The sequence below is a fragment of the Mesoplodon bidens genome, assembly GCF_964165515.1.
Source record: "Mesoplodon bidens genome assembly, chromosome: 4".
Lineage (NCBI taxonomy): Eukaryota > Metazoa > Chordata > Mammalia > Artiodactyla > Ziphiidae > Mesoplodon > Mesoplodon bidens.
The window spans coordinates 13,099,516-13,216,700 of NC_138160.1; the positions used below are offsets into that span (position 1 = coordinate 13,099,516).

Consider the following 117,185-nt stretch of genomic DNA (forward strand, 5'->3'; position numbering starts at 1 on the left):
AGCAGTATCTTTCCCAATCCCGCCCCGCGGAGTACCAGCGGCTCTGCGCAGCCCGGACTGGCGACCCAGAAGGCGCAGAGACCCCGCCCACCCCGCAAGGCCCCGCCCGCTTGGCACCGCCCCCCCCGCCGCGGCCTCCCATTGGTGGCCCGGTGTGTCAGTCGACCAGCGGGCTCCCGGGGCGGGAGCGCAGGCTGCGGTCTCCTCCCGGCGCCTCTATCGCACGCCAGCCGCCGGGGAGCAAGAGGGGGCGCCGGCCGGCTGCCGCCGCGTCTGACAGACCCACCGGTCGAGGCTCCGCGCACATCAGCAGCACGCGGCCGCCATGGCGGCGCGGAGGAGCCCCCAGCAGGTGCGGGAGCGGCAACGACCTCGCGACCCCGCCGCAGGTGGGCCCGGGGCCCGGTGGGGCGGGGCGGGAGCCGCGGGCGCCCGGGAAGCGCTCTCCCCCGCCGGCCGTCGGCGCAGCCCTGGGTTGGAAGGTTCGGGGCCCGCCATCCCAGGGGTGGGAGGTCCGGGGCGCCCTGCCCGGGGCGGGGAAGGGGACGGGCTGCAGGGTTTGGGGGGGCCGTCGGGGGCGGGGGTCGCCCCTCAGTGAGGAACTGCGCCCTCGGGCCGAGGCAGCGAGCGACCCTCCGAGGCAGAGCAGTCGGGTTCCTGGAAAGAGAAAGCGGGTCCTGCGGGCTCGGATGCGTTGCGGCGGGGTGAGGTGCCCCGGCAGCGGCTGGGGTCGGGCCCTGGTGCCCACTGGCGCCGGTGTCCCCTTCTCGGTGTCCCCTCCGAGCCCTTGATTGTTGTCGGAGGGAAGTTGACGGGTTTCGCGCTTTGCTGGCAGAGGATGTGGCCCACACCTTCGCAGCAGTCGAGACTAGATGAGCAACAGAGAAAACTCTGGCTTTTGAAACAAAACTATCACCAGGGCCAGGAGCTGCAGCACAGTGTATGGCACAGGTGGCCGGGGACGCCGCGCGCCACCTGTGTCGCGGCGTCTCTGCCCTCTGCGTGCGTCGCGGGGCCCTCACCGCACGAGTGAAGGGTGCTTTCCTTCCCATGCTTTCAGCCCCAGGTCTGAGGAAGGTGAGCTGCTTCTCAGCTTGGAGCACATTCCCGATTGTGTATTTCCCTGGAGGCCCCCCAGGGGGTGAGAGCCCACTGGTGAATTTGGGGAGCACGCCTGTTCCAGGTGCCACAGCGTCAATGGCAAGTTCCTGGGACTGCTTCTTAGTCCGGATTCTTGGTCCCAGCAGGAGCTTTTGATTCGCACAGCAAAGTGTCGGGTGTGGTGAAAGCAGCCCGGTTCTAGGAGACAAGACATGAGTTCTAGACATCCTTTTGCCCAGGACTGCGGGCCTCCAAGCTTCTGGGTCCTGGTCCATAAAATGAGGGCACTGGGCTAGCTGATCCATAAAGCCCCTCCCAGTCTAGAATTCTGTGATTGACGTATCTCCCACTCTCAAAAGTTTGGAGAATGAACTCATTTTCAACCTTTCTGCACCTTGGATTCTTACAGAATTAGCCAAATATTTCCTGGGGGTGTATCCATCTGAACTTTTTCTTATGTGATTTTCTTCCCGTCTCCCTGTGTTGTTTCGGCAGAGCAAAGCTGGAAGCGGAGGTGGGGCACAGCTGGGAAAAGCTGGCTGGGGGGCGCGGAAGGGTATCTACTCTGGGCTTAAGGTAATTGTCAGGAATTTTCCCTTCCAGTGCACCAAGTTCAAGGTGTGCCGGCACTGTGAGCACAGAGAGAATTCTTTCTTCAGCTCCAGCCTAAAGGGAAACATTTTCCTTCCTTAAAAAATAGTTCGAGGGCTTAGGAAAAGGAAAACCAACACTGCAATTGAAAACACATGCCCGCAACAGAGCCTACAAGAGAATGCTTACAACCAAGCGGTCCACAGTTGCTATTTTTTGCCAGCCTGTTTGTCACTTTTATACTTATACTCTTATGTTTCTGTGAGATAGATTAAATAGCAAATAACATGTAAGTTTTGGCACCATGTGTTTCAGCTAAGTAGAAGTTCTTGATTGACACAGTGACTGAATTTGAAAGTGATCTTTCCCCTGGCTCCCCGCAGCGGGTGGGTGCTGTCCTCTGTGTCTGCAGCCCCCAGCGTTGTCCCTGCCACAGTAACAGTGGGTAGTGGAGTTCTCTTCACAGTGCTGGACGCGGAGACACTGCCCATACGTAGTCTTATGTAATCTCTACAACCGCCGTCCTGTGATGCTCCGAATGGTCACGGAATTTCCTCAGAGTTTCCAGCTAGTAAGTGGTGCCGGGATTCAAGCCCTGGCGGCCTGGCTTCTCCTGCAGCATGTTCTTAACCATTGCCCGCTTCTGTCTCCTAAAACAGTCAGGCTTATACCTGGGAGCACTCCAGGTTCCAAGGGTACCTCATCACAGTTAAGCTGTTCTAAAGTAAAGTTGGCTTATCAACTTAATACCACTGTTGTTGCTCAAGGGAACTCACAGGGGTGTGTGCAGGAGAAAAAGTCATCGTTATCAAGCTAAAACTTCCTACACGTGTGTTTCTTTATACGTGGCTCTGAAGTCTCTATGTACCATTTAAAGGACTTAGTGGACTAGCGTATCTGACCTTTCTCTCCTGCCCACTTGAATCCTCTGGTCCATGTTTAGTTACTTAGGACAATCTGTTCTCAAGACGCAGAGGTTATATACACATTTATTGATTTGTAATTAATTGAATGGAAGAACACTTAAATGTCACTTTACAATAAGTCAACAGGGAAAAGTTTTTGTTTATACACTCATTTTTCCATTGATCTTTTGTTCTAGTCATACTCTATTTTTCTACTTTTTCATTTAATTGAGCTGGAATAGACAGGTGCCATCATGTTTAAAATAAGAGGATAATAAAATGTTTATGTTCATTTCTAGGAGACTAAGGACCCTTGTCTGTTAGTACTGTTGCTGGGATTCCCAGGTAATAAGCAACAATCCCAGAAACTGTGGCACGTAAGATGCTATGCTCAATAAACCTCTGAATTAAGAGTTTAATAGTAAGTCTTTCATTGTTGATTTAACCGGGTGACTCTGACTTTGAGTTTACGTGGGACTGTTGGATGTTAGATACATAGTAATTGAAAACACCTTATTAGCTCTTTCTCTGCTTGCCAGTGTTATTGATTTTTCTTGAATATGAGTTAGGGTTAGTCTTCTGGCAGAGGGAGTAATAATGTATCGATAATTGGAAGTTAGATTCTCAAGAGTCCTCTCCCAACTTAGAAGCAGAATCCCAGCCCGCTTCCCTGAGCACCAGCAGCTGCCCAGATACCTGGGTTTGGCCTCTTGGGTGGGGTCTGAGTGCCTGTGACCCCCAGAGCCACAAGATGCCTTCCCGACCTGGCCTGGACTGTGGGTCGCCCGCACTCTGGGTGGGCTCCGTGCCGTGGGCCCACCTCAGAGGTCAAGCTGGACATCCGACGCTGAGGCCCAGGCAGCCAGAAGGGACCCAGAAGACCTGGGGGTCCCGGTCTCGGCCTGTCAGACAGGCTGTCCTGGAGGCACTGCCCAGATCTGGGGGGGCCAGGAGCCCAGGACCACCCCTACCCCTTCCTGAAATCTTGTTAAATGTAAATCAAATACAGCTGTCTTTTTCACTGGGGGAAAAAAAAAGTATCCTGCCTTCTCGTGTGCCCGTACAGTGGACCTGAGCTCCTGTTCCCCCCAGGCTTGGAGGACCTTGTGGGCACAGGCCAGTTCCCAAGTGGCTCAGGAGTGGAGGTGGGCAGGGGCGCGGGCTTTGAACCTTGTGTATCTCTCCCCTAAGCCGGGGCAGAGAGGGTTCCCCGGAGCGTCTTGTCTCCCAAGTTGAAGAGAAGTGGACTGAACTTCTTCCCTGTAGAGAGAGAACCTTTCCCTGGGTCTTAGAGTGACACCAGGCACGTCGTGGGTATATTTGTTGATCTGTGACAAGAAGGCCTCAACTTTGCTGTGAGATCTCTAAAGTGACAGGAAAACTGAGTGCCCTGTGTCTTCCAAATCGCCTGCCAGGATAGGTCGAAATGCTGTGGAAGAAGCAGAATGGCTGAGAGGACAGGAGAAGTGGAAGAGATGGCCAGCCAGGCCTGCGTGGGCGAGGACAGTCAGTCACCATCCAGATGTGAAGGGCTGAGTGGCACTGAAGTCAGCGGACCCGATCAGCTCTGTGTCATTTTACTTGGTATTTAACAAAGGAACTGGGAGTTCAGTTCGTAGCTAAGGCTGGCCTCGCACCTTGAAGTGCAAATGTAGCCAATCGAATTATTAATATAAATGTTGGGTCCCTCAGTTTTGCACCTGAAGCAGTGCAAGCCTCGGGTGCATCGATTCCTTCCTCTGAAATCTGAAATAAAGAGAAAAATCACTCAAACTGAGAGTTTATTCGATCAGTTTTATCCACGGTGTATCCCTCTCTTTTGTTTCTTAAACATTTGTTAAACTCCGTTTGGGGAACTCAGCTGATTGTCATCACAGAGGACTGGTACGGCCACTGCTTACAGACCTACCTTGTACTGCACTGTTCCTCATGCTTGGATATTCCAGCATCTTCTCCCACATATACCTCATTGATTCATTCAAAGTTTGGAGCCTCTAACATGTGAAGGTACAATTCTCCTTTCCCTCCCCGCTCCCCCAGGCTCCTCAACCTTCCTCTTTTATTTCTTGCTGTCATTTAGAAACTGGGGTTCCACGCAAGCCCTTGTGGAAGAGGCTCTTTACCACAATTCTGCTTTCAGGTCAACTGGTGTAATAGACCTGCAGACCTAAGCACGCATGTCTCAGGGGTGGAGTATTTGCTGGCATTTGTCAAGGTCTCGTGTATCTTCTGTACACGCTCAGGCATCTTTCCTGTAGTGCAAGTTTTGAGTAATGTTTTGAGTTTAGTGGAACCTCAGTTGTTTCACAACTACTTAAAATCCTGTGCCTGTACCCCAGCGTGACTATTCCACTAACATAACTCTGAAACATGTTAACATAAAGAGGAGTTTGGAGGAGGATGGTGGTGAGTGTCCTGGCCTCCTTGTGTTTGTTTATAGGGGAGGAAGCTGAGGTCCAGGTTGCCTGACTGTCTAGGACCAGACCTGGAGTTGAGTTCCTGACTCCCTGGGGCCTGCTCATTCCACTACCCTGAAGCCATCCCCCGAGGTGACCGCTTCACAGCCTCACTTCCTGCTTTATATTTACATGAGTGTATTTAAGGGAAGGGAAAACAGAGTGGTGGCTCACCATTTCGTTTTTTTCTTTTCTTTTTTGTTTTTTTGCCACGCCGCACGGCTTGGGGGATCTTAGTTTCCCGACCAGGGATTGAACCCGCGCCCCCTGCAGTGGGAGTGCGGAGTCCTAACCATTGGACTGCCAGGGAATTCCCACACCATTTCTTTTTTTTTTTTTTTTTTTGTAAATAGTGCTGCTGTGAACATAGGGGTGCATGTATCTTTTCTTTTTTTTTTAAATTTTTTAAATTAGTTTCTGCTTTATAACAAAGTGAATCAGTCATACATATACATCTGTTCCCACATTCCTTCCCTCATGCATCTCCCTCCCTCCCACCCTCCCCATCCCACCCCTCCAGGCGGTCACAGAGTACCGAGCTAATCTCCCTGTGCTCTGTGGCTGCTTCCCACTATCTATCTACCTTACGTTTAGTAGTGTATATATGTCCATGCCTCTCTTTCGCTTTGTCACAGCTTACCCTTCCCCCTCCCCATATCCTCAAGTCCATTCTCAAGTAGGTCTGTGTCTTTATTCCCGTTTTGCCCCTAGGTCCTTCATGACTTTTTTTTTTTTTTTTTTAATTCCGTATATATGTGTTAGCATACGGTATTTGTCTTTCTCTTTCTGACTTACTTCACTCTGTATGACAGACTCTAGGTCTATCCACCTCATTATAAATAGCTCAGTTTTGTTTCTTTTTATGGCTGAGTAATATTCCATTGTATATATGTGCCACATCTTCTTTATCCATTCATCCGATGATGGACACTTAGGTTGTTTCCAGCTCCGGGCCATTGTGAATAGAGCTGCAATGAACATTTTGGTACATGTCTCTTTTGGAATTATGGTTTTCTCAGGGTATATGCCTAGTAGTGGGATTGCTGGGTCATATGGTAGCTCTATTTTTAGTTTTTTAAGGAACCTCCATACTGTTCTCCATAGTGGCTGTACCAATTCACATTCCCACCAGCAGTGCAAGAGTGTTCCCTTTTTTCCACACCCTCTCCAGCATTTATTGTTTCTAGATTTCTTGATGATGGCCATTCTGACTGGTGTGAGATGATATCTCATTGTAGTTTTGATTTGCATTTCTCTAATGATTAATGATGTTGAGCATTCTTTCATGTGTTTGTTGGCAGTCTGTATATCTTCTTTGGAGAAATGCCTATTTAAGTCTTCTGCCCATTTTTGGATTGGGTTGTTTGTTTTTTTGCTATTGAGCTGCATGAGCTGTTTATAAATTTTGGAGATTAATCCTTTGTCAGTTGCTTCATTTGCAAATATTTTCTCCCACTCTGAGGGTTGTCTTTTGGTCTTGTTTATGGTTTCCTTTGCTGTGCAAAAGCTTTGAAGTTTCATTAGGTCCCATTTGTTTATCTTTGTTTTTATTTCCATTTCTCTAGGAGGTGGGTCCAAAAGGATCTTGCTGTGATTTATGTCATAGAGTGTTCTACCTATGTTTTCCTCTAAGAGTTTGATAGTTTCTGGCCTTACATTTAAGTCTTTAATCCATTTTGAGCTTATTTTTGTGTATGGTGTTAGGGAGTGATCTAATCTCAAACTTTTACATGTCCCTGTCCAGTTTTCCCAGCACCACTTATTGAAGAGGCTGTCTTTTCTCCACCGTACATTCCTGCCTCCTTTATCAAAGATAAGTTGGCCATATGTGCGTGGGTTTATCTCTGGGCTTTCTATCCTGATCCACTGATCTATCTTTCTGTTTTTATGCCAGTACCACACTGTCTTGATTACTGTAGCTTTGTAGTATAGTCTGAAGTCAGGGAGCCTGATTCCTCCAGCTCCGTTTTTCGTTCTCAAGATTGCTTTGGCTATTCGGGGTCTTTTGTTTTTCCAAACAAATTTTGAAATTTTTTGTTCTAGTTCTGTGAAAAATGCCAATGGTAGTTTGATAGGGATTGCATTGAATCTGTAGATTGCTTTGGGTAGTAGAGTCATTTTCACAATATTGATTCTTCCAATCCAGGAGCATGGTATATCTCTCCATCTATTTGTATCATCTTTAATTTCTTTCATCAGTGTCTTATAATTTTCTGCATACAGGTCTTTTGTCTCCTTAGGTAGGTTTATTCCTAGATATTTTATTCTTTTTGTTGCAACGGTAAATGGGAGTGTTTTCTTGACTTCATTTTCAGATTTTTCATCATTAGTCCCACACCATTTCTGACATGCATGTTAGAAGTCAGAAGGGACCAGCAAGAGAGAGGCTGGTAGGCAGGATTAGGTATGGTGGGATAACAGAACAGCCCCAAATAAGTGAATTAAGTTTATTTCTTTTATGGCAAAGCTCAGACGTGGCTCCCCAGGGCTGGAATGGGCTCCACAGTGTCAGAGGCCCAGGCTCTTACCACTTGGTTTCCACCCTGCATGGGTTTCACACCGACAGCTACTTCCTGATGCAAGATGGCTGCTGAATGTCAGTTATCACACCTACATTCCAGCTAGTAGGGAGGTGGGAGGGCAAGGAGTACACACCCCTCAACAGAACCTTGTGGAAACCGCACATCACACTTCTTGGCCAGAATTCACTTACATGGCTGTACCCAGCACTTAGGGAAGGTGGAATGTAGCCTTTATTCTGAGTAGCTAGGTATCCAGCCAAAGTCAGGATTCTAGTCCTGTGGAAGAAGAGAGAACAGATACTGGGGTTGGCTGGCAGTCTCTGTCGTGGAGACATGTGGACTGCATTCCGACTACATCGATTCGTTTTATTTATTCAACAAATATTTATTAGCTATCTACCATGTTTCTAGGGGCCAAGAAAGCAGAGAGAAAACAGACACAGTCCCAGTCCTTAAGACATTTCCCTACACAGGGAGACAGACACTCATCAAACACAAACACAGTTGTATAAACTGTGATGAGTGCTGTGAAGGAAGGAAAAGAACAACGTGTGCTGTGAGAGAGTGGAGCAGGGGTTTGACCAAGCCTGGGGGTTGGGATTGTGTGCCAGAGAAGCTTGGCCCCAGGAAGTGACATTTGAGCTGAGAGCTGGAGAATGAGCAAAGTGAAGGGTGTTGCAGATGTGGGAAGAACATGGGCAAGAGTGAGCCCTGATGGAGGACCTGAGGGCTGCCAGTCATCTTGGAGCCAGAGGAGGAGGTGAGAGAATAGGGGAGAGTCAGGGTCAGACCAAGGGGCACCCTGGAGGCAGGATGAGCACCCGTCCTGGTTTGCCTGAGACCAAGGATGTCCTCGGCCGAGGAGCTTTTCACCACTAAAACTGGGGGAGTCCCAGGCAAGCCAGGGGGAGCTGGTCAGCCTCCCCGGAGGTCACATGAGTAGTTGGGTTCCTTTATTATTAATTTCAGCAAAGTTCTTTTTTAGGTAGGCATAGATCCCAGCCTTGGAGAAATAGCAGCTGACTAGTAAAAGTAGCTCCACCTTGGCCAAAGGGAAAGAGACACAAAACACAGGCAGCACTTACTTGTAGCTGGATTACATGACCAGTGAGACTTTTCTCTATCTGGCATGATTTCCCCTAAGGGCAATTTTGGAAATCAGTTGGCGTGTGATAGTACATTTGAACTAACAGAAACAGCCGAGGATGGAGGAAGCCCTGACTCCAGAGCGGTGTGTCTCGCCACCAGTGATACATTGGAATCACCTGGGAACTAAAGAAAAGACCGGCGCCCAGCCAATAAATAGATTCTCTGCAGGTGGAGCCAGGGCAAGGATGGTTCCCTCTCGGTGGCAGCGCCTCCCAGGCTTTGGTTACACTTGAATCACTGGGGATCTTGTAGAACACAGATTCTGCTTCCATGGGGCCCGAGGATTGTCTTTCTGAGTGCCCAGCTGGGAAGGATGTTGCTGATCCATAGACTTTGAGTACAATGCTCTATAATGTTTGGCGAGTTTGTTTTGAAGCCTCTGGTTTCTTTTCAGGAGAGCAGATCTGAAGGACCACGTAAAGGTAGGTGGGTCCGTGAGGGGTAGAGGCTAGGGGAGGAGGACAGGGACGCCCCCCGCCCTGGGCTCCCATCAGGGGTGGGCCCAGCCTGACTTCTCAGTTGGTTTCACCAGTGGCTGGGGTTACGTGGTGAGGCCGGTTCCTGGTTACGGGAAGACCAGCTCTCCGAGGCCTGTGGCTGGGATGGTGCAATAGGCGATGCCCCATCACTCTCTCACTTGTTCAGAGGCTTTTCCAGATGACTCCACTGGCTGCCAGGATGTGGGTCTTTCCTATAAGTAAGAAAAGCCAGAAAGATTTTTGAATAGGAGATGACACGTCCATTGAATGTAAAGAAAGATACAAAAAACAAACCAACAAAACACACACACCATTGGCTTCAGAGCGGAAAATGGCATTGGAGAAGGGAAGCCAATTAGAAGGATGAGTAACCACTAGCGACAGAGGCCAAATGATTCCGATTAACGGAAAAATCACTGTGTGGCGAAAGTGGCTTGTCTCAGGGTGTACCTTATTTCTCTCTGGGTCACATGTTCATAAATGATCTATTTTGGGATGTGGAAGACAAGCTTAATATTTGAAGGTCTAAGAGTTGAGAGAGGGAGCACCACGGAAGCCATGACAGGTCAGAGCAGTGACCAAGTCCAGGAACGTGCAGTTTAGCAGGGATGTGTGTCAGCTCCTGGGTCTAAAAAGCACGGAGCTTGCACACGGGATCTGGATAACCCCTTGCTTCCCTTCCCAGGTTCTGAACTAACTAAAAGGTGGACACGGAAGTCAGGGATTTTTAAAATATCGGCTCGGTCATAAAATCCCTGTGTCTTAGTCAGATGGCCAGATGGGCTTGCAGGCGGTGCCTGAGCTGTACTCTCCCCTCAAAGGTCAGGCCTCTCTCCCAGAGACACAGCAGCCCCGAGGGCACCTCTCGGCAGGCAGGCAGATCCTAGTGGAGAGGTGGGGGCTGAGCTGAGCAGAGGGTCTTACACGTGCCATCAGGTAAGTCTCCCGCCCTCAAGAAAGAGGAAGAGGAGAGGCTAGAGGGGTGGAGGCCAGTACCGGGCCTCCAGGCCAGTTCTTGCGCCTGGAGGTTTGAGGACAGTGGGATGAGAGCACCTCTTCTCTCTCCCCCTTCAGCAGATGGGAGACGTGCTGCAGCAACAGGTCTAAACGGCTTTAGGTTGGTGGCAGGCTGAATACTAACACAATCGCAGGCTGCATTAGTGTGCATGTATCATCTAGACAGAGTCTGGCCAGCCACGGCCCATGGGCCAGATCTGTCCCACTCAGTTTTTATATGGCCTGTGACCTATGAATGGTTTTTACATTTTTTAATGGTTGGAACAGAGATCAAAAGAAGAATACCATTTCCTGACATGGGAAACTTACATGAAATTCAAATTTCAGCGTCCCTAAAAAAGTTTTCTTGGAACACCACCCCACTGTGTACTGTCTGATGGCTGCTTCCCCTGTGTCGGGGACGATCTGAGTGGACGGGACGGAGACCAGATGGCTGGCAGTGCCTAAAATACTCTCTGAGCCTACACAGAAAACTTGCTGACTCCCGCTGGAGCATGAAGAAGTGGTCACGTGGTTGAATTCTCTCCCGCTTGGTCACACTTAGGACAGTGTGTTCTGACCAGCGGTCTCACTCTGAGTGTGGGGTGGGTCCCGAGAAGAGTGACCGGGATGATGAAGAGACGACGCCCCTGCCCCTCGCCACCAAATCACGTCAAGTGAGGCCTGGGGGAGAGAAGGGAGGGTGTCTGACCTAGAAGAGAAAAAGGCACAGCGGGAATGACGGCTGCCTTCTGAGGTCATGCTTGTTAATTGTTCTGAATTCTTGAAAGAGAATTGCTCAGGAAGCGCAGTTGTGTCGTTAATTCAAAGGGCACTGACCTTGGGTCAGAACATGTGGGTTCAAGTTCAGGCTCCTGCTTGCTTTCTCCGGGCTTCAAAGATGAAGTGTGCGTGTGACAGCTCATCAGGTGGCCAGGTCCACAGTGAGTTAAGCTTCAGCTTTCACCTCAAAAGTGCTTTCCAGCCAGTGGGGGACGCACTCATGAATCCACTGAACCGGAACCCACCTGCAGTGTGGACAGCGTGCGTGTGTGTGTGCGTGTGTGTGTGTGTGTGTGTAGGGGGGAACCGGGGGAGAGATCCATTCTGCTTGAGGGCCTAGTGTGACTCAGGCCTTGGAGAACCAGTGGGATTCCAGCCCCTTCGGCCCAAGCATCCCGTGTTTCTGTCAAAGATCTAAAAGGCTGTCGTGTGGAGGAAGAATCAGACACATTCCTCGTGACCCCAAGCAGTAACGATTCAAGTTGTGGTGACAGGTCTGGTCACACCAACCTCTTGCCTCTTTGCTGAGACAAAGTGATTCATCTGAGGTCCCGCAGCTAGAAAATGGCGGCATAAAGACTGGGTCCCAGCCGTGTTCTGCCAGCCCGCTGTCTCCACCAGGCCAGGGCCAGGGAGTCTGCCTGGCTGGGTACAGTGACCTGGAGTTCTGGGGTCCCCGGAGCCTATCCCACCTACTGCTTTTGTGCTTTTGTAGTCGGGTGGGTTTTAAACCTCTGCCACGTGGTTAGAAAATTAACGTGATGGGTGGAATTGAACACACCTAATGCTGTGCCCAGTACATGAAAATACTCTGAGCTATGATGTTATTAAAAACACGCACACAGTCCCCTCAGTGTTTGGCAAGGAGCATTTCCTGCTGTGTTTGATGACTCTTGGTTGGCAGGAGCCTCGGGTGAAGCGTGCCCAGTCCCATGGGACATGGGATTGCACGTATAGCCTTGTTACGTTGGTTGCACGACAGGGCTACCCTTGTGTGTCTCGCTGGTCATGACTTTCGAGATTAAAAACTTCCACGTTGGGGGTTCTCTTCCTCAGTGGAACTGATCTTGTAGTTGTTGGTTATAGAACTCTTCTAAGTGGGAGGCCATTGTTTCTTAACTGAGCAGGATTAATACCTGAAATTCAAAAGTGTAGAAAGTCTTTTGACCTCACCATTTCAGAGGTTTATTAAGAGGATATTTGTTGGGGCTTCCCTGGTGGCGCAGTGGTTGAGAGTCCTCCTGCCGATGCAGGGGACATGGGTTCGTGCCCCGGTCCGGGAGGATCCCACATGCCGCGGAGTGGGTGGGCCTGTGAGCCATGGCCACTGAGCCTGCGCGTCCGGAGCCTGTGCTCCGTGACAGGAGAGGCCACAACAGTGAGAGGCCCGCGTACTGCAAAAAAAAAAAAAAAAAAAAAAGGATATTTGTTCTCTTTCCCACATAGCTGATACAAAAAGAAAACCCAGCTAACCTGTGGTTTTGCATGAGCCAAGACCAGTTAAACGCAGCCTTTCACTCCGCTGTGCTGACTTTCCTCTAGGAGTCTCCCATTTGCTCTAAGTTATTCAGAAGCCTTGATGACCTAACAGGATCTGTTCTGTATGTTTATCGCTCTGTTTGCATATTGCTTAGTTTATATGTTTGGAAGAATGTACCGTATTTTGCTTTATTCTTGAGCCTCTGAGGTTCTCAGAGCTCCCCTCTGAGAGAGATGACCCACCTGGGCATCCAGCATGAGGGCCTCGTGTTCCGTGTCCCGGCCGGACCCCGACAGCAGGACGTGCCAACCTGTGGGCCTGGGCAAGCTGACCAGTAGCCTTTCCTGACAGCAGAGCATCGCGCCTCCAGACCAAGAGCTCCCTGGGGCCAGAGCAGGTGTCTTTTCAGCTCACTGCCCGCCAGCCTGGCGCCCAGCCCAGGGTAGGAAGAAGAAGTAGCATAACCAAAGGGCGAGGGGCAGGAGGGAGGGGGGCTTCCCGGGTGCTCCCAGCCCACTGTACCACGTGGCCTGTGTGTACTCTTCTCTGGGGCACCCCCACCCCTTCAGCACTCCTGCCACAGAGAAGGGGTGCGGCCGTCCCGGGCCCTATTTGCTTCCTAACCCATCCATCTCTCTTGGCCACTCTTCCTACCTGCTAATCAGCCAGAATATGGCATTGAAGCTGATAGAAATATCTGTTGTATTTATTATATTAAATTTAGTATTTTTCACCTTAAAGTTGTCAACAGGGTGATTTTCCCATGTGGTATGTCTCGCTGCCCCTGCTGTCTGCAGTGTCGAAATTAGATCGCCTTTTCCGCCGTTTAGCTCAGGCCTAGTCTCCGCCCCGCTCAGCCCGCCCCGGTCAGTGGGCCGGACCCGGGGCAGACGAGCCGAGGGTGGAGCGAGCTCCCCGCGCGGGGCAGGAGCCGGGCCCACGGCAGGTGTGGAGGCAGGTGTGGAGGCCAGCCGGACCCCGGGGCTCTCCCTGAGAGCGCGCCTGAGGCTGGGGCCAAGTGCTGTCAGGGTGATCACTTGGTTTCCGGCTCCTCTGGGGCTTTTAAGTTTTGTTTTCAGGTTTGTTTTTTTCTTTTTGGTTTCCTGTTTGAGTGTTTGAATTATTTCAGTTTTGGTATAGTTTAGAGAACGGAAAAAAAAAGGCTGAGTAGAATTTTACCACAAGAGAACAGTGGCTTTTTATTTTCTCAGTTCTAGTCAATGGTCTCATCTGCCACATGTAGCCTGAGTGATCACAGGTCAGTTTCATGTCAGATGGCCCCACTGCTGGCTTCAGGAGCCTCTGGTGTCGTTACCCAAAGGACGTCGCAACTACCTGAGTGTTACCTCGGATTGTGTGGGTTGAGGTCTCCGCAGACGGTCACGCTGATGACTGGGGGGACGTGTAAGACCTAGCTCATCCTCTTTCCGCTGTCATAGGAATGTCTGGTGCCTCATGTATCACCTCATTCAGCCACCACCGGAGCGGTCCAGCCCAAGAGGGTTAAAAAGAAATTTCACTTTTATCTCTTGATGAGCATTAAAAAGGATCAAGTCCATAATTCCTGGCAACGCTTGTTTTCCGCCTCTTCGTTGCCAAAGCCACCCCTCGTCCCCTACTGCCTGGTTCCTTGCCCTTGTCCTCGCGCCTCTGTTTATTATGTTGAAAGACTGACTCCATGGTGCTGGAACTTCTCTCTTTTGCTGTTAGTCCGGGGGGCGCCCCCCCAGGCCAGCTCCCCGTTAGGCAGGGCACTGGGCAGCGGAGGGGAAGTTGGGCTGGCGGGTGCTGACTTCTCCCTGGCCGGCCGGCCGGCCGGCGGAGGGGACCCCGGGAGGATCCTGACGTGGAAGATCTTATCCCGTCTCGGCTGCTTTGGGGGAAATGAGATTCGACTCAGGAGATCATCAAAGCTGTGATCACGATAGTATTTTGCTGGGTGCCTCACTGATGGCGTTCTCCTCCGTGTCTGTTGTTTTGAGTTGTAACCCAGTTATTGACACATGCAGGAGAAATTTTTTAAACTCTCTTTTTAAAGAGTCTGGATTCCACTTGCTGTAGCAGAGCTGGCTTGGGATTCACTCAGCTCCATCATTCAGAGGCAGGATAGGCAAGTGGGACAGCGTCCAGCTTCCGCATCGCAGTGCCCCGTGCGTTTGAATTCTAGCTCTGCGGCTCATTTCATCTTTCTCTCCCTCGCAGTGTCCTAAGGTGATAAAATAATAATGAACATGCTTTGGGTACTTGCCGCGTGCCCGGCCATGAGCTCGGCACTTTTCCCAACATTTCCTCGGAGCATCCCGCAGCTCCAAGGGGGCCTCCGTGTTGCCAGGGTAACGGCAGCGAGAGGAGCCCGTGAGCCGCCCTGCGTCCCCGGCGCTGGGCTGTCCTGCTGCCCTCCCTCCCGGGGTTAAGGGACAGGCACTTGGGGGCACGGAGTCACCCACCCCGTGTACTGCAGGACCAGGGCCTCCTTACGCCACTGCGTTTCTAGGAGCAAATGAGACAATTCCTGTAGAACGCTTGCCCCAGGGTCTGGCACATGGCAGAAGCTCAAACTGTAGCTCTTTTAAACTGTCACAGAAGCCCCACTCCGGATAATATTTTCATATGAAGTTATGTGAACACCTCGGGGTTCTCTCTGAGCTGCAGCCCACTCCCCTGTGACCTCCTGAGTCCCGCCTCCAGGCCGCTCCCTGGTATCCGCACCGGCCCCCATGATCCGCTCCCCGGCCCTTCTTGGCTAGTACCTGTGGCTGCACTGGGTAGAGTGGATACAAGGAGTTTAGGCTCGTATTCCTGGTTTGCGTGGAAAGGGGGTGTTCAGCCCTCACATGCTTTTTTCTGAGAAGTTGATCGTATCGCCCTTTCTTGGGTGGGAGGTGGGTTTAATTTCAAGGATTAGGGCAGTAGGCTAGGGAAGTGCGTGCGTGTGTGTGTGTGTGTGCGCACACGTGTGTGTAGATGTGAGGAGACCGTAATCTGCGGTGGGTCCCCATGGAGGCCCTGGCAGCTGTCGAGAGGCCTCAGGCTCAGGAGAAGCCCCCATTTCAGGGGTCTCAAATCAAATGCCCCGAGGGGCCGGGCAGTATCTTTTAAGAATGCAGCACGTCGACTGGAGTCTGTGTGTGACAGATGAGAGCAGTGCCCATGGAGCGGGCAGCAGCCAGACCCCAGCCCAGTGACTGCAAGCCCTCCAAGTCCACACGAAAACCAGGACGAGCCGGTGGGAAGCAGGCAGATGCTGTAAAAGGCTCTTCACAGAGGAAGAACTATGAGCGTGTTACTGCAGCGAGAAATCATAACCGGTCCTGGGGTTTAGGGAAATGGAGGCTCGTACATGTGGCGGGAGTGTCAACTGTTTGAGGGGGCGCTTTGGCAACATCTGGAACATCTGGAAATGTGCACACCCTTTGACCCAGAGTTTCCTCTTCTAGAACTTAGCCTAAAAGATAACCGTGAGTCCACGAGGACTGTTGGAGGAAAATGTTTGTAAAAGTGAAAAACTGGGAAACAATCCAAATGCTCGTCAACAAGGCAGTGACTATGTATACATGTGATGCTCTCTCTTTATACTAAAATATTATGCATTCTTTAAGAAGAAGAATGTAGACTTTTTAATAAAAGTCTGAATTATAGATGCAAAGGCATTATAGCTTACATCTTTAAACAATTCATTAAAAACTTTGTACTAAATATCTAGGTAGAAGTAAATACATAATTAACAGCTAATCAATTGTTCTAAACAGGTAAGTACCTGCTTTTGAAAATGTACTTTTCCAGTAAAGGGTACATGATGTCTGTCTGTCTCTTGTAAGCTTATTTCTTAGAGCTGCATATGAATGTACAACGATCTAAAAATAAATAGTTTAATTGAATAATAAAAAAATGTACTTTTAAATAATTATAAACATGCATATTTTTATTTGCTGGTCACTTTATTTCTTTATTTGCTGGTCAATTCTTTCTTTATTGAGAGTATATATATTTCTTTATTGAGAATGTATAGCAACTTTACTGAGATATGCATATCAAATATCCATAGGATCCAAAATGCTAAAATTGTAGATTCTGAATCCGGGAGGCTTTTACTACAGTTAATCATTGGAATTTTACTAAACCAATGTGCCAGGGAGGGACCTATTTCACAGTGAACCCCAGGAGGTTTGGCGGCCATTCGAACGTTCTCTTCCTCATTTGCACTTCAGCATTTTACGTGTTCAAACATAACGTAATTAGGAATCTGCTGCACGTGGTAAAATACTGCAGCTATGTAGTGTGGGCTCTCCTGGCCTGTGAATTTTCTCTCCTATCACAACAGGAATCATAGTGTACCCTGTAAGCTGCACACCTAGCTCCACCCACGGCTATTCTAAGTGGCCCGCTTTCTGGAAACGATGTCTCTGTGCCTGCTGAGTCTCGTTCTGTGCGTTCACATGATGGCCTGTGTTATGGCCCATAATGACCTAAGAGTATCGCCGTGGGCAAAAGTGGGTGGTGGCCACATGGCAGGAGACGCTCCTGGTGTGATTGACTCCTGTGGGCTCGGTGCTGAGCAGACTCCCTTGATCATTCTTGGATTTAACAGACATTCTACACAGTGCAAGGCGCACTGTGCTAGTTCTTAAATGATTTCATTCCATCTTTCTCCAGCGAGGTCAGTATTTTTACTCCCATTTTACAGTCAAGAAAATTCAGGGTAAGAGAAATGAGGTGTCCCACGGTCAGACAGCTGAATAAGTAGGAGAAACGGGTTTTAAATTCAGGTCTGAGGGATTCCGGAACCCATGCGCTTTATGTTCCCTATTCCTCTTGAATTCTGTAGAACAGAGATATCTTGATATATGACACTGATTATAGGAGAACTAGGTGTTTCTTTAATTTTTAGATTGAATTTTCAAATGCTTTAAAAAATGTTTATATAAATCAGTGATAGACTCTTTACAGGTAAAATTATCCAGTGTATCTTTTTTTTCCTCTTAAACAAAGCAGGCTTGTGTAATTGTGATGTATGTTTATTTTATTTTTTATTGAAGTATAGTTGATTTACAATGTTAATTTCTGCTGTACAGCAAAGTGACTCAGACACATATATACATTCCTTTTTATATTCTTTTCCATTATGGTTTATCGAGTATATTAAATATAGTTCCCCATGCTATACAGTATTATTATTATTAAATTTTTGTAGGAAATGACCAAGTGCACTCCTGGACACTCGTCACCAGCCAAGCCTTAGATACCGCGTGGAGAGTCGCAAAGGGGTCAGTGACGCTGGCACTTTCATTTCTGGTGGGCACCCTCTGGTACTTCAGAAGGCTACATTTATATTTAGGGCACCGGCTGAAAAGGTATGTGGCTACGTCGTCTTTAATTTTCAAAAATGCCCTTGCTGTTTAAAGTAGAATTTTGATATTATCGTTCCCTTATCTTTTAGGTGGATTGGGTATCTGCAGAGGAGATTCAAAAGTAAATATTTTCATGCATATGTTTCCTTATTTTTAAAGTGCAGAAAGGGTTCAAGAAGGGAAAGGAAAGGGAAAATTCACCACCTTGTATCTTTGATTTGGTTCAGGGAACCTCAGTGTGGAGGCAGAAGTTGATTTACTCAGTTATTGTGCAAGAGAATGGAAAGGAGAGACACCCCAGGCCAAGCTGATGAGGAAGGTGTGTCTGTTTATACAGCTCGTGGTGGGTGGAGAATCTGTGTGTAAAAATCGGGAAACACGCATTCCATTCTGCTTCACCAGATGTGGCACCAGGAACCACTGTGGCTCTAATTAAAAGCCAGACAGCTGCTAGACGTTGCCTTCGGGCCTCTCACCTAGAGCTAGTGCCTTCGAGGACTTGGGTAGATTAGGCCCGTAATTTCAGGACACTTGAGCCTTGTACCCTTTTCAGCTCCCTCCTGGCCAGGCCTATGAACCCATCTGCACATGCAGTGGAGACTTCTGTCCCTGAAGGGATTCAGGCACCTTGACAGAAAACATTTTGAGGATTTTTAGAACTTTCCATCAGACCAATCTTGGTAAATATTCCCAGCAGTGCTGTCCAACCTTGTCACTAGCTAAAGCCACCCCCCCCCAAAAAAAAAAAAGAGTGAGAGAAAGAAAAAGAAAAGTACATTTAAATGACACTTTAGCATGGACTTAAAAGTACATATGGTATTTTTCACTGTGTTCAAGTTGTAGACATCATCTCCCCAGAATGACATTTCCTGGCTCTGCGCTTCCAGGAAGTTACCAACTAAAATAGCATGTAATGGACTCCATACACACACAGGTCACTTGAAAATTGCACGTGTTCGCATTCATAACTTATAATGGTTTTGTTTCTTTGTCCGCTTTATTTGGGAGTAACACCTTGCTGCAGATGCAGTGGGTTTGCTTTCTTTATTCTCTCATCCAGCGGAACTAAAGACAGCCTCTCCCCCCGTGCTCATAGGCTTACGAGGAGCTGTTCTGGCGGCGGCACATTAAATGTGTTCGACAAGTAAGAAGAGACAACTATGACGCGTTAAGGTCGGTGCTCTTCCAAGTCTTCAGCCAGGGCCTCTCTTTCCCATCCTGGATGAAAGAAAAAGATATCGCGAAGGTACGTCCTCACACCGGAAATGCGGGAAAGGTCGCACTGATGGGGACTGCAACACAGATGCTCAGGGTCTTCTGTGGGTGGCTTTGTACACAGGGCGTCAGGAGACTGAAGGTCCTTTAGCCCAGTCCTCTGTCTCTCATGTCAGTTTGCAAACAAATCATCTCAGAAGGATAGTCGCACTCCATTTTGTTTGTTTTTAACGCCGGCGTCTTTTCTTGAGAAGGGCATCTGTCCTTTATAAGTTAGGTGGTCTGCTAAAATTCACTTTTCTACTCTATGGCTATTTGAGTGTTGACAAGCACAGTGTGTAACCTCCACCCCAGAGAATCCCTTGTATCCCTTTTTGTCAAGCCTTCTCTCACCCCCAACCCCAGGCGACCACGGATATGTCTTCCGTCCCTTTAGTTTTGCCTTTTCCAGAATGTCACATAAATGGAATTATTCGGTGTGTAGCCTTTTGAATCTTCCTCTTTCACTTAGCATAATGTATTTGCAGTTCATCCACGTTGTTCCATGGATTTGTAGTTCACTCCTTTTATTGTTGAATGGTGTTCCTCGATATGAATATCACATATTTTGTTTATCTATTCATGAGTTGAAGGACATCTGGATTGCTTCCAGTTTATTTATTTATCTATTTATTTGGTTGCCCTGGGTCTTAGTTGAGGCAGATGGGCTCCTTAGCTGCAGCTCGCAGGCTCCTTAGTTGTGGCATGTGAACTCTTAGTTGCAGCACGCATGTGGGATCTAGTTCCCCGACCAGGGATCGAACCCGGGTCCCCTGCCCTGGGAGCATGGAGTCTTAGCCACTGTGCTACCAGGGAGGTCCCCAGATTGCTTCCAGTTGTTGACAATTATGAATAAGGCTGTTATAAATATTCCCATACAGGATTTTGTATGAATGTAAGTTTTCATTCCTTTTGGGTAAATACCTAGGAGTGAGATAGCTGGGTCACATGATAGGTTTATGTTTAACTTTATAAGAACCTGCCCACTCTTTTCCAAACTGGCTCTGCCATTTTGCCACCAATAACGTATGAGTTCCAGTTGCTCTACATTCTCAGGTTTATTGTTTTGTTTTTTAGCCATTCTAATAGGGGTGCATTTGTGTCACTGCCTTTTGTTTGCATTCCCCTAATGGGTAATGATATTGAGCATCTTTGCATGTGCTTATTTGCCATCCACATTATCTCCTTGGAGAAGTCTCTGTTCAGATCTTTTGCCTTTTTTTTTTTTTTTTTTTTTGCGGTTCGCGGGCCTCTCACCGTTGTGGAGCACAGGCTCAGCGGTCATGGCTTACAGGCCTAGCCACTCCGCAGCATGTTGCATCTTCCCGGACCGGGGCACGAACCCATGTCCCCTGCATCGGCAGGCGGACTCTCAACCACTGTGCCACCAGGGAAGCCCCGCCCATTCTTTATTGGGTTGTTTTTTTTTAATATTGAGTTTTGAGAATTCTTTATATATTCCGAAAACGAGTGCTTCATCAGCTATGTCATTTGCAAATATTTTCTCCCAGTCAGTACCTTGTTTTTTTCATTTTCTTAACAGGTAAAGCAGCACAGTCTTATGAATAACCTTAATTTTTATTTGAATGTAGTATGCCTAACCACAGGTGTACCTTTAAGGATGGAGGAGCAAAGAAATATAAAGTATTTGCATATATATAACTACACATGGTCTATTTCCTTAACATCTTTTGTTTAGAGCTGTTTTTAGTGGTAGTTTAAGTGCATCTAGTGGTTAAGAGTATGCTGTGTGCCAGCCCTGCTGCTAGTTGCTGAGGGCAGAGAACTTAGCTGAGGCCCCGGGCTCCACAAGCTCAGCTGGGTGGGAAAATGTATCAGATACCCCCAATGGATCAGATTCTTACGTACTGTATAATCTTATTTAGTCCCAACAAGAGGCCTGCAAAATGGATAGTCCTGTCCTTGATTTTTGACAGTTGTCATTGTCTCCATTACAGTGGAGGATGAGGCTAAGAGGTTACATAAACAGTGCTGGGTGAGTCATCTCTCGGCAGGCGAGTGACAGAGCTGGTTTCCAACCCCCAAAGTGCATCCTTGTACAATCTACATTCCCCTGATGTACTGTGCTACTCTAACGGCGCTTGGCTAAAAATAATTTCTAAAGGGGTATACCCAGGAAGTTCGGGAAATGTTTCATCCAAAAAGATTGTTTCTGTGGACGTAATCTGCATTTAGGTTTTCATCAGTTGTGAAACTGTGAATTAAGAAGATGATCCAGATCACTTAATCCACAAATCTAAAACAAGACTGTGTTTTTACTTAACTGTTGTTATAGTCTTTTAAAACGAAGATTTCTGAATGGGATAAGATTATCTCCTGTGACATAGTCCAAATTGTGTGTCAGACATGTTGAGATACTGATCACTGTTGGCATCTACTTCCTTTTCAAGCTTCCTGAAAAACTGCTCTTTTCACAAGGTTGTAATTGGATCCAGCAATACAGTTTTGGTCCTGAGAAGTATACAGGTTCGAATGTGTTTGGCAAATTACGTAAATGTGTGGAATCACTGAAAGCACAGGTGAGTCTTTAGGGGGGAAAGCATGCGCCCCACACGCAGCCCCTTTTCTCTCATGCCAGGCATGTCGCTCTATGCCCCGCTAGTAGGAAGTGCAGCAGGAATAGTCTTCTGGCAGCTGACCACTTCCTTCCCTGCTCTTCTGTGTCCTTCCCAGTAACGAACGGGAGCGATGCTGTTCTACACGATGATTACACCCATCACGGGCTAAGAGGGCTTTTGTGGACGGCTGGGAAACCTTAACAATCACGTACCTCTGTCGTTTCCCCAGAAAAATGTGGTGCAAGGTCCAGACAAGGCACTGGGAAATGCCCTTCTGAAATGTGCCTATTAGTAACTTGGGGACAGGACAGATGTTATAATTTGACCAAGATTGTTTTTCCTGCCCTGAATAAACACAGATTTTTAGATCACTGAAATGAATCCTCCTTGGGAAATACCATTTCTCTGCCATGGTTTTCTGATCTGTAAAACTAAACTATGAATAGCCTCAACCCTGTACAGTTGGTTATTGTGAGGTTTTAATGAGAGAATGCACGTAGATCGCTTTATACTCCGCCCTGGCACACAGTGAGTGGTAAAGAAAGAATACTAGGTAGTACTGATGTCACTGGAATGTCCTTTGTGTCACCCAACACCCTTAGGGGCAGCTTTAGGAAACTGACTTGTTTAGTATTTTACCTAGTGGGTGGTGCTTTTTTGAAAAACTAGTCTAAATGAAATATTGTAAAAGTAATAAGTACTTAGGGTTAAAAAAATCAGGGTCAAATGATATAAAATGAAAAGTTAAAGTTCGACTCCCCTCTATTAATCTCTGGTTTGTTTTATAAGTACTTTAAAAATTATGCAGTAGTGTATGTATTCACCTTTCCTGTTTAAGTTTCACTTTACATCTGTGTTTTTAGTGGGCTGAATTTAGTGGAATTAAAGATTATCACAAGAGAGGAAGTATGTGCAACGTCCTTTTCTCTGACGCTATCCTGGAATATAAACTTTACGAAGCTCTGAAGTTCATCATGCTCTATCAAGTCACTGAGGCTTATGAACAGATGAAGACCAAAAAGGCCATTCCCAGTCTTTTTCGACTCCTGTTTACCCGGGAAACCTCTTCCGACCCTTTAAGCTTCATGATGAATCACCTGAATTCTGTAGGTGACACGTGTGGACTAGAGCAGGTAAATGGGGCAGGAGAATCGTGTGTGTATGATGAAGGATGCTGCTGGCAACACTTGAGCACATAGGTGTTTGTTTGTAGTTTGCTTTCAGCCATGATAAGTCCAGCTGCAAAGAGGTGGCGGGTGTGTATGATTGCCCTCAAATGAGGAAAAGAAGAGTGATAAACCTTCCTGCCCGGTGCTGGCTGCTGCGTCTTTGCAGCCCTGGGGCTGGCGAGTGGCAGTCCTGGGAGCGTTCCTGACCTTCCCGCTGCCTCTCAGGCAGTAACAGGCTTTCCCACGACAGAGGTTACCCAGGAGGAAGTCCAGCTGCAAACTGAGGCAACATCTGGAAGAGCATTTGGCTACTTAGTGCAGACAAATAGAAGTTATTGACATTTTAAAAGAAGTCCAGACAATGCTTTCATTTCCCCATAGAAAAGGGCTTTCGTTTTGCTTTGCTTTGCTTTCCTTTCCTAGGAGGTGCTCAAAATCATCTGACATTTTAATAAAAATTGATTTAAAACGATTAAAAAAAACCGTTGGAAAAACAGTGTAACTTTCACTGTAAGCATTCCTTTATTAGATTTTTTTTTCCAGGCAGCTTTCCCTGTGATTTCTTCATGCTACTCCCCAGAGACGTTTCTCCGCTTGTCCTCTGCCCTCCACGCAGCGGACGTTCGTTCCCAGCTCTGTGCCCACTCCCTGGTTCATGTGTGGGTCAGCAAGTACATCGTCATCTCATGAGCTGCAGAAGAATACCCGCCCTCTGCTGGTGAGAGGTGGGAATTTGGAAATGTGTATCTGTGACCTCTCTTTCATCTCTTCCCCAGATTGATATGTTTGTACTTGGATACTCCCTGGAAGTAAAGATAAAAGTGTTCAGACTGTTCAGGTTTAACTCCAGAGACTTTGAAGTCTGCTACCCAGAGGAGTCGCTCAGGGAGTGGCCGGAAGTCTCCCTGCTGACCGAGAATGACCGCCACTATCACATTCCTGTCTTTTAAGTCGGCCTGGACCGGGCACCAGCTCTCGCCGGTGACAGTGGTCACACTTGCAAGTAATGTTTCTAGAAAAGCAAAGCTAGTATTGCTGCCATTGGAGGAATCAGGACCTCCCTCTCCAGGATTACAGGTACACTGGACGGAGACCCACGTGCCTTCCCTTTGTTTCCAGTGATTTCCTCCAGAGCCCCTGCACTGATGTATTTGTGGGTTGGTGGTTTGACCTTGTTTGTAGAGGCTCTGGTCATTTCACACACAACAGAGCACAAGGATATTTAGTTTGGGAAGAACAACAACAGGAAGAAAGCAAGAAGAAAACAAGGAGGGGAAAAGGACTAAAGGGAAAGAATTTCTTTGTCTATAATCTTTATGTTCTTTGTTAAGAATCTTGTCTTTGACTGATTTTGGATCTTCATAAACATGGCCTTATTTTTTTTTTTTTTTTTTTTTTTTTTTTCGGTACGCGGGCCTCTCACCGCTGTGGCCCCTCCCGCTGCGGAGCACAGGCTCCGGACGCGCAGGCCCAGCGGCCACTGCTCACGGGCCCAGCCGCTCCGTGGCATGCGGGATCCTCCCGGACCGGGGCACGAACCCGCGTCCCCTGCATCTGCAGGCAGACTCTCAACCACTGCGCCACCAGGGAAGCCCCATGGCCTTATTTTTATAAGCATTACCTTCCCAGGAATTTCTATGGTATATTGATTTTCCAGAACCATTCGATTAACTTTAAAATTGTGTGTGTGTGTGTATTTACACTCACACACAAACATGTATGATTTTATATATACATATCTAAACACATACGTACACATAGCCACTACTTTGTAACGTTGTACAATTTGTTTTATATCTTTTTTTTTTTTTTTACTGTTGCATCTGGCCAGTTTAATATGTTTTATATAGATCAAAAAGATACATTCTGGGCTTCCCTGGTGGCGCAGTGGTTGAGAGTCCGCCTGCCGATGCAGGGGACACGGGTTCGTGCCCCGGTCTGGGAAGATCCCACATGCCGCGGAGCGGCTGGGCCCGTGAGCCATGGCCGCTGAGCCTGCGCGTCCGGAGCCTGTGCTCCGCAACGGGAGAGGCCACAACAGTGAGAGGCCCGCATACCTCAAAAAAAAAAAAAAAAAAAAAGATACATTCTGTAGATTAAGGCAACTGAATGACAATTATTGTACTGTCACAAAAATATTAAACGGTGTATTTAATGTGTATTTACATGTGTATCTAATGTGTGTAGGGAGAATCCTGCATCCTAATCCCCAGAACCTGTAAATATGTTGGGTTAAATGGCAAAGGAGAATAAGGTTGCAGGTGAACTTAAGGGACTAATCCACTGACCTTGAAATAGGGAGAGGAGTCTGGGCTCTGCAGGTAGGCCCAACATAATCATAGGCATCCTTAAAGTGGAAGAGGGACTTGGGAGAGGGTCAGTCAGAGGGAAGTGTGAGGTACGGAAGGACAGTCAGAGACAGATGCAGCATTGCTGGTGTTGGTTACTTACAGCAGATACAGGAAGAAAGTTACTGCAGGTTCGGGAAGGAGCCACAAGCCAAAGAATGTGGGCGGCCTCTGGAAGCTAGAGAAGGCGAGGGAACAGATTCTCCCCTAGAGCCTCCAGAGAGGAACGCGGCCCTGCCGACACTTTGATTTTAGCCCAGTGGAGCCTGTGTCAGACCTCTAGCCTACAGACCTGTAAGACAATAGATATGCTGTTTAAGTCGCTAAGTTCCTGGTAATGTGTTACAGCAGCAGTAGACAGCTAATATACTCAGGCTAACTAGCTTTTGGTCATCTTTATTCTGGAAATACTTTTTCAGTTTATTTTGGTAATCTTTATTTTGGAGGTACTTTGCTCGTCTGTTTTGAATTTCAACAAATATTGAATACAAAATAACCTTTAAAATCTTGGCTAATGATCTACTACTTCAAAGTTACACATCCCTTCTAAGAACGTCTTAACATGTTTGACGCTAACGTTTTCTCACATTTTTATATTTGACCGTAAATAAAAAAGAGGTATGTTAAATGCTGTGGTGTATGAAAATAACATTCAGATTCTTCTGTAATGGGGATGATCACCTGTATGTACTACATAAGCCAGTGCTGTGCCTGCGGTCATTTTGTTTTCTGGGTGAAGAGTTGGAGAGTGACGAGCTCGGATCCAGGGGCTTGCATTACCTTGACAGGCAGGCGGAGCAGGAGTTCTCACTAGAACTGTACAGCCCTTTCCTGCTTGGAGGCATCTATGGTTTTGCATCACCCCTGTCATTTAATTGACACTGTTGCAAGTTATCCCCTTGATGTGTTACTGTGACCAAGAAGAAATGAACTCTCCCCTCTGTGTTCACAAGCAGATATGATGACAGCCTGCAGCAGTTCTGCTGAGACTGATACACGTAGAATTGCTGCCCCGGACTCCTGGCTCCACCTGAGCCTGTCCAGGTATGTACCTGGCACGTGTGTGTTCCCACTGGCCTTGCATCTCCTTATCCAGTGCAATGATTTCCACATCAATCCAGGACTGAAAGGAAGAACTTTTTCACAGGGATGGGCAGCCTATAACTCTGTGACATATCAACCTGTGATGTTTATCCTTAACTGTGTTGGGGCGATGGGGCAGAGTGGGAAAAGAATTCTTTAAAAAAAGAGGGGCAAGACCAGATTGTGGAAAACATTTCGATTCAATGAAAGTAAAAAATAAAGACGACTTCTCAGTAGTTGCTGTGTTTTGGGAAAGCATCAAAACACAAGATTTTAAGGGAAGAGGTACTGGGTGTTTTTATGTTTTTAATTCAGTTGTATAATTGAATGTAACAAACTAATTAAAAGGAGCTGCATATAAATTAGCACCACTTTTAAATGCCAACAATAAATTGGAAGTGAATTTCCTGTGTGATGCCAACATTTAATGTCTCTCTAACCTTATAGGGTTCAAATGATGAGAGGAATTTTAGCAAAGATGAAAACATATGCCCTTGTCCTTTTTTGATTTTAGAATAAGTTTCTCTCTTAAATTTTGGCCATGTGTGTCCACACTGAGGGGTTGTATGAATATTAGTACAAGACTGACTTTTTTATTGTGGTAAAATATACATAATATAAAATTTACCATTTTAACCATCTTTAAATGTTTAGTGGCATTAAGTACATTCACATTGTGCAACTATTATCACCATCCATCCTTAGAACTTTTATCTTCAAGACTGACTTTTTTGATAAGCAAGTTTAATTCCCCTGCTTGGTACCTGGATTTATTTTCCTTTTCACATTATCTTTCTATCGTGCCCTTCTAATCTATTTCCTCCAGCCTTAAAAGACCCTCAGTGTAAAATCCAACGTGAGGGAGGTTTAGGTGACCAAATGAGTCTTGCAAATTGTGTTTTGCTTTGTCTCCAAAGTAAAGAAATAACTACAGATGGCTTCTGGTTTCACCCTAGGAACACTATCATTTGAAAGGTCCCCAAGAAACTGTATTAGTTCAGGGCCACCTTAGTGACTTGAATTTCTTGGATGTGGGCCTTCACAGCCCTGAACCAAAGTCATTTCCACCCACGGGGGAGCCAGGGGAAAGCCCCAGGGCCTTCTCTGGTGTACGGGAGAGCCCAAGGCAGAGCTAGCATAGGTTCAGCCCAGCCTCCAGGAGAGAAGAGCAGCCCATATCAGGGGCATTCCTGTTAATTTTCCAGGGACTTTCTGCAAATGAATTTTGGATGGAAATATTTGTTTTTGTTATATATCAGGTGATTTTCTCATATTTTAATGAGATCTAAGAAACACCATTTTAATTCTGTCCAAGCAGGCCTTGGGGAGGAAAAAAATATATCTACTTTATGAGTACTCTGAAAATGTTGGGAATCCACATTAAAGAAGGTATATGTTTTTTAACTGATAACTGACTTGATATGTGAAAACCTATACAAATAGGAATAAAGGAATGACTAATTCAGAATTAGTTCTCTTAAATAGCAAGTTTCTAAAGCTGTGTGATTCTTTTTATAAGAATGTGTTTCACGCTGCTTAAGACTAAGTAAATTGTTACCGTGTAAATTTTTAAAATATATATTTTTATAGATCTAAAACTTTAACGGTCTATTGGGTTGCTTGTCATAAGTTGAATATTGTTTCATTACCTTAGTATTGACTATACTTAGGTTTCTATACTTTTATACTATATAGTATAAAAGTATATAGACTATACTTTTCTCTATAGTCACTCAGTTTCCTTCAAGTCCTGTTTGTCACAATGTTTGTTTTATAGTCAGACACAAAATTAAGTGGGTCCAAATGGTACAGTCACTTCTATATTATTTGCTGCAAACAGTTGAGTCGTCCGTCAATTCACGTTGGTTTTAATCCTGTCATACTCCTCTAGGCTAAGAAAATGAAAGCTTATCTGGACTACATTTATGCTTAATATCAACATGGTTTATAAGTGATAGAAAAACTACTCACATGTTCAATCAGCCCTGGACCAGAAGGCTCTGTAGAACAGCCAGAAGTGCATGCCATATGTCTGCACTGGAAGACCATAGAATGCGCTTTAGGAAACAAGAGCTCAGCGTGGAATGAGTGTGATTCAAAGGCAGCGTGGATGCGTGGACCACATGTGGGACGTTCAAGTCATACTCCTATCTGGTGTCTCTGGAGAAAATACCACTCTCTGTTAAAAAAAAAAAAAACACACCAAAGTTCTGAATATAATTGATCCATTGGTCCTCATAGTCAACGTCATCAGGTCTCAGATTATTTAAGTCATTTTGCTGCCACCAGTGTCAGTCACTTGGAAAGTTTAGTCAAGACAATTTCCTAAAATTTTTTTAAATGCTCACTTTAAGTATTTTCAGCTAAGTCTAGATGGGTTGTAAAACCCATTTCTGTACAAGTAGTTTATTTAATAAGGAATGTGCCCTAAGAAGCATTCCTGAGGTACAGAAATACTTTTTCCATTGAAATAATATTCTTTGTTTACGAATAGGCTTTCTTATTTCTAACTTATAAAACCTCAGATGGAACATCTGGACAGAACCATACAGAGGATGGTAGTTAAAACTATCAGCATAGCATTTTACTATTCTGTTTTACTCATCCTCGAGTTTGAAAAGGTGGGGTGAAGGTCAAATCAGTAATGCTAGAAGGCTTCATGGACAACGTATAACTTTACTCCATTGCTCCTTACCCTACATCAACACCTTTACAAGGACAAACATGAAGGCCTGAGACTTTCCTGGCCCCATGTCTTTTTATCACTGTCATCCCCAAAGACAGAATCTGGGAAACAACTTGGGATCTACTTCATGTAAATTCAAGTCTCAGCTTTTGTCCACTGCTCAGTGTGTGCATGAACTTCCTTTGGGTGCTGGCTTCTCTGGTGTCATGAGCTTCATGGGAAGGACCCCAGGGCTAGGTGATGAGAAGCAGCTGGTGTAAACTGACAGTGGGGGTGAAGACCTGAAAAGTTGCGTGAATGTTCTGGAACTTTCCGTATGTGATTCCAAGTAGACACATTTATGACTCCCTTAAATAAAAAAGGAGCAGAGATGAGGTGATACCTGGTGAAAATGATGTTTATTATAAAATATTCGTATCATTATAGCTAAATAGGAAAGATAACTATATGTTTATATCTCTCTTATCAGAAGCTACCCTTAGCTATAATTAAGCATGCTGGATAGATTAAAAGAAAAACTCAGCACTGGTGTATATTTGATCTATGTTTAAATTCATTAGTCAGAAAGTGGTAAATGAGAAATTAATTTTTCCACTTGGTTTATATTTCACAAGATAAGAGTGGACACTTCAGTCTGCTTGTGAGGCCAGTTGTATTACTGGTTTCATTTTCAGCTGTCCCTCCTGTGTGTCTTTCTAGGCGCTAGCAGACTGGAAGACACTCCATGTACTGTACAGGAAAAGGAAATGTCACATGATTCTCTTTTTAAAGCAGGAAGTAAAGTGGCTTTTTCCCTTTGAAAATTGTAACAGAACAGTGCTTATAAAACTATCTGTGGTGAATCTGTGGTGATGGACCCGTTCTTAAAATTTCCAATTCTTTGCAGACTGGCACTTTTGTAAAATTAAAATGTTGCACTGAGATCAAATTGCTATAAAAGTTTCTAAACACTTGCTCTCAGTTTCTGTACACATTCTTGCAGATGCGCAGAAAGAGTTTGCTGTGTGGCACTGGTCTGTAGAGCACGCTTTAGCAGCAGTGAAACATGAGTTTCAGGCAAGGGTCAATAGCTTCTGATATTTATCTGGGAGTTTGGGAGTTTGCCCAGAATGGGAGGGCAGTGCTTTTGTTTTGTTGTTTTGCTATTGGTCCAACTTTTGTGTAGAGTTGTCCAGTACGTGCCTTGCTCAGGGCACCTGACTGAGGAGGTGCATGGGGGCTGGGATCTCTCCTCTGAGTCATACCCTCTGCTTGGCAGAGGTCCTTGGATCAGCCATCAGATAGTCCCAGTTACATTTGCTACTTTTTTGAGAAGGCTTCCATAGGTTTCTACATTCTCTTAGTTGAAATCAGCCAGAACCTCCTTTTGATTTCAGTTCATTATGGTTAACAAAAATCTTCATCACATTTATTTCTTTACTGGATTTCAAGCTCCTGTGGGAAGGAGTGTGGGTCTTATATGTGACTAGAACAGTGCTCATACTAATATCAAATGAATTCCGAATCGCAGGTTGATAGTGAAAGCCACACTCAGCTGTTAACCTTCTTGAAGAAGCAAAGAATCTCATAGTGTGATGATTTTTTTCCTTCTTTTTTTATTGATCCAGGACTTGAAGAGACCAAGTTTTTAGATGTAGTCCTGGGGAGAGAAGCTTCCTGAAGTTAATGATACCCCGTATTCATCCAGTCAGAGAGACCTATGGAATGGCCACAATAGACATAAGAGGTCAAACCAAGTATTGTTAACATTTTATCTTTAGTGAGGTTAAAATTAACCAAGGACATTGAGTTCACTGAGAAACAGGTTCTTAAACAAATATAGCTCATGAAAAAACCTTGCTTATTGGGGTCACGGACTCCTAACAATGAACAGAACCTTAATATGTCTGGGGAATGCCATGTTGCACTGCTGGTGGAAGAGGCCTGACCCCAGCCTGGACTCTGCAGAGCCTCCTGGCAGGTTGCAGGTAGGGGACAGTGGTGTAGGGTGAGGCTGGTGTGGCAAACAGGGAAGCAAAGGCATAGCAGCCTGAGACCACCTCAGGTATTTATCAAAGTCAGAAGCAGGACGCAACCCTTGGCGTACACAACTGACATCAGGAAAAATGAAGGCCTGGAAACATACCACCAACACAGAGGAAATAATTTTTGGTGGCAAATGGGACAGGAGAAAGTTCTTAAACAAAGGTGGCTTGTAATGGTCTCTTCTCACCAGACACATCCATCACGCCTTGGTCCTGCGGGTCTTCACGCATCTGACAGGCACACTGTGTTTGACCCTCACAGGCCTTGTCGATGGTGGCCTGAAGAGGGGGCACGGGCTCAATGTCTGTAATAAGGACGAGTTTTGAGCAAATCCATGAATTCCAGTTCTGTGTGGGATTTTAGTGTCAATGACAAATGTTTATGAGCCTAAGTTGCTGTTTTATGATTAATATGAAGTACTGCCTGAGCCTAAAAGCCAGTCTTGCCAGAAACGCAAGAAGTACGTTTCTAACATATTTTGGGTTCTGTTCAAGCAGTTAGGTTGTGAGGATAGAAAACCACTAAAGTCAGTTCCATAAGGAGAATCCCACAGGCCGACAGGGCAGGAAGTACAGCCCGTCCTCCTGGAAGGCACCTGGGACCTAGAGAGCCAAGAAGTAAAGCTTCCAGCAGCATCTCTCACAATCCACGGAGAGATGGTCTCATCGCTCAAGATTTCCCCGCCTCATTCACTCTGTACATGATCTCTCTCTCCTTCCTTTCCTCTCTTGGTCTCTCTCCACCTCCATCTCCCACTCTTCATCCTCCGGGCACACAAGGGTGCTCCTGCCACTGAAGGAAGCTGCATCTTAGTTCACCAGTCCGAAATCCTGAGAAGTAGAATCTGATTGGCTCAGCCGACCTACGGTCCTTGAACCACGTGCACAACTCTATCCAATCATCCGTGGCCAGGGCATGGGGCCCGGGCGCCTGCAGCACAAAGTTTCTGGGAAGCAGGTGTGTTCAGGGCGTGCCTCAAACCATATCAAATACACGTGGAGTTTTCACAGGTCAGGTGCACACACGAGTGACCTTCAGCGAAGGAAGAAGAATCAGCGTAGTTCAGAGCGCCTCGTAATTAAGGTTGGTGATCATCCAGTCAGCATCTTTGCCGATGGAAATGTTAACGAGCTCGTCAGAGAAGAACAAAGACAAATGCAGATGACATCAAAGCCTTAGGGTAAGAGTCACACAAGTTTGCCCTCATGAGGCAGTTTTCTTAGTGGTTGGAGGGAAGATAGGAAGAAAAAGAGTTACAGGTGTCCAGAGGAATTCCCTTCGTGTGCAGGTTTATTGCTGTTGATCTGCTTAAATAGCCTAAAAGACACACACGTGCTGTTTTTAAAATGCAGACCGAAGTCCTGCGAGCTTTCCTGCAGCTTTTTGATGGAAAGGGGATTTACAGTTCTGTCCTCTAAACCTCAACTACGTGTGTTTGCAGCCCCATTTTTGGCCTGCGCTTGGCTAGCTCTGTAAAGTGCTCTGGCTCCAGTACTTGCACTTCATGTTGCAAAGGGTAAATTTGGCATTGTCTGCGTCCTCCAAGTTCCATGACGACTTCCTTAATTTGTTGTTCTCTTTGTGCCCTGGGTAGTAAATTCTTACCGACAGGGGAGATTGGCTCCTGCACTCTTAAGCCTAAGCACCAAGGTTGTCTGGAACCTTATGCACAGAATTCCCAACAGCTCTATCACAGGTTAGTTTAATGTTTACTGTAATGAGGTATTGTTTTCCCTATGCCTCTTATTCCTTCTACAGGATATTATATGTGTTAAGACACAGCCTGGAGCCAGGGAACAGATCAGAGAGCCCAGACCCTTAGAAGGGTAAACCTGCTGGTTGTTCTCATCTGTCAGATTACGTTTGTGGCTTTCTAGACACGAAGTAAATAAAAACAACGGGAAACCTTTGGAGAGCCTCATGGTGGATATCAGGAAAGACCGTTTGGTGTCGTAAAGGAATGTTCACTAAATCTATTCCTGGGCCAACTTGTGTTGGGGACATTAAAATTACCAACATTTCAAAGGTTAACAATGCAACTAAACTAAGCCAATGTAAGTTTAGGCTTAAACATACAGAGAAGAGGAACTATTTCCCACAAGCTAATGGTCGGCAAGACCTAATGGAATGAGTGTGTTGAACAATGCTGTAAAAATCACATAACAAAAGCAGTCAGACTTAAAGCTTCATTTTAATAACCTCAGACACCAGGTTGAATATCCATGTGGGAAGAAGCAAACACCTTATAAAATAGATATTGTTGGTGCTAAACCTATACTTACCCCAGCTCAGGGAAAAAGAAGTAAATAGATACGGTGGAATGATTTCAAATGGTTCCAAGCCATCTCCCTTACTTTACTCTTAAACCATCCCCAGATAATGAGATTTTCAAAGTCAGTTATTGTGTTGAACAAAGGACAGTGATGAAAAATAGTAACCAAAGTCATTTTCAAATGAGTGAAACAAGATATGCTTCTTCAAATATGAAGAAATCTCTCAACATAAAACCATTTAACAACTTTTATGAAGTTTAGGAATTAAGCAAAGACGTGGTAAAGGACAACTGCTTCAAAATTGTAGCAATGCCTCAAAGTTCCTATTTGTAGGCTGATGGTCATAAGGAGATGCATTAGGACCTCGTAGATTAATGCAATCTTCAGTGCCATTTAATCCTAACAGGGACCAGAAAGTTTAGCATTATCTATGTAGCAGGCCAGAAAGCTGCCAAGTCCTTGTATACAGAGAGAATCAAGTATCACACTGAATTACTGACCTGGTAATTAATGATCCACTATCCGCCAGCCACTTTTCTTTACAGGAACATTCTAACTGTTTCTCAGCATCCAGCCATACGTTTGGTCCCTCTATGCAACTGCAGGCAACCTCAGTTCCATGTTCCCCCACAGCAACTCTTTGGTCTCAAGCTGTACCATGTGGAGAGAGGATTTTATAAATCTCTTGCCAAGGTTCTTTCAGGTCAAGGTCAAGCCACGGATCTTTTCACATTATGCCTTCAAGAGACCAGCAGCCAAAGTGACTGTTCAAGAGACCCAGAGGGTCACACCTTAGTAGTAGAGCTAAACTAGCCCAGAATAGAGACTACTCCAGATATACCCTTAAACACTTAAAAAGAAGCCACGAAAGGATCAAACCAATCTGATCTTCCAGGACTTTAACTAGCTTCCAGAACAAAACCAACATTCTTTAAAGGAGGATAGCTAAGTTCAGATACTCAATGACCTAACAACTCCATGTTCAGGATCCAAAAAAAATTACTAGACATGCCAAGAATCAGGAAATATGACCCATAACCAGGAGGAGAAAAAGAGTCAATAGAAAAAGACCCACCAATGACAGAGATGGTGGAATTAATATTCAAAGACAATGAAATAGCTATTACAAACATGCTCAACATGTTTAAGGATCTTTAAATAATATGAATATAATCAGGAGAGAGAGTGAAGACATAAAAAACCAATTGGAACTTCTAGAGATGAAAATTAAGATATCTGAAGTGAAAAAATACACTGGGTGGGACTAACTGCAGCTTAGACGTGGAAAAAGACCAGTGAACCTGAAGATGTAGCAGTACAAACTATTCAATCTGAAACATTAACTAACTAACTAACTAAGTCAGGCCTCAATGACCTGGGGATAATATAGAGTGGTTCATTATATGTTTGATTGGAGTCCCAGAAAAGTGTGTGTTGGCAGGAGGAGAGGAGAGGGAGACAGAAAGATATTTGAAGAAATAATGGCTGAAAAACTTCCAAATTTAATAAAAACTATGAACCCACAGATCTAAGAACCTTAAGGAACCTGAAGTAGCATAAACACACACACACACACAATAACATCAAAGCACATCAAAATCAAATTTCTGAAAGACAGTGATAAAGAGAAAATCTTAAAATCAGCCAGAGGAAAAAGGCACATGGTGTACAGAGGAATAAGGATAAGAATGAGAGCAGATTTCAGAAATGATGCAAGTCAGAAGACAATGGACATCTTTAAATTGTAGAATGAAAAAAAAATACTGTCAACATAGAATTCTATATCCAGCAAAAATCTTCTTTAAAAATTTTACCTTAAGGTGAAATAAAGACTTATTAAGACAAACAAAAGCTGAGAGGCTTTGCCATTTAACATCACTATAAGTATTGTTAGATGAAGTTCTTTAGATAGAAGAAAAATAAAACCAGATGGAAACTTGGATCTAACAAAGGAATAAGGAGTACAAGAAATTGTAAATATGTGGGTAAATATGAAAGTATTTTTTCATTTTTAAATCTCTTCTATGACTAATTAACTATATAAAGCAAAAATAAACATGTTGTGTTCATAACTTATGCAGAAATAAAATGTATGACAACAATAGCACAAAGGATGGAAGGGGAAAATGGAAGTATATTGTTATAAGGTTATTATACAATATTCAAACATTATTAATTAAAGTATACTTGGTAAGTTGAGGATATATATTATAAACATTAGCACAACCACTAAAAGCTAAAAGGAAGAGGTATAGCTAAGAAACCAATAGCAGGAAATAAGGGTAAAAAATGAACAGAGAACAGATGGGATAAATAGGGAACAAACATCCAGATGGTAGATTTAATCACAACCATTCCATGTAAATGGTACAAACACTCGAAATAAAAAGAATGAATTAGATCCAGCTGACTGGAGGGAATTCCTGATGCCCTGTGAAGTGGAAAAAGCAACATATAGAGTTGCTGTTAGTATTTGTTTATCTATGGGTAGTAGGAGGGAGAGGTGAGGGAAAAACAAAAGGAGACTGACAAAATGGAAACATATGATGATAAAATAACAAGTGTTAAATATAATCTATGACAGTGTTGTTGATAATAAAAATGTGTTCTGAACATAGACCAAGATAAGAAGATGACATGAACATGTGAGAACACTGAATTGACCTAGGATGTGATTGTGGTTAATTTTATTCTTAGATTCTTGACCTTCCGTATAGCTTTTATAACAAAATATTGAAATTTAAAAATAAATGTATGAGGTTTGAAGATACAGAAAATCATGACCCAAATTCCCTTTATAGTGAGTGGTTCTTTGACTCTCTAGTTTCGTGGAAGGAAAATGAAGACCTTTTGTGCAATAATTCTCCCAAGATAGTTCCAGCCCTGTAAATGCTTTAGCATCTTATATGGTATTAGCACAGGGCACTTGCTGTTGTTGTAGGTAGTCATATAACATGGCAAGAAACTCCACCTGAAGCGAGAGTTGGTCAGAGTTCTTTGGTTGCAGGTAGCAGGAACTGACTTTGGCTGACTTAAAGGAGAGAAAATTATTGGGAAGACCAGAAAATTAGTCTTGGAATTGAGGCAGCTCCAGAAGGAGGAAGCAGGAATTCCAGGGATGGTCCATAGCAGCAGCAGTCTGGTTGGGTTGCTTCCACTGGAACTAGTGACTTCCAGTCTTACTTCAAACTTACATCACTGGCTCAAGTGTCAAAGTCCCAGAAAAAAGCACTGGACTCATCATGTGCTCACTCTCTAGATACACTAGGACCTACTAGGAGGTGCTCAGGACCCCTTAGGGTCTTGGTAGCAGGAGGGCTGCTTCCTGTAATCACAGTTCTACCAAAGTCACATGCACATAGAGAGGGAAGGCTGTTTCCCCAAAAGAATTCAGGGTGTTCTAAGGAAGGGCTCATGGACACTGGGTGACCAAAACACCTTTCTTGGTACTGGAAAAAGTAAGAGGAATCATGGGAAATTTTTCACAGGGTTGAGCGTCATACCAAGAATGTGGAGTCTACCTGCAACACAAGATCCCCCTGCATTCCTGAGTCTGGGGTCCAAACTGAGGAGGGCAAGGTTTGCAAATGCTTTTGTGCTACAAATCTGTGGGAATTGAATTTATGATCCAAAGCCCAATATAATAGACACGATAAGGCTTGCCTTTAGCCTGAAGGAATTTGATACAGTGGTTTGTGTTGGTGGCTTATTTATAAATATTATATGAATTTTTTCAATATAAATTTGTTTCAGTCTCTCATCTCAAGTGCTCCCACAAATATGTATTAATTATTATGGGTTGGGGTTTTTTTCTGATGGGGCTTTAAAACTGACCAGAAAGAAACCACATTAATACATTTGGGAAAAAGATACTCTAAATATAATAATGTTGCTGGGTGATATGAAATGATATGGCATGTTTAAATTAAACCTTGAAGAAGAGTATAGACAGGTGGGCAAGTCAGGAAAATCATTAAGGAAACGAAGCAAACTGTTGAAATTCTGTGCCCCACAAAAGAATAGCCATCTTGCTGATGGGCTTAGAGTTGAAGAAAGCAATAAATAATCACTGAAGGAGAAAGTAAGGGTTAGATAAAGAATAAATGAAATGGAAATGGGAAGTGTTTGCTATTGAAAACATTTGGACTCAAGATCCATTCCCAGCTTCTCAGAATGATAGGGGTTCCTGTGTGTGCCTGCTCAGGGTGATGCTCTTCCTTTTCCTCAGAAACAGAAGTACTATTTATGACGTTTGTGTTAAGAAATTCCAGGGCTCCTACGGAAATGTACTCTGACCTCTTACACAACATTTTTACTTAAGCCAGAGCAAAGGAAATAATGGACGTTGAGAGATCAAATGGCTGCCTTCCACTCTGTTCCCTTTAAAAATCAATAATTTTTATGTACTTCTTTTTCTTCTTAAGGAAGCAGCATCTGGCTTCATGGAATTTGGCAGAGTTAAGCATCCTGTTCTAGTTATGTTGATTTTTAAATACAAATAGGATTGGTAAATGGCAACTAAAGTTGAACCATCTGAGTAAGAATGAGAATAATGAAAGCCAGTGAGACTGAACCATACATTTTTAGTTAGGTCTTTGTAGGTCATCTTTTCCCTCTCCCACCCACAGTCATACAGATGAAAACATAACGTCACATGATTTGACACAATTTTTCTGTTCAAACATTTGTGGGAACTTTCTATATAATTTCTTATTTTGAAGTGCTATTTTTTTACACAATTCTTTTATAACAGTGTTGTATGAGGTTAGAATTAACATCTACCATACAGATAAAGTCTGTTATGACAGGACTGATCACATGGAAATATGTATAGGGGACATGTAGCTGCAATTACGTGCTGAGGTTCATCTTTGGACTGAATTTAGAAAGGTGAAGGATTGGATACATAGCTTTTAATCCTTTCCTCATCTTTAGGAAATGGGCCCATTTCTAGGCCAGGGCCAGGATTATGTCTTAGAAATTTGTGCCCATGTGAAGCATGGTTAAGAAGATGATTCTTACCATGAAGGCTCTTAACAGAATTAATCTTAAGCCTGAGTATGACCCAGACACTAGTCTGGGCTTCTAGTGTCACAGGATATTACGTGCGCCCACAATAAAATAAATGGCTCAATAATGCAATGGGATGATTTGCTCAAAAATTCAGTAATAAAAACCTTTCATGAATACAAGTCATATGACTTATTTCACAAATATTGTCTTAGTTTATCATGCATGTATAATTATTCACAAGGTTTATATAAGAAAATGAAGCTAATAGAGGCAAGTGACTTGTCTAAGAACGCATGCTGAGTGAGTGCCTGGCACACAACGATATATTTTGCTTAGTGGGTTAATGAAGTATTGCAGCAGATCCTTTGTCTTCTGGTCAACTGCTTACGAAATGTACAAATGAAGACGAGCATAGCTGTCATAATATACAGCAGTGTTGAAAAGAAGAAAAGCATAATAGAAATGTCACTTTTAGAAAACTTTTGCAGGACTTTGGTAGCCTTTTGGAAGCTAGTTTTGAAAAGATGGCAGGCAAGGGAGCTGTCCTTGGTGCTGAACCTTCCATGAGGCGAACAGGTCAGAGGATGGCCTTAACCAGTTTTCCTACATAATTTCTTCTGGGCTTCTATTACCAATGACAATACTATCAATAAAAAATTATATTTCTAGGAGAAGCAGAAGATGGCGGAAGAGTAAGATGTGGAGATCACCTTCCTCCCCACAGATACATCAGAAATACATCTACATGTGGAACAGCTCCTAGAGAACACCTACTGAACGCTGGCAGAAGACCTAAGACCACCCAAAAGGCAAGCAACTCCCCACGTACCTGGGTAGGACAAAAGAAAAAAGAATAAACAGAGACAAAAGAATAGGGATGGGACCTGCACCAGTGGGAGGGAGCTGTGAAGGAGGAAAGGGTTCCACACACTAGAAGCCCCTTCACTGGCGGAGACTGCGGGTGGCGGAGGGGGGAGCTTCGGGGCCGCAGAGGAGAGCGGAGCAACAGGGGTGCGGAGGGCAAAGCGGAGAGATTCCCGCACAGAGGATCGGTGCTGACCGGCACTCACCAGCCCGAGACGCTCATCTGTTCATTCAGATTTCATGGAGAAATTAAAACCTTTACAGACAAGCAAAAGCTGAGAGAGTTCAGCACCACCAAAACAGCTTTACAACAAATGCTAAAGGAACTTCTCTAGGCAAGAAACACAAGAGAAGGAAAAAACCTACAATAACGAACCCAAAACAATTAAGAACATGGGAATAGGAACATACATATCAATAATTACCTAAAAAGTAAATGGACTAAATGCTCCCACCAAAAGACACTGATTAGCTGAATGGATACAAAAACAAGATCCATATATATTCTGTCTGAAAGAGACCCACTTCAGACCTAGAGACACATACAGACTGAAGGTAAGGAGATGGAAAAGATATTCCATGCAAATGGAAAACAAAAGAGAGCTGGAGTAGCAATTCTCATATCAGACAAAATAGACTTTAAAATAAAGACTATTACAAGAGACAAAGAAGGACACTACATAATGATCAAGGGATCGATCCAAGAAGAAGATATAACAATTGTAAATATTTATGCACCCAACATAAGAGCACCCCAATACATAAGGCAAATACTAATAGCCATAAAAGGGGAAATTGACAGTAACACATTCATAGTAGGGGACTTTAACACCCCACTTTCACCAATGGACAGATCATCCAAAATGAAAATAAATAAGGAAACACAAGCTTTAAAATGATATATTAAAAAAGATGCACTTAATTGATATTTACAGGACATTCCATCCAAAAACAACAGAATACACGTTTTTCTCAAGTGCTCATGGAACATTCTCCACGATAGATCATATCTTGGGTCACAAATCAAGCCTTGGTAAATTTAAGAAAATTGAAATTGTATCAAGTATCTTTTCCGACCAAAATGCTATGAGATTAGATATCAATTACAGGAAAAGATCTGTAAAAAATACAAACACATGGAGGCTAAACAATACACTACTTAATAACGAAGTGATCACTGAAGAAATCAAAGAGGAAATCAAAAAATACCTAGAAACAAATGACAATGGAGACACGACGACCCAAAACCTATGGGATGCAGCAAAAGCAGTTCTAAGAGGTAAGTTTATAGCAATACAATCCTACCTTAAGAAACAGGAAACATCTCGAGTAAACAACCTGACCCTGCACCTAAAGCAATTAGAGAAAGAAGAACAAAAAACCCCACAAACTTGGCAGAAGGAAAGAAATCATAAAAATCAGATCAGAAATAAAGAAAAAGAAATGAAGGAAACGATAGCAAAGATCAATAAAACTAAAAGCTGGTTCCTTGAGAAGATAAACAAAATTGATAAACCATTAGCCAGACTCACTAAGAAAAAAAGGGAGAAGACTCAAATCAATAGAATTAGAAATGAAAAAGGAGAAGTAACAACTGACACTGCAGAAACACAAAAGATCATGAGAGATTACTACAAGCAACTCTATGCCAATAAAATGGACAACCTGGAAGAAATGGACACATTCTTAGAAATGCACAACCTGCCAAGACTGAATCAGGAAGAAACAGAAAATATGAACAGACCAATCACAAGCACTGAAATTGAAACTGTGATTAAAAATCTTCCAACAAACAAAAGCCCAGGACCAAATGGCTTCACAGGCGAAGTCTATCAAACATTTAGAGAAGAGCTAACACCTATCCTTCCCAAACTCTTCCAAAATATAGCAGAGGGAGGAACACTGCCAAACTCATTCGACGAGGCCACCATCACCTTGACACCGAAACCGGAAAAGGATGTCACAAAAAAAGAAAACTATAGGCCAATATCACTGATGAACATAGATGCAAAAATCCTCAACAAAATACTAGCAAACAGAATCCAACAGCACATTAAAAGGATCATACACCAGGATCAAGTGGGGTTTATTCCAGGAATGCAAGGATTCTTCAATATACGCAAATCAATCAACGTGATACACCATATCAACAAATTGAAGGAGAAAAACCACGTGATCATCTCAATAGATGCAGAGGAAGCTTTCGACAAAATCAACACCCATTTATGATAAAAACCCTGCAGAAAGTAGGCATAGAGGGAACTTTCCTCCACATAATAAAGGCCATACATGACAAACCCACAGCCAACATCGTCCTCGATGGTGAAACACTGAAAGCATTTCCACTAAGATCAGGAACAAGACAAGGTTGCCCACTCTCACCACACTTATTCAACATAGTTTTGGAAGTTTTAGCCACAGCAATCAGAGAAGAAAAAGAAATAAAAGGAATCCAAATCAGAAAAGAAGAAGTAAAGCTGTCATTGTTTGCAGATGACATGATACTATACGTAGAGAATCCTAAAGATGCTACCAGAAAACTACTAGAGCTAATCAATGAATTTGGTAAAGTAGCAGGATACAAAATTAATGCACAGAAATCTCTGGCATTCCTATACACTAATGATGAAAAATCTGAAAGTGAAATCAAGAAACCACTCCCATTTACCATTGCAACAAAAAGAATAAAATATCTAGGAATAAACCTACTTAAGGAGACAATAGACCTGTATGCAGAAAATTATGACACTGATGAAAGAAATTAAAGATGAATCAAATTGATGGAGAGTTATACCATGTTCTTGGATTGGAAGAATCAACACTGTGAAAATGAATCTACTACCCAAAGCAATCTACAGATTCAATGCAATCCCTATCAAACTACCACTGGCATTTTTCACAGAACTAGAACAAAAAATTTCACAATTTGTATGGAAACACAAAAGACCCCGAATAGTCAAAGCAATCTTGAGAACGAAAAATGGAGCTGGAGGAATCAGGCTCCCTCACTTAGACTATACTACAAAGCTACAGTAATCAAGACAGTATGGTACTGGCACAAAAACAGAAATATAGATCAATGGAACAGGATAGAAAGCCCAGAGATAAACCCACGCACATATGGTCAACTTATCTGTGATAAAGAAGGCAGGAATGTACGGTGGAGAAAGGACAGCCTCTTCAATAAGTGGTGCTGGGAAAACTGGACAGGGACATGTAAAAGTATGCGATTAGATCACTCCCTAACACCATACACAAAAATAAGCTCAAAATGGATTAAAGACCTAAATGTAGGGCCAGAAACTATCAAACTCTTAGTGGAAAACATAGGCAGAACACTCTATGACATAAATCACAGCAAGATCCTTTTGGACCCACCTCTTAGAGAAATGGAAATAAAAACAAAAGTAAACAAGTGTGACCAAATGAAACTTCAAAGCTTTTGCACAGCAAAGGAAACCATAAACAAGACCAAAAGACAGCCCTCAGAATGGGAGAAAATATTTGCAAATGAAGCAACTGACAAAGGATTAATCTCCAAAATTTATAAGCAGCTCATGCAGCTCAATAGCAAAAAAACAAACAACCCAATCCAAAAATGGGCAGAAGACCTAAATAGACATTTCTCCAAAGAAGATATACAGACTGCCAACAAACACATGAAAGAATGCTCAACATCATTAATCATTAGAGAAATGCAAATCAAAACTACAATGAGATATCATCCACACCAGTCAGAATAGCCATCATCAAAAAATCTAGAAACAATAAATGCTGGAGAGGGTGTGGAGAAAAGGGAACACTCTTGAACTGCTGGTGGGAATGTGACTTGGTACAGCCACTATGGAGAACAGTATGGAGGCTCCTTAAAAAACTACCAATAGAACTACCATATGACCCAGCAATCCCACTACTGGGCATATACCCTGAGAAAACCATAATTCAAAAAGAGTCATGTATCAAAATGTTCATTGCAGCTCTATTTACAATAGCCCAGAGATGGAAACAACCTAAGTGTCCATCATCGGATGAATGGATCAAGAAGATGTGGCACATATATACAATGGAATATTACCCAGCCATAAAAAGAAATGAAATTGAGCTATTTGTAGTGAGGTGGATGGACCTAGAGTCTGTCATACAGAGTGAAGTAAGTCAGAAAGAGAAAGACAAATACCGTATGCTAACACATATATATGGAACTTAAGAAAAAAGATGTCATGAAGAACCTATATATGCTCACACATATATATGGAATTTAAGAAAAAAATGTCATGAAGAATAAAAAAATGTCATGAAGAACCTTCATGACATTTTTTTTAAGAAAAAAAATGTCATGAAGAAGTGTTAAGACAGGAATGAAGACACAGACCTACTAGAGAATGGACTTGAGGATATGGGGAGGGGGAAGGGTAAGCTGTGACAAAGTGAGAGAGAGGCATGGACATATATACACTACCAAACGTAAAACAGATAGCTAGTTGGAAGCAGCCGCATAGCACAGGGAGATCAGCTCTGTGCTTTGTGACCACCTAGAGGGGTGGGATAGGGAGGGTGGGAGGGAGGGAGACACAAGAGGGAAGAGATATGGGAACATATGTATATGTGTAACTGCTTCACTTTGTTATAAAGCAGAAACTCACACACCATTGTAAAGCAATTATACTCCTATAAAATAAAATAAAAAAATAATAACAAATAAAAATAAAAATGGGCATCTTTCCGAAGAAGACATGCAGATGGCCAATAAGCACATAAAAAGATGCTAAACATCACGAATCACAATGAGATATTACTTCACGCCTGTCAGAACGACTGTCATCAAAAAGACAAGAATTAACAAGTGTTGGCAAGGATGTGGTGAAAAGGAACACTTGTGCACTGTTACTGGGAATGTAAATTGGTATAGCTACTGTGGAACATAGTGTGGAGGTTCCTCAAAAAATTAAAAATAGAGCTACAGTGTGATCCAACAAGTCCACTTCTGGATACTTATTCAAAGAAAATTAAAACAGTAACCGGAAAAGATATATGCACCACCATGTTTATTGCAGCACTATCTACAATAGCCAAGATATGGAAACAACCTAAGTGTCCATTAGTGGATGAACAGATAAAGAAGTTGTGGTATATGTATACATATATTTGTGGTATTGATATATAATAAATTATTATTCGGCCATAAGAAAATTATATTTCTAAAAAATTTTCCTTTCTAAATATTTTAAGGACTTTATAATTTTAATTATAGCTTTGTTGAGTTATTATTTTAAAAGGTAAATTTAATATTATAATTTACTTGATTTTAGTATAGTCACAAAGTTGTGGAATTATCACCACTATGTAATTTTAGAATATTTTTATTACTGCCAAAAAAAAAAAGAAAAACCCACAGAAACCCCTCTCCTCAGACTCTGGAACCAGGAATGTACTTCCCATCTCTATAGATTTGCCTATTCTGGACTTTTCATACAAATGGAATCATACAATATGTGGCCATTTGTAACTTACTTCTTTCACACAGCATCCTGTTTTTGAGGACTATCCATGTTGTGATATGTATCAATACTTCATTAAGCTTATTGACAAACAATAATCCATTGTATGAATACACCACATTCTATTCATCAGTTAATGAACATTTAAATTGCTTCTCCTTTTGGGCTATGCTTCTGTGAACATCTATGTACAAGTTTTTTTGTGTGGATATCTGTTTTCAGTTCTCTTGTGTGTATACCCAGGAATGGAATTGCTGGGTTATATGATCTTTTTAATATTTTGAGGATCTGTCAAATGCTTTTCCAAAGCAGTTGCCACCAGCAATGTATGAGTATTCCAATTTTTCTTCATCCTTATCAACAATTGTTATTGTCTGTTTTTTAATATTAGTCATCTTAGTGGATGTGAAATTGTATCTCATTGTGCTTGACTTACATTTCTGTAATGACTAATGACGTTGAGCATCTTTTCATGTACTTATTGGACACCTGTCATCTTCTTTGGAGAAATGGCGATTTAAATCTTTTGCACATTTTAAAAAATTTAGGTGGTTTTTCTTTTTATTGTTAAGGTGAAAGAGATTTTTATATATTCTGGATACAAATCCTTTATCAAATACATCATTTAGAAATATTTTCTCTCACACTGTGGGCTGTCTTTTCACTTTCTTGATAGTGTAAATGACTGTTTTCAACACAGTGATCCTTCTCTGATGGACTATTAGTCAGCCATAAAAAAGAAATAATGCCATTTGTAGCAACATAGATGGACTTAGAGATTATCATACTAAGTGAAACAAGTCAGACAGAGAAAGACAAATATCATATGATGTCACTTATATGTGGAACCTAAAAAATAGTGCAAACTTATTTACAAAACAGAAATGGACTCACTGACATAGAAAACAAACCTATGGTTACCAAAGGGGAAGGGGAGAGGGATAAATTGGGAGTATGGGATTTATAGATGCACACTACCACATATAAAATGGGTAAACAACAAGGATTTACTATATACAGGACAGGGAACTGTATACAACATCTTGTAATAACCTATAATGGAAGATAATTTTTAAAAAGGATATATACATATACATATATGTGTGTATATATATATATATATATATATATATATATATATATATATACACACACACACACATATGTATAATCAAATCACTTTGAGGTACACCTGAAACTAATACAGTATTATAAATCAACTATACTTCAATTTAAAAATTGTAGAAAAAGAACAACAGAAATACAAAAAAAAAAAGAAAAAAAAAAGAATTCCAGTATCTATGCTCCAAGTAGCTCATTATGAAGGAAGGAACTCATTTACAACATAATTGTTGGCAAATACTATATGAAAGAAAAATTTTAGTGGTTCTCTGGTAAAAGGCTTGCTTATAAAACTGGACGATGCAGAATGTGTGGCATCTGTTCCCGGCAGGAGAAGAGGTATGCCTCACTATAACACTGTACTTTTCTCATTGTGTGGAACCTACTCTCCTCTCAATAAAACAAACTCTGCTTGAAAATGATAGCCAAGGAAAAATGTAATGGAAGCATAGAACGGTTTTATATAGTAATAAGTATTAAACTCCTGTTTTCAAATTTTATTCTTGGGCAATAAAATATATTCCTCTCACACAATCAGAGAAAGACTAAACTATTTTTTAATTGGAAAATATTTACATTGGCAAGAGCTTTTCCCCCTTACTGGAAAGCAGAATAAAAAAAAGAGTCTAGTGAGGTAACTGAGATCAATTTTATTCCTTTAAAAAGTTTCAAGGTTGAGAGATCAGGATGGTGTAGTAGAACGATGTAGAGCACACCTCCTCCCACAGACACATCAAAAATACATCTGCATGTGGAACAGTTCTCACAGGGTACCTACTGAATGCTGGCAGAAGATCTCATACAACTAAAACTACAAGAAAGATAACTATTTAACCAGATAGGGTGAAAGGAAAAAAAAAAAAAGGAATTAGGATGGAACCTGCACCCCTGGGAGGGAGCTGTGAAAGAAGGCTTTCCTCACCCTGGGAACTCCCTTCACCAGTTGGGAGATCATTTTGGACAAATAGGGAGCTTCAGAGGCTCACAGGAGAGTGCAGCAACTGGCTTATGGCAGGCAGAACAGAGACAGACCAGGACAGACGGTCCTGGACACCTCACTGTACTCCCCAGCCTGAGATGTGCATCTGCTGGTGTGTGCAGGGTCTTGGTGCTGAAACTCAGGCTTCAGTGGACAGACCTGGGGAGGGGACTGGGGTTGGCTGCAGGGAGACAGCCCAAAGGAGCTGGGGTGTGGTCCAGGTCGCAACTGGGGGTGTGCTCAGGACAGAGCCCAGATCTGCCATAGCAGCCCCACTGTTAACACGTGCAGGAAGTGAGGGGTAGGGCCCTGAAAGAGCAGCCTCATTCTATGTGTGCCTACAGCAGGCATGGCTCTGCCTCTACAAGCTCTGGGAGCATGCAAGTGCCAGTGGGTTGCTGACACGCAGAGGAAGGGCTGAAGTCCGAGCTGATCCCTGGGTCCGTGTGACTTTGAAGCAGGGCTAAAATCTTCAGAGCCATATCCCTACAGTTGTATGACATTGGTGATTTACACCAGCAGGGCCTTTGTAAACTTAGCACCTATGGGACATCCAAGTGGATTACTGGTGCTCCCATGGCTTGGGTGGGTCTGGTGTTAGCAGCTGCAGGCTTTGCAAGTGTAAGCATGCAGAGGTGCAGCTGGGGTCTGGGCTGATTCCGTAGCACCCAGGGGTAGAACTATGGTGGGTCGCAGTGCCTGACCAACATATCTGTGTTGGTGGCTTTGTGAGCGTGGAGCCTAAGGGACATCCAGGCTGGTTGCCAGAATTCCCACAGCTGAGGTGGGACCAAGGGCAGTATACTTCGTGAGCATGCGTGGGTGACAGGCAACCCCAGAGAGCACACTTCCAGGTGGAAAGCTCTTATGAAGGAATACTCAGTGGCTCCTCTTGCAGTGGAAGTACTTCAGTACCATCAACCTCAAACTGCAGCTCAGAAACAGATCTGAGAGCTAATACTTCAACAAATAAGGAGCGGACCCTGCCCCCAATAGGTCTGTGACAACCACAGAGCAAAGAGGAGGCCCCACTCAACATCCAGTTTAGGCTGTGGTCACCACAACACCAATCAAGCCCCCTATGAAGGAGACTACACTCAGCACACACTGAGGAAAGATGTGGAAGGCATCCATACTAAAAACAGTCTTCACACCAAATATATAAGACTCATGCAGGTTACACACGGATGCTCCCACACCCTCAAGAACACAGTAGGTAAATTCATAGAGTCAGAGAAATATAAGAAAAATGAAGAAGCAGAGGAACCAGTCTCAATTAAAAGAACAAGAGAAATCCCCAGAAAGAACAAACAATGAAAGAGACCCCTCCAGCCTACCAGATCACAAGTTCAAAATGGAGGTAATAAAAATACTGCAGGAAGTAAGAAAGGCTATCGATAGAAATGCAGATCACTGTAACAAGGAGCTAGAAACTATAAAGAGGAGTCAAGAAAAATTAGAAAATTCATCTGCTGAGACAAAAGTCAAGCTAAAAGCAATAAATAGCAAACTAGATAATACAGAACAATGAATAAGTGATCTGGAAGATAAAATAATGGAAATCACCCAATGAGAACAGCAGACAGAAAGACAAATGAAAAAAAAATGAAAGCATTGTGAGACCTATGGGAAATATAAAACAAGCCAATCTATGCATAATAGGGATCCCAGAAGGACAAGAAAGAGAAAAGGGGATCAAAAATGTACTTGAAAAAATTATGGCTGAAAACTTCCCAAACCTAAAGAAGGAAACAGATATCTCAGTACAGGAAGCACAGAGGGTCCAAAACAAGATGAATCCAAACAAACCTACACCAAGACATATTAGAATTAAAATGGCAAAAGTTGAAGATAAGGAGAAGATTCTAAAGGTAGCAAGAGAAAAACAAAGAGTTAGTCACAAGGGAATCCCCATAAGGCTATAAGCTGATTTCTCTACAGAACCATTGCAAGAGAGAAGTAGCAAGATATATTCAAAGTCCTGAAAGGGAAAAACCTGCAACCTAGGATATTCTGCCCAGCAAGATTATCATTTAGAATAGAAGGAGAGATAAAGAATTTCTCAGACAAGCAAAAACTAAAAGAAGGGGAATGTAAAAAAAAACAATCCCTTTAAAATTTGCATCCAAAAAAATAAAATAAAATAAAATAAAATACTTATGAATAAGCCTGACTGAGGAGGTGAAAACTTATATGCTGAGAACTATAAAACATTAATAAAGGAAACTGAAGATGATTTAAGGAAATGGAAAGATAGCCCATGCTCTTGGACTGGAAGAATTAAAATAGTTAAAATGACGATACTACCCAAAGCAATCTACAGATTTAATGCAATCCCTACCAAATTACCCATGACATTTTTCACAGAACTAGAACAAATAATCCTAAAATTTATATGGAACCATAAAAGACCCAGAATTGCCAAAGCAATCCTGAGGAAAAAGAATGAAGTAGGAGGCATAACCCTCCCAGACTTCAGACAATACTACAAAGCTACAGTAATCAAAACACCATGTTACTGGCACAAAAACAGACATATGGATCAATGGAACAGAATAGAGAGCCCAGAAATAAACCCACACATCTATGGTCAATTAATCTTCGATAAAGAAGGCAAGAATATACAGTGGAGAAAAGAGTCTCTTCAGTAAGTGGTGCTGGGAAAGCTGGACAGCCACATGTAAATCAATGAAGTTAGAACACATCCTCGCACCATAACAAAAATAAACTCAAAATGACTTAAAGACTTAAATATAAGACAGGGCACTATAAAACTCCTAGAAGAGAACACAGGCAAAACATTCGCTAACATAAATCATAGCAATGTTTTCTTTGGTCAGTCTCCCAAGGCAATAGAAGTAAAAACAAAATTAAACAAATGGGACCTAATCAAACTTATAAGCTTTGCACAGCAAAGGAAACCATAAACAAAATGAAAAGACGGAGCTTCCCTGGTGGCACAGTGGTTGAGAATCTGCCTGCTAATGCAGGGGACATGGGTTTGAGCCCTGGTCTGGGAGGATCCCACATGCCGTGGAGCAACTAGGCCCGTGAGCCACAACTACTGAGCCTGCGCGTCTGAAGCCTGTGCTATGCAACAAGAGAGGCCGCAATAGTTAGAGGCCCACACACCACGATGAAGAGTGGCCCCCGCTTGCCACAACTAGAGATAGCCCTCTCACAGAAACGAAGACCCAACACAGCAAAAATAAATAAATAAATAAATAAACTCCTACCCCCAACATCTTAAAAAAAAAAAAAGAAAAAAAGAAAAGATGACCTACACACTGGCAGAAAATATATGCAAATGATGCGACTGACAAGGGATTAATTTCCACACTATACAAACAGATTATACAACTCAACAAAAAAACAAATAACGCAATAAAATAATGGACAGAAGACCTAAACAGACATTTCTCCAAAGAAGACATATAGATGGCCAACAGCACATGAAAAGCTGCTCAACATCACTAATATTAGAGAAATGCAAATCAAAATTACAATGAGATCTTACCTCACACCAGTGAGAATGGCCATCATCTTAAAAGTCTAAAAATAACAAATGCTGGAGAGAGTGTGGAGAAAAGGGAACCTTCCTACACTTTTGGTGGAAATGTAAATTGGTGCAGCCACTATGGAGAACAGTATGGAGGTTCCTTAAAAAACTAAAAACAGAGTTACCATATGATCCAGCAATCCCACTACTAGGTATATATCCAGAAAAGATGAAAACACTAATGTGGAAAGATACATTCACCCCAATGATCATAGCAGCACTATTTACAACAGCCAAGAAAGGGAGGAAACCTAAGTGTCCATTGATGGATGAATGGATAAAGAAGATGTGGCATATATATATATATATATATATATATATATATACACACACACACACACACACACACTGGAATAATACTCAGCCATTAAAAGGAATGAAATAATGCCATTTGTAGCAACATGGATGGACCTAGAAATGATCATACTAAGTGAAGTAAGCCCAACAGAGAAATACAAATATCATATGATATCACTTATATGTGGAATCTAAAATATGATACAAATGAACTTATTTTCAAAACAGAAATGGACTCACTGACATAGAAAACAAACGTATGGTTACAAAGGGGAAAGGGGGTGGAAGAGGGATAAAGTAGAGTTTGAGATTAGCAGATACAAACTACTATATATAAAATAGATAAACAGGGATTTACTGTATAGCACAGGGAACTATATTCTATATCTTGTAATCACCTATAATGGAAAAGAATATGAAAAAGAATATATATTCAGATATATATATACACACATATATATATAACTGAATCACTGTTACACACCAGAAACTAATACAACATTGTAAATCAACAATACATCATTAAAAATAAAATAAATTTAATTTAAAAAACTTTCAAATATAGCATTTATCCAATACCTACACTGAGTTGAAAAATATTTTCTAACTCTCATATCCCTGAGCTAAAAATACATTTTCCCTACATGGGCAGTTTTCCGTTATTTGTTTCAGTTAAGGGAATGTTCTTCCTCCTGCTAAAAATCAATAATTGCTATGAATATAATTGAAGAATCATTCAAACATTCAAAGTTTGATTTGTTCATAAGGGTAAATGATATTTATTAATATTCATTTTTTTTTTTTTTTTTTTTTTTTTTTTTTTGCGGTACGCGGGCCCCTCACTGCCGTGCCCTCTCCCGCCGCGGAGCACAGGCTCCGGACGCACAGGCCCAGTGGCCACGGCCCACGGGCCCAGCCGCCCCGCGGCACATGGGATCCTCCCGGACCGGGGCATGAACCCGCGTCCCCCGCATCGGCAGGCGGACTCCCAACCACCGCGCCACCAGGGAAGCCCAAATATTCATTTTTAAATGCTTATTTTGTTGGACAGAAAATGAGAGTTATCTAATAGTTTAACAAACATGTGAAATTCACTATTAATTTATTTAGCTTTCAAAGTGTTTCCCCCTAGTATCTTAAAGTCATTACAGGGCCATCTGAAATACTTTTATATTTTATCCAAATAATTCCTCTGTACATTTACTTTAAAAAATAAATATATAGTGGGAGTCAGAAGACCTGAGTTCTATTTTTGATGTCACTGTGATCTCTAGAAGACAGTAAACTGCAGGTTTAATTTTCCATCTTTTGAGGATGCTATACGAATGATTAAAATTGGCTTTGAACTTTTCTCTGCTGGTGTCACCAGCATTACAATAAAGCAAGAATTTTTTTGTTTTATTTTGCTTTGGGTTTTTTTGATTTTGGTTTTTGTCTTTAACCACTGTTCACTACTGGGTTATGGAGAAGATGCAGTCTACAACAAAAATCCTCAGGTAAGAGTCTTCTCAGTCAAGTCACCACTTCAGTCATTACCCTGCCCTACATAACGCCAAAAAGGTGAGAGCTTTACAGAAACATGGGCTCTGTCAACCTCCACTCTCTCCTTTGTCAAAAATTTCAGAGCAGGTGCAGAACTGACAAAGCTCACCGGGAGTTCACAAAGCTAAATTCTGGGAAGGACTCACTAGGAATTATTATGACACCTGGCGAACAAAATTTCCTATCACCTGGTGGTCTAGGTAATATCACTCTGCTGGGATGTCTCCAAGGGCAACAGTTATAAAGCTTTGGATAATCAGGTAACAATTAGACACTCTGAAATTCTGCCAGAGCTACCTTCTACTGGAAGAAGAAGAAAACTTAATTTCAATAGAATTTTTTTTTGTACTTCAAACGAACCAAGCAAATATTTACTTGTTACTAACTCTGTGCCAGGAACCGGGCCAGGTGTGGGGACATAAAGAATGATGGTATAGTCTTTACCCAAAGGAGATCACTTTATAATTGAGAGACTAATGGAAAACAAATATTCATAAAGCTGTTTTACTCCTATCTACATTTGGAACCAATACAGGTGGAGAAATTAATTCTCACAGGCAACTGAAGAGTGTAGATGTTATAGTTTAGAAGGTACGATGGACCAAATTGTGAAGAAAGTGGAATGTCAGATCAATAATAGTCAATAGGGAAGAGAGGGGGAAGATGGCGGAAGAGTAAGACATGGAGATCACCTTCCTCCCCACAGATACATCAGAAATTCATCTACACGTGGAACAATTCCTACAGCACACCTACTGAACGCTGACAGAAGACCTCAGACCCCCCAAAAGGCAAGAAACTCCCCACATACCTGGGTAGGGCAAAAGAAAAAAGAATAAACAGAGACAAAGAATAGGGACGGGACCTGCACCAGTGGGAGGGAGCCATGAAGGAGGAAAGGTTTCCACACACTAGGAGCCCCTTCGCGGGCGGAGACTGCGGGTGGCGGAGGGGGGAAGCTTCGGAGCCACGGAGGAGAGCGCAGCCACAGGGGTGTGGAGGGCAAAGCGGAGAGATTCCCGCACAGAGGATCGGTGCCAACCGGCACTCACCCGCCCAAGAGGCTTGTCTGCTCACCCGCCGGGGTGGGTGGGGCTGGGAGCTGAGGCTCGGGCTTCGGTCGGAGGTCGGAGCGCAGGGAGAGGACTGGGGCTGGCGGCGTGAACACAGCCTGGAGCGGGCTAGTGCGCCACGGCTGGCCGGGAGGGAGTCCGGGAAAGACTCTGGAGCTGCCGAAGAGGCAAGAGGCTTTTTCTTCCCTCTTTGTCTCCTGGTGCGCGAGGAGAGGGGATTCAGAGAGCTGCTTAAAGGAGCTCCAGAGACGGGCGCGAGCCGCGGCTATCAGTGCGGACCCCGGAGACAGGCGTGGGACGCTGGGGCTGCTGCTGCCGCCACCAAGAAGCCCGTGTGCGAGCACAGGTCACTATCCACACCGCCCCTCCCGGGAGCCTGTGCAGCCCGCCACTGCCAGGGCCCCGGGATCCAGGGACAACTTCCCCGGGAGAAGCACGGAGCGCCTCAGGCTGGTGCAATGTCTCGCTGGCCTCTGCCGCCGCAGGGTCGCCCCGCACTCCGTATCCCTCCCTCCCCCCGGCCTGAGTGAGCCGGAGCCCCCGAATCAGTTGCTCCTTTAACCCCGTCCTGTCAGCGAAGAACAGACGCCCTCTGGCGGCCTACACGCAGAGGCGGGGCCAAATCCAAAGCTGAGCCCCGGGAGCTGCGTGAACAAAGAAGAGAAAGGGAGAAAGGGAAATCTCTCCCAGCAGCCTCAGGAGCAGCGGATTAAATCTCCAAAATCAACGTGATGTACCCTGCATCTGTGGAATACCTGAATAGACAACAAATCATCCCAAATTGAGGAGGTGGACTTTGAGAGCAAGATTTATTATTTTTTCCCCTTTTCCTCTTTTTGTATGTATGTGTATGCTTCTGTGTGAGATTTTGTCTGTATAGCTTTGCTTTCACATTTGACCTAGGGTTCTATCCATCCTTTTGTTTTTTACTTTTTAAAAAAGTTTTTTTCGTAATAATTATTTTTTATTTTAATAACTTTATTTTATTTTATCTTACTTTATTTTCTCTTCCTTTCCTCCTCTCTCTCTCTCTCTCTCTCCCACACACACACACCTTTTATTCTCAGCCATGTGGATGAAAGGCTCTTGGTGCTGCAGTCAGGAGTCAGTGCTGTGCCTCTGAGGTGGGAGAGCCAACTTAAGGACACTGGTCCACAAGAGACCTCCCAGCTGCATGTAATATCAAACGGCGAAAATCTCCCAGAGATCTCCATCTCAACACCAACACCCAGCTTCACTCAACGACCAGCAAGCTACAGTGCTGGACACCCTATGCCAAACAACTAGCAAGACAGGAACACAACCCCACCCATTAGCAGACAGGCTGCCAAAAATCGTAATAAGTCCACAGACACCCCAAAACACACCACCAGACGTGGACCTGCCCACCAGAAAGACAAGATCCAGCCTCATCCACCACAACACATGCACAAGTCCCCTCCACCAGGGAGCCTGCACAACTCACTGAACCAACTTTAGCCACTGGGGACAGACACCAAAAACAACGGGAAGTACTAATCTGCAGCCTTCAAAAAGAAGACCCCAAACACAGCCAGATAAGCAAAATGAGAAGACAGAAAATCACACAGAAGGTGAGGGAGCAAGATAAAAACCCACCAGACCTAATAAATGAAGAGGAAATAGGCAGTCTACCAGAAAAACAATTCAGAATAATGATAGTAAAGATGATCCAAAATCTTGGAAATAGAATAGAGAAAATGCAAGAACTTAACAAGGACCTAGAAGAACTAAAGATGAAACAAGCAATGATGAATAATACAATAAGTGAAATTAAAAATACTCTAGAAAGGATCAATAGCAGAATAACTGAGGCAGAAGAACGGATAAGTGACCTGGAAGATAAAATAGTGGAAATAGCTACTGCAGAGCAGAATAAAGAAAAAAGAATGAAAAGAACTGAGGACAGTCTCAGAGACCTCTGGGACAACATTAAACGCATCAACATGCGAATTATAGGGGTTCCATAAGAGGAAGAGAAAAAGAAAGGGACTAAGAAAATATTTGAAGAGCTTATAGTTGAAAACTTTCCTAATATGGGAAAGGAAATAGTTAATCAAGTCCAGGAAGCACAGAGAGTCCCATACAGGATAAATCCAAGGAGAAATACACCAAGACACATATTAATCAAACTGTCAAAAATTAAACACAAAGAAATCATATTAAAAGCAGCAAGGGAAAAACAACAAATAACACACAAGGGAATCCCCATAAGGTTAACAGCTGATCTTTCAGCAGAAACTCTGCAAGCCAGAAGGAACTGTCAGGACATATTTAAAGTGATGAAGGAGAAAAACCCACAACCAAGATTACTCTACCCAGCAAGGATCTCATTCAGATTTGATGGAGAAATTAAAACCTTGACAGACAAGCAAAAGCTGAGAGAATTTAGCACCACCAAACCAGCGTTACAACAAATGCTAAAGGATCTTCTCTAGGCAAGAAACACAGGAGAAGAAAAGACCTACAATAACGAACCCAAAACAATTAAGAAGATGGGAATAGGAACATACATATCGATAATTACCTTAAATGTAAATGGATTAAATGCTCCCACCAAAAGACACAGACTGGTTGAATGGATACAAAAACAAGACCCATATATATGCTGTCTAGAAGAGACCCACTTCAGACCTAGAGACACATACACACTGAAGGTAAGGGGATGGAAAAGATATTCCATGCAAATGGAAACCAAGAGAAAGCTGGAGTAACAATTCTCATATCAGACAAAATAGACTTTAAAATACAGACTATTACAAGAGACAAAGAAGGACACTACATAATGATCAAGGGATCGATCCAAGAAGAAGATATAACAATTGTAAATATTTATGCACCCAACATAGGAGCACGTCAATACATAAGGCAAATACTAACAGCCATAAAAGGGGAAATCGACAGTAACACATTCATAGTAGGGGACCTTAACACCCCACTTTCACCAATGGACAGATCATCCAAAATGAAAATAAATAACGAAACAGAAGCTTTAAATGATACATTAAACAAGATGGACTTAATTGATATTTATAGGACATTCCATCCAAAAACAACAGAATACACATTTTTCTCAAGTGCTCATGGAACATTCTCCAGGATAGATAATATCTTGGGTCACAAATCAAGCCTTGGTAAATTTAAGAAAATTGAAATTGTATCAAGTATCTTTTCCGACAACAATGCTATGATACTAGATATCAATTACAGGAAAAGAGCTGTAAAAAATAAAAACACATGGAGGCTAAACAATACATTACTTAATAACGAAGTGATCACTGAAGAAATCAAAGAGGAAATAAAAAAAATACCTAGAAACAAATGACAATGGAGACACGATGACCCAAAACCTATGGGATGCAGCAAAAACAGTTGTAGGAGGTAAGTTTATAGCAATACAATCCTACCTTAAGAAACAGGAAATATCTCGAATAAACAACCTAACCTTGCACCTAAAGCAATTAGAGAAAAAAGAACAAAAACCCCCCAAAGTTGGCAGAACGAAAGAAATCATAAAAATCAGATCAGAAATAAATGAAAAAGGAATGAAGGAAACGATAGCAAAGATCAATAAAACTAAAAGCTGGTTCATTGAGAAGATAAACAAAATTGATAAACCATTAGCCAGACTCATCAAGAAAAAAAGGGAGAAGACTCAAATCAATAGAATTAGAAATGAAAAAGGAGAAGTAACAACTGACACTGCAGAAATACAATAGATCATGAGAGATTACTACAAGCAACTCTATGCCAATAAAATGGACAACCTGGAAGAAATGGACAAATTCTTAGAAATGCACAGCCTGCCACGATGGAATCAGGAAGAAATAGAAAATATGAACAGACCAATCACAAGCACTGAAATTGAAACTGTGGTAAAAAATCTTCCAACAAACAAAAGCCCAGGACCAGATGGCTTCACAAGCGAATTCTATCAAGCATTTAGAGAAGAGCTAACACCTATCCTTCTCAAACTCTTCCAAAATATAGCAGAGGGAGGAACACTCCCAAACTCAATCTACGAGGCCACCATCACCTTGATACCAAAACCAGGCAAGGATGTCACAAAGAAAGAAAACTACAGGCCAATATCACTGATGAACATAGATGCAAAAATCCTCCACAAAATACTAGCAAACAGAATCCAACAGCACATTAAAAGGATCATACACCATGATCAAGTGGGGTTTATTCCAGGAATGCAAGGATTCTTCAATATACACAAATCAATCAACGTGATACACCATATTAACAAATTGAAGGAGAAAAACCATATGGTAATCTCAATAGATGCAGAGAATGCTTTTGACAAAATTCAACACCCATTTATGATAAAAACCCTGCAGAAAGTAGGCATAGAGGGAACTTTCCTCAACATAATAAAGGCCGTATATGATAAACCCACAGCCAACATCGTCCTCAATGGTGAAACACTGAAAGCATTTCTACTAAGATCAGGAACAAGACAAGGTTGCCCACTCTCACCACTCTTATTCAACATAGTTTTGGAAGTTTTAGCCACAGCAATCAGAGAAGAAAAGGAAATAAAAGTAACAGAAATCGGAAAAGAAGAAGTAAAGCTATCACTGTTTGCAGATGACATGATACTATACACAGAGAATCCTAAAGATGCTACCAGAAAACTACTAGAGCTAATCAATGAATTTGGTAAAGTAGCAGGATACAAAATTAATGCACAGAAATCTCTGGCATTCCTATCCACTAATGATGAAAAATCTGAAAGTGAAATCAAGAAAACACTCCCATTTAACATTGCAACAAAAAGAATAAAACATCTAGGACTAAACCTACCTAAGGAGACAAAAGACCTGTATGCAGAAAATTATAAGACACTGATGAAAGAAATTAAGGATGATACAAATAGATGGAGAGATGTACCATGTTCTTGGATTGGAAGAATCAACATTGTGAAAGTGACTCTACTACCCAAAGCAATCTACAGATTCAATGCAATCTCTATCAAACTACCAATGGCATTTTTCACAGAACTAGAACAAAAAATTTCACAATTTGTATGGAAACACAAAAGACCCCGAATAGCCAAAGCCATCTTGAGAATGAAAAACAGAGCTGGAGGAATCAGGCTCCCTGACTTCAGACTATACTACAAAGCTACAGTAATCAAGACAGTACGGTACTGGCACAAAAACAGAAATATAGATCAATGGAACAGGATAGAAAGCCCAGAGATAAACCTATGCATATATGGTCACCTTATCTTTGATAAAGGAGGCAGGAATGTACAGTGGAGAAAGGACAGCCTCTTCAATAAGTGGTGCTGGGAAAACTGGACAGGTACATGTAAAAGTATGAGATTAGAACACTCCCTAACACCATACACAAAAATAAACTCAAAATGGATTAAAGACCTAAACGTAAAGCCAGACACTATCAAACTCTTAGAGGAAAACATAGGCAGAACACTCTATGACATAAATCACAGCAAGATCCTTTTGGACCCACCTCCTAGAGAAATGGAAATAAAAACAAAAATAAACAAGTGGGACCTAATGAAACTTCAAAGCTTTTGCACAGCAAAGGAAACCATAAACAAGACCAAAAGACAGCCCTCAGAATGGGAGAAAATATTTGCAAATGAAGCAACTGACAAAGGATTAATCTCCAAAATTTATAAGCAGCTCATGCAGCTCAATAGCAAAAAAACAAACAACCCAATCCAAAAATGGGCAGAAGACCTAAATAGACATTTCTCCAAAGAAGATATACAGACTGCCAACAAACACATGAAAGAATGCTCAACATCATTAATCATTAGAGAAATGCAAATCAAAACTACAATGAGATATCATCTCACACCAGTCAGAATGGCCATCATCAAAAAATCTAGAAACAGGGCTTCCCTGGTGGCGCAGTGGTTGGGGGTCCGCCTGCCCATGCAGGGGACACGGGTTCGTGTCCCGGTCCGGGAGGATCCCGCATGCCGCGGAGTGGCTGGGCCCGTGGGCCATGGTCGCTGAGCCTGCGCATCCGTAGCCTGTGCTCCGCAACGGGAGAGGCCACAGCAGTGGGAGGCCCGCGTACCACAAAAAAAAAAAAAAAAAAAAAAATCTAGAAACAATAAATGCTGGAGGGGGTGTGGAGAAAAGGGAACACTTTACACTGCTGGTGGGAATGTGAATTGGTACAGCCACTATGGAGAACAGTATGGAGGTTCCTTAAAAAACTAAAAATAGAACTACCATATGACCCAGCAATCCCAGTACTAGGCATATACCCTGAGAAAACCAGAATTCAAAAAGAGTCATGTACTAAAATGTTCATTGCAGCTCTATTCACAATAGCCCAGAGATGGAAACAACCTAAGTGTCCATCATAGGACGAATGGATAAAGAAGATGTGGCACATATATACAATGGAATATTACCCAGCCATAAAAAGAAATGAAATTGAGCTATTTGTAGTGAGGTGGATGGACCTAGAGTCTATCATACAGAGTGAAGTAAGTCAGAAAGAGAAAGACAAATACCATATGCTAACACATATATATGGAACTTAAGGGGAAAAAAAGTCATGAAGAACCCAGGGGTAAGACAGGAATAAAGACACAGACCTACTAGAGAATGGACTTGAGGATATGGGGAGGGGGAAGGGTAAGCTGTGACAAAGCGAGAGAGTGGCATGGACATATATACACTACCAAACGTAAAATAGATAGCTAGTGGGAAGCAGCCACATAGCACATGGAGATCAGCTCGGTGCTTTGTGACCACCTAGAGGGGTGGGATAGGGAGGGTGGGAGGGAGGGAGATGCAAGAGTGAAGAGATACGGGAACATATGTATATGTATAACTGATTCACTTTGTTATAAAGTAGAAACTAACATACCATTGTAAAGCAATTATACTCCAATTAAAAAAAATAGTCAATAGGAACAGTCATTTGAATTTTAAAAGAATGACTTGGATGGAAGCATGGAAAATGGAGTGAGATGGAGGAGAGACATGAGAGGCAGGGAGATCAATGACAGAGCTTAATGACCAATTGGACACATGAGGCGAAGAAGAAAGAGGAATTTAATAAAACTGGGACTTTTCTGATAACCTATATAAAATAGCATATTTTGTCATTCACTATCCCTTTACTCTGCTTTATTTTTTCCCTATAGAGCTTGACACTAACACACACACACGCACACGCACGCACACACACACACACCCGTTTGTTTTAGCTATTACCCATTTCACCAGTACAATATAAGATTCATAAGGAAGGGGATTTCACTGTCTTTACTGTTATATCCCCAGTGCCGACCACCAAAAAACTACTTATGAAAGGATGAATTAAATGGCTAAGTTAAGAGAATAAGTGACTTGCAATATCATCAGCTAGGATAGGAAATAGAGAAGGAATGGCAGGGTTGTGAGACTTGTGACAGATTCAGTTTGAGGCATGATGATTTTGAGGTGGAACTTCGAGGTGGAATATATGGTCTGGAACTTGATAGAGAAGATGGGGCTATAGATTGATATTTGGAGGTCATGGGTGCTCGGCTATCAGTAAAAGAACAAATTTCTGACTGAGGAGACGTGATATACTGTGTGTGGATCTCAGAGTTTTGTGTGACTTCTGGCCATCAGAACTATCATCTTAATTATCTGCCTCTGGTTCACAGAATTTGTAGGTATGCTTTACAGATGTTAAGGCCATTGGGAATGCTGTTCCTGTGGCCACACCTAACACATACCTGCCTGGCTATCCCTGTCTACTCTGTCATTGACTCCAGTTTACTTTGGAGGTGACAACTTATATATACGTTTTCAATTCTTTGGACAGTTTTAATATTGTTGGCTGAGCATGTCTGCTCTCTTCCCATAAGCCACTTGAAAGAACCGCTCCACTCCCTAAACACAAAACACACACAAACACACACGCATGCATGTGATAAACCTAGAAACTAACAATGAATACAACAGGAATAAGGAATTTGAAAACTCATAAGAGATGTAATGGCAATGAAGATGTTCTACAGTTCAGTATTTAAGACTATTTGGGAGGCAGCCATGACATTCCTTATTATTGAGTGTCAACTACTAGAGGTCATATATTTTTGTTCCTTAAAATAGCAAGGGCATAATGGCCTGTAATAAGTATAACCCATGTCATCTCCCTTCTCATTTTCCAATGTCACTTTAATTAAAAATTACCTGGATGTGATAAGACAGCTCTCAATTTGACTGCCATTCTGCACGTATCTTGAGTCCTCACACTTTTCACAGCAATTTGATGTTTCACATGTTTCATGAGAAAAATAAACTGTAGTATAATTTACTCCATTGGTTTTTAAGCAAATCTGAAGGATACAGTGTAGTAACCAGCATTAACAGTTGGATACAGAGTATATCAAACATGATATTTGTTATAGGCTAAGACTCATCTGTCAAGGTTCAAATTGGATGAATTATATTATTCAGTTATTAAATACTTTCATTACATTTCATTTAAAATGTAATTATTGTTTCTATGACTATCAAAATATACTTTCCCAAAGACCTTCATTCAGGGTTGTGCTCCTTTTAGGAAATGTTGCGACTTTAGGATAGCCACCTCTGTACTTAGATAGAACAGTAGTAGTTCTGAATCAGACACCTCTGACTGTCTTAACTGACTCCTTCCTTCAAAAGACATGACTTAACTCCTAGACTGTGCCCCCTCCAGCACCACTTTTGCTGCATTTGTCAGACTGGATGAAGTCTGAGTTAAAGGTCCAGGCTTGGAGTCTCACATGCTGTTTCCCTCCCTAACTTCTGGGTTTGGATGAAACGCTACATCATGCAGAATGGAATCTAGTGTCCTGAGTGGCCACTGAAAGGCTTGATGACACCACACGGTAACGTGGTGAGTTAGCTTTCCATGGGGGTGAACCTTGACTTACAGGAAATAGGAGATGGTGGGGGGTGGGGGGTGGGAAGTCAGGCAGGTAGCATCTTCCTACCATGGAATAGTCTGAGATGGAATTCTTTCTTGCAGCCCTTCTGGAAGAGTCCAATGTGCCAAGCAATGACCAGCCTTTTTTCTTTCTTTTTTTGAAGTTTTGTATGATGTGGTAGCCAGCCTGGTAACACATTATATCACTTTGCCTTGGTTATTTTCCCCCTCGCACTCACTGTTTTCAATTTTCACCTCCTGTTATGCACTGAATTGTGTCCCCTGCCCCAGTCCAAAATTCACAGGTTGAAGCCCTATGACCAATGTGACTGTATCTAGAGACAGGCCCTTTAGGGAGGTAAGTAAGGTTAAATGAGGTTGTAAGGGTGGGCCCTAATCCAGTAGGGTTGGTGACCTTTTATGATGAGGAAGAACAGAGCAGCCAAGATGACAAAACAGAAGGACCCTGAACTTACTTCCTCTCACAAGCACACAAAAATCACAACTATCTGCAGAACAATCATCAATGCAAAAGCCCATCAGAAAAGATCTTCTGCAATTGAAGACATAAAGAAGGAACCAAGGGACTTCCCTGGTGGTACAGTGGTTAAGAATCCACCTGCCAATGCAGGGGACACAGGTCCAAGCCCTGGTCCAGGAAGATCCCACATGCCGTGGAGCAACTAAGCCCGTGCAACACAACTACTGAGCCTGCGCTCTAGAGCCCACAAGCCACAACTACTAAAGTCCGCACACCTAGAGCCTGTGCTCCACAACAAGAGAAGCCACCGCAATGAGAAGCCCGCGCACTGCAACGAAGAGTAGCCCCTGCTGGCTGTGACTAGAGAAAGCCCGTGCACAGCAACGAAGACCCAACACAGCCAAAAATAAATAAATAAAACAAAGAAATTAAAAAAAAATAAAAGAAGGAACCACAAAGACACAGGTAGGAGGGGTGGACTCACAATATAATTAAATCTCATTCCCTCTGTGTGGGCAACTTACAAACTGGAGAATAATAATATTGCAGAGGTTCTTCAATGGGACTGAGAGTTCTGAGCCCCATGTCAAGCTCCCCAAGTCAGGTCTAGCACCAGGAAGAGGAGCCCCCCGAGCATTTGGCTTTGAAGGCCAGGGGGGCTTAATTGCAAGAGCCCCACAGGACTGGGGGAAATAGAGACTTCACTCTTAAAGGGGGCATGCAAAATCCCACATGCACTGGGACTCAGGGCTAGGTAATTTGGTAGAAGCCTGGGCTAGACCTACCTGCTGGTCTTGGACAGTTTTCTAGAGAGGCAGGGAGCAGCTATGGCTCACCCTGGGGACATAGACACTGGTGGCAGACGTACTGGGGGACATTCAAACACCTGAACACTGCTGTTGGTGGCTACCATCTTGGTTCATTAATGCCAAGACCTGGCCCCACCCAACAGCCTATAGGCAGAAGTGCTGGGGACACCTCAGGCCAAATAACTAACTGGGTGGGGACACAGCACTAACCATCAGCAGATAGGCTGCCTAAAGACTTACTGAGCCCACAGCCATCTCTAGAAATACCCTTAGACATGACCCTGCCCACCAGTGGGCCAAGATCCGACTCCACCCACCAGTGGGCAGGCACTAGCCTTCCTACCAGCAAGCCTACACTAGCCTCTAGTCCAGCTTCACTCAGAGGGCAGACACCAGAAGCAGAAAACTATGATCCTGCAGCCTGCAGACTGAGCCTACCAGCAGCAAGCCAGAGCATACCCTGGAACCAGTTGAACCCTGGCCCTGCCCATTAGCAGGTCAGTGCAATCTTTGGAACATCCTGGACCCCATACACAACTGTGTCAGGAACTTTCTCCCTCCCAACAATCTGAAACAAGCTCTGGGATCCCTAGGCCTGCAGCCAGACTCCAGAAACCAGATCTGCCTGCAAGTAGTTTGGCAGTGACTGCAGGATCTGGCTTCACCTGCAAGTGGGTGAGCAGCCACCCCAGTCTTTTGGACCCTGACTCTGCCCACCACTGAGCAAACACTAGCCCTGGGGCCCCCTAGGGTTCTGCAACCAGCTGCCTTGTAACCAGGCACCACTAAACAGCAGCCAATAGCATCCACAGAAGGCAGGGCCTGGCAGCCAACTGGACTAGGGGCCAACCAAACCTACTAGTCCGCCCACAGAGTCAGCCTAACACAACAGAAGGACCCATGCAGCCCTCTTAGGGGGAACCACCAAGCATACAGCTTGGGTAATGAGATGGGAGTGCACTGCTGGGATGCATAGGACGTCTCCTGTAAAAGGCCACTTCTCCAAGGCTGAGAAACGTGACTAACCTACCACATATATAAAATACAAATAGCAACTTAGGAAAAATGAGGCAACAGAGAAATATGTTCCAAACAAAGGAATAAGATAAAACCCCAGAAGCAGGACTAAGAGAAATGGAGCTAGGTAATCAACGCAATAAAAAGTTCAAAAATACTGATCATAAAGATATTTGAGGGACTTCCCTGGTGGTCCACTGGTTAAAACTCCACACTTCCACTGCAGAGTGCGCAGGTTCCATCCCTACTCGGGGAACTAAGATCCCACATGCCGCATGGCATAAGAAAAAAAAAAAAAAAAAAAAAAAGAAAGAAAGATGCTCGAAGAATTTGGGAGAAGAATAAACAAATACGGTGAGAAGTTTAACAAAAAGGAAAAATAAAGAAAGATGAAATGGAGCTTAAGAATACAATAAGTGAAATAAAAAATACACTAGAAAGAATAAACAGTAGATTAGATGATACATAGGAATGGATCAACAAACTAAAAGAGAGAGTAGTTGAAATCACTTGAACTGAACACAAAAAAATAAAAATGAATAAAAAGAGATGAGGACAGCTTAAGAGACCTATGGTACAATATCAGGCATACTAACATCCACATTATAGGGGTCCCAGAAGGAGAAGAGAGAGAAAGGGGCAGATAACATATTTGAAGACATAACAGCTGAAAACTTCCCTAACCTGGGAAAGGAAACAGACATTCGGGTCCAGAAATCACAGAGTCCCACACAGGATCAACTGAAAGAGAACCATACTAAGATACATTGTAATTAAGACGGCAGAAATTAAAGAGAGGAATATTAAAAATAGCAAGAGAAAAACAATGAATTACTAGAAGGGAACTCCCCTAAGACTATCAACTGACTTTTCAGCAGAAACTCTGCAGGCCAGAAGGGAGTGGTATGATATATTTAAAGTGATGAAACAAAAAACCTATGACCAAGAATACTCTACCCCTCAAGGCTATCATTCAGATTTGAAAGAGAGATCAAAAGTTTTACAGACAAGCAAAAGCTAAAAGAGTTCATCACCTTGAAACAGCCTTCCAAGAAATGTTAAAGGGACTTCTCTAAGCAGGAAAGAAAAGGCCACAACTAGAAACATGATAATTATGAAAGGAAAAATCTCATTGGTAATGGCAAATATACAGTAGTGGTAGTAAGTCAATTACTTATAAAGCTAGTAGGAACGTTAAAAGACAAAAGTAGTAAAATCATCTATATCCACAATAAGTAGTTAAGGAATACACAAAACAAAAGGATGTAAAACATGATGTCAAAAACAGTAAACATGAGGACTGGGAGTAAAAATCCCGGGTTTTAAAAATGTGTTTGAACTTGAGAGATTGGCAACTTAAAACAATCAGGTAAATACATAGATTGCTATATATAAACCTCATGGTAACCACAAATCAAAAATCTATAATAATACACACACCAAAAAAAGGGAAAGAAATCCAAACATAACTCTAAAGATAGTCATCAAATCACAAGGAAAGAGCAAAAGAAGAAGAAAGGAACAAAAAAGAATTACAAAAATAACCCCCATACAATTAACAAAATTGCAATAAGTACATACCTATCAATAATCACTTTACATGTAAATGGACTAAATGCTCCAATCAAAAGACAGAGTGGCTGAATAGATACAAAACAAGATGCAAATATATGCTCTCTACAAGAGATCGAAAGACACACACGAACTGAAAGTGAGGGAATGAAAAAGGCTATTTCATGCAAATGGAAACAAAAAGGAAGCCAGGGTGTAGCAATATTTATATCAGACAAAATAGATCGTAACAAGAGACAAAGAAGGGCATTACAGAATGATAAAGGGATCAATCCAAGAAGAAAATATGATAATTTTAAATATATATGCACCCAACATAAGAGTATCTAAATATATAAACCAAATATGAGCACCTAAATACATAAACCAAATATTAATAGATATAAAAAGAGAAATTGACAATAACACAGTAATAGTGGGGGAATTTAAAACCCTGCTTACATCAATGGACAGATCATCTAGATAGAAAATCAATAAGGAAACACTGACCTAAAACAGCATATTAGACCAAGTGAACTTAACAAGTATACATAGAACATTCCATCCAAAAGCAGCAGAACACACATTCTTTTCAAGTGTCCATGTAATGTTCTCCAGGATAGGTCATATTGTAGGCCACAAAACAAGTCTCAGTAAGTTTAAAAAGACTGACATCCTATCAAGCAACTTTTCTGACCACAACACTGTGAGACTAGAAATCAACTACAAGAAAAAAGACTGCAAAAGACACAAACATGTGGAGGCTAAATAATACGCTACTAAACAACCAACTTGTCACTGAAGAAACTGAAGATGACACAAACTGATGGAAAGATATATCATGCTCATGGATTGGGAGAATTAATATTGTTAAAAATGACCATACTACCCAAGGCAATCTACAGATTCAATGCAATCCCTATCAAAATACTAACGGCATTTTTCACAGAACTAGAACAAATAATTTTAAAATTTGTCTGGAAACACAAAAGACTCCAAATAGCCAAAACAATATTGAGAAAGAAGAACAAAGCTGGAGAGATCATAATCCCTGAATTCAAACCTACAAAGCTACAGTAATCCAAACAGCATGATACTGGCACAAAAACAGACATACAGATTAGTGGAAAAGAAAAGACAGCCCAGAAATGAACCCACAGTTATATGGGCAATTAACATACAACAAAGGAGGAAAGAATGTACAATGGGGGAAAGACAGTCTCTTCAATAAATGGTGTTGGGAAAACTGGTCAGTTACATGCAAAAGAAGCAAACTGGACAACTCACACCATGTACAAAAATAAACTCAAATGCATTAAAGATATAAATGTAAGACCTGTAACCATAAAACTTCTAAAAGAAAATGTAAGAAGTATACTCTTTGACATTGGTCTTAGTAATATTTTTTTTGAATATGTCTCCACAGGCAAGGGAAACAAAAGCAAAAATAAACAAATGGGACTACATCAAATTAAAACATTTGCACATACGGAAACTATCAACCAAATGAAAAGGCCGCCTACTAAATGGGAGAAGATATTTGCAAATGACATACAGTAAGTCCCCTACATACAAACCTTCAAGTTTTAAACTTTCAAAGGTGTGAATGTGCGTTCCATCATTGTCAGGCGTGAGTGAAATTGCAGCTTGCCCTCTGTCTCCTATTGCTGACGATCCTTCAGCTCTACCCTCTCCCACCTCCTCTCCCTCCTCCAGTAACTCTTCTTGCCTGTTCCCTCGATGCCAGCTGTTGTACTGTACTACTGTACTTTTCAAGGAAACATACTGTAAGATTAAAAATGTTTTCTTTATTTTTTGTGTTTGTTTTTTATGTATTATTTGTGCGAAAGGTACTATAAACCTATTATAGTACAGTACTATATAGCCGATTGTGTTAGTTGGGTACCTAGGCTAATATCGCTGGACTAACGAACAAACTGGGCTTATGAATGCACTCTCAGAAAGGAACTTGTTTGTAAGTAGGGGACTTACTGTAGATGATAAGGGGTTGATATCCAAATTGTACAAAGAATTCATACAACTCAACATCAAAAAAACAACCAAATTAAAAAATGGACAGAGGACCTGAGTAGACATTTTTCCAAAGAAAATATGCAGATGACCAACAGACACATGAAAAGATGCTCAACATCACTAATCGTCGGGGGAATGCAAACCAAAATCGCAATGAAACATCCCCTTTATATCTGTCAGAATGACTATTATCAAAAAGACAACAAGTAACAAGTATTGGCAAGGATTGGAAAAAAGAACCCTTGTGCACTGTTGGTAGGAATGTAAATTGGTGTAGCCACTATGGAAAACATTATGGAAATTGCTCAAAAAATTAAAAATAGAACTACCATATGATCCAGTAATTCCACTTCTGGATATTTATCCAAAGAAAATAAAAACAGTAATTAGAAAAGATATATGCAACCCTATGTTCATAGCAGCATCATTTACAATAGCTAAGATATGGAAGCAACCTAAGTGCCCATCAACAGATGAATGGATACACACACACACACACAGTGGAATATTACTCAGCCATAAAAAGAATGAAACCTTGCCATTTGTGACAACATGGATGGCCTAGAGGGTATTATGCTAAGTGAAATAAGTCAGAGAAAGACAAATTATGATATCACTTACATGTGGAATCTAAAAAACAAAACAAATGAACAAACATAACAGAGACATAGATACAGAGAACAAACATGTCGTTGTCAAGGGGAGGAGTTGAGGGGGAGATAAGACATAGGTGAGGGAGACTGAGGCACACATTTCTAGTTACAAAATAAATGAGTCATGGGTATGAAATGTACAGTGTGGGGAAAATAGTAAATCATTATGTAATATCTTTGTATGGTGACACACGGTAACTAGACTTATCGTGGCGATCAATTTGAAATGTATAGAAATATTGATTCACTATGTTATATATCAGGAATCAACATAGTGTTGTAGGTCAATTATACTTCAAAAGCAAACAGACGCATGGAAAAAGAAATCAGATTTGTGGTTACTAGGGGCATGGGTGTGGGTGGGATATTGGGTGAAGGCAGTCAAAAGGTACAAAACTTCCAGTCATAAGATAAATAAGTACTAGAGATGTAATGTAGAACATGATAATGATAATTAACACTGCTGTACTATACATATGAAAGTTGTTAAGAAAGTAATCCTAAGAGTTCTCATCATAAGGAAAAAATGCTTTTTTTCCCTATTTCTTTAATTTTGTGTTGATATGAGATCATGGATGCTCACTAAACTTATCATGATAATCATTTCATGATGTATATAAGTCAAATCACTATGCTGGACACCTAAACTTATACAGTACTGTATGTCATTTATATCTCAATACAACTGGAAAAAAAATTAAATTCTAAAAAACTTGTTTGTATTAGTCAATATTGTGTAGGTTAGCATTCTCCAAGTGTGGTCTGGGGACATTTTCCATGGGTCTATGAGGTCAATTTCAAAATCAATGATTAAATGCTAAAATGTTATTTGCCTTTTTCATTCTCAATCTCTCATGAATGTATTGTGGAGTTTTCCAGAATGTGATACTGCAGCTCTTTGAATGCAGAAGCAGACCCCAAAATCCAGCTTTATTCTGCTTAGCCAGACATTAAAGAGATTTGCAAAAATGGAAACAGTGCTACTCTTCTCACAGTTATTTGTTTTAGAAAATATATTTTTCATTAAGGTATTACTATGCTAATGTATAATGGATTCATTTACATATTTTTAAAATTTCTGTTTTAATATATAAAACAGTAAATATCAATATATAGAACCCACATAAACAAAAGCCCATTGAGGTCCTGTTTTAAAATGTAGGCTCTATTATTACTCAGGTATGGTTAGGTCAATAGACCAGGAGATGACTGTCACTGAAAGGGAAGTCTGTTCCCAAGAGTAGGAGGCCTGCCATGTCACACAGGGACAAACAGGGACACCGGGAAGCACTAGTCAGTCAGAAGGTTGAAGGCGTGAGGGGAAAGCATGGGTGAGAGCCTTATTGTGGTTTTTGCAGAAAGGAACAGGCAAGGCAGGGTAAGCAGGTTTAGGATTGGCTAGTTTGAATAATTTCAGCAGGCTCTTAGGTGTGGGGGCTGTCCTAGGGTTTCCTGGATCTGGCCCTGAGGTGACTAGGACAGGTGAATACAGGCATACCTCGGAGATACTGCTGGTTTGGTTCCAGACTATTGCATTAAAGCAAATGGGGCAATAAGGCGAGTCACACGAATTTTTTGGTTTCCAGTACATATAAACATTATGTTTACACTATGCTGTAGTCTATTAAGTGTGCAATAGCATTATGTCTAAGAAAACAATGTACATACCTTAATTAAAAATTAATGCTGGGTTTCCCTGGTGGCACAGTGGTTGAGAGTCCGCCTGCCGATGCAGGGGACACGGGTTCATGCCCCGGTCCGGGAAGATCCCACATGCCGCAGAGCGGCTGGGGCTGTGAGCCATGGCTGCTGAGCCTGCGCGTCCGGAGCCTGTGCTCAGCAGCAGGAGAGGCCACAACAGTGAGGGGCCTGCGTACTGCAAAAAAAAAAGTCATAATTTCAGAACAAAAGAAAATCATTTAAATTGAATTACTTTAGCTTAATGAGAAACTCCCTATATTATCCTTATTTGCTCAATTTTTTATCATGAATTAGTGAGATTTCATCACTACTTAGGAAGAGTTCAGGGACTAGTGCTTGGAAATTTCTGACATCTAGGACAATTGTGGATGGAAATGACGTGAAGGAGAGGAAAGACCTTACCTTGTTTATATGCTGAAAGGACCCAGCAGAGAGGGAGAAGATTGAACATACTGGAAAAAGGGACACCTGAGAGAACTCCTGGAGGAGGTGAAAGAGCAAAGGAGGGAGTGGTCTGAAATAGGAGGATAGAGAGAGAAACCTCTCCTTCGAAAATTGGTTGGATAGGAGGAGAGGGTGCTCTTGAAGATAAGTTAGTTGAGGGAACGAGAGAAGCTGAGGGAGTCCACCCCGAATGGCACTGATTTTCTCTGTGAATCACAGGCAAGTTTACTGCTGAAGGTGAGCAGCGCAGGGAATGTTGAAGGTTTAGGCCCATTGCAGGGATTGGTGAAGGGAGCCCACGGAGCACAAACAACAGGAGATGGCGCAGAACTGAAGGCCCAGCTGAGTTTAGACCTTAAATAGTAATAGCATGAAACACATGGTAGCCTACCTTTCCTAACTCAGCTTCTTAGCCCTGGCATTGAATAGAGATGGGGTTGGGGTGAGTGTAGGGAACTGATGTTTACTGAAAGGCTGTGTAGGGTGATGGTTAAGAGCACGGCGTTTGAAGTCAGCTAGCCTGAGTTAAAATCCTGTCACTTTCCTATTCAGTAAAATGGGGCCAATAATAGTCTTGTGGTGCTGTTTTATGTGCGTAACAGTGGTTTTGTGGAGATGTTTTGAAGGGTAAGTGACTAAATATATGCTGTGGATTTTCTTTCCACATCCCTGCTTCTGGGGGTTAAGGGACCCACCTAGGTTTCAGGGTTTCACGATTAGGTGAATGTAGGACTCTTGAAAAGGGACTGTTGGGCTGCACCCCACAGGTCTGTGAGCCCAGTATTTGCCCAGCTTGAAGACCGCAGAAGGACCCCAGAATCAGTGACAGAGACATCAGTGGTGTTAACGGATAGGGGGATCTTACCTGTGTGAAGCGAGGTCCGGGCGTGACTCCCCGTCCTGTGGAGCAGACAGCGGACCGTCTTCACTACCACGGGGAGAGGGAGGCTACCATCTGCAGGGGGAATTGATGTCAGGTTGGCTCATCGGTTACCAGGGAAACCAGCAGAGGAGCATGCCCCTCACCACCCCTTTGATGAGCTAGCAAGGTGCGGATGTTCTGATCTAATGAGCAATCACTAGTTGGGGCCCGGGGCGAGTACGTAGCCGTTTTCTGAGGAGGGAAGGTCGGTCAGGTGAGTAGGATGTAGCTGAGGCAGGGACTGGTCAGCCAGGGGATGCACAGAGAACAAGGGAGCAGCCATTGTGGGGGGCCCGACCGTATGGGGCCAACCCAGCCCCTCTGCCCCCCCTGCCCGTTTCCTGAGGCTCCTCCTCCGTGGTCCTCATGGTCCTTTCTGGTTGTGGTGGGGAATAGAAGGCAGGTATACCTGGGTCTCCCGTTTTGTTTCCAAAGCATATTTTGGCATAATGTCTAGGCCCTACTTTCTTCGGGCCTTTAGTTTTATATCTCAATGACCTGCTTTAGAAGTAAACTACACCCTGCCTCTGATTTGCGTTTTACTCTGATAATCCCAGTCTACCTATTCATCCACGTGCCCTCCAGAGAAGTACCTCTGCATCGCAGGGAGAGGTCACATATGTGGAAGAGGCGAAAGATAAAAGCATAAAAATATGTTTGAGAAAATCTCTTCTTACCTACTAACTCTCTTAATTCTCCTGTGGGTAGATGTTTTCATCCCCCTAAAATACCCAGTGCTGATGCTCAGAGGGATCCGTAATGTGGGCAGGGTGACTTACACAGCTGTTCACTGTCAGAGGCACAGAACAATTCTACGCCTGTGCTCTTCCACCTGGTGCTCTGTGCGGCCTCAAACAAAGGGCTGCACGGGTCCCGTGGGGGCCTGAGGGCTGGAGGCATCAGAGCACTGGGGTGAGGGAGTCCTAGGTGCGGGGGAGAGAGTACAGAGCCTAGGCAAGAAGAGAAGGAGGGGCCCTGTGCGCAGAGAGGCGGGGGCTGAGCAAGTGGGGAGGGGAGAGGAGGGGTGACTTCTGGAACGATGGGACGTGAAGCTGATGATTTTAAGCGGTTCACTTCCAGAGGATGACGAGTAGCCACAGGACTACTGAAGAGACGCTGAGCACCATTGTGTGGAGGACACTAAGAAGCATGAGTTTCAGCTGTTTGAGTGAAAGTTGAGAAATAGATCTGATGTCAGAGTCCTTTACAAATGTTTGAGGAGTGAGCTTGTGGTTGAAAACAGAGTAGGCAGGGGCCAGGGTAGCAGAGGCCCGGAGCTGGTGCAAGGCAGGAGCCTCCCAGGAAGAGGGGCTGCAGAGGTAGAAAGAACCTTGGTTTTTAATCGTAGCACATGGCAGTTCTCATACATGACTCTGTATGGTCCTCCCAGCAATTCTGTGAGATGCATACAGGGCGGGAAATAGACTTTCTCCGCAAAAACCAGCTGCGAAGCGTCAGCCCTGGGACTCAGACCAAGCCTCCCAACTTGACCCACGCTGTTTGTAGTTTTCCACGCGAGGCTTGATTCTCTGCATACTATTCACAGTAGGAGAGCAACCTCTTAGAAAGAAAACTTATAGACTCTACACAGAAATGAAAGAACTTTTCTCTAAGTTTTCTTCACCCTAGACTCTATGTTAAAAACTTCAGGCTGTAAATTGTGAGAAAGAGCTGTTGGACTGTCAGGAATTGGTGCAGGTGAGGTTCTTATGGTGCCATCTAGTGTCCGTGATTGGACTTACAAAACTTTGGCTATAAGTATTCTGAAAAATAATTTATGTAAGGAAATAGCAAGTAACTGATTAATTTTGCAAAACAATAGACATTAAAACACCTAATACTTTCCCCTCCCTGCCAGGAAGATTTATTAACCTGGCCTCTTGATCACCCCGAGAGCTAGACCAATGCAGTGAATTACTTCATTGCATAACACAGAAATTATGACCTAGTGAAGTCCAAGGTTACCTTATTTTCTTTTCATTATACCAGTTGATCCAATACCTTAAAGATCATGAAGCTTGGTGCTAGAAGTGTCTGAGGCATTCAGGTCTTCATTCAGTAGAATGATGTATACAGCAGTGCTTCATAAACTGTAAAATGCTAAGTAAAAGTATTATATAGAGCTATTATTTCACATATACGATTCCATACCCTTGACACACCTCCCTTCTAAGCCTCATAACATGTTTATAAGATAAGAGTTGCTATCTAGACTTTATATCTGAAGAAGCTGAGGCTCAGAGATGTTATATGACTTGCCCAAGGTCATAGAGCTAATTTTCTCTTTGCTATACTACATTGCCACTATGACACTGATATAAGGAATTAACATGAGTTTATTCAGCAGAAATTTATTAATGCTCACTACTGCCATCCGCTGGGTTAGGAACAAGGTATATAACGACTTATGAGTGTTGGGAACTGAATGTTTGTGTCCAACTAAAATTCGTATGTTGAAGCCCTAGCCCCTAATGTGACATATCTGGAGGTAGGGGCTTTGTGGAAGTAACATTAAATGAGGTCATAAGGGTAGGGTCCTGATCCAATAGGATTACGTCCTTAAAGATAGGAAGAGAGACCAGACCCAGATCTTGCTTTCTCTCGGCAGGCACATGCAGCAAGAAGGCAGCTGTCTGCAAGCCAGGAACAGAACTCTCAATAGAACCCGACCATGCTGGCACCCTGATCTCACTTTCAGCTCCAGAACTGGGAGAAAATTAATTTCTGTTGTTTAAACCACCCAGTGTATGGTATTTTGTTATGGCAGCCCAGCCCAAGCCAACTAAAACAATGAATATCTACTCCCCCTAAGCTGCTTCCAACTTTATTAGGGAAGTCAGCTGTTAGATAAATCACAACCTAACTTGCTGAGATAGATGTATGGACACCTGATATTTCTAAATGATTGCCTTAGAAAGAATCCTGATGAGACTGGTGGTGACAGGCTACCACAGATGTCAGACAGCTCTAAACTCAAATACATTTAAGAGATGACCTCTTACTTAGAGGTACCTTGTCATTAATAAACATGGACTTTCTCTCAGAACCCCATGTGCCCTCTTTGCGTAGGAGATGGAATGGGGTTGCAGAGCCAGTGACTGAATGTGGCTTTGGGTTCTGGTTCAAGAACAGAACTTGTGGTCCTCAGCTGCTACATCTATAAAATGAGACGGTTTTGACTAGCTGCCATCTGAGGCAGTCATCAGAATATTTTTGCTCACTTTGTCCCTAAAAGAGTTTTGAAAAACTGTGAAACTGTTTCAAAATATTATAAATTTTGAAAGTTGACATCTAAAATTTTCCATTAGAAATGTAGTTTTAAAGAATGTAATTTCCATTATACTATAAATATTGACACTTTAAAATAAAATCACCACATGACTCATGTTTCCAGTACCATCAAAATAACATATTTATTAGAAAGTCACTATCATTCATAAAAAAGACTGCATTTCACATCATTCCTTTTTCTCAGTGAAATATTATTTTCACTCCATTCTCCATTCCCAGAATTTTATGTAATGCAGTGTATTTTTATGTTTGAAAGTCTTTTAAAATTAAAATTAAAAATTACCTGAAAGTTTTATTATAATTATCAGTAGTTAAAATTTGAAACAATATATTATAAATTTTGAAAATAATTACACATAATTAGTAAAATTTTATTGGATACATCTCTCAAAATCTATTGATGAATGTTATTTATTGTTAGAAAGAGATAGAATTTAATCTAGACTCAATTTCTATTTTGGGGTTTTACAGATATAAGCACTCAGAGACATTGTTCTCATAAATAGATGAGAATAGTTTTATTATAGTAAAGTCATTCAATTATTTCAACTTCTGAATTGCATGCCAGAAGTATCACAGTAATCTCTCATTAAATGTTATTTTAAATCATCAACTTTAGGTTCTCCATCAAATTTGTTGAAAGCAAAGAATGAGAAACCCCCTGAATTACAAAAGGATTGATTATCCAGTCTTTACAGTCAATCTGGGACTATTATAGGACAATCATCTCACTTATAAACACTAATTCTAAGGAAGAGTGCTAAGTAAGGCAGAGAGCCTTGCAATGAGCATGTCGCCTGGATGACCTAAGATGCTACCAATGTTTCTTACCTATACTCTGCTTGGTTCTCTCAACACTCTCACTCAGGAGCAATGCTTTCTTTGAGTAAAATTATCATCACTCTTATAACCACACTCTACATTATATCTGAATGAACATATTGGGCAAACTGTTCTACTGAATACCAAAATACCCACTCATAAAGAGAAGAAAAGGAAAGACACAAAGCCTGAATGCAAATTTTTGATGCCTTATATGGGAGACTTCTCCGAAAGCAGAAGTGCCATCCAATAGAAATATAATGTGAGCCATATATGTAATTTAAAATTTGTTTAAAAAGCAAAAAGCAGCAGGTGAAATTAATGTTATATGTAATGCAATATTTTCAAAATATAATCATTTCAACATTCAGTCAATATAAAAAGTTAAAAATGAGGTAGTTTTACATTTTTTTGGTACTATTCCTTGTAGTATTTTATACAAGCAGCAAATCTTAATTCACACCAGCTACATTTCAGGTGCTCAATATCCACATGTGACTAGTGACTATTATATTGGACAACACAGCCCTTTAGAGACACACTGTAGTAAGATTTGGGATGGATAAGAGAGCAGTCTTTTGTTTTTGTAAAGTAAGAATATGGTGAACATAAGAGAAGTGGTCAGAAAGGAAAATAGTCCTATCCATGCCCTCGTACAGCTGTGAAAGGTATCTTTCACCCCAGGGCCTACACTGCACAGCTGTACGAAGTGGCCCTGGTGTACCTCAAGAGATAGAGGTACCCCCATTTGAAGATCATTATTTTAAGATGAATTCTAGCTGCCAGGGTCTTTGGAAAATAATGCAATGATAATGAAATTATGCAGCCTTATCTTCTGGAGAAGACCTAGTCAACTATTCTCTAAAATACTGGAGCAAGTAAAAAGAAAAAATTCATGAGACAATGATTAGCAAAAGATCCAGAAAGCCCTTGTTACTTTGTCAGCAATATCCTGGTATGACTTTTCTAAGGTATGGTTGACAACCTACCATATTGCAAGTAGAGAGTTTTTGGTAATAGTAGGGTGATGTTTTCCCCTCTGACTTTGATGGAGATAAGATGAGGTTATATGAAAATCATCAACCTAACATCAGATTACTCTAGGAGGTGAAGATTTCTTATGTTAGGGCACAGAAATGACTAAGAATCTCTTCCTTACTGTTATTTTCTTAGGAAACTTCTACAATTTGTCCCTCTAGCTCTTTCTAAATTCCAGTGTACAGTATGAATGTTGGGCTTCCTTTCCAAAGGAACACAGATGCTTGTCCTAAAAGGTAAGTATAAAGAAGTATTCTATGATACTGTCTTAGTTGGCTTGGGCTGCCATGACAAAATACCATAGACTGGGTGGCTTAAACAACAGAAATTTATTTTCTCACAGTTCCAGAGGTTGGGAAGTATAAGATCAAGGTGTTAGCTGATTTGGTTTCTGGTGAGAGCTTTCTTCCTGGCTTTCAGATGGCTGCCTTCTGTGTCCTCCATGGCAGAGAGAGAAGCCTGGTGTCTCTTCCTTTTCTTATAAGGACACCAACCCTGTCAGATTAGGGCCCCACCCTTATGACCTCATTTCACCTTCATCACCTCCTCACAGGTCTTATCTCTAAATGTCTTAGTGAATTCAAGCTGCTGTAACAAACTACCATACACTGCATGGCTTAAACAACAGAAATTTATTTCTTACAGTTCTGGAGACTGGAAGTTCAAGAGCAGGGTGCCAGTACGGTTGAGTTCTGGTAAGGAAAGTTTTCTGATTTGTAGACTGCTGACTTCTCCTTATATCCGCACCTGGCAGAGAGCAGAGAGGAAGAGCAACTTTCTTGTGACTCTTTTTTAAAAAAATTAAAAAATGTAATTTATTTCTGGTATTTATAATTTTTTACTGAAATATAATCAACTTACAATGTTTCAGTTGTACAGTAGTGATTCAGTTATATATATATATACATGTTCTTTTTCAGATTCTTTTCCATTATAGGTTACTCCAAGATACTGTATATAGTTCCCTGTGCTATACAGTAGGTCCTTGTTGTTTGTGTATTCTATATATAGTAGTGTGTATCTTTTTATCCCAAATTCCTAACTTATCCATCCCTCCTCCTTTCCCCTTTGGTAAGTGTAAGTCTGTTCTCTGTGTCTGTGAATCCATTTCTATTTTGTTAATAAGTTCATTTGTATCATTTTTTAGATTCCATATATAAATGATATCATACGATATTTGTCTTTCTCTCTCTGACTTACTTCACTTAGTATGATAATCTCTAGGTCCATCTGTGTTGCTACAAATGGCATTATTTCATTCTTTTTTATGGCTGAGTAGTATTCTATTATATAAATATACTATCTCTTCTTCGTCCATTCATCTGTCATTGGACATTTAGGTTGCTTCCATGTCTTGGCTATTGTAAATAGTGCTGCTACAAACATTGGGGTGAATGTATTTTTTTGATTTAGAGTTTTCATCTTTTCCAGATATATGCCCAGGAGTGGGATTGCTGGATCACATGGTAACTCTATTTTTAGTTTTTAAGGAACTTTCATACTGTTCTCCACAGTGGCTGCAGCAATTTACATTCCTACCAACAGTGCACAAGGGTTCCCTTTTGTCCACACCCTCTCCACCATTTATTATTTGTAGACTTTTTGATGATGGCCATTCTGACTGGTGTGAGGTAATACCTCACTGCAATTTTGATTTGCATTCCTCTAATTATTAGCGATGCTGAGCATCTTTTCATGTGCCTGTTGGCCAGCTGTAGGTCTTCTTTGGAGAAATGGCTGTATAGGTCTTCTGCCCATTTTTTAAAAATAGATTTATTTTTATTTATTTAGTTTTGGCTGTGTTGGGTCTTCGTTGCCGTGTGTGGGCTTTCTCTAGTTGAGGTGAGTGGGGGCTACTCTTCGTTGCGGTGCATGTGCTTCTCATTGTGGTGGCTTCTCTTGTTGCAGAGCACGGGCGCTAGGTGTGCAGGCTTCAGTATTTGTGGCACTTGGGCTCAGTAGTTGTGGCTCGCAGGCTCTAGAGCGCAGGTTCAGTAGTTGTGGTACACGGGCTTAGTTGCTCCCCAGCATGTGGGATCTTCCTGGACCAGGGCTTGAACCCATGGCCCCTGCAATGGCAGGCAGATTTTTAACCACTGCGTCACCAGGGAAGTCCCTTCTGCCCATTTTTTGATTGGGTTGTTTCTTTTTTGATATTGAGCTGTATGAGCTGTTTGTGTATTTTGGAGATCAATCGCTTGTTGGTTGCATTGTTTGCAAATATTTTCTCCCAGTCTGTAGGTTGTCTTTTCATTTTTGTTTATGATTTCCTTTGCTGTGAAAAAGCTTTTAAGTTTAATTAGGTCCCATTTGTTTATTTTTGGTTTTGTTTCCATTACTCTAGGAGACAGACCCAAAAAAATATTGTTGCGATTTATGTCAGAGTGTTATGCTTATATTTTCCTCTAGCAGTTCCTGTACTCCAAAAACTATATGATGAAGATGACACAAACAGATGGAAAGATATACCGTGTTCTTGGATCGGAAGAATCAATATTGTTGAAATGACCATACTACCCAAAGTAATCTACAGATTCAATGCAAACCCTATCAAATTACCAATGGCGTTTTTCACAGAACTGGAACAAAATTTTTTTAATTGTGTGTGGAAACAGAAAAGAAACTAAATAGCCAAAACAATCTTGAGAAAGAAGAACAGAGCTGGAGGAATCACGTGCCCTGACTTCAGACTATACTACAAAGCTACAGTAATCAAAACAGTATGGTACCAAAAAAAAAAAGACACATAGATCAATGGAACAGGATAGAAAGCCCAGAAATAAACCCATGCACTTATGGTCAATTAATCTATGACAACGGAGGCAAGAATATACAATGGAGGAAAGACAGTCTCTTCAATAAGTGGTGCTGGGAAAACTGGACAGCTACATGTAAAAGAATGAAATCAGAACATTCTCTAACACCATATACAAAAATAACTCAAAACGGATTAAAGGCCTAAATGCAAGACCAGATACTCTTGTGACTCTTATAAGGCACTAATCTCATTCATGAGGACTTTACCTTCTTGACCTCATTTGATCCTAATTACCTCTCAATGGTCCCACCTCCTAATACCATCCCATTTGAGTATAGGGTTTCAACACATGAATTTTGGGAGGACACAAATATTCAGCTCATATCACCAAATATAGTTACATTGGGGGTTAGGGTTTCAACATATGAATCTGGAGGGGCCATGATTCAGTCCATAGCAGATATTAAGGTACTAAGGGTATGGAATTCCATTTTAGAAGCTCTTCAAATAATTTAAGATAATCAGCTGCCTGAATTATTTGTTTAGGATGAAATTCTGTTTAGCTGGAGGCAAAAGACTCATTTACTATTGTCTAGAATTCCAAGTCTTTTTATAACATCATCCTCTGTCATCTCCTTATGTATGAAATGGTTTGAATTTCATGATAAAATTTCATTATGACACACTTCTCCCAAGAAAAACTCTTGTGGACAATTTTGGGGGTTTTCAGGTAAGCTATTACTAGTGCAAGATATTTTTTAATGAACTATTTCTCCTAATTTTTTCCCTGTAAAGTTATTTCTTCTAGTCTCAGAACTGCAAAAAAATAGTAGCTCCCACCCCCAAAGTCCTCTTTAAAAATAATGAGCATTCTACAATCAAGAGACATGCTGAAAAGGGGGGGGTGTCTTTCAAATAAATACACAGGTATTCCTAGAGTAGTTAATTTTTAAGTGAAACTAGTGATACTTCCTGCCAAGCTTGAGTATAGTACATGAACCTGTGAAACTAGAATAAACTAAAAAGTACCTGTGACTACTTTAGAAACTGATGTACGGAATACACTTGTAGTCTATTTTTTATAGCTCTGACATTGGGAAATTCCATAGAGTAAAAATATAGGGTGTTTTAACTTTGCTGTAAAATATGAGTTTTTGGTATTGAAAAGGGAGATATGCGTCCAACTTGTACTAAGTTCCTTATAGAGAACTTAAAAAATCAATCATTCCAACAAACAAATAAAAACTGTAATGGCTCAGTAGTATTCTTCATGAACAGTTACTGTAAATAAGGGCTGAAGTATTCAAAGAAAAGGAGCTCAGAATCTTTCATGCATTAACTATTCTAGGGAAGGCCATTGAAGAAGTAATATCAGTTTGAGATGGTTCAAAATATGTTACCAAGTCTAAGGACTTACACATTATTATGTCACCATTTTGCTTTTAGTTATCTAATTTAGGAGTGTTTGATTTTAAGAGGAAGCTGGAAACTAACTGGAATTGTCTCTAGCAATGTTATTATATAGGCTTTTACTTAGGCGTATAGATTTTTCTGCTATGTTTTTATTCATCTTGACATAACAATAGGCTAATTGTAATTATATCACAGTTCATGGGCTTACGTTTCACAACTTCCTCTTAGAAACTCTGATTTAGTTTTTGACTTATTTAGTTTACACACTTGCTCTCTAATAATTTAGTTCTGTAATGCTGGTTAAAAAAATTTTGGACATTCCCAATACGCACATATACATTAAAAATACACGTGTACCTCTGTGTTTATGTATTATGTATACTATAAAACACATACACAATAGCAATTTTAAGGGATTAAAGATGAAATAATTAAATTTTAAATTTAAATCTTTCTATTGAAGTACAAAATAAGAACATGATTTGACATTCTTCCTTATTTTGGAAAGTCTTGGTTTAACATTTTGTGACGTGGTGATTTGAGTTTGATTTTTTTCTAATATAATAGACTTTGGGGGGGGAATAGTTTTATATTTATAGAAGAATGGGTATGATAGTACAGAGCTCCTATATACCCTGTACCCAATCTCTCCTATTACTAACATCTGACGTTAGTATGGTATATTTATTCCTTAATGAGCCAATTTTGATCCATGACTGTTAACTAAAGTCCACAGTTTATTCATACTTCTTTTGTTTAACCTAATGTCTTTTTCTGTTCCAGGACCCCATCCAGAATACCACATTACACTTAGTTGTCATGTCTCCTTAGGCTCCTCTCGAGTGATCATTTCTCAGACTTTTCTTGTTTTTGGTGGCCTTGACAGTTTTGAAGAGAACTGGTGAAGTGATTTTTAGGATGCCCCTCTAATGGAGTTTGTAATTTGTCCGGTGTTCCTTTCATTAGACTGGGATTATGGGTTTGGAAGATCACAGAGGTGTGGTGCCCTTTGCATCATATCAAGGTTACATACCATCAATATGATTTATCACTGAGCTCAGGTCACATTGTAACTTGGCCCATGGGTAAGTATTCATTTCTGCTAAGGTCCATCAGCAAGCCAAAACTTGTTTCTCACAAGGAGAGTAGTTATCTTCACAGGATGGCAGGGCTTTGCTACAAAATCCTCAAGGTTTGCATTGTGATTCACTTATATGTACTTGCCAAAGACTCCAAATATCATCTCTATCTGCCACTTCAAGCATCACTGGATCAACTGAATCATATGACCCAAGTGGCAGAGTAAGTTGCACAGCAGCCCGGACCATTGCAGAGACTTCTCTTCTCTCACTTGGTGTTATGCCTTTTTTTTTTTTTAACAGTAGAAGGGCCAGATGTAACAACTTACCCTTCACTTAGAATTGATATCTTGATATACTCAACTCCACTGGACCCCTAGAAATTTCACTGAGGTAGAAGGCCTCTGAATTGGGGTGAATTTATTTTCCATCCTCTGACATACAAATATCTTACCAGTATGTGTACAGTAATTGGTACTTCCTGTCTACCAGGACTAATCAGCATATCATCATCAACATAATAGACCAGTGTGATGTTCTGTGGAAGCGGAAGGGGATTTAGTCCCTGCAGACTAAATCATGACATAGGGCTGAAGGGTTGATATAACCTGTGGTGGGACAGTGAAGGTGTGCTGCTGACCTTGCCAGTTGATACTTTCCGGTGGTCTTTTTCAACACATATAAAGGAAAAAGCATTTGCCAGATCAATAGCTGCACACCAGGTACTGGGAAATGTGTTGATTTGCTCAACAATGAAACCATATCTGGAATAGCAGTGCAACAGGGATCATCACATAATCGGACTTACAAAAATCCAGTAATGCTCCAAGATCCATCTGTCTTGCACATGCCAAATAGGTGAGTTGAAAAGGGATGTGATGCGTATCACAACCTTTGCAACTTTCAAGTTCTTGATAGTGGTACTAATCTTTGCAATCCCTCTAAAAATGTGGTATTGTTTTGGTTTACATTTTTATAGGTAGCAACAGTTCTCGTGGCTTCCATTTGTCCTTTCCTACAGTAACAGCCTTCACTCTACAGGTCAGGGGACCATTGTGGGGATCCTGCCAGCTGCTGAGCATGTCCATTTTTTATGCATTCCGGAACTGGGGAAATATCCACAGGTGTTCAGAGACCCACTGGGCCTAATGTAAGATGAACCTGAGCTAAAATTCCACTGATAATTTGACCTTCATAAGCCCCTACTCTGATAGGTAGATACTACAGTGATATTTTGGGTTTCCATGAATTAGGTCAAAGCCACTGTCTACTAAGCCCCCGAAGTCTGGTTATTTCCTTTCCCCCAATGAACAGTCACTCTTGTTGATGGCTATAGGACCCTGTGGGGAAGGCTGGGGAAAACATTAACACTATACATGTTTGTCACTGAAGTAGGGTCCTTCCTCAAGAAGACCTGGCCTGCCCTTCATTCAGAGTTCTGGGTATGTAAGTTGGCTCAAGCCTGGGAACTGATTGAGGGGCTGTGTGTGACTTTCTGTTTTGGTGACACAAGTTACGGTTTCTGTTCATAGATCCAGAACTCTTCTGCTAATCTATTTTTTGGCTGTGCTGTGCAGCTTGTGGGATTTTAGTTCCCTAAGGATTAAACCAGGGCCCTCGGCAGTGAGAGCACTGAGTCCTAACCACTGTACCACCAGGGAGTTCCCAGAACTCTTCTGCTTATAAAGACCAAGTAAGAATTTAGTAATTATCCATCTATTTCTTTTCTAGGGACACCATGATCAACTATCCAATACCACAGGTATCTGCGAGTCAGACAATTCTGATTACTGCTTTGGCTCAGCTGTCCATTACAGCAACCACACTGGTACCTACCTGCCACCCTGAGATCCCATCATCACCACTGCATTTAAGAATCTCAGTTTGATGATAACAGGTTCCATTGTAAGATACATCTGAATACAGAGAGGAGCAATTGCAGATCTCCTCAAGGGTGCTGGGACTCACTTCACAAATTACTTCTCATAGTCATGTTGATGGGTAATGTCCTCTGGACCCTCCCAAGGTGGGTGAGAAAGTCTTACATGATAAATCAACTCTAAGATTCCCATCTTCCCAAGACTTTGGAGATCTTCCTCTACAGTATCCTAGGCAGTTCAACTTCATTTAGTGTAGGCATTTTTGGGTGGAAGGAAGTCAAGTGATCAATGGTGTTTTCACTCAGTTTCTTCTCACAGTGGGTCCATTGGGCTCTGAAAGCCATCTTGTGGTTATTTTCTTAGTTCCACAGGTACAATTGGAAGAGACATACTCAGCAAACAATCAAACAAACTCAATCTTTTTCTAACCCTTTCTAACCCTTTGAGGTAAAATGTATCTGCTTTGTAGGCTCTTATCAATAAATTCAGCCTGACAGGATTTTACAAGCCTTCATCTTTATCCCTGTATTAGTTTCCTAGGGCTGTTACTGCAAAGTACCACAAACCGAGAGGCTTAAAACAACAGCAATTTATTCTCACAGTTCTTGAGAGTAGATTATCTGAACTCAAGTTGTCAGCTTCTCCTGCAGGCTCTTTGGAATAAGCTTTGTCTTTTCCTAGCTACCAGCAGCTCCTGGCATTTCTTGGCTTCAAGCTACATCACCCCCATCTCTGCCTCCATCTTCACATGTCCTAATTCCTTCTGCGTCTATATATGTCTGCATCCTCTCTTCTTATATAAGGATACCACACATTAGATTTAGGACCCACTCTAATCCAGCAGGACCTCATTTTACCTGATTACATCTTCAAAGAACCTATTTCCAAATAAGGTCACATTGCATTTCTAGTTGGAGAATGAATTTTAGGGGACACTAGTCATCCCACTATAATCCCACACCCTTAACATCCATACAAAATTTGACTGCATATTCTTTTGTATGCTCTGAATTTTTTTAGCATGTGTAGTTTACTTTTTCAAATAAAATTAAAGCAGAAAACCCACCACACTTTTTTGCCATAAAATGCAAGTATTCTTTTCAGCCAGTTTCTACCTTTGATGCCCATTACTACATAGTCTCCCTATATTGATTTCCCTGTCTTGCCCTTCTCCAACCTTTTCTCTAACTGCAGACAAAATGACCTTTTAAAATAATCTCCTTCCAATCTTTCAAGGAGGATCAAACACAAGGTTCCTCATCAGCTGAAGGAGGCTTTTCAAGATCTGGTCTCCAGTACCCTTCTTCCAGGTTCATCTTTCAATAAAACCCCATTATGAACCCGTTTTACCCCAGAACCCCTTGTAGGTTTCCAAACTGCCCAAGCCATTCCCTTCCTCCATACTTTGGCCTGCGCTCTTTGCCCCTTGCACCCATGACTGCTGCTCATCTTTAGCAGCTACTCCGCTATTCCCTCCCTGGACAGGAAGCATTTTTGTCTTCTCATCTTTGATGTCTGTTAATATTTTCCCTTTGCTCTTGCTCCTCCTAAATCAAATTTCCTATTCGTTTTTTTAAAATAGATTTTATTTATTTATTTATTTATGGCTGCGTTGGGTCTTCATGGCTGCAGGCTTTCCCTAGCTGCGGTGAGTGGGGGCCACTCTTTGTTGTGGTTTATGGACTTCTCACTGCAGCAGCCTCTGTTGTTGTGGAGCATGGGCTCTGGGCTTCAGTAGTTATGGCACGAGGGCTCAGTAGTTGTGGCTCGCAGGCTCTAGAGCGCAGCCTCAGCAGTTGTGGCACGCGGGCTCAGTAGTTGTGGCTCGTGGGCTAGCACAGGCTCAGCAGTTGTGGCTCAGCAGTTGTGGCACGTGGGCTCAGTAGTTGTGGCTTGCAGGCTCTAGAGCGCAGGCTCAGTAGTTGTGGCTCATGGGCTCTAGAGTGCAGGCTCAGCAGTTGTGGCACGTGGCTCAGTAGTTGTGGCACACGGGCTTAGTTGCTCAGCGGCATGTGGGATCTTCCTAGACCAGGGCTCTAACCCGTGTCCCCTGCATTGGCAGGCGGATTCCTAACCACTGAGCCACCAGGGAAGCCCCCCAAATTTCCTATTTGAAAGAATGTAGTCCAACAACACACACACACACACACACACACACACACACACACACACACACACGCACGCTGCTGCGCTGGCTCACCGGTTGGGTAGGACCGTGTCCCCCTTCTCACGGAGGGGATGGCTGTTAACTCAGCTCTGGAGCGACAAGCCCGCACCACGCCGAAGGCCAGAGCCCAGCGGGCTCCAGGCTCGGGGCAGGTGGTGATGGCATTGCCCCTCGTAGGCCGGTGAAGCAGCACATCACCCACTTGGACCACATCCTTCGCTCTACAGCCGAGGAAACTCCTCCGGCGGAGGGCGAGGCTTCGAAGCCCAGAGCGACACTGTAAGGCGCCCAAACATATTAACGCCCTTCACGCCCCAGGCCGGCCCTCCTCCTCCTCACCGAGGCCGAGTCCCGCCGCTCGTCCAGCACTTTCTCTCCCTCACGCCCGGGGACGCGAGGACAAGGAGCTGCCGCGACTCTTAGGTCAATGACCGCGCGCGGGGAACTCTGGGGCTGGCCGGCGGCGCGCGGGGGTGGAGCACGCGCAGTAGTACTTCGCGTGGGCGGTCCTCTCGGGCGGCTCGGCCCGCGCAGGCGCATGCGCAGGCTCCGCGTCGCAGGACTCCCAGCCGTCGCGGGCCGCGCCCCCTCGCCGCGGGTCAGAGGCCGCGGGGCGGGCGGTGGTGACGCGCGCGGAAGTGTCCTGTGAACCGTCGGTAGCCGGCGGGCAGCAGAGCTGCAGCGGCGGTCACGGCCTGGCGCCCAGACGGGAGGGGCTCCGGATCGCTGGGAGGCGGCCGAACCCCTGCGGCGCCGCCGCCGGCGGAGGCCCCATGAGTCGGGGGACGATGCTTCAGCCCGGAGCATGGCCGGGGGAGAGCTGTGCCGAGAAGCCGGCGCGGGAGGCGGGGGCCGCGGCGCTGGAGGGCGAGAAAGCGGTGGCCGGGGGGCAGCCGCGAGCCGCCGTGCGGTGCCCGGCCGAGCAGTGAGTGCGGGGCGCGGGGCGGGGACGGCGGGGGCGGCGTGGGGCCCCGGGCTCGGCACCCACGGGCGGGGGAGGAGCCGGCGGAGGGCCCTTCGCCCCCTTGCTTTTAAGTAAGGTTGTCGGTGAAGACACTTTTGTATCCAGTGTGTCCGATGACAAAAGTTTTTACGGAAGGCGCGCTTTAAAATTATGGTTATCCAGTACTCCCCCCGCTTTTTTGACATTTCCATAGCTCTAAAGCTAAAGAAAGCTCCAGCAACTTGGGAAACAGACTCCAGAAGCATATTATCTTATAACCCGCTCCATTAGCGCTTCCCCCCAACCTGTCGCGGCAGCGGACTAAGGTTGTCGCTGTCACAACCCCAGGAAAGCTGAGCCACGCGACCTGTTTGTTCTTGGAAGGCAAGTCTGTGCTTGATGAGCGTCCCGCCTGTTGGACAGACTTTGGACGGAATCTGCCCCCATTCTTTTGCCTGTTAGCTGCTTAACTAGATGTCCCCAACCGCCTTGATTTTTAAATGCGAAAGGCAGTGCTGCTTAGATCAATTCCTTATTGAACTGTAAAGGCGGCTGCGTACATCGGAAGAGTTTACAGTTTCTGCAAGGATTTGGGGTCAGGGGTGGAAGCAGAATATAAACTTGAAGGCTGAAACTTTTCTGCACTTTCAATTTTAGTCACATATCAATGCTTTTGGAATTCCAAAATCGACAAAAGCACGCAGGTAACCAGTTTGACAGAGATCTTAATTGGCCGGAAAGTGTGCTTTCCACCCCTCCCCCCCGCCCCATTTCCTAAAAAGGGGTCCTGGGGGAGCTGTTATTGCAGATAATGTATTACAATAATTCTCGCATGCATGGCTCTTTATCGTGGGCTTTGACCTTCTCCTTGAGCACCCAAGCCCCTTGGGGTGGTATATTATCCACACTTAACGGGTTAAGATTTAGAGCAGGAGGTCTCAAACTCCTGCCCCCAGGAGCTAGGCAGGTGTCCCATGGGCTCCTGGAGATCTGAGTCCTATGGGGACAGGGTCCACTAAGTTCCAGCCTATAGAAGATTCCAGATATTCTGACTTTTGTTTGAAATGTCCTGATTTTTATTTTATTTTTAAATTACATCCAGGTGTTTCACTTTTATTTTTTAAATTTTTTTGTCCGTGCCACACGGCTTGCGGGATCTTAGTTCCCCCGCCAGAGATCGTCACCACTGGGCTTCCAGGGGATTCCCCTGATTTTTAAATAGTAGCCTTTTATTTTTTAATTGAAACCACTGTGCAGGCCCATGTGAGCAGAGGTGGCTGCAGTTTTGCTCCCTGGGTTTGAGCCCTACCTAAGACTCTGCAGCGGGTGAAGTTGGGGTGCGCATGGGGGCGGTCTTTGCCCCTGCCCCTCCCCAGCCCGTGCTTGTTCCTGCCTGCAGCTTCCAGGCTGACTGCTGCTGCTGCACTTAGGCCCCGGTGGTCTCAGCTGTGCTCCCCACCTAGCGGCCCTGGCCCCCAGATGCTGCTTCTCAGCCTCAGCTGTGTCGTGCCCTCCTGGGAGACGCAGAAACTTTGAAGTCCAAACCACGGTCCCCCAAATACACAGAGTTATTTGGCAAGCATTTCTGCTGGATGTGGTTCCCAGAGTCTGAGCACCTGGGGAAATGGGTCACAGTGCAAAAGGAACACTCTTCCCGGATGAAAAGGTTCTGTGGCACAGGTGTCTCTTCTCTCTACTGTCAGTAGAATTATGGGCATGCAGCTGAAGGGAATGTAACAACCCAACCTAGGTTTGTCATTTTATCGGTTAGGAAACTGAGTTGCAGATTTGATAGGTGCAGCTTGGCCAGGGAGGCACAGGGAGTAGGTTTCAGGGCCAGGTTCCCTGATGCCTGGGTGGTGACCTCCCCCCATGTCTTTCTGGCTTTCTCAGCAAAACTCGGTAGAGGGACATGACATATAATCATGCAGACTTCACTTTTTTTTTTTTTTCTGGAATAGATATTCCAGTTTGACGTTTACTTACTAGCTTAATTTCTTTTTCTTCCTATTTTTGTTGTCTTTGATGATCTCATTCTCTTTTAACTCTCATAAGAGAGCAAGGGGGAGCCAGGGAAAGGAGGTGAAGATAACTTCAAATATCAGCTTCTGAGCATCATATCTTACGTTCTGGGCTTCCTTGTTTATTATATGGGCAGTGGGGCTACTTCTCATTGCACTCTGATATTTTCTTAAGGGCTAGAGAAACTGTACTGCAGCATATAAACATTGCCATTATATAGTTTGCAGTATAATGTGTGCACATCAGTTCTTACACGATGATATATGCAGCCTAATAGTTGAGTGTAGATATAAATAAATAGTGCAATGCCTAAACTAGGTCCTAAAATAGTTTTTGAATCTTGTGCTGTTCTGTCATTGGAGCCAAATCCCTTCTTCCCACCCAGAGAGTTAGGTTTGACCTGCACAGGAATTGAGTAAAATATTTGCATCTGGAAATATGAAACACCATAAAATGCAGATGTTTTGAGATACCCCGCAGAGTCATTTTAATTCATTCAGTGGATAGAAATTATGAAGACAAATCACAGCCCAACTTTTGTAGCCATTATATTGTACATCTGGGCTGTGACTCTGAGAGGTACAGTGAAGGGTAGGGGAAGGGATGGCTCATTTCCTACAGGCTGTACTGTAGGACACAAATTCCTTGTGACTAAGCTCACTGTGTTTTGCAAGGGAGTGAAATAGTGGGGAAGAAAGACATAAAAATCATATGGATAAGCTCCTTCCTAAATCTCTTTCCTTCCTTTCCTTCCTTTCCTTTTTTTCTTAGTTCACCTGAGAGCTGTGGTTGGCTGACATCCCTTGGACAAGCCCTAAGGATGGCTCACAAGATGATTCAGGGTCCCTTTTGAGGAAGTATTAGGTCAGACCAGATTCAGTTGACTTTTTTTGGAAATGTCCTCACTCCTCCTATCAGCAGGTCTCCTGTACTCCATCCCCTGCTCACCTGACCCATACAGTTGAAACTTAGGCTGTGTCACTTCTTCCTCTTAGCTAAGCTAGTACTACAATCCTTGAGGACCAGGATGGTTCTGGGACATGGTTGGTGGCCAGGCTAGACATGCTTAGGGAACTGAGAAGTGAGACTACTCCATGGTCCTTCTCTGTCTGTCTGACGGTGGGACAGGGTTTGAATCTGGGGTCCACAGGCTGGCTGTGTGTAGGGGGGAACATGATGTGTCTGTGTACCCCTCTGAAGTGGAAGGCAAAATTGTGCGTGTATTTACGTTTTTCTGGACTGAGGTTCTGAGGAGAGCTGTGGATTCTCAGAAGGGCCGTGCACAGCAAACTGTGACGCCGTCGTCCTCGGGTGTTGCTCAATGTGCTTTTGTGCGAATGTGTTTTCCCACCCACCTTAGCAGCCCCGGGGAGGGGGGTGGCTGTCTTTGATGGGGTAACAGCGACTCCCTCCTTCCCCTTCCCCCCGCCGGATGTAGAACCTGCTTCAGAGCTGGGATGCCTCTGAGAAACCTCCTTGTTGAGGGTGTCTGGGTTGTCCCCAGGCACCTCTGGAAGTCACGTGGAATAGCCCGAGCCAGTCGTGGAAAGTCCACTTGCAGATGGGAGGTGGAATTTCAGCCTGGGTGCCGGTACTTTCCCGCATTTGATGTGTTGTTCACTCATCTCTACAACCGCTAAGAGGTGGAGAAAGGCTGGGTTGAGTGGTCTTTGCTTTTCCTGTGCCTGTGTGGGATGGTGCGTGGTGTCACAGTGGTTGACACTTCAGCAACACTGCCTGGGCCATTAGTCTTCTAGGACAGGCCAAGTTAAGCACGAACTGCCGCGTTCAAGTCCAGAGAGCTGAACAGAGCCATACTCAGTTGAGCTTTTTTAGATAACTAAGGGAAGCTTGGTGCAGATGCTCATAACAGTGAGTGATTAACGTGCTGTCTTGTTAGCTTTGCACATATGTTAGCGTTCACTTTTTCATATCATGTGTTTACTTGTATCAGAAGTTGAAAAATTGGCTTCACAGAAATGTCTTCTGCTTCACTGAGCCCTGGGTTTTTAGTTTATGGCTTTTGTTTTGGGGAGTAGTGTAATTTTGTCTACATGTAGTAAGCATTTTAAAATTAAGTTTTCAAACATTTATTGTTATCCAGGTCTTTGAAAAGAGCAAGAGGAAGGTTATAATTCAGTAGACAATGTCATGTAACCTACTCAATGGTGTATATTGCCTTAATATTGAGAGTAAAATAATTCATCTCTGAGAGAAAATGGGAGCTTGAAAATACTTTAAAGTAACATTATGGTACTAAACTAATAATTTTCTAAGTAGGAATTATTAGCATTTTGGTTTTAAAATTTAACTCGACTGTGTACTTGAGTATGACTCACATGCCAGCGTCCTCAAGAAATCAAGTCAGATTTAAGACTTTTCTTTTTCTTTTTTTTTTTTTCTTTTTTTTGCCGGACACGGGCCTCTCACTGCTGTGGCCTCTCCCGTTGCGGAGCACAGGCTCCGGATGCGCAGGCTCAGCGGCCATGGCTCACGGGCCCAGCCACTCCGCGGCACGTGGGATCCTCCCGGACCGGGGCACGAACCCGTGTCCCCTGCATCGGCAGGCGGACTCTCAACCACTGCGCCACCAGGGAAGCCCAAGACTTTTACTTTTCTTTACTACTTTTCTAGTGATGGGTATGTTTTCTAGAAGGAAACTTTTTGCTCTGGTGATCATTTGAGCCTGTGGACTTCAGTGGCCTCTTTGTACTAAGTGGTGGACACTCCTCATCCCCACCCCAACTTGACACACACAAAAGATTGCCCAATTTCTGAAACTGGTCAGCATCAAGGATTTTATCTTATCATATAATATCCCCTTTCCTTGCATTGTTTCACTGTCTTCCCTTCCCATGACAAAAATTTAAACTTCTAGCTATTTCAGATTCCCAACTTTAAATATAATTTCTTTTCGTTGTTATTTTCAGCTTTAATATTTTGATACTTAAAAAAGTTAAAGCAGAAGTTTATTGAGTGAAGTATTTTCTTAAATAAAATTATTTTAACTTTTCTTTCACACATCTCTCTCACTTTCCAGTTGATGGTCCTTATGTTGGATGAATATTTCATTTTGGCTGTTAAATGTCTTATTTTCTGATCATATTGATTGAGCTTTATTGCTTGAACCTCTAACTTATCTTCTCTCCAAGGAGATACAGTGGCTTTTAAAAGCCATATTATAGTTTCCCTGGTGGCCTTGGCAAGTTAGCAAATGTCCTTAGCCACATGTCCTTGGTGGCCATGGAAGTTCGCAAGCATTTGTGCAGGGAATCTGAATGAAATCTAGTGTGGCTTAAGTCATTTGAATATACTCCGGGCCTCCCATGCCTCAATTTCTGCTTTACTTCTTTTGTATCTCTTGAGTCACCGCATTTCTATTACCAGTAATCTCCCTTTCTGCTCTGTCTTCCTTTTGCATTTAGTTCTCCTGTTGACCTCTTTGCGTCCCTTTCCTGTTGGTCTTTGGCGGAATTTGTATTTGCGGCTGTGCAGAGGGATGCTTGTTTAGAGAACCTCCTCTGGGCACTGGTGTTGCCATTGCACTTTGGTTATTTTGTAGGTTAGAAAGGAAGGAGACAAGAGTGCAGGCGAATATGCCTACCCGTAGCCACAGAATTTGCTTGAAGTGTGAATAGATTCATAGTCTGTTAGAACTAAGAACTGGAAGAGGATCCATGTAGATCATTTAGGTCTTGTCTAGCCTTCTTGTTTTGAAGATGGGAAAATTGAGGCCAAGATTAGGGAAGTGGCTTCCCCAAAGACATGCTTCTGATAATGATACTGTGAAAATGATTCACTTAAATGCCTGTTTTATAGGATCAGAATTTCTCTCCTATTTGATAAAGCTAAGAAGGAGGCTAAAAGATAACATTAAACTATTGAAAAAAGACCTTAACACATTTAGTCACTTTTTATTTTAAGCATTTGATGTATAGTCCCTGCGAGTTTGGTTTCTGTTTGCTTTTAACCCTGGCACGGGCTCCATGGGTGACATCACACCTGTTACTTGAAATCTCACTGGGGTTAGAGCACATGGAAAGTACCTTTTCCCTAGTATGTCCCCTCAACCTCACAACGTTAAAAAAAGACAGGCACACATGCCCCATCACCTTTACGTAGAGAGGAGAAAAGGAAAAAAGGAATAAGAAATGATCTTACCACTGCTCTACACGAATGGATGTAGCATGAGAATTAATCAGGCTAGCTAACGCTTTTGAGTGCTGAGTATTTACGCGTCTGTCTTCACAGCAGTCTCTTGAGGTGAGCGCTCTTACTGTCCTTTTTACAGGTGGATACATTTAGGTGGTGAGAAGTGTGGCCACTTGAGTTGCACGGTTACACGTATGGCTATAGTGAGGAGTGGTTGAACCCTGGGTGACTCCAGCCATGGCACCCCCAGCGAGGCCACCCGCACGGCATCTGCCCTGAGGTGGTAGGTGGTAAGCCATTCGTGCGGGGGCCTGGATGGAGCCAATCACAGGCATGAAAGCGTAGGCTAGGGTTGGTCAGGTGTTTGGACACAAGTGTTGGGTGTGTGTAGGGCAATCGCAGAATACAAGCTGGAGTGGCGGGACGGGTCCAGATGTAGACTTCCTTGCTTATATGGGAGCCACTGAAGGGTTTCAGCGGGGCGGAGGGTGTGTTAGTGCCCAGCGCAGCCTGTCTGTCTCAGCGGCCCTTCTCCTGTCTCTTGCTCCCTCTCACCTGGTCCCCTTTCCTCCGGCGGGGCTGATGCACGCGGAGCTGGGGGGCTGAGGGAATCCAGGGTGTGAGTACGTCTCTCGAGTCGCTCACCTGTTTCCTTGGTAACTCCTCCTTCCTGTGTCCAATGTCCAGGGTGCCTGGAGCCTCCTGTCTTGTGTGAGGAGTGGGGGGGTGCTGTCATGGGAAGGGAGTTCTGGGAATTGGGGATCTGATCTCTCCTGATGTGTACACCAGCCAGTTTCCTTGTGTTCAGCCCTGGGTGTCTCCTCTGCCCTCTGAAGCACTAGGCACCTCCAGTTCCTGAGCCTTCCTGGCGCCCTGCAGGGTGTGCTGGTCTTCCCTTTCAGCACATGCCCCTCCGCTGGCCTCGAGGCTTCCCCTCTCCTCCGTCCCTTCCAGCCCGTTCTTCCACTTGTGGACGGTTTGGGCTTTCACGTGTCTTGTGGTTTCAGCAAAGATAGAGTTGGCACTTCTCCTTCCCATCATTGTCACGTTGTGGTGTATCTTGAGGGGAAAAGGAGGCATCTTAAAACTCAGAAGTCCCGTTTTTCATCCTTGTCTGGCACCCAGTGGGGTCTTCTCCCTTTCCAGGACTTAGTAGGTTCTTGTTAGCTCACTGAAGGAGCCTAGAGACTCTTTTGGGAGCTGTTGTGCTAAGTCCCAGTGAAAGTAGGCGGGGTGCCGGGATGTGCTCGGCAGAAGGCGGGTGGCTGCTTGCGTGTGGGCCTCAGGGACCAGGAGGGGCCTGAGGGAGGTTTTGTAGCTCCGGGGACTTGTAAATCTCCTATCCTTGTTTTTAGAGTCGCTCTCGTAAAATTTGTTTGCGACATACTAAAGTTGGCACTTGGCCTGCAGTCCTGTATACTTTTATTAGCACCATCTCCAGCATGGCATGGCTTCACTGATAAGATGCACGCTAAGATGCTTACATACGTGAGGCATTAAAGACGTTACATTTAAAACGGCCTCAGAGCTGTGCAGCCAGTGGAGTGGTGTAACATGTCTCATTTAAAGTAAAAAACTGAATTGGAATGCTAGAAACACGAGTCTAATATAAAAGACCCATATTTTATCCGACTGTCATCATGTAATGTGAAAAAGTTAAACTTTGCGTGTCTTATAAATTTTTTCAGCAGTTGCATGTTGTGATAAGAGGGAACATGTCAGTGCAACAAATTTTTGAAATGTCTAACTTGGTATGATTTCAGCGAGGAGGACATGTATCGTGCGGCGGATGAAATAGAAAAGGAGAAAGAATTACTTATACATGAAGGAGGGTCATCAGGTATGTTTGGAATTGTTTTCTTTATAGAGTTCCTACTGTTTATAGTAGAAAATGCAGTTACCTCGGTATATCCATTTCCATGAAATATTGAGATGTACTTCCTAGGAAACATGCGTGTGCGTGTGGTCTTATCTGTATTGGATTATTCATTTTGCTGAGGTATGTTTGGGGAATACTGTTTCCTGAGGTTTTACAGTTTTAATACATATACTTCCCCTTCATTCTTTACATTCATATGGTTTTTGCACCCGTGAGGCTTTGTTTAATCTCTTGACACCACTCTCTCTCAGTTCTTGACTTCCTGATATTCTTAGAGGGAGAGTTTGGGTTTGAAGGGCATTTTTCATTTCAAGTGGAAGGACTTACTGAGAATCTGGCTCTCCGGGTCTTTGCGTGCAGAAGGCCATGTGAATTTGATTAACTGATAAGGAAGAAGGGTCATGGGACTGAGAGCACTAATTCTCCCGTCATTTCATGATCTTGTGTCCATGCTTCTGCTCAGTCGTGCCTGCTCTGCTCGCCCCACCGGGACCCATGGACCCACGGCTGCTAGGGTGAGCCTCTGCTGGGGGCACGGCTGGCGGGGCTGTGTGTGGAGAAGTGCCTCCCTCGTGCGGGAGCCCAGTGAAGATGCTCCGATGTGGGGGTGTGCCACAGATGGTTCACAGGTGGCATTTTCTCGTGCACCACTCGTGCGACGTGTGTGTTCTGGTTTAAGAACTAGCTCCTGTTTGTCGTATGGTTAGCAAAGCACCATACGTGTAATTAGGAACAAAAGAGACAAAGTGGGGTCTTCGATGATAATTTTTGAGTCTTCCTCACAAGGAGTTGGTGGACCTCTTCACCGTGGTAGCCAAGGGAGATGGGATTTGTCCTGGTCTGGTCCCCCATAACCTTCAGAGGATGCTCGAATCTTCCGCTGCAGTTGCACACAGTTCACCTCGGATTCAGTCCTTAGCAGTCATGTTCCTGAGGAGAAAGTGCTTCTGCAGCCCTGGTTTGCTCCTGCTGTGCGTGCAGGGGCCCCTTGCTTTCTCGCTCCCTCTGCAGGCCCTGTGTTGGAATTCTCCTCTGCCCCCCAGGGAGGGCCTGTGCAGGTGCTCTAGCTTTTCAGGGGGCCTTGTCTGAGGCCTTGTCCAGCTTTAGTCTGAGGTCAGAATGGATCCCTTTATACCCTGAATCTCAGTCCTCCTGGGTTCATGACCCTTCCCGCAATAACATCCTGTGGAAGTGCCTCTGGTGGGAAGCTCTCGTCCATATAAAAATTTCTTTATTTTACTTTCTTTCTTGAATAACCCCAGATGACTATTTGTTTTTTCTAATTTTCTTGATGATTTTATTGCATTGTCTTCTGGTTTCTGTTGTAGTTGAAAGTACTGCAGTCAGTCCCATCCTTGGAAATCTGTGTTTTGTTTGTCTTCTCTTTGTCTTCGGTGTCCTCCAGTTTCTCCTTGAGGTTTCTTAAGTATGGATTTTTTTTTTCTTTTAAACATTTTGCTTGGGATTTTTTTTTACTTTTTGAATCTGAGGATGGCTAGTTTTCATCAGTTCAGGAGAATTCTCAGCCACTATCTTTCTGAATATTGCCTTTTTCCTATTCTCTCTACTTACTCCTTTCATAGCTCTAATGAGGTGTTCGCTAGCTTTCATTCAGTCATCCAGGTCCCTCTGTTACACACCCTTTTAATGTTTTCTGACTTTCAGCCTCTGTTGCCTTCAGGACAGTTCCTTCGGAAATATTTTCTTTTTCTTTCTTTTTTGGAAAAGTTCTATTTTCCCTCTGAATTTGCTTGGTCTTTTTTTGATAGTGTATTGCTCTTTGCTCATGTTTTTATTCCTTCTTTTATTCCTTTAAGCATGTTGAACATACTCTTTCAGGCCTGATAATCCCATTATCTGAAAATCCTGGCAGGCCTAATTATGCCAGTTGCTATTTTTCCTTATTTCTTGTTTCTTCAGAGTTTGAATTCTAAGCTCAGCTTTTGTGTATCTGTGTAGAGTTTACGCAGCCTGTCTTGAGTGTGAGAGAATTTGGCCTTGTTTCTGCCAGGCACCCAAGGAGTCACCTGCCTTGGGCCACGTTAGGTTAATTTCTGGGTTTGAGCTTCCAGGGTCTTGCAGCTAGTGTAAAGTCACACCCTGTCCCTGTGTGAGAGCCGGCCCGTGGTTATGAATTCTCAGGAGAGGCTCCCTCTCTCTCCGAGTCAGAGCCCAGGCCAAGGCAGAGAGTTTTTGTATGCTCTCTCTTTGTTAGTGAAAAGGTTTTTTTCACCTAGTCCAGGGGTCAGCAAACTATAGCTCCCTGGCCAAATTTGACATGGCACCTGGTTTTGTAAATAAAGCTTTATTGGAACTTCTTGGTTTACACATCACCCATGGTGATTTTCATGCATCGTAAAGTTGAATAGTTGTGAGAGAAAACTTTATACCCTCAAAGCCTACGTTACTTACTCTCTGGCCCACCAGAGAAAAAGTTTGCGACTCTTGCCCTAGCCTCTCAGTTGAGAGTCCCAGCGTTCTGGAGGGGTTCAGTTTTAACTTCCCATCCTCTGAGAGTCGGAATCCTTGTCTTTGTCACCACATGGTGGTTAAGGAAGAAACCTCTTGGTTATTTTGGCTTCTGGTTGCCACTCTGATTTTCATCTTCCCCCCTTGTGTTTTTCTGTGTTTGTCTTTGTGGGGTTTTTTTGCCACTAGAGATGCTCTTTCCTGGGAACAGTAATCAGTCTGTGTTGGATGCAGTTAAACAAAGCAAGGAACTGTTGTATCCTTAAACCGCTTGAGGTCAGGTGCTGCCTGTCCTGTGTCTCCAGCTTCTAGCCTGGAGGAGGGCATGCAGTGGCTGTTGGAGTCCTCCTCCCAAAGAATGGCAGCAACAGGGGACTGAAAGTATGATTTTGGTGCTAGTGCTTTGCGAGCACCCCTTTTCCACCCTCAGCTGTGCCCCGCGGACCTCTGATTCAGCGCAGGGCCGCCTCAGAGCCCGCTGAGCCTCCTGCCTCCTCCCCTCCGTCCTGAGGTGTGGCCCGCCTCCCTGACCAGGGGCCGGGTCCTGCCTTGGTGCACACAGGAAGAGCACTGCAAGTGAGGAGAGTGGCAAGGCTGGACCTTCTTCCCGGGAGGCCCTTCCTGAGCTGGAAGCATGCTCTGCCTTGTGGCAGAACGTGCCCCGATACGCGTCCTCAGCTCTGGACATTTGTACTTCCTCAAGCTTTGTGGGGAGGTGAGTAGGAAGGCGATAAAAGGGAAATCTTCCCTCCACTAAATAGACACTCAAACAGTGTTTATTGACTTCAGACAATGACTGGTTTGTATTTGAGGGTTGGCTCTGCAGCGGTGGTATTTGTGGTCTCCGTGTATTATGCTCTGGGGTCTGTTTCACCTTTAAGCCAGTCCTGACTTATGCCACAGATAAATGTATCAGTTATCTGTATATGTGTTATTTTCCCTTTTGTATAAAAGGTTTGTTTTCATTGTGAAAGGATTTACCATGAGATTTTTTAAAACAGGCGGTTCTTACATTTTTGTGTTTAAAAAAAAAATTGGTTTACCTGAACTGCAAACAGGGATTAGGGGCTCCTCCTGGGCTCCTGCATCAGTCACCCCTCATCTGTCACACCCTGCGTGCTGAGTACCTGTGGTCCTTTCTTCTTCAGTAGTCTCTAAACACATTCAGGACAGAATCTGGGGCTTTAACGTCTTCATACCCCCCGTTCCTAGCTCAAAGCTTGGCACATGCTAGACACGCAGTAAGTGTTTATTGAATTGAGCTGAATATAACATCTGTATTTTGTGTTCGGCTTCCTCCTGAGTAGATATGTTGTAAGGTACTTCTGTGTTTATATCCTCGTTTCTTTGCTAACATTTACTTCTTCAGTATTTTAAAAAGGAAGTCAAGAGATGCCTGGGAATTTACCTCTCTTTCTTCCTAGAACATCCACACAGACATACGCATGTGCGTGCATATGCCACAAAATCAAATCTCAAACATCACACGTTAAACAAGGAAAGTTTAAAGGCCGTTTTTTTTACTATATCATTGGATCATAAGTTGTATTTTTTAATTTGGGGGGATGTGTTATTAGAGTCAGACAAGGCCTGTGGTTCAGTTAATGTTGAGAGCTCCGTTAGTATCTGGCTGAGTACCAACAGTTTATAGCCCTTTGGGATCAAGGCAGGATGTAAAAGACATAAAGACATAAAGACAATTAAATCTACTTTTGTAATAGAGGTGTTATCTCTTTGTATAATGGATGTAAAAAACAAATTACAAATCATTAGATGTATCTTCTCAGAGCTTAGACTGCTACGTATTTTATTTGAACATTATTCATGGGCACCTGGGTCTGTGTGGTTACAGGTGCTGAGGGCACAGCTGAGAAACAAAACAAAGCCCCTGCCCTCAGGGGGCTCATGTTTTGCCGTGTGTGTGTGTGTGTGTGTGTGTCTTGTGTGTCTGTGTGTCTGTGTAGGGGTGGGGAAGGCAGGGTGCAGAAAAATATGTCAGGTGTTGATCAGCGCCAATAAGAAAAGCAAAACCATGTAAGGGGAATAGAGTGAAGCGGTGTATGTGGCATTTTGATATCGGGCATCAGTGTCAGGAGGTGAGCAGAGACCTTCAGGGAGTGAGGAGCGGGTGCCACGCAGGTAGGGCAGGCACCGTCAGCGTGGGGAGAGGTGGGAGCTGAGGCCAGAAAGGCAGCGGGCGGCCCGGGCTCGAGGCCCTTGTAGGTAGTGAGGGAGTAGCGTCGAGTGTGGTGGGAGCCCAGCGGTGGGGGGTAGCATCTGACTTATGTTTTAAATGCACCCCTCTGGCTGCCGTGTGGAGAATGGTTGGTAGGGTGCAGTGACAGGGAGGCCCACCGGGAGACCTCGGTGGTCACCTAGGAGCGAGGTGCTGGAGGTCTGGACCAGGTGGTAGGCAGTGGTGGAATTCTGGATTTGGGGGGACTGCAATGAGCGAGAAAGGAAATCTCAGGTAAAGCAGTACCATTATTCTGATGATGCTTTGTTTCATTGTTTCCCCCTCCCCACCCCCCACCCCCCTTTTTTTTTATTCTTTAACAGAATCCAGATTAAGTGTAGCTCCTGAAATGGATATCATGGACTATTGCAAAAAAGAATGGAGGGGAAATACGCAAAAAGCAACATGTATGAAAAAGGTATGATGCCTGGATGCACGCATTTTGAGTCATTCCAACAGTCTATCATAAGTAATTATTTAATGTGTCCTTTTGCATTTTTAGATGTTAGTTATGACAACTGCCACTAGACGATGTAATTACTGGTGTTCTAACGTTAGAGATGAGGAAACAGGCTCCAAAGATAAGGGACTTGTCGGGAGTCACAGTATTAACATAGAATCATAATCAGTTATTCAGTAACTTGATTTCTTTGGAAAACACATAAATGGCTCTGTGCTGTTCAGGGTTGGGCCAGCCATTGGTTGTCCTCTTGGGATCATTTGGGAGCACTGCCCTTCTGGCCTGGTGAGGTAAAAGGCGCAGACGTCATACATCTGCTGTCCCCACTCAGGTTTCTTTCCATGTCCTCCAGTTCTAGGGGCCTGGATTCTCCTGTACCTTCTAAGCAGAGGGATCTGGAACTACTTCCTTTATTTAGGGCAGCGGTCCCCAACCTTTTTGGCACCAGGGACAGGTTTCGTGTAAGACGATTTTCCCACGGACTCGGGACGGGGATGGTTTCGGGATGATTCAAGCGTGTTACATCTATTGTGCGCTTTATTTCTATGATTATTACATCGTAACACATAATGACATAATTATACAACTCACCGTAATGCTGACAGGAGGCGGAGCTCAGGCGGTAATGTGAGCGATGGGGAGCGGCTGTAAATACAGATGAAGCTTTGCTCACTCGCCCGGTGCTCACCTCCTGCTCTGCGGCCCAGTTCCTAACAGGCCACAGACCGGTACCGGTCCATGGCCCAGGGGTTGGGGACCCCTGATTTAGGGCATCCCAGGAGCTGTCCCCCTTTCAGTCCCATTGCATAGATTGGTGACCCTGAGGTAGTCCTTCCAAGGCTGTGGGACATCAGGGATTCCAATGACACGGTCCCGCTGTGGCTATGACTGGGTTGGGTCATTGCTCGAGTCAGGCCCCTTGACCCACTCCCACTGCACAGCAGGTTGAGCAGCACACCCTACTGGTTCCCCCTCAAATGTATCCTGAATCCAGCGTTCCTTCGTAGACTGAAGTTGCTACTCCAGTTGACGCTTGAAAAACACAGGTTTGAGCTGCTTGGGCCTACTTCTATGCAGATTTTTCCACTAAATATGGACTACAGCACTACATGCTGCATAGATGCAGAGGGCTGCCTGTAAAGTTACGTGTGGGTTTTTGACAGAGTTGGGGGCCAGCAGTACAACTGCGCCCCGCACGTGCACCCCGGCACCCGGGCTGTTCAAGGCATGGCCATATCTGACTTCCTCCGAGCTACGGAAATGGCAGTTTCACCCTAACGCTTCTACCACCTCTTGTAACTTATGGATTATACCCTTTACTTATTTTTCTCTTGGGATTATTTACGTTACAAGTTTGAATGCACTTCTGGCCCGTTAGGGATACTGACCTAAAATTTTTGTTTGTTTAGAACTGTACCGTTTAGTATTTAAAATTGTTAAGTATTTGAATGTATTTGTTCTTGTCGTCAGAGCTTCATTTTGTAGAAAATGTTGTGCCCCTTTCATCAGGCACCTCAGCTGCCCATGCCTGCCCTGAAATGGGCTGACCATACTCGAATGTCACTGCCACTTTTGAAGCTCTGAGAGCCAGTGTCAGCCCTGTTTCCCGCAAGTCTGGACTGTAGACTGCTTGTGTCTCAGACACTCGTTAGAGAGCTCAGTCACGACATACCTGGCACTCTCGGTTCCTGCCAGAGCTTAAGAACGTTTAGATTTGTGTGGCCATCTGCTGAATATGCATATTGGCTACTCGTAGATTTTGTAAAAACCTCCAGCTCTGTATCAAAGTAGATAACCTGAGGCCAGGTATCTAAACTGTATTTTCTCATCTTCCCCAGAAATGCTTACACTGACTTGCAACCTTATTTATTTATTTATTTTTGCGGTACGCGGGCCTCTCACCGCTGCGGCCTCTCCCGTTGCAGAGCACAGGCTCCAGACGCGCAGGCCCAGCGGCCATGGCTCACGGGCCCAGCCGCTCCGCAGCATGTGAGATCCTCCTGGACCGGGGCACGAACCTGTGTCCCCTGCATCAACAGGCGGACTCTCAACCACTGCACCACCAGGGAAGCCCGCAACCTTAGTTTTTGATCTCAGTCTCTTTAAAGGATCTCTTCTAACAGTTGGCACCTTAAAGCCTGTAATTGAAGATGTTTACTAAGTTATCCAAGTGTTCCATATTTTGGAACTCATGCTGAAGTCATTCCTCTATGATTTCAGTTTGAGGTAAAGATATGACCCTATAGTTGGACCCTTCGGTGACCAAATAATCAAAGGCACATCAGTTAGAAAAGCATCCCATCGGGACCCGTGGCAGTCATTAGAGCATTTCTGGGCCTGATAACAGCTTGGATCTCAGTTATCTTTTAGTCCTTATTTGTCTTAATTGTTTTCTTTTGGATATTCATTTACACACTTGGAAAGATACAGTTGCTTTTGAACTAGCCATCGTGAGTATTTGGGGTAACTAGGGGTTCACCATAGGGAAGATGTGCATATCAGCAGGCATGAGGCTGCTTGACAGGCCCTTACATTGCAGCGGTTGGGCCGCTGAATAAAAATGCAACTCTCAAAATTTTATTATTGGAAAGACGTACTTTCATATCCACTTAGAACATCATCCTGTGACTTGAACCTTGAAAACAACTAATAACAGGGTCCAGTGCCTGGACACAGGATGACTGTCTACACGGTGCCCACCCCATGAGGGCGACACTTCTTCTTTTGTGTAAATGTGGGTAGGAAGCAGGGTTTCGAGAGATTGTTGCGGAAGAACAGGACTAGGGAAAGGTCCGCGAGGTCGGGTACGAGTGAGGTGGGGAAGCCGCGAAGTCGACGCCGACGCCCGAGCAGCGTCCAGCGGAGAACTCAGTCATCTGGGTCCCCGGACCAGGTCGCTGGGATTTTATGGTGTCCTTTTTGGGGGGCATGCTCAGAGTGGTCCATTTGGATGGCTGTATTTGAGTTGACTGAGCGTGTCACTGAGCATTTTCATTTCCTTGTTTCACTTCCAGGCTGAACAAGAATGACACTTAAATCCACTTTTTGAAAAAGTCTAACAATTTATCCAGGCACCTCCTAGCATGTCGTTTTTTTATGTATTTCACGGAAATTTGGGATTCGGGGGTATTATTTTTAATGTGGAGATACGAGCTGGGTACATCTCTCTTTTCTTTCCTGTCTCTTCATTAAAGAGTTTAGGGTCAATCTAAACACAGATTAAAGCCTTCAGAATGTTGGTTATTAATAAATGAATGTTACAACGGTTGCTAAGGGGCATATAACTCCAACTTTGGGGGTGACTAGTGTTTTAATAATACTTGGTGTATTATTTTATATGTGCTAGTATGTTGCGTCTGCTACATATGCTGATACCATGTACAGTACTAACATTTGTTAATTTCCTTTGATTAATTAAAAAAAGAATTCAAATATCTTACATGAAAGACTCAGCCAGTCTTGTTTCCGATCTTCTAGTGATCGGGGCACAGTTTTTCCACAGGAATAAAATTCTCCCCACTCTCTGAAGTCAGTAATGACCATTTTGAATTCTCTGATGCTTTTGTCCAGGGCTACGAGGAGGTGTCTCAGAAATTCACCTCCATCAGGCGCGTCCGTGGAGATAATTACTGTGCGCTGAGGGCCACGCTCTTCCAGGCCATGAGCCAGCCGGCCGCGCTGCCCTCCTGGCTGCAGGACCCGGAGCTCACGCTGGTACGCTGCTGCTGCAGGTTTGAGTCTGCAATGTTTCCAGTTGCTTTTGTGAGAAAGACGTCCCCTTCTCTGCCCTGTGCTATGTGCTAGTACTGTCTGCAGTGTGACGTCAGTGTGTGTGTGGGTTTATTCAGTTTTGTGTGGCTGAGATGATTTTGTATAGCAAAGTGACCAAAAATGATTGATATTTCCCCAGAAGAGGAAGATGATAAAATTTCTTCAGTGCTTCAGCTGAATTAGAGAACAGGTGTTTAGGGTTTGTTCAAAGCACTAAGGGCGGTTTGACTTCAGTGTTGGAGTCTACCAAGGGGGCTGTATATTGCACTATCTGAGAACCTGCTGGGGTTTTAAGAGGCAGATTTCTGTGATTCTAGCTCCAGCTCAAGGAATCAGCACCCTCTGCAGAGTGTTAGGAGAACTGGCTTGGCAGGCAGCAGAGCAGCAACACTAGAAGAGAGATGGTTGCTGTCCGCCTGGGAGAGGCTTCCTGGGGAGGTGAGGGTCCGGGGCTACGTACCATGCCTGGCCCTCTTTAAGATTTTAAATCTGCAGCCTGGTCGTGACACCCCAAGAAGTCACATTATCAGTGTGTCGTGTATCCACGACACACATCAGCTTGAGGTCATGATAGGCTGGATGATAGAATATCCCAAAGGAGTTTGGAGGGCAGGCACGATTGAGCAGAACTCACAATATGACATTACTTGGAAGAAAATAGGAAATCTTGTGCCTGTATTAAAACAAAACCCCAAACCAAAACTCAAAGTGCTAGCTGTGGGAGATCTGCCTTAGCAGCAGCTTATGAGGGGGGCAGAAATAGTCAGGATTTTAATGGATTGCAGGCCCAGCACGAGCCCACTGGTGTGTGATGCCTGCAGTGATAAGGAAGCCCTGTCTTAAAAGGAACACTTCTAAAACACAGGCAGTGACAGCCCTGTCTTGAACAGGGCTGGTCAGATCCCATCTTGAGGACCGAGTGCAGCTCTGTGCCCGTACCCTCAGTACAGGTGGGAGTGTGCCCGACAGGGCTCATCTGCTTTGGGGAACAGTTGAAGGAGCTGGGGTATTTGCCTAGAATAAAGACTCTTAGAGGATACTGGTTGGCAGTTAAGCTAATTAGAGGTCTGTTAGGTGGACGGGGTATCACATACCCTCAAAGAGCAAAACCAGGATCAGTGGGTGGAGGATACCACCTGTCTCTCAGGTGATTATCTACTTTATAAACTGGTATAAAATCACGTGTGTATAAACTATTTAAATGATATCTGTGAAAGATACTTTCTTCTAATCAAAGATACATCATCTTTTTTTATATAAATTTATATTTATTTTATTTATTTATTTTTGGCGGCATCAGGTCTTTGTTGCTACGCGCAGGCTTTCTCTAGTGGTGGCGAGCGGGGACTACTTTTCGCTGTGGTGCATGGGCTTCTCATTGTGGTGGCTTCTCTTGTTGAGCATGGGCTCTAGGCGCATGGGCTTCAGTAGTTGTGGCTCACGGGCTCAGTAGGTGTGGCTCACGGGCTTTGTTGCTCTGCGGCACGTGGGATCTTCCCAGACCAGGGCTTGAACCCGTGTCCCCTGCATTGGCAGGCGGATTCTTAACCACTGCACCACCAGGGAAGTCCCAAAGATATGTCATCTTAAGCAGATTTCTCAGTATTAGCTTGTTTTTTTTTTTTGAGAAAGGAGCAAAAGAAATTGATACACTAGGCTATTTTTAGCTTTGCAAATTAGACATATATTAATACTGAAATATTTCAGAATTGTTGGTCAGTGAAAAGCATGCCTGTGGACATGAGACACTGCTTGGGAAGCAGACATGGGTGATCTCACTGTATTTTGCTTTAACTTTTGTTTGACAACCATAGCTTTATTTATTGGTTGTGACAAAATCCTCCTCAATTTTAGGCTGTTTTCCTTTGAGTCTTTTACTTTAAGGGGCTGCTTAGATTTATGGACTTAATTGATGTAATGAATTTGAATTTTTAACTTTCCAAGGAACTCTGGTGCAAGTAGTGTTCTACGTAATTAAACATACAAAATACGCTCCATGAAAGTAAAGCACAATTTTTATTTTGCTAACAGGATACATTTGGGTAAGGTTATCTGCCAAATTAAAAATAGTCTAGGTAGGTTGTGCTTGGTTTCTGATCGGTATAGAGCACGTTGCGTATATGAGCAATGGGGGCTTTAAGGTGGTTTTCCTGACTTCATTTGAGTCATGCGGAAATTCTCAAGTACTCTTTCTAATTTCTTCCCTTTTCTGTATGTATCAGTCAACAAGTAGAGTTTTTCTCTTGGGAGCGTAATTAGTTGGTCACAGTGGTATTATTTTTGTCATCTTACCTTTCTCGAATGCCAAGAGGCCCACGTCAGAGAGAAAAAGCACATCATACCTGTCCGTGAGTTTAGTATGAAAGTTTATTAAACTTTTCTTGCTCTCATCCAACTAGGAGACTTGTCCCCGTGTTGACTTTTCAGGCCCCAGCAGATTCCCTCGATTTGAGCACTTTCCTGACAGGGTCTGTTTCGCTGTGTGTCTTGGGCAGGTGACAGATGCACCACATGCTTCTCATTTGAAGTACCAGTGCAGGAAGGGGTACACAGACTTGGTTGTCGCACTTGACCAGACTAGTTTTTAACCGCCTCCCAGGTGTCTCAGGCAGCCTCCTGTGGATGACATTCCATCCCTGTTCTCACGCCGGCCCTTCCGCCTGGTCTCCTGTCGGAAGGTCCCCACTGACAGGGGTCTCGCTGAGTGAACGAGAGGGCGGTGCAGCGTGACTGGAAGAAGTCGGGGTGGAACCAAGTACGAGTACCGCCGGGTGGCGAGGCCTGCAGAAGCTGGCGGCGCACCGTGGTGGTGGGGTACCCGGACCTCCTCGCCCCGCGAGTGGGGCCTCTCCGTTACCAGAGACCACTTGTGTAACTGTAATAAGGAAGCGTCTTAATATTTGTCAACGCCCGTGATTAAGACAAGCAGATCAGGTGATACTTAACTCTGTTCTACAGAACAAGAAGGTCTTACAGGAGTTTTGGTATGAAAGTCTCTGTGCCCATTTCCTACCCATCTTCCTACTAAATCAGAATAACTTGTATCCTGTCACGTTAATTAAGCCACGCTTGCTGTTACAACTTGGTATAAATTACGGGCTTTAAAATGGGGTAGGCTCACTGTCATAAACACAGTAACTATCTGACAAATAAGTCCGTCTCAGTTTACCCTGATCCTTGATCTTTCTGAATTGCCAAGGGCCTCTTCTGACCACTACCCTGCATCCAGTGACAGTCATATGTCCTGGTGTCCACGGGGCTTTTAGAAGTCCTTGGAGCACTGACCACTTCTGGGGACGTAAAAAGGCTGCCCTCAGCAGGCAGGTTGGAGGGAACCAGTTTCAGCATCATTAGGGTCTCCTGAACTGCCCAGGCTCATTTGCTAGAGACAACAGGCTGTTTTGATATTTCGGTCACCCATGAAATTATACCTAAGCTAATTGTCTGCTTTATTAAGTATTTCCCGTCATTGTTTCTTGTTTTTAATTTTGTTCCTTCTTTATGTCTCCCTTACCCTAACAGAAGCCCAGTCTCCATGTGTGTAGTGTACAAGGATGGCTGTGTGTGTGTGTTGTATGTGTCGTGACCCCCTGAAAGCATTGAAAGCTATACTCATGTTTTCCGTCTGAGTACAGAATGTCAGCTCCATTATTCTTTCCTCGCAGTTTCTTCTCACACCTCAGTTCTGGGCTTTCTCCAGGCTCTCCACAGCTCCCAGCACATACAGCCCTTGATAATTATTCCAGCAGGACTTTGGCCCATGCATGGAAGGAATGAGGAAACGGACCTTTATTTGGGTTTTGCTCTGTGTCGTTAGATCTTTGGGGTCTCTTGAGTAATCGAGTATCGCTCCTGCTTTTTAGGTACATGCGCAGTGTCACGTGATGCTCATGTTTTCTGGGCCTCCCTCCACCCCGTTTCCCAGCTCACATCCGCGTGGCCAGTGTCTTCTGCTCATTGCACTTCTCTGTGCCCAGTTGTGATTACAGCTTATTGCCACTTGAGGGCATTTTAGAGTCTGCTGATAAACCAGAGAACCTGATAGAAAGTTTGCAACAGAACTGCCCACATGTTGCTGAAATGTAGGACAGTGTGGGCACAGAGCTGGGCTGCTCTTGGCCGGGTGGTCATTTGCCATCATCATAAGGCGAGAACACAGCCCCTCCCCCATCAACGCCATCATTGTGGTAACCACCTGAAGAGGAATTTACATCCCTGTTGTGGTTTTGTTTTTTTGTAGAGATGAAACCACCTTAGTTTCACATGACTGCTGTAAAGAAAAGGTAAAACTGGAGTTCCCATTCGTGAAAGGGTCTTCAGAGCCTTAGATTCCAGGGGAACTGAACACATGGCCTCATTTAAAACTGTATTATAACTGTTAAACAAGCTCAGGTTCTAGGGAGGGATTAATTATTCTCTACTGATCTTTTGACTTGGAGGTGAACTCTTTTTTCCTTTCTGCATTTTATAGCACTGAAGGGACATGCCTGTGCCCGGCCTAATTATATGGATTTCTCCAAGACTGTTGGGAAAGTCTGAGTTCCCATGCTGACATCGATCCGGTTATGTCCCAGCTTGCTTTTCAGACTCCAAATTCTATTGATGATGAGGGGAAAACAGAATAGCAAACGCTCCAGGAAACAAAAGGAAACAGGCAAAACAATCGTTCAGTTGTCAGTTCCTTAATCAGCTAGCCCATCACAGCTCCCTGAACCCCTGCTTCTTACCCTCAGTTGTATTTTTTATCTTACTACACTGATGAGTTAAACTAGATACCATATTGTTTCTTTCTAATATGAAAACTTTGATGATAGTGTAAGTAGCAGAAGTTAGGTTTTATTTTCCTAGTCAGGAAAGGAACAGGTTTTTACCCTATCCTGGACCATCTCACAGACCCAAAGCGCCTTCCTGAGTCAGGCATTAGGGAGGAGTAGGGAGGCACCAGTGAGCCCCGCAGCCGCTTGGGTGGTTTATGCGAAGACCTGGTGTGAACACTGCCTTCACGTACCCTTACAAAGTGCTGTGGGACGTTCCTGCCCGCGGCTGGAACTCAACCAGGTACATTGTGCCTTTGGGTCTCAACCAAAACTGCCATTTCACTGTAGAAGCCCTCCTCAGGGTGGGTCTTTCCGAGATCCTGACTTCCAGATTTAGGTCCGCCGCCCTAAACCCAGACAGATGTGCAGGAACTAATTCTGGAAATGAAGGTAGGTCTCGTAGGCTTCATCGTTTCTTATAGCTTGGATCGTGTGATGGCCTTTCTGGAATGTTAACATTCTCTCTCTCTCTGTTTCTCGATACTCTAGTTACCAGAGAAACTCATAAGCAAGTACAGCTGGATCAAGCAGTGGAAGCTTGGACTGAAGTTTGAGGGGAAAAGCGAGGCCCTGGTTGATAAAATTAAGGAGTCCCTCACCTTACTGAGGAAGAAGGTTTGGAACGTGTAGTTTCCTTTCTGTGATAAGTGCAAAGCTCTCGCCCCCGAGGGCCCCAGCACACCACTTCTTAGTCTTCACTTAGTGGATTACCACACGCTCTTGGCTGGTTTTTAGGCAAAATAATTCTAAACGAACACAAACACTTCCTCCTATGAAATGTTCTGTAAAATGAAGAAATACCAACATCGTGTATTTTAGGAGGAGGTGATGTGTTTAATGCAACGTTTAACTTTGTTTAAAGGAAACCGTACAAATGTAGTCTTTTCTTCTAAGTTCTGACAAGTTTCAGGGATATCATTTGGTCCATATCTCTTACAGGATGATCAATGATAACGAATTTACATTTATTAAATTCTTCCCAATTATGTTCATGTTTTAAGATTCTGTCCATATTTATTAGACTTGTTTTCTTTCATGATGATTTTCCAGTGGAGCAGATTTAGTAACTTTTTTTTTTTTTTTTTTGCGGTACGCGGGCCTCTCACCGTTGTGGCCTCTCCCGTTGCGGAGCACAGGCTCCGGACGCGCAGGCTCAGCGGCCATGGCTCACGGGCCCAGCCGCTCCGCGGCACATGGGATCTTCCCGGACCGGGGCACGAACCCGTGTCCCCTGCATCGGCAGGCGGACTCTCAACCCCTGCGCCACCAGGGAACCCCAGTCACTTGTCTTTTGACAACTGTCCTGAGGGTTTTTCTGAAACAGAATTGTGAGGAGGCACTTGGCCTGCTGATTCCCAGTGCTTTGGTTATTAAATGCTCCCTCTTCTGTGGCTTTCTGCTGCCTTATGTGGGTCGATATCCTGCTTGCACACTGGCCCACACAGACCTCTAGGTCGCTGGCCTTTGAACAGCCTAAAAGCTCTCCTCACCAGGGACCCTGGATTGAGGGCCTGTTAATTGCTCCAGGCTTTGTAGATGGAGGAGGGAGGCCGGTCAGGGGGTGTCAGGCATCGGCTTTCAGGATCCCCCCAGCACATACCCCGGTTGTCGGTCTGTTCACTTGACTGTGGTCTGCCCCCATGAGACTTTCAGCCTCACCAGAGGCTGTCCTGTCGATTCCTTTACAGCCGGTGCTGGGCATTGAGCCTGACACATAATAGGCATTTGGTAAATACTTGGTTGAATGAGTGCAGGGCCCTGAGTTCCTGGAGCCGAGTTTTTATTTACAAATATGCGAAATGTGTACTGGAAACTATACTTTCGAAGGAAGACGAGTGATGAAGACATGGGAGCAAGAGAAGGGGAGGGGGCTCTGTTCTTGTTGCCTGTTGGAGGAGAGCACAGGATTCGAGGGGGCTGGGGGACCTGCGCCTGCCCCGGCCCTGGGTTAGCAGGGGGTTGAGCACAGGGCTCTGGCCCTGTGGGAGTGAACAGGAAGGCTCTTCAGCTCAGCCACTGGTGACAGTTTCCTTTTTAACTCTTTTAAGTTCTTGTGAGGTTGCTTTATTAGCTGTGCCTACCGTAACTAGATCCTCATTCGGGGGAATGTTTAAGTGATTCCAATTTGTCAAAAAAAAAAAGCCTCTGAGCCGGCATCGTTAGCACTTTGTACGTGCCAGGCTGCACACTAAAAGTTTGATATATTGTTTAATTCTCATGACTACCTGGGTATCGTTGCTGTGGTTTTCCTCACTTTGCAGATGAGGAGACGGAGGCCCTGCAGAAGCCACCAGCTGCTCGGTGGCAAGGCCTGTGCCCCACCCTGACTCTCTGACTCCAGAGCTGTGTTCTTGCCTGCCAGCTTGGTCCCCTTCTGGAAACTATGAGGCGTTCCAGCTTGCAACCCAAATACTGGAGCGAGTCCGGTGGCACAGTCATTACTATGAACACTTACTCTTGTATTTAAAATTTTAATGGCTTTTGGGAGGAGCAGTAGTTACTGGTTATTCATAAGGATTAGTTTTCTGTTGGCATCTCCTATCCTCATTCACTTTAACTTAAAAGCACACGTTTATAGGCTTTTCTTTTTCACTTAAAGAGTTTGCTTATGTTAGCTGAATACCCGACCCTCTAGCTTTACTCTGAATCAGAAGTCGGTAAGAATTTCCGGAGTGGATTTATTCATTTGAAACTCAAGTGTATTTTTAAGAGGTTAGAAGGGTAAGTGTAGTAAACAGATATTCAGGATACCCCGCAATCTTCCTGGCGCCTCTCCACGTTTGAGGGTTGGCTTGGTGTTTCTGGGTGGTAACGCTGCCATAAACCCCTTAAGGGGAGGAGTAGTTTCAGCTTCGCTTCACAGCGTCTCACACAGGCCTCACACACGTGTGTTAGCTCTCCTGTAAGTATTTCTGATTGGCTGGTTTGATCTCTTTGCCTGGGAAGATAAGGGAGTTGAAATTTCCATTCCATGGCCCTAGAGTTCTCCTTAGTGCATTATACTTTTGTTTCAAGTTAGTGGGGGAAGAAGTGAATAAGGAATTCGTGAGGTCTAAAGAGTGCCATCGTTTGAGCTGGAAGCTTGAGCGTTGAGCGTTGGTACGTGACCCATGGTCGCCTGCCTATTTTGAAAATAATTTTGTGCTCATAGTGTGGAATTTTACCAGGGACTTTTAGAGCAACAATTTAAGTATCATGTAACTTTCTTATTACAGTGGACAGGCTTGGCTGAACTGAGAACTGCCGAAGCGAGGCAGGTAGCTTGTGATGAACTGTTCACGAATGAAGAGGAGGAGTACAGCCTCTATGAAGCTGTCAAATTTCTCATGCTAAACAGAGCCATCGAACTATACGACGATAAAGAGAAGGGGAGGGAAGTGCCGTTCTTCTCTGTGCTTCTGTTTGCTCGGGACACGTCCGGGGACCCCGGACAGCTGCTGAGGAACCATCTGAACCAGGTGGGGCACGCCGGTGGCCTTGAACAGGTGAGCTGGACCTTTGGGAGTCTATTGGCCCAAACAGCAGCTTCAGCCGCCAAACCTCATCCCAGTTCTTGTGGGCCAGGAGTCAAGGAGCCAGCTGAGCTGTACGGCTCTGGCTCAGGGTCTCAGGAGGCTGCAGTTGGATCTTGTTCAGGGCTGCATTCATCTGAGGGCGTGATTGGGGCTGGAGGGTCCACTTCCAGCCTGGCACACTCACCTGGCTGTTGGCAGGAGGCCTCAGTCCCTCACTGGTAGGTAGTGGGAGGGTTCTGTTCCTCACCACGTGGGGCTTTCCATAGGGCTGCTTGGGTGTCCTTGTGACATGGCGGCTGGCTTCTCTCAGAAAGTGATCCAAGAAGAGAGCAAGGAGGAAGCTCCAGTGCCTTCTGTGATCGAGTCTTGCGAGTCACGCACGGTCAATTACACTGTATTCTGTTTGTTAGAAGCAAGTCACTTAATCCTTCCCACATTCAAGTGAGGAGTGCCAGAGAATTGTGAACCTGTTTTATAACCGCCATGGTTATCTCAGCCTGGGCTTGCTTCTGTAGTGTGGTGGATGGGATCAGTACCCTTGGCTCCAGTAAACAAATAAACCAAGCTGTTGGAAGAGTTCTCTGAAGGGTCTTTTTTTTTTTTTTTTTGCTGCGTTGCATGGCGTGTGGGATCTTAGTTCCCTGACCAGGGGTCGAACCCGTGCCCCTTGCAGTGGAAGTGCTGAGTCATAACCACTGGACTGCCAGGGAAGTCCCTGAAGGGTGTTGTTTAATCTTAGAAGCTGTAGCTGTATTAGGTAACATCCTTTAGAAATAGAAATGGAGTCACTTTAGCCAGTAGATCCCGGCCTGCTCTTAGAGCTTTCACAGATACGCTAAGTTTGGAGTCTCACACAGAGACCCAGTACTGTCCTGTGGGTCAACAGTTGACTCACCGCACCCTGCACTCTCTACCTTTGGTGTGTTCGTTACGTTGCCCTGAACAGCTGAAGTGTTTTTTTAGTGGCATAGCCAACCACTAGAATAGCTTTAAGCCCCTCTATCCAGAGTGCTACTTTCCTGCTTGCACGGCTGACTCTGGTGCTTACCTTTTCCTGGGAGAGAGGAAAGAGTAAAGATGGTGGTCACTGCTGGGTCAGGCAGGATTGAAGATAAAACTATTTTTAACAATTATCTGTACTCCGAATGTACGTTACTTAGGTCTCCTGAAGCATTACAGATACCTTGCAGTAACAAGCCTGGTAGAGCGTGGTTTGCATATTAGACTGAAGTTAGTCCTTTCCGAGTCCCTACAAGGTCTGCTGTAACATTTTTTAAATAACGGTTTTACTGAAATATGATTTACATATCATAAGGTTTACCCTTTTGACGTGTGTAACTCAGCGGTTTTTAGTATGTTTATAGAGTTCTGCAGCCATCACAGCAGCTCATTTTAGACCATTCTCTCACCCCTGCAGGAAACCCCATGCCCTCATTCCCTTTGTTCCAGCCCTAGGCAGCCGCTAATTTACTTTCTGTTGCTATAGATGTGCCTATTCTGGGCATTTCATATAATTATATGGAATCTTATAATATGTGGTCTTTTATGACTGGCTTCTTTCACTGAGCCTGCTGTCTTCAAATTTCATCCATATTGCAGCATGTATCAGTACGTCATTCCTTTCTATTGACAAATAATATTCCATCGCATGGATATATCACATTTTGTTCATCCATTTGGGTTGTTTCCACTTTTTAGCAATTATAAATTATCCTGCTGTGAACATTATTTACAAGTTTTTTGTGTGGAACTATACTTTTCAGTTCTCTTGGGTATTTACCTAGGAGTGGAATTGCTGGGCCACATGGTAATTCTGTGTTTAAAATTTTGAGGAACTGCCAAACTTTTCAAAAGCAGCTACACTGTTTTACATCCCCTCCAGCAATGTTTCAGAGCCCCATTTCTTTACATCCTTACCGCACTTCTTTTTTTTTTTTTTTTAATTGAGGTGAAGTTCATATAACACAAAATTAACCATTTTAAAGTGTACAACTCAGTCACTTCCGGAACATCTGCGGTGTTGTGTGACCATCACCTGTGTCAATTTCCAAAACTGTTTCCTTCCCCTGAAAGAAAACCTGGTGCCCATTAAGCAGTCGCCCCCAGTGACTATCTGTTTGATTGTAGCCATTCGAGTGGGTGGGAAGTGGTTTCTCACTGTGGGTTCGGTTTGCATTTCCCTGATGACTTTTCATGTACTTACTGGTATTTGCATATCTTCTTTGGAGAACTATCTGTTCTACTCAGGTCTTTTGCCCAGTTTTTAAACTGGTTATTTGCTTTTTTACTGTCGAGTTGTAAGGTGTTCTTTGCATATTCTGAACACGAGTCCCTGATCAGACATAGGATCTCTTCTTGATGATGCGCTTGTTTATAAGGACCCATATGTACAAAAGGACTGGGGCTGGGCCCACCAGGAGGAAGAAGGCTTGTGGCTGAGCTGTGCCCTGCACCTCGGGGACGCCAGGGCGGGAGTGGATGGGTGGTGAGGCTTATCCTTCACCCTGGCTTCCCGCCACGTCCTTCAGTGTTTGCTCTTTCCCCAGGTTGAAATGTTCCTTCTCGCCTACGCTGTGCGCCACACCATCCAGGTGTACCGGCTCTCCAAGTACAGCACTGAAGAGTTCATCACCGTCTATCCCACCGACCCCCCCCGGGACTGGCCGGTGGTGACCCTGATCGCCGAGGATGATCGCCACTACAACGTCCCCGTCAGGGTGTGCGAGGAGACGAGTGTGTGAGACCCGCCGGGCGGCCTGGCAACTCGGCCCGGTCCTCGGGCCTGCGGGTCGCTTGGGATGACCTCTGAGGACTCTTGGGCCCTGTGAGCCAAGCCGGACTGGAATGTTCTGAAGACTGGCTTTTGATAATCAGAATTAATCAAGTTTTCTCCCTCACCTAGGATGCACTATGTTTCACTGGGGGCCTTCAGAGCACACCTGTTGAAAGGTGCAAACTGCATCTCCATAAAACAAACCCATTTGTATCAGAGGAGCCTTATTTTGGAGAGGAATATGGTCAGAGCGCTCTCTGTTAGTAAACTGGCTTTCCGGTTTTTTTAAAGATGGTAATTTTTTTGTTTTGGGGGTGATGGGTCTCTGCGGTGCCCTTCCTGTGCACCTTCGCAGTCTGCTTACATGGTGGAGTTCTGGGACAAAGCCTGTCAGCGGCCCAGCCGTCACGTCCTCTGGTAGTCTCATCGAGCAGTGGTTTGGATTTACCTGTTAATTAAAGCTGTTCGAAGCAGATTGTCTAGTGGAAGGTTAAGAACTGGGTCCCCAGTAGTGAGTTATTTAAAGGCTGGAGAGGGAGCTGCAGAAACAGGCAGTGGCAGCAGGATGTCCTGGCTCTGAAGAACGTGACAGGCGCCTGCGGTCGCGAACACCCCGGGTCTGGCGCTGGGTGCAGGCGGTAGTTGGCACTACCGGTAGTGCCAACTACTGGTAGTTGGCGGGCGAGCGCGGCTCGTCGCTCTCTGGGGTCGGGGCTGCTCCCTAGTCTCCACTTCCGTGGATCCACCATTTTATAGTCAGAACAAGGCTTAGATCCACCTGCTTTTTTAGAGGAGACCAAGGCCAAATGATCATTTTTGTGGAGAACGCTTCCATTGCCAAATCCGTGTGGCTCCTCTGTTGGATGAATAAGAGCAAAGCGTCTCAGGGTCTTCATGGGTAAGTTTAAACAGAGCGTGTGCTTAAAACTGACTGTAGAAGCATGGCCGAGCTGCAGCTGCCCTTGATTTGGCTGTGCCTGGGGGAGGCAGCGTTCTGGCCACGAGTGACTGCGTGTCACAGGCTAGGGTGGTGCCTGGGGGCTGGACAGGGCAGCCCAGCTGAGCGTGCTCTGCATTCGGGCCCGAATCATCCACGTGGGGCGTGTACTGTGGCCACGGTGCAAGGGATGGGACGCGTCACTCTTTAGGGCTGTGTCAGTGGCATCTGAATTGGCTCAGTATTTGTGGACGTGGTGTTACCCTGAAGCACTGAACTTTATTTTATAGTAAGTAAGATCTTTATTTGGTCCAATTTAAGCTTTTAGTTTATAAGATAGCTAATCTGTTGTTTTTTTTTTCCTCAGAGGGGCAAACCTTTTGTGATAGTGTTAGTTTTGCTTTCACTTAAAAATTAAAATTCTTGGTTGAGAAAACTCAGAGGACACATGAAACTATGCAGACTGTTACATTAATATTGATATTTTTCCCATTACCTCATCAATAATATTCACCACGTTTAGGTAGCTACTTATTCATTGGAGTGTTTGAATTAAATTCTGCTCTAAATGTGTGTGAATGCGTTGGAGAGGCTTTGTTTTTCACTGTGAAATGCAATGGTGCCTCAAATAAAGGAGGTACCTAGAAGCCAAATGAAAGTAAAAATGATGAATTCTTGTTGGCTTTGATGCTTCATTTTATGTAACTTATTTTTCATGTAACTTACAACAGGAAATGCTTACCGTTCATTCTTGAACATTTTTAAAAGCACAACTTTAAACACTTAGGTTGTATAAGGCAGTAGGGGTCTGTGTCCATCCGGTTCATAGGTGCTGCTGAATTTAATAATACTCACGATCACCTGTCTTTGCGTTTTGAGAATGTTCTAATCTTAGTGAACTTGAGTTGAGCTGGGCTTCTGGGCAGCTTGTTTACGTTTCATACTTTTTTCTTGTTCCTGTGTGTGATATTGTTAGAGTGTGTGCAGAAATTGTGGTCTTCACCACCCCACTGGTAAAAATCCACAAGGGTGCGTTTAACTTGCTCTCTGTC

The 117,185-nt window shown here is 43.6% G+C and overlaps 2 protein-coding genes and 1 long non-coding RNA gene across 9 annotated transcripts; 2 read left to right on the forward strand and 1 right to left on the reverse strand.

Moving 5' to 3' along the window:
• Positions 1–209: 209 nt before the first annotated feature.
• OTULINL (OTU deubiquitinase with linear linkage specificity like) lies at positions 210–24,293 on the forward strand. The gene is made up of 8 exons (XM_081233531.1): positions 210–389; positions 17,654–17,813; positions 17,900–17,931; positions 18,038–18,129; positions 18,907–19,056; positions 21,476–21,604; positions 22,507–22,776; positions 23,589–24,293. Exons 1-8 carry the CDS (start codon positions 326–328, stop codon positions 23,760–23,762), a joined length of 1,071 nt encoding a protein of 356 aa, XP_081089657.1. The 5' UTR covers positions 210–325; the 3' UTR covers positions 23,763–24,293.
• LOC308616960 lies at positions 22,839–86,606 on the reverse strand. 6 transcript variants are annotated; one of them, XR_014015780.1, is made up of 9 exons: positions 86,499–86,606; positions 77,506–77,609; positions 73,677–73,801; positions 71,655–71,744; positions 70,313–70,520; positions 33,728–33,878; positions 28,215–28,422; positions 25,264–25,452; positions 22,839–23,615 (listed from the first exon to the last, which is right to left on the reverse strand). It is a non-coding gene; the product is annotated as an uncharacterized lncRNA (long non-coding RNA). The 6 variants fall into 6 exon arrangements; XR_014015779.1 differs by lacking the exon at positions 25,264–25,452; XR_014015781.1 differs by lacking the exon at positions 22,839–23,615 and having other exon boundaries at positions 24,672–25,452; positions 73,713–73,801.
• Positions 86,607–86,775: 169 nt separating this feature from the next.
• On the forward strand, positions 86,776–116,821 carry OTULIN (OTU deubiquitinase with linear linkage specificity). 2 transcript variants are annotated; one of them, XM_081231967.1, is made up of 8 exons: positions 86,776–87,084; positions 95,040–95,116; positions 100,184–100,278; positions 103,891–104,034; positions 109,398–109,523; positions 112,124–112,393; positions 114,970–115,850; positions 115,883–116,821. In XM_081231967.1, exons 1-7 carry the CDS (start codon positions 86,933–86,935, stop codon positions 115,162–115,164), a joined length of 1,059 nt encoding a protein of 352 aa, XP_081088093.1. In that variant the 5' UTR covers positions 86,776–86,932; the 3' UTR covers positions 115,165–115,850; positions 115,883–116,821. The 2 variants fall into 2 exon arrangements, with proteins under 2 accessions (XP_081088093.1, XP_081088094.1); XM_081231968.1 differs by lacking the exon at positions 86,776–87,084 and adding an exon at positions 89,962–89,988.
• Positions 116,822–117,185: the final 364 nt, after the last annotated feature.

Coding starts and splice junctions, on each gene's coding strand:
- OTULINL (XM_081233531.1), top strand. CDS start 326: ATGGCGGCGCGGAGGAGCCCCCAGCAGGTGCGGGAGCGGCAACGACCT. Junction 17,932..18,037: donor TCTGCAGAGGAGATTCAAAA/GTAAATATTTTC, acceptor GATTTGGTTCAG/GGAACCTCAGTGTGGAGGCA. Junction 18,130..18,906: donor AGGCCAAGCTGATGAGGAAG/GTGTGTCTGTTT, acceptor CCGTGCTCATAG/GCTTACGAGGAGCTGTTCTG.
- OTULIN (XM_081231967.1), top strand. CDS start 86,933: ATGAGTCGGGGGACGATGCTTCAGCCCGGAGCATGGCCGGGGGAGAGC. Junction 104,035..109,397: donor AGGACCCGGAGCTCACGCTG/GTACGCTGCTGC, acceptor TCGATACTCTAG/TTACCAGAGAAACTCATAAG. Junction 109,524..112,123: donor TCACCTTACTGAGGAAGAAG/GTTTGGAACGTG, acceptor TTCTTATTACAG/TGGACAGGCTTGGCTGAACT.